Here is a 144,179-nt window from a genome sequence, read left to right on the forward strand (position 1 = left end):
AGCAGGTGCGCTGTTCCACTTGTCTTCTCTGGGAGAACACAGGTGCACTGAAGGCATTCAACGTTTAACCGCTCCGAGATACTACCTCGCATGAAGGACGCTATAGAAATGCAAGCACGAATGCGCATAAATGCAAGGCAACAATTACAACAACTAGTTGCATTTGTTTCGCGCCTTTCGGGGTCGGGAGGACGTCCTAAGACTCCGGACAGTCAAGGGTTTGCAACCGAGCTGAGGGTTCCAGAGAGTGGGGGCAGAAAGGCTGAAGGCCCGACTGCCAATGATGGAGGAGGCAGGGCAGAGGACGGCAGGCAAGTGCCTGACTAGTGGAGAGAGCGGACTGGTTGGGAGTGTTTTAGATGTGGGAAGGCGCAAGACCGTGAATAGACTGAAAAGTGAGGATGGAGATTTTGAACTCAATCCTCTGGAGGATAGGCTGCCAGTGGAGCTCGTTGATGATGGGGATAAGAGGCTTGCGGAGCCTGGTGTGGAAGAGGACATGACCATCAGAGTTCTGGATGGTCTGGAGCTTGTGGAGGGAAGAGTTGAAAAGTCCAGTGAGCAGCAAGTTGGCGTTGTCTGGTCTAGATATAATATGATATGACTGCAACACCTCTCATTGATATGTCAAATGGTCAATCGTCAACAGTTCCCTTCCCGTACCTCAGGTATTGGACTATCAAGGCCACTACAGACATCAAAGGGCGTCTTCACCAATTAGAGAAGCTTCCGCACTAGTTCTTTTAACACTCTGTTTACCACACCATGGCTGATTGTGGGACATTGCTGTGTGCAAATTGGCAATTGCATACCCACAAACTACATGCAGTCACACCACTTTATGGTATGTTGAGACATCTTGACACAGTGATAAATCACTATACCAAATGCAAGGATTATTATTATTACCAATCGGCTTAATCAAATAAATAAATAAATTGGTCACTTCAATCCACAACTGTTTGTGGGACACTGCTGTGCACAATTGGCTGCTGCGTTTCGCCCACAAATATACATCAATTCACATTACAATATATTCTGTGAAGCGCTTTGAGACGTCTAGATGACGTGAAAAGCGCTATATCAATAATAATAAAAATAATAATAATAATCCTTGCATTTGATATAGCGCTTTACACGTCGGGAGGACGTCCCAAAGCGCTTCACAGAACACACTGTAAAGTGAATTGACTGTATATTTGTGGGCGAACGCGGCAGCCAATTGCGCACAGCAATGTCCCACAAACAGTAGATTGAAAATGACCAATTTATTATTGTTTTTGGTTTTTTGGAGGGATTATTATTAGGGGTGTGGAGTAAGGAAACTTGCCCAAGGTTTCGCCCTGACCTGCCTGGAATTGAACTCAGGTCTCTCGCTTGCAAAGCGAGTGCTCTAACCACTGAGCTACAGGACTCCACTGCAAAGATTATTATTTATTTATTAACCACAAATAGAGGATATAAGAACATGTCCTTGCAAACTCACACTCCAGGTAACACTTTCCAGCGACCATCATCCTCAAAGTTTCATCATCAGTCTCTTGACAAACCTTAAGCATGGTGGAGAGACATTTTCTGGGCAGCTCATGACATACTACCAATTGTGAGGTTTCAGAGGTCTTGTCTAATGTTATTTTTACCAGAGCTGCTGGACTTCATCTCAGTTCCAGTTCCTCAAATAAAGTTGACTTGACTTTGGCTAAAAGACAAGCCCACATGAAGGCTAATTCTCCATCCAAATACAAAATAACAGTTCAATTTTATAATGATAATCCTTGCATTTGATATCGTGACTTATCAAGGCTTTGAGACATCTCAAAGCGCTTTACAGAATTTATTGTAAAATGAATTAACTGTATACTTTGTTGGCGAAACCAAAATATAACCACAATATAAACCACAGCCCACCCTCCCTGCAATCATTTTCCTTTTTACCACAAAATCAACCTCACAATTCAGTCCTCGATCTCACCCCTGTCTGTTGCATGTGTAGCGTTCCAATAAACATTTATAAATTAATGTGTGGAGAAAAGAGGAGAAAGAAAATGTTAGTGTTTCAAAATCATGATTGTCACTCTCGACCAATAAGATCTTCTAGACATGTAAGACCCATGGAATTTGTGAAAGAATTGTACAGAGTAAATCTGGCTGTGGTCATGTTTTTTCAGCTGTAATCTGGGGCATTGCACAAAGTACTGAACAAAAGTAAAGCCTTCCACCTGAGCAAGGACTGGCATCGTCTGGGTGCAAATTATTAAAATCATGGAAATCATGAAGTAATAGATTTCCAAACTCTGAGGTTAAATCTGTTTACCTTTCAAGTGGGTGTTAAATATCCATGACGCTGTTCAAACAGAAGGGAGTTTCCCTTGGTGTCCTCTGGATAAAATCGGTCATTCACCTCAGAGCTATTTCTGGGAATTTGCTGCCATAAAAGGCTGTCCTGTGTGCCTGCAAATACAGTCACTGCACATGACAGTAATTACCTGACAAGCGTTCTGAGACATTTTGATGTGATAAAGCACTATATCAAAAGGTATCTCTTTGATTGTGCTTTCGGGCATCTTTCCCTTCTCCAATCCCCCCAATCCCCCTGGCTCCCACTCCCAGCTCAGGTGCCCAGCCAGGAAGGTAAGTGCTTTGAGATGTCCTCACAACATAAAAGGCCTTATATAAATATCAATTATATTATGTATCAAATGTAACAAAAAATTACAACAGAAATTCAGATGTACAGACAATAAAGTGTTACACCAACACAAATTTGTTAATATGCAGACCAACGGCACAATTACAGAACTGGATCAAGGAAGAGTATCAAGTAATCACTTTAATCAATCTAATGCAGTGCAAGAGTATTGCCATTGACAGACATGCACTTGGAATGAAATTACTGGTGTAATAAATGCACATTAGATGCTAGAATAAAATGGTACATTTTTTAAAGCTTTGCTTATGTTGCTAGAGTATTTTACATATATGCCGAAGGCAGAATAATTAACTTAATGTTTTGCTGAATTTATATTTTTTGTGGGGTTAGATGCGCAATTTGTTGAGACGATTTTGTGAATGGCTGCATTTTGGATTTTGTAGGATATGTTACTGATAAATTGTGGCTAGCATTGATATAAAGAAAATGGGTTAGCACTTCAATATATTGATAGTGATACTGTGGACTTGAGATCTGCTTAACAATAAAACCGTATAGCTTTGCATTTCTGTTAGTGTACATCACATGTGGAAAGGTTATATTTTACTGAACTGAATGGGGCATGCAATTAGCAGGTGGACATTCAAATAAATTCCACATTTTCCATTGTGCAGCTACAACTGTGCTACTCTTCCTTAAAAAAGCATTCCAATAAAATTGCCTAAAGAAAACCCAGCACTAGATGCTGAGAAACGAAATGCCATATGTCAGATTTCCCCACAGCTCATATTCCCTTTCTGAGTAAACTGGAAACACACAGCTTGTAAAATAAGGCAGTGTTTCCCCTTTAACAAAATATTATGATGACTGTAAATTTTGACATGATACTGGAGCTACAGCCATGATTAGGAAAGCAGGGATTGTTGGTTGAGAGGAGGGGAAGGAAAGCAACATGCTTTGTGTTATATTCCCCAGGTTACTCTTTATGACGTGTAAGTGTGGCATGAGCTGTGAACAAAAGTGGCACAGTGCCAATGATTTGTTTTTACGCTTTCCCGTCTGGGAAGGATGATGTTACTGTACATAGTCAATGTGAGTTCGTTAGCTGTGAACAATTGTAATGATACCTCTGGATGGGAATCCTTTGTTCTCTCTTATTTTCAGTTGGATAGAATTATTTTTTGCCTAAGATCTATTGATGATAATTTACGTTTATAATGCTCTTCAGCATCTCATGGCGTTTCACAAGAACAGGGGCCAGACAAGAATGCAGACTTATTGACATTAATCCTTGCATTTCGAATGGCGTTTTTCACCTAAGGTTGACGTCTCAAAGGGCTTCACAGGATTTGATTGTAAAATGTAGTAACTGTGTATTTTGTACCATAGAAAAGTCATTTTTTAATCAAGTTTCAGTTTCCAAATCTATATTAATAATGTAAATAACGTTGTCCACTTACAGCAAAGCAGTCCACCAATAGCCATTTTAAAAATGTTTTTCGGCTCTTCCTCCACCCCCCTTGCCCTCCACCCCCCTTCCCCTCCACACCTCTTGCCCTCCACCCCTCTTGCCTTCCACTCCCCTTGTCCTCCACTCCCCTTGCCCTCCATTCCCCTTGCCCTCCACCCTTCTTGACTCCAACACCCATCTCAGGTGCAAACCTTTCACTGTCCAGTGCCTTGGAACGTCCTCCCAAAATGAAAGGTGCTATATTAATGCAATTTATTGTTATTGTTTTCAGATTTAATCTCAGGTCTCAAAATTGTTTTAAGAACACTGCTAGATGTTAAATAAATGTAGAACAGAGAGGTGTTCTTGCAATTCCCTGGCTCATTGATAGGACCCAAAAGAGCGAACCAGTTACTGGGGGCAGGGAGTAATCCCCCTCAACTCCTCCAAACCAAAGCCCTAATGGGTAAGGTAGTCCTAGCTGGACAAGCAGTGGGAAAACTTGCCGGACAGCAATATCAATGGCAAGCTACAGTGTTTTAGCTGGTTAGACTCCAGCAGTACTACAATGCACACTCTGGAGTCCCCAATCCTTGACTCTTGCCAACCTGCACCTAATACTTTCCGGAATTGGATAAGCAAGATGCATCCCTCCAGGGAGAGAGTGTATATTCCATTCCAATAATTTATCTCTGAGATTTTCATGTGTAGGTGGGATGCATAGAAAACTCAGTTTAGTTTGGATACTCTTAACCATAGTGATCGTTGGATACTCATTAAGACAATAAGGGCCAATTGACTAGGACCAATGGAAGAGGATCAGGAGGTAGAAAAGCAGCAAGCAGGGAGAACTGAGCAGAGGGTTTTTGGTTGAATTGTTTTGGATTTGTAACTGGTGAGCTGAAATTAAAGAGTGTTCTGCACATTGTTTGTTGAGAACATAATAGTGATGGGTTTCTGCATGTGTCAGACACCTGACTGACCAAAAAGAAATTTTTGTAATTTCTTTGTTGAGAATATGAATTTGAATAAAATAATAATAAAAATATAATAATAATCCTTGCATTTGATATAGTGCTTTTCATGTCTTCTAGATGTCTCAAAACCCTTCACAAATATACTGAAAGTGAATTGACTGTATATTTGTGGACAAAATGCGGCAGTCAATTGCACACAGCAGTGCCCCACAAACAATCGTGGATTGAAGTGATCAATTTATTATTGGTTTTTTTTCTTGAGGGATTATTATCAGATATGTAGAGTAAGGAAACTTGCCCAAGGATTCGCCCTGCTGGGAATCAAATCCAGGTCTCTCGCCTGTGAGGCGAGTGCCTTAGCCACTGAACTACAGGACTAATAATAATCCTTGCATTCAATACTTTGTCAAGTTTTCTCAAAGCACATCACAGGATTCACTGTAAAGTGGAGTGATTATGTATTTGGTGGGCAACATTTGAATAAATTCCAGTGTCTATTGTGTCGCTACAACTGTGCTACTCTTTCTACAAAAACATTTCCTGAAGAAAACCCAGCACTAGATGATGAGAAACAAAGTGACATATGTCAGATTTTCCCACAGCACATATTTCCTTGCTGAGTAACAACAAGATTACATTTGTATAACGCCTTTCACATCTGGAGGACGTCCCAAGGCCCTGGACAGTGAAAACCCCCCATTTCAGTAAACTGGAAACACACAGCGTTTCCCCTTTAACAAAATATTATAAGTGTAAATTTCAACTTGATCTGAAGATAACAATCTTTTCCACTTCCTAGTTTTCTTAGCTGCTACAATGTATTCTTAGCATCTCATAGATGACATCATTTTGCTCTGTCCTCAATGCTGCAATGCACTAATATACTACTACATCGCTCTTCCATCTTCCATGAATTGCTCAAAGGCATTGGTAATATTTAAATTGTGCCTTGGATCTTGTTTCTGTTGGTAAGATTCCATCTTCCCTTATTTTCTCATTTTTTTTACTTTAATCAGACCTTCCTGTTGCTAAGTAACTGCTCCCTGTTCTCTGCTGCTCCAGATCTTGTTATTCGGAGGTGCACAGGATTAGCCCAGGATCTGCTTCCAATTTTCCCCTTTTCATGTAAGAAAATGCCTCACATCTGCAAGGACTAAAACCCAATAAACCTCTGTTGAATGGCACATCTTTTAGATAACTTATGTATGTGTGGAAAGTATTTTCTGTGCCCTGTCGTTCTTGCTTGATATAGCTAAATCTACTTTTAATCCACTGGATTAAATCTAAATGACAAATAAAATGGTATCATTGACTGTTTAAATATAATTGATCTTTTGATGATGAGAATTTTTAGAGTTTACCTAGAGTTGTGACAACATGGGGGAGGAATGGTAACAACATATTATTTTATTAAAATTAAATTTATATGTTATTAATATTCATATTAAAATCGAATATATGATTAAAGGAGTAATAATAATTATCATTATAACACATCACATTGAACCTCAGAAATGAAATGCTGCCCCCTTGTCAATGTAAAAAGGACCTCAGTCCTTCCTCCCATACACCCTCAGGCAGTACTTTACCTGCACTGTAACCAGGCAGCTAAGGTACTCAGCAATGGGTAAAAACGTCTCTGCATGTAGCAGTGAATCACTGGTTTAATGTACAATGCCTATCCCTCCTTGCATGCATATGGAGTAGGCATCCCTTCCCACTGTGTAAACTAAATTTATCATAGTTCAAGCATTTTTTTTTAATTTCAAGCATTCACGACTGTTTGGGAGACACTGCTATGCACAATTGCTTGCCGAGTTTCGCCCACAAAATACTCAGTCAATCCACTTTACAATATATTTACTCTACATGGTCCCCCTTGGTGATGCCATCCACAGACGTGGGGTAAATTTCCACGTGTATGCGGATGACACCCAACTCTACCTCTCTGCCTCCACCCTGAACTTCAGGACTACTGGCGTCCTGACCGACTGCCTGTCCAACATCAAGTCATGGACGAGGGACAACTTTCTCCAACTCAATGTCAGCAAGACCGAGGCCCTCCTGATTGGCTCGCGCCAGCGCCTCCGTACCTCAGACGCTGACAGTATCAGCCTCCACGGCTGCACACTCAACCTTACTAAGCCAGTCAGGAACCTGGGTGTCTTGTTTGACCCTGAACTGTCCTTCCTTCCCCACATCCACGCCATGACCGGCACTGCCTACCACCACCTCCGCAATATTGCCAGACTCCGCCACTGCCTCACCCCTCAGACTGCCGAAACCCTCACCCACGCATTCGTCACCTCAAGGCTCGATTACGGGAACTCCCTCCTCATCGGCCTTCCCAACTCTTCCCTTCACAAGCTGCAGATCATCCAAAACTCTGCAGCTCGTGTACTCTCACGCACCAGGCTCTGTGACCCCATCACTCCCACCCTCACCCAACTCCACTGGCTCCCCATCCCCCAGACCTCTCTGACCTGCTGACTCCCTACCAACCTGCCCGCTCCCTCCATTCATCGGGCTCCGGCCTGCTCCATGTCTCCCACCCGAGCTGTCCTATCATTGGTGACCGGGCTTTTAGCCTCTCTGCTCCCACACTCTGGAACTCCATCCCACAGTCCCTTCGCCTCACTTCCTCCCTTGCTTCCTTCAAGCCCAGACTCAAGACCCTTCTCTTCGACCGTGCCTTTGGTCTCCCTCCCACCTCTCTGCATTCCCTCACCCCTACACCAACCCTCCCCCATGCTCGGGTCCCGACATCTGACTGTTCAGCGCTTTGGGAAGTCCTCCCGACGTGAAAGGCGCTCTATAAATGTAATTTGGTTGTGTTGTTGTTGTTGTTGTATTTGCTGTGAAGCTCTTTGAGATGTTTTAACGACTTGATAAGGCGCTACATCAAATGCAAGGATTGTTACTAATTTATGTGGTATGCATTAACAACTCGGTAAAAACGTGAAACATAGAAGCAACAAGCTTGCCAAACATGAGATGTCAGCAACATTATGCAACATAAGGACTAATGTAAGTTGTAACAATTTATTTAAAAATCCATTGGATAACAATGTCGAACTTGATTATTCCTATTAACATTTTCAGGCTTTTATTGCCATAGTTCACATCACCTCCAAGTCATTTGCATGCGTATGGAGTAGGCATCCCTTCCCACACATTGCCAGTTTGTAGCAGTGCATGACATTCATTAGGAAACAGCTGCAGGACTCAGTTTATCTCGTTTTTTTAAACAAAACAGTTCCGGTGATTTATTATATAATATTTTTCTGTTTGATTGTCTTTCATTATGCAATCCCTGTATTGGTATGTGTTCATTTCTGAGCAAAACACAGGGTGGATAGATTTTAAACCCATCACATACTGAGGTTAATAAATATGATGTTTCATAACAGTTTTATCAATTTTGTAAAATATGTTAAGAGGCATCACATGAATAAAACTGAAGGCACGTGTAGACTGCCAAACATCTCTCAATGCAATTTAGCACACCATGCTGATAGCGCCTGACATTAATGAAACATCTGATGTTTTTTCTGTTGTGCTTTCATTTTGAGGGGATAAAACTTTCTCTTTCTCCCGGATCCTGACATCTGCAGGCCAAAGTAACATGAAATGCAGGTGCTACTTTTGCCCCTAGATCAGTTCCAATGCCCCTTTCAGCAGACACTTTGAAGTGAGCAATGATGGCCCTTGGACGTGAGTCTTCATAATGGCAGAAGCCAGGCTGACTGAGGGCTCAGCAGCATGAAGTATTTTCAGTCTTTGCTGCCATAGCATAAAACATGAATTAACACAATGATTTATATAAGTTGTATCAATTTTTAAAAAATAAATGGATACCAGTTAGTGCTACAGTACAGTATACTGAACACTGAACAAAGAATCTTAGCAATTTACAACACAAGAGGCCATTTAGCCAATCAAGTCAATGCTGGTGCTCGCTGCTCTCCTCGAGATATCTACTCTAATTCCAATTCCTGTTCTTTCCCCATTCCCCTTCAAATCCTCGCACACACTCTGCTTCCCACACTAGTCTCCCCCATCCTCGCCCGGCTCCACTGCCTTTCCCTACTTATCTTTCCAATCTCTTGTAACCCTACACCCCTGATTACTCACTCTGCTCCACGAATTCTAATATGACTCATGCCTCCCTCCTGTTCCGCCCCAACATTAGGAGGCAAGCTTTCAGCCAGTTTACCCCCACCCTCTGGAAATCTCTTCTGAATTTCCACTCCTTCATCCCTCTATTTCTGCTTTCAAGTCCTGTCTAAAGACCTATCTCTTTGACTATGTCTTCGGTCCTACCCCTTCTTTCTCCCTCCAAGCTTGAGCTCCAATTCAGCCTTTGAAAAGCATTTTCAGACATTCTACCTACGTGAAAGCTGCTGTATAACTGCAATGCGTTGTTGTTATATTGTCTGTTTCACTTCAATGCATTCTCTTTTAAATCTTAAAATATCATTTGTATTACTGTAATGTTATTGGTAATTTTTTTTTGTTCATCTCAAAATATAGCGAAAATCAAAAGCACTCAATAGTTTCTAACTTTGACTCATCCCAGTACGAATTATGATGTTGTTTTTAATTATTTACTCTTCGGAATACCTGTGACTTATATTATTTGAATAGTTATTGCATTCTGGTGTTGACGTGACTTGTACAATGCTGCCCCCTATCAATGTAAAAAGGACCTCAGTCCTTCAGCCCATACACGCTCAGGCAATTCTATACCTGCACAATCCCAGTCAGTACTGTAACTCGGCTGCCAAAGTACTCAGCAATGGGTAAAAGCATCTCTGCCTGTGGCAGTGAATCACTAGTTTAATATACAATGTATATCCCACCTTCCATGCATATGGAGTAGGCCTTTCCAGAGAAAGGGTTAAAAGAGACATGAAGTAATGTTTCCATCAATTAAATGATGCCAGGCTGATGATGAAAAATTAGGTCTTTCAGCATTTTTTTTGATAGCCGCTTTGTGACACTATAACATCTGCTAAACGTTTTCTTGTTCTGCCTGATTCATCAATGTCTACATTTCACTCGAAGCAATAGCAATATTCAGAAAACCAAACCTCGGACAAATGTTTTACTTTATTTAAAACAGTTAGGATGAACCTATTCGAAACAAGGATATATACAAAGCCAAGAAACTAGGTGTTATACCCATTTTCACTTCTTTGTTTCACAGTGGCTTGTGAAAGAGCAGGATGCCAAGTGGGCGAGTTGTACATTGGAGGCTGTGACAAGGAGACACACTGTATAACTGTAAACTGTATTGTATGGAAATGCAGAATACATTCTTAGTTCATGCAATTACTGTTTGATTGATTGATTGATTGGTTGATCGATTGATCGATTGATCATTTCATATCGATATCTGATAACAACAAAACAACAATATCTGACCAGGTGTTGACGTGACTTGTACAAGGATTAGAAGGGTGAGAAAGCAACTGAGCTGTTGTCTACCTGTTCAGTTACATTCTAAAGATCCCACCCTGATGAGCTAACCCCAAGGGTGCAGTAGATAATAACAATAATAATAATCCTTGAATTTGATATGTACTCTATCACAACATTGAAGTGCTTCACAGGATTTACTGCCATTGTGTATTTTGTGGGTGAACACACAGCCAATTTGTACTCAACAATGTCCCACAAAATATGATTCATTAGAAATTAAGTGATTGTTGTTATGTAGGGAAACACGGTAGCAGGTTCTGCTCCAGCAACATTCTCTAAACAACAATACTAATAATGCTTATATTTAGTGTAGAGACTTTCACATCATGAGGACATCCCAAAGCCCTTTACTATATTTACTGTAAAGTGCAGTGACTGTGTGTTTTGTATGTGAACATGGCAGCTAAATTGCACACAGTAATGTCCCACAAACTTCCATGAGTGACCAATTTCATCCAGGGTTTGTTAGCCAGGACACAACAACTTGCACTTATATAGTGCCCTCCACGCAGGTCTCAGAGCGCTTAACAGTGGCGGAACCTGAGCCGGATGAGGGGTGCAGGGGGAGGTTGCCATAAACACCGTGGAAGAGGAAGGTTTGCAACTGGACTTGAAAAAGATGAGAGGGGGCAGGGTCGAGGGATTGAGGGAACGTGTTCCAGAGTTTCGGGGCATAGTGGCTGAAAGCGCGATGTCCGATGGTGGGGCAGAGGGTGCGAGGGAGAAGCAGGAGGCCAATGACAGTCAAGCGGAGGCGCCAGGTGGTGGATTGGGGAGTGAGGAGGTCAGAGAGGTAGGGGGGGTGCCAGGGACTGAATGGATTTGAACACGAGAGTGAGGATCTTGAAGTCGATCCGTTTAGTGATGGGGAGCCAGTGGAGCCTGGCCAGAACTGGTGAACTGTGGGTATGGAGTTTGGTCCAGATCAGCACGCGGGTGGCAGAGTTCTGAATGAGCTGGATTTTTTAAATAGTGGAGCTGGTGAGACTGGTGAGGAGTGCGTTTGAGTAATCCAGGTGGGAGGTGACAAACGCATGCACGAGGGTTTCGGCTGTATTTGGGGTAAGGTACGATCAGAGGCAGGCAATGTGGCAGATTGGAGGAAGGCGAACCTGGTCAGAGACCGGATGTGGGGAAGAAGGACAGCTGGGGGTCAAAGCAGATACCTAGATTGCGCACTGGTTCGGTGAGTCTCAGGGAGAACCCAGGGAGGTTGAGGAGTTCAGATCCGCAGGAGTGAAGAAGTTGACGGGAGCCTTTTTTATGAGGGTTTCTCATATTCTTGTCTTCTGATTTAATGCATTTGCCAAGTGCCTGGGCAGAGGTGATGTCATGCACTAAGTAGTGGAAACCTATTAAATACCGTATTATAATTGCAACAGCACAATTACAACCACAATGTATATTGTTGAACCTGAATGATGAACAAATACAAACCATTGTATGTATCTTGTTTCTTCAGAGCACTCCAGCAGGCACATATTCCACTTTCATTTGTAGAGTGAGAAATACAGTCATGCTGGGCTTTTATTGCACATTTGGTGGCAAATTGCTGTTATGCTGTCAGAGACCCTCCAGCAAATATACAGAACTACCAGGGATTCAGGCAGCTTGAATCTTGGTTAGGGTCCGGGTGCACATGTGCGGAACAAAATCTGAGGGAGGGTAGGGGGGGAGGCGAGAGGTTCCGGTCCAATGGAAAACAATGGGGAGACAGAAGTGAAGGCAGCATAAATCTGATTTGCTTTGTTATGCTTGAAGTGAAAGGACTTGATTGCTGGTGCTATACCTACAGAATAAGTGACATTCGTAGTGTCCTGAATCAGGCTGTGTACCATAAACTCCTCTAACAGAGCTATTGCTTCAATGACTCGTCTTCTTGATGTCTCATCCTGACACCATCGGGAGAACAGCAAGTCTCATGCTCGGGAAGCTGTTTCCAATCACTACGGAGGAACAACACTCCACAGCACCATGCTGTTCCTCTGTGGTTCCCTTCAGCTCCTCATAACTGTTTAGAGCTCTTTAAATATAATTGTAATAATATACAGCAGGGGATAGAAATGTAAAGCATTTTAATCTGCAAAAATAGTTTAAAATTATTCTACATTATTTATGATCTTTATTATTTTTAATGGATCACAATTCTGATCAAATTATTAAGTCGTACCTTAATACAGAACAAGGAGTATTCAGGGAGATATTTGGAAAGAGACATATTAAGAAACTACATCTGCCCCAGCACTACATTTAAGTCAGAAAAATGGCTGTCCAGTCAGCCATATATAACATTTAATAATTGTGCTGAAAATCCATCTTGATAACTGCAAATTTTAGTTTAAGTACGTAATTAATATATCATTCCATTCACAAGCCACATTATTTTATTAAAGTTAGTCCCTCGTTATGAGTGCAAGGAATTCCAGATGTTCTTGATTTTTCGTTTAAGTTTAAGGTTCGTCATACAAATTTTTCAGTTCATAAACTCAACATAGCTGAGTGGCAGAGTAGAACTAAAGAATCCGCCTCGGTTCCTGCTTCTTTACTTTGTTTACTCAGCAGTAAGTAGGAACCCGGCTGTCATTCGATTGGCGATCGCTTTTCCGGGTGTAATAATCCCTACAAAATAAACCCTTAAAAAAATTATAATAATTTGGTCACTCAATCCAAGACTGTTTGTGGGACTCTGCTGAGTGCAATTGGCTGCCACGTTTCGCCCACAAATATACAGTCAATTCACTTTACAGCATATTCTGTGAAGCGCTTTCATACATCTTGAAGACGTGATAAGGCGCTATATCAAATGCAAGGTTTATTATTATTTCCAGTAACCCCTACTGGAAAGCAAAGTGAATGAATGTTGAGTGAAAACAGGATTAGTCTTGGCCAACCAGCTGGTCCCATTGGTTAAATAGCTGGTTGATATACGCGTGAGTAGTAATAATAATAATAAACCTTGCATTTGACATAACGCCTTAACATTTGATTGAGACGTCTCAAAGTTCTTCACAGAATATATTGTAAAGTGGATTGACTGTGTATTTTGTGGGCGAAACTCAGCAGCCAATTGTACACAACAATGTCCCACAATCATTGTGGATTGAGTGACCAATTAGTTTTTTTTTGGAGGGATTATTAGGCCAGAAAGTGATGTGCCAATCAACTAACAGAACATTGTAATCGACTAACTAAAGATGTGTGAAGTAAGGAGGTTCGCCTAAGGTTTCGCCCCCTCGGAAATCAAACCTGGATCTTGTTACTTGCGAAGCGAGGACACTAACCACTACACTACGGGAATGAACCCTTGGCTCAGATATAGAGGACTGGAACCATGGTACTCTAGTTCAGCATAAATCATCTCTTTCAGCAGAGGAAATGAAAACTGGGTAAAAAAAAACTTTTATTTACTCGGTTTGACTTTAACAAACTGTGCATTTTATATTCAAAATGTACTGTTTCCACATATGGTTTTGTATCCTGTGTAACGCATATCATTGCCAGACTGAGTGGGTAGGTGGCTGACATGATTTCAGGCCTCAGATGAATACCTCTGGTAAGGTTAGCTCCCCCACAAGATCAGCTTTAGACATCCTGCTGTTTGAATGTAATTTTATTTTTGAATGCTAAATCTGCTTGAGATTGATTTTCTTTTATCTAGGGGTTTGATAATTTTGTCATCTTGACTGTACTCCAACCACACAGCTCAGACCTGGAAGAAAATATTGGCACACACTATACACAGCTCTAGAAAAAGAAACACATCTGAACCTTTTACAAAAATAAAGATGGAATTTGAGGATCTTTTTCCTAGAGCCTCCCCTTCCCTCTCTTTTGAGGAATCACGCTCCATAGCTTGGGTAAGATATCGATGTTAATATGGCTCAATTGGCAGTAGTTATCATTTCTGGGGCAGAAGGCTGAGAGTGAGTGAGCGATTTGATGGAGAGATTTGATGCTGGGAGAGAGAGAGAGAGAGAGAGCAATACAGATATGCTGGGAAAGATGACATGATGCAAATCGTCAGGTCAGAAAAACTATCAATGTAATGGAGACAAAGAGGCAAACACATCAAAAAGGGAGTGATGGGTTGAGATTGAAAGCAGAGTGGAGAGGTGAATTAGGATGTAGATGAATTCTGTCTCGAAGCAGTGGGAGCCTCTTGTGATAACAATGAATTATTGTTGTAACATAAAATAATCCATAATTTCACAGCCTAAAGATGTAGTATGCACTTTAAAATCTGTGTTTGTAAAATAAGCTGTAAAACTGTTCCAAATAAAAACAGATCAGCATGCAGTATACTTGCACATTTTTCAGGATAACAGTTTAGTACAGAAGCATACCATTTTGTTAATCACATTAAAGCACTAAGTAAGTGCTGAGGTGATTATTTAATCTAAATAGAGTGTTGGAGTGTACACAAAGCTTTCTCGTTGATTTCAAGTTTTAGGTCAAAACACAAAACCTGGATTTATAACGTGCCTGTCACCGACATACTATGTGGTGTGCAATCAATGATGGAGGGTTAGAAGTGAAGGATTTATGATGCCGCCCAGCAGAGCTGAGGGAACAGCATCTGGAAATTACACTTGTATTATCCAGGTTATTTGTTTGATCGGGTAAATAGAAATGGATATCCACAGCAGGTCAATCAATATCTGAAAGAAAAATAGATTCATGTTTTCGGCATTGAACTTAATGAGAGATTTAGGGGGAAACAAAGCAGATGACACAGTTGGTGAGCAAAGAGTGGATAAAGGGAATGAGAATGGAGTTGAGAAGAGTAGAAATTAGTTCACTGAACAAGCAAAGACAAGACTATTTGTGAATCTTGGCAAGAAGGGAGAAGCACACTGTTTCGGATTGGTGGTTAATCAGATTGGAGCAATGGATTGAAGCACGGAACATTACTGGAGAGCATGATGAGGCAGATAATGGTCTGATATTCGACTGTGGATTTGTGCTTGGGGTGGGGGCAACAGGAAAGAGAATTGGAGAACTTCCACAGGATTTGGAAGGGCAGACCAGTCACTGGGGACAGGAATCATCCCACTCAATTCCCGCTAACCATGCAAGCCAAAGCCCCAACGCGTAGGGTGGTCTGAACTGAACAAGCAGTGGGAAAGCTTGCAAGACAGTGCTATCAATGAGAAGCTAAGCGGTTTTAGCCAGTTAGACTCCAGCTACCCCAACACAGTCTTTGGGGTCCCCAAGCCTTGGCTCTTGCCAACTTGTGCATAATATTTTCGGGAATTAGATAAGCAGGATACATCCCTCAAGGGAGAAAGTGCGCATTCCATTACAACAATCTATCTCTGGGATTTCCATGTGTAGGTGCGATGCATGGAATTCTCAGTTTGATTTGGATACTCTTAAGCATGGTGATGGGTTTCCTCATGTCAGACGCCCGGCTGACCAAGCAAAAAGGCATTCCCTATATAGAAGTTCTTGCATAAATGGTGTACTCCCAAACTCAATGTCCAGCAAAAATGACCACACTGACTAGATGGGTACAGATAAAGAAACTTTATAATAAAATGAATGTACTGTATTTAATGTATTTAAAAATAAACAATGCATAAATGAGGAAGAAACAAACATGATTATGGGAGAGGGGATTAGGAGTAGTGGCTCACGTGCAGTATAACAACAACAAGATTCCATTTATTGAGCGCCTTTCACGTCGGGAGGACGTCCCAAGGCGCTGTACAGTTGGGTCAGGACCCGAGCAGGGGGGAAAAGGTCAGGGTGAGGGGAGGGAAGGGAGGGAGCGAGGAGGGGGTAGAGAGTCGAGAGGGGAGCTGAAGGCACTGTCAAAGAGAAAGGTCTTGAGACCGGCCTTGAAGGAGGAAAGGGAGGAGGCGGCGAAGGCACTGGGGGATAGAGTTCCAGAGCCTCGGGGCTTAGAGGCTGAAGGCCCGGCCACTGATGGTAGGGCGGTTGGGGCGGGGGATGTGGAGCCGACCGGAGCCAGAGGAACGGAGGGTACGGGCAGGTAAGTAGGGGGATAGTAGGTCGGAGAGGTAGGAGGGAGCAAGGCCGTGAATGGCCTTGTAGGTGAGGATGAGGATCTTGAATTCGATCCTCTGGGGGATGGGGAGCCAGTGGAGGCGAGCGAGGGTGGGTGTGATGTGGTCCCGAAGCCTGGTGCGGGACAGTACACGAGCAGCAGAGTTCTGAATGACCTGCAGCTTGTGGAGGGAGGTGCCGGGAAGGCCGGCGAGGAGAGAGTTCCCATAGTCCATAGTATAAATACCGGGCTGGACTGGTCAAGCTGAATGGCCTATTTCTGTGGTGTAATGTTCTGTGTAATTCTATGTACTGTTTAGATAAAGTAATAAAACGTAAATTCCTGGTGACCAGGTACAGTATACCACAGGACTAACTAGATGTGGAGATTATCATTTAGTATTTGATAACTTCAATCTGCTTCAGTCTTAAATGTAACCATGGATGTGAATACTTTTCTGACTTTCTCTGCTGCACCATCAATGAGATCAACCCTATACTGAGGCAGCTCGACTGAATCTCCAGATGACTACATTTTTATCCTGGTAAGAGATCTTGCTTATTGTTTCTTTCAAGTAATCTTGTACCAAGATTTCCTGTCGGAAGAATTAGTCAAGGATTCTTGAGTATATGGCCAAGACATCTGTTAAACAATACCTTAACTGTCCAAAGTAACTATCTCTGAGGCAGAAAGCAGGCTAACAGAAGAGTTATTTAGAAAAGAAATGGGGAGCTTCAAGGGTGGTTACAATTCTCTTGCATTGTGAACTGCTGGAGCCAATGAATTAAAATCAATGTTCAAGTTAACCAGTTAAACAGTCCGCATGTCTGTAGGGAAACTCTATTGAAAGACGTCTACAGAAAGCCTAAAGTTTAAAAAACACACAGGAACATACACAAATATATATCAAACCCTATATAAATGAATAATAATCCTTGCATTTCATACAGCGCTTTTCACATATTCTAAACGTCTCAAAGCGCTTCACAGAATAAACTGCAAAGTGAATTGACTGTATATTTGTGGGCAAAATCCTGCTGTATAATAACTTAATAATCCGTAACTGAGGGCATAAATGAAGGTAATAATAATTCTTGTATTTGATATAGTACCTTAAAATAATAATAATCCTTGCATTTGATATAGCGCTTTTCACGTCGGGAGGACGTCCCAAAGCGCTTCACAGAACACACTGTAAAGTGAATTGACTGTATATTTGTGGGCGAACGCGGCAGCCAATTGTGCACAGCAATGTCCCACAAACAGTCGTAGATTGAAAATGACCAATTTATTATTGTTTTTGGTTTTGGACGGATTATTATTAGGCATGTGGAGTAAGGAAACTTGTCCAAGGTTTCGCCCTCTGCCTGGAATTCAACTCAGGTCTCTCGCTTGCAAAGCGAGTGCTCTAACCACTGAGCTACAGGACTCCACGTCTTATCTTATTTGTTGAAATATCTCAAAGTGCTTCAAGGATTTTACTATAAAATGTACTTGAATGTATTTGTAGGTAAACACGGCAACCAATTTTGTACAGCAACGTCCCACACACAGCCATAAAGTGAATGAATAAATTTATTTGGAAGATTGTTGGCCAAGATATCGAGAGAAACTTCTGTGATAATGTCTGCCTGAATAGTCAGATGGGACTTGCTACCTAAAAAGCAATAGGTAAGGTTAGGATTTTTTTAAGGTGGTTAGGATGTAGTGTGTCCTTACCTAGAACAGTGGTCGAAGCAGAATTCATACAATTTTTTAAGATGGAATATCCGAAAAGACGAAATATAAAGGGTATGAAAAAAAAGCAGGAAAATGGGACTAAGGACCACTCTTTGGGCATGTTAATGTAGAATTGTAACTTTTTCGTTCGTCCCAACTGTCGTCTTACAAACAGACCATACACCGTGGATATATTCACAGTAAGATTTAATTGTAATTAAAAGAGCTGATTCAAGAACAGTCAACAGTCTCCAAGTAGAGCACCTGACAGTCAAAAGAATGAGCTGCTGATGGTCAGTTAAAGCAGCCTTTTTATCCCCAAAAAGTGCTCAAGGTCGTAACACATACAAAGGAAGGCAATTAAAAAAGTATTATCAATCATGTGGCTCCAACAACTGTTCGAATGGTGACGTCAATCAATCCATATCTCTCAACAAGGTTAAATGTCGCTACTAATTAAGTCTCTATTCATGATGATTATTATTCTTTTAAGAGTCAAGAAAATATAATTGGCATAGAGTATTTGCCTGATTAATACCGTTGTCTAAAGTACAAAAGATATATTCTAAAGCTATCTAACAAGAATGCAACCTTTAAATTTATAACACGGAGTAAGAAATAATGAGGGAAGGGGGCTCAGGTTAGGGGACGATCAGGGATGTTTGAGGCAAAAGCTTATCTCCAGATGGTGTTTGTGTCAGACAATGCCTTATTCATTTCAAAGTTTGCAGAAGTTACTGTTTCCCTGCTTCTGTGGAATGCCCAGATAAGGATGCAGCTGGCATTGCCAAGTCTGCGTTTCCCAGGACTTGCTTTTTGGTCATCTAATAGTTGGTTAAAAGGTATAAAATTATTCCTAGGTAGAAAAGATTTTTTCTACAATCTCACATTAACATGGGCACAGTAGACTGAATGGCTTCTTGTGTGTGGTGAATGTTTATGGTTTTAACTGATAGACACCGATAAATCACACCAGATACAAAAAAAATTAAATCAGCATTTATTCAATAAATGGTTTCTCAAGAGTGAGCTTTTCTCTCTCTCTCTCTCTCTCGACAGCGCCCTGGTGTGCCAACTCTCGCTCTTTCTCTGCAGCCCCCTAGTGTACCAACTCTCTCTCTCTCGGCAGGGCACTGGTGTGCCAACTCTCGCTCTTTCTCTCTTTCTCTCTGCAGCCCCCTGGTGTGCCAACTCTCTCTCTCTCGGCAGTGCCCTGGTGTGCCAACTCTCGCTCTCCACCTCTCCCTCCACCGTGTGCATAAGTAAGTCTGGTGTGAGAGGAGGGAGGCACTGCGCGTGTATGGGGTGCTCTCTCTCTCCCCTCTGTGTGTATCAGAGTACTTATAAAGTGAAAGCCCTGAAAAACTTGATTTTGGGACATCTACATAGAACTCAAAGTGCTAAAATTAATCCCCTGGAAATGAAATTAATAAACAATGAAAAATCAAAGCCCTATGTAATAACAAATAGTTCTTCACAGACCATTTGTTCACAAAGCTCACATAGTTCACATGGCTCATAGCTCAATAAATGGTAAAAACAAACATTGATCTGTTACCCTATTTCTCTGCTCATAATAATCCTTGCATCCAAACATCCTACGTTACTATTATTCAAAGTATTTTCCATGATGTGTAGATGAAAAGTAGCCAGTGAAGCTTTTACTCTTGTCCCCAAAGTGTGCAGATAGTGCCCACACGCTCTATTCACGCAAACTAGTTATTTTCTGTACCATTATAATAAATAATAATCCTTGCCTTTGATATAGCACCTTATCATGTCTTCGAGACATCTCAAAATGTGTCACAGAATACACTACAAAGTGAATTCACTGTATATATTGTGGGTGAAAAAAATCAAGTTCTTTTTAATATTTTTTGCATTAAAGATGAATTAATTCCCACAATTTTCTTTTCTAGTTTACAAGTAGTTTCTGCTAGCACTCCACAACTTGGTTTAATGACAATATTGCACATTTATAAATCACTGATTAGAATGTAAATATTTTTTCTTCTCACAAAATCTTTTTGGTACTTATACCACAAAGACCACATTAACATTATCAACAATAACAGGACATCCTCCCGATGTGAAAGGCGCTCTATAAATGTAATTTTGTTGTTGTTGCTGAATCTGATGTTTTCTTTATTTCATTTGCTTTGCAAAGCTTTTCTCCCTCATCCTTGTCCTGACCAAGTACACAGCAGGTGACTTGAGAGGTAATTGTTATAAGGGGGCTGTGGATGATCCATGACACAGTGTCAAAGCAACTCAGTTGTATTGCAAACACAATTTAAAGTATTTAAACACAACATATACAAGAGGAGAAAAGGTCATCTTCGTTTTTGAAGCATTTATTGAAAAAATACAGATGCACCATTATTCACAAGTATACAATCAATACTTTAAATCCACTGTACTTTGTACATAGTAGTTCAGTTCTTGTGTGTTACAATATGTAACTGCAATATTAGGTTTCTCACATATCGGTTCCATTTCGATCTATTTTCAGCAGCAATCATTGGAAGAGTTAGAAAATTAACCTCTTAGCCAGGCCACCTAAAACATGAAGTGGATAACATTTACATCTGACTGTTAGTCAAAATTGATTATAAATACAGGCCTATATTGTATCTACATTTTTATTATTTGGAGACTAGCTATAATGGAACCCAACTGACTTTTTTCCTATACAATCCTTTGTTCCAAGAAACTGCAAGAAGCAAATGGAAAGCTTTTTACAAATCAATCTTATTTGCTCTTATTCTGAAGTCCATGAATGCTGGAGTCAAGAAGAACACAGGAGGGAGGAGGTCTCTGTGAAACAGAATGCATCCATCCCTCCATCTGGAGAACACATTCTTCAAATGACCCTGTTGACTCAGTGAAACAGATTTTCATGTCACAGGCTATTAAGTGCCATTTGACAATTTCCACATTAGTTTTCTTTCTCTTCCATTTTAGATGGTCTCCAAACCATGACATACTGGGTTGATGACATTGGGGAAATGTTTTATCTGACCTCAGAAGCTAGTGGAGGAAAAATCTTTCATTTATATTAAACAGATGCAGACTTCCAAAGCTGGCAAGCACATCCACTCTTCCTTTGGGATAAAGTAGATTTTTTAAAAAATTGAACTTTATCTCAATCTTATCCTGGAGCTAGGAATACTAATGTACAGCCCATTAGTTATGCATGCCTAGATTTTCAGTTTGACAGACAAACTGAGTTAAAAAATCTTATTTTGGAGAAATCTAGCTCCATACAAATAAGTACTTGAAGACCAAAGGCAGCTGGGACGGGCTTTCAATCAGCCATGCATACTTTTCATCCTTCAGACCTCTCCTCACACAAGGGCGTCAAGCTTAGAAAGATTCTTTACTGTTAAAAATAGAACACTTGGGTTATGAATCCTGGAAGCAGCACACATTTCCCTTCAGGTTCTTTGGATGAAGTCACTTTTTCTTTTTAAATCTAAAGATAAATTCTGCTTCAATGATAGCTTGGCTCCTTTTAAACATATAGTAACTGGAGAGAGACTCTACAGAAAACAATCAATTATTTGAAATGGTTCCCTGAGATACAGCAATTTTTAAATGTCACAACTTTTTCTCCCACAGGCTGAATCTAATAATAATCCTTGCATTTGATATTGTGCCTTATCACAATGTGGAAACAAAGCATCAAAGCATTTCACAGGAATTTTACTGTGAAGTATAGTGTCTATTTTGTAAGCGATCACTGTAGCCAATTTGCACATAGTAATGTCTCACAAACAGCTAAGCAGTCAATGATCTGAAGGATTGTTGGCCATAACAATACAGAGCCATTTTACTAATACACATATGGACCCCACTGGGGAAAAATCTATGGGAAAGAGCAAAGGGAAGACTGCATCTAGCTCTACTATATGTGAATTGAAAGACTTATCCCAGTTATCAGCCTCTTGCTGTCTGTGCATTAAAAAATACATTGTCCTGATCAAAATTTGCTAACTCAGCACAGATCAGAGATTAAACCTGTGATCTCTGTATTCATAAAGTGATACATTTACCCATTGAGCCATCAGGAATTGGTTTAACAACGTAAAACCAACGTAAAACCTGCTTGGCTCGCGCCTGCGCCTCAGCACCTCACGCTCTGGCAACATGAACCTTCATGGTTGCACACTATAACTCACCAAGCCAGTCAGGAACCCCGGTGTCTTGTTCAACCCTCAACTGCCTTTTCTCCCCCACATTCAAGCCATGACCTGCTCTGCCTTCCCTCACCTCCGTAACATCACCCGACTCCGCCACTACCTCATCCCTCAGGACACTGAAACTCTTGTTCATAGCTTCGTCGCCTCCAGGCTCAACTATACAAATGCCCTGCTTGTCGGCATTCCCAACTCCTCCTCCACAGACTGCAGATAATCCAGAACTCTGCAGCCCGTGTCCTCTCCCGCACCAAACTCCATGACCCCATCTCCCCCATTCTCGCCCGAATCCATTGGCTCCCTATCCTTCAGAGGATCCAGTTCAAGATCCTGGTCCTCACATACAAAGCCCTTCATGGCCTCACCGCACCCTACCTCTGCGACCTCCTAACCCCCTACCAACCCGCCCGTTCACTCCTCTCAGCCGGCTCCGGCCTGCTCCTTCGTCCCCCGACCCACCCGCCCCACCATTGGCAGGAGAGCCTTCATCCACTCTGCCCCAAGCTGTGGAATTCTATTCCCCAGTCACTCCGCCTCTCCCCCCCCTTAGCCTCCTTCAAGTCCTGCCTCAAGACTCTCCTCTTCGATCATGCCATCGGCCATTGCCCTTCCCCTCCCCTCTCTTACCCCCCTTACCCCAGCTCGGGTCTGAAATGCTGTACCCTGACCAGCGCCTTGAGACGTCCTCCCAACGTGAAAGGTGTTATACAAATGTAATCTTGTTGTGGTTGTTGTTGTAAGGTCCGTAAATTACATATATTTGATTATGTGTATCCCTTATTATTCTCGATAAAGTTTATATTAATCCTCCCCAAACACACACTGCCAAGTGCTCTGGCACGTTATCTTGCATGAGGGGTGCTATATAAATGCGAGTTGTTGTTGTACTGAATTGTGAATTTAAATAAACTTGCTCAAGTATAAATCTGTGGTCCATGTTCACAAACTTCGTAACCTATATCTTCCCATTTACCTTTATTATAACGTCATTGTGTTACTAGGTTTATTGGGGATGCCAAATCATTTAGAATGATGGATCTCACAATTGGTAAAAATATGGGCTTCAACCCACAACCTTCTTCTTCTTCACACTCAGAGACAAGATTACCAGCAACTGGAAACGAGAAGGAAAGCACTAATGGGACAGTTGTTTAGCACCCTCTTCTTTGTGGTGGATATCAGGAGTATTGATGGCTACCTACACACATCTCTGTACTTTCCTAGAAAGTAACAATGAGAAAAATTGATACTTGGAAAAATATAAGACAGAGAGGTCGGAAAGCATACCTGTCTCTGTATTTTCAGTTCGCTTCCTCTTGATAGCTGCTTTAACATCTTGTTCTTTCAAGGTTTCTGTTGGTGCATTGGGTCGGGGTAACTGGGGTCCTGGGGTTGGTCCTGGTCGGTTACTAAAGTACCTATTCTTCAGTGCCTTAAAAGACAATTTTACATTATATTGAGAGAAGCAACTGTGTGGTCAGTAAGACCCCAAGAAAATAAGAGAAAAGATTGCTCAGCACATCAAAATGACCATGTAGAACTTGGTAGGCTCTCCCCGACTCCCTTAATCTCCTGAGAGATGACTACATACAGGTCAAACCTCTAAGAAGAGAAACTGAAATTCCACCCAATATCCATCTCACCTTATTTCTATGCTATTCAACAAATGACATTAGTATAGTTACAGGACTGGAATATTGCTTCATACGAACGATTTAGTACTTCTTTCTTATAGATGCTCTTACAATTTAGACTTGGTGAACTAAATCAACAGCGATTCTCAGACTTAAAACATTCAAAATTTCTCATTGTCCAACAATTCATTTTCTAGATCTTCTAGACTGTAAACTCAGCGCCTTGGGACATCCTCCCGACGCGAAAGGCGCTCTATAAATGGAATCTTGTTATTGTTGTTGTTGACTCTTCAGCCTTTTTTCCTCCAAAAGCCCATAGGATTTTAAAACGCAAGTTTGGCATCAACCTAACCTGATCTCTCCCCTACCACTCAGCAGGATCCAGTCTGCTCCAAGTCCCCTGCTCTGCCCACCCGACAATCAGCAATCGGGCCGTCAGCCGTGTTGCCTCCACTCTTTGGAATTCCATCCCACAGACCCTTCACCTTGCAACCTCCCTTTCCTCCTTCAAGGCATGTCTCAAGACTTTGATCGCGCCTTTGGTCACCCTCCTACCACTACCCCTCCTGATCCTGACCTCCAGCATCTTAGGATGTCCTCCTGACGTGAAAGACACTATACACATATAATTTGTTGTTGTTGTTATTATATTGCACCTTCTCTTACTCTTTGCAACTTTATTAGGACAATAGTCTTTATTAGACTTCACATAGGCTACAAACAAATGCAGAGATTGTGGGTACCTGTGAGGCGGTGATGCGTGTGCTGGGATTAAATGTAAATAAGTCCTGTAGTATTTCCAGCAGGTCATCCCCTGCTGCACTGAATATATGCTCAAGTGGTGTTCCAGGAAAACTTTTAAATGATACATAATCTGGCAGGTTAGTCATACTCTGCAAACACAGATCGAACAATGCAAAAGAGTCAATATTGTGGGGGAGGAAATTATGCAGATGTAACATGTGGTTTTTTCAATGATTTAACTCATTTAACTAAGTAACAATTCTGGTACATAATGAAGAGATTTATTTAGGTTCAATGTGTAACTAAGATTGTTTTTGTGCTTAGAGTCCTAGAAAACATTTCAGTTCAATTTTTTTTCTGATCATTAGGTCTAAGGGACCTGAGATCTCCATCTTGATCTAGAAAAAAATTGTTTTGTTTCTGGGTGAATGCAGATTTCACTTCCCTTCCCCAGATCAAAACTAGAAAACAGAAATGAAACCAAACAGATTAAGCTAATGAAGCAGCTACAATTTGAAATGTTAAAAGTGGTCACCAAAGATGTTCAAGCTGATCAATCTGCAAGATGGGAGACACCGTTTTGTAGGAGAGGGTTACCATCTAGTGGCTGCTTAGTGTTAAACACTAAAGGCTGCGAATTCTCTCTTTTCTTATTATTCACACCAGTGATAGTAATTGCATAGATGAATTTGCACCTTTTCAAGCCACATGAATTGCTTGAAAAGGTGCAAATTCACCTCTAGTATTGGGGAATCCACCAATATCACTAGAGTATGTACGCCTTCAAAGTGTTGGATTAATACATATTTTAAAAATCACCTGAGATTTAGCACTTCACCAGAGAATTATGAATACAGTAATCTGGTTATGAAACTCATCAATCACTGTAAGTGTCATATTGAGACAATTATTTTACATCCACGTCCTCGTCCTATAATAATGATTTGGTTTAAAATACGGCTTTCGTACTCTAAAGGGAATACCATGTACGAAAAAGTTCAACTCACAGGCCAAAGATCCTCTGTTGGGGTACCCAAAGCTTCAAATATTTTTGTCAGCTGGTCTAGATCTGAATCTCCAGGTAAAAATGGAGTCTGTTTGAACAGTACAAATTACAAATAGTTAGACATGAAGAGCTATTTTTCTTCTTTTTCTCAAGCTATTTATTTACAAAATGGACAATGATTAAATGAAAAAGCAATTAGTTCCCAAAAGAATGCTCTCAAAACCATTGTGTACAATAAATTGAACATTTGTATTCATAGATGAAACCTGTAAGAAGTCACATGAAGTAGCCCAATGTATTGCATCACACACTCCGTTCCCTCACACACACTTTGTCCCTTTATCTCAATTGACAGCGGCTTCTACACAGCAAGGAAAATATAATGGAAACGAGCTACCATTGGCCATTCGCTACATATCCTAGTAACTAGCTCAATGGTTACTTTGATCATCTATCTATTCTTAGCCAACAAACTGATTACAACAATTTGCACTTATATGGTGTCCTTCAGGTGGGATACGATTCAGAGCGCTTCACAAGCACAGAAAAGCCATTGCCATACTATCAAATAAGCCCAATATTCCTATTCATTTCCATGCTTCAGTTGCTGAAGATAAAACCTAACAGATCAGTGTTGGGTGTTAGAACAAGGGTTCCCAAACGGGGTCCGCAGACTCCTGGGGGGCTGGGAGACGCACTGGAAGTCCAGAGGCTACAGAAGCCCAGTTGGACTATGGAATCCTGCACAGCCTGAGGAGAAGATGTGAAAAGTGCATTCCTATGGTTCCAGTGCAAGGTATTTCAGAGCAGCTTTGGAGAGGTTGTGAAGAGAGGGAGGCCTCACTGCTCTGCAGGAAGCCTGTGCAGCCTGAGTCCCTGTGGGGGCGTCCTCAGTCAGGATACTTAATGTCCTGGGGGGCCCTGAGCCCAGAAAGTTAGGGAGTCCCTGTTAGAACACTCCTCTTCTACTTCTTGAACTCTGGTCTTACTCCAGCTCATACAAATTGATAATTTATTATCGAGGGTCTAAGATCTAGGATAAAGAAAGCAAGCAGATCCAAGCTCCCATCAAAACTGGTACCAATTCAGCAAAACACACTTAGAAATGCCTATAAGGGAAGAAAAAGTTGGGACGGACAGTTGAGTTCTTTTCAGAGGAGCCATTAGTGCATATGGAAGAATTCAGAACACCTACATCAGATTTCGCTACTTACCCTAAGAAGCAATTCTGCTAAAATACATCCAACTGCCCACATGTCTACTCCAACACCGTACATCCTGGCTCCAAACAGCAGCTCTGGTGATCTGTACCATCTGAAATAAATACCCTACAATTTACATTTCAAACAAACCTAGTCCCCAAATTTGCTAAATAATTTACCATGCCTTCAGCTCCCCTCTCGACTCTCTACCCCCTCCTCGCTCCCTCCCTTCCCTCCCCTCACCCTGACCATTTCCCCCCTGCTCAGGTCCCGACCCAACTGTCCAGCGCCTTGGGACGTCCTTCCGACGTGAAAGGCGCTCTATAAATGCAATCTTGTTGTTGTTGTACTAACAAATATCTCTGGATAATTTTATGATAAAATTCTTGCAATCTCAATAATGTGTATGAGGCTTATTTTAAAAAACAAAAAAAACTCTATAATTGAAGGAATTAAGATGGGAGTTATACTAAACTCACTAATTTGTGACTTAATCCAGCTTTTCCATCGCAACGCAGTTATTCACTAAAGCTTTGTCAGTGGCTGTAAATTGTAACCAATATCTTTTTTGATGGCCTTGCTCAGGAATGTTGGAACATGATGTTCCATGGAATAATTTCCCACATGCTGAAAAACATGTGAGCAGTTACCAGACCACAATCATTCCCTAAGAAGAGGAATAAAACAATAGGGCCAACAGATCCTTTTTAATCTGAGAAATTAATTTCTTTGATGAAATCTGGAGTAGCACTGTCTCTAACAGCATACCTATATGACTGAATCCCAGCTTGGTTAATATCCTACAGCCAGGCATGAAAGCCAACACATACAAATAGAGCAGCAAGGCTGCCTAATGCCATAGGTGTAAGACCAGAAGGCTGTACTGGTGAAATGCAAAATGAAAACGTCAAAAAATGGTTTCCTTGAATAGGCAAGCTTGAGAGTTTCAGCTTTAGTACTGTTTTAGGGATTGTTTACCAAAAGATGAATAACTTGAGAGCTAAGCACCAATGGTATGTGGATTGTTTGATCACAGTTTACATTTTCAAACTGCAGAAAATGTCATAATTAAATAGAAAAGTGGATACAATTCATATAGATAGCACCAGGTCAAACTTTCACATCTTGGTTTGGAAACTTGTTTCACTTAAATTACATTATCGCACACAATTTGATTTGGAGTTGTCCAGCATTGTATTACCTTGTGATGTGTACATACTCTATATTGTATGACCTTGTTACTACCTGGTGTGTACATACACTATATTGTATTACCTTATAATATGATATACTCTATATTGTGTTACCTTGTTACTACCTGATGTGTATAGACTCGATTGGGGCTTCCGAAGGACTTGGCCAATCCAAAATCTGCAAGTTTAAGAATTCCATTCTCATCTATTAACAAGTTGTTGGGTTTCAGATCCTGAAGAATGCATTGAAATACATGTTTTTATTCAAATACAACAAAAGGTAGTGAACATATTAATTTGACAAGTCAGACAAAACCAGGATACAATTTTATTTACTGCAAACATATCATTGCAGAACCAATCTTGAAAGCTAGACCGCTTTTGCCAAGCTAGAAAGAACGTTAGTACGAGGAACAAAAGGCAAAGTACTGCAGATGCTGGAAATCTGGTGTAAACACAGAAGTCGCTGGGAACACGTAGCAGGTTAGGCAGCATCTATGAAGAGAGGAAAATTAGTTAACATTTCAGGTCTATGACCTTTCGTCAGAACGAAAGATCTTTCTGCCAAAAGGTCATAAACATGAAATGTTAACTCATTTTCCTCTCTCCATGGACGCTGCCTGACTTGCTGCGTGCTCCCAGTGACTTCTGTGTTTACATTAGTACAAGGAAGATTATCCCCACATTGTAGTACATTCCTTTAATAAAATAAGTATACAAATTTCAAGTACCACAGATTGACTAAATGTAATATATTCATATAAACCACAACCAAAGGCTACTGCATCCATCGTTTTAATGAGGCAGATACATCGGGATTATCTTCAGCAAAGATTCCCTTGCAATGTGCACAGAAACAGCAAAGCTCAAAATGTTTGGACTCTTCTTACAACTCACCTGTCCACCTTCCGGCTTTTACACAGCATAGATTTGCTGAGAGAACTGCCTGACTTAAATTTCCTTGTGGGTTGGTATTTTGTAAAGACCAGATAAAACAGATCATAACGCCTTCTTTGACCTACCACCTCACATGATCTTGTTGCACCATGCCAGTACACTTACCTTATTAACATTAATGGATGCAGGGTTGGCCCTCCTTAAAACTCCCAAATGAGAAAGGTGAAGAGAAAAACCCATAACAAACACACTCCAGAAAGGACTATCCTACAGGTACGTACATTAGCCATACATTTTAGTTACCCTTAAAAATGCTGAATTCAAAGAGAATATTATTTTAACAATTTGAGTGGGGGAGAGGGAAAGAAAGATAATCATTCTCATCATGATGTACCACATATGCACCCTAACATTTTCAATGAACACTTACCCTATGCAAAATCCAGTGTATGTGAAGATATTCTAGACCCTGAAGTGTCATCAACATATATGCTTTTATGTTAGCAGGTGACAGCACAAGGCTGGTATCTTTTATTATTACCTGTATTTATTAAAAGAAATCAAACAATTTAATATCACAAGGTACAACAATGCTATGTCTGAAATATTGTAACAGTCCAGGTTCTGCTAAGCTTACCTCTAAATCTGTTTCCATAAAGTCAAACACGAGGCTGATGTTGGATTTATGGCCAAATGCATCAAGAAGCTAATGGGGGAAAAAAAAACATTGAAAATGTTACACCTCCCCTTTCTTCCTGGCTCGGTGTCAAACTACACCTGTGTTCAGCACTCTGAGACGCTGCCCACCCATGTGAAGGGCACTAAATAAACACTATATATTTGTTCCCATTTCTAATGGATGTCATGTCTCCAAAAGATATACTACATGGATTTCTTTATATCCTTGCCCATTAACTGGAGTGCTGTAGCTCAGTGGTTAGAGCACTCGCCTCACAAGTGAGAGGACCTGGGTTTGATTCCCAGCAGGGTGAAACGTTGGGCAAGTTTCCTTACTCCACACGCCTCCATTTACATAACAATATGTAGGAACCCGGTTGTTAGTTGATTGGTGGATCACTTATCCGGGGGTAATGAAACCTTCAAAAAAAAATAATAATAATTCGGTCACTCAATCCACAGCTGTTTGTGGGAACAAGTGAGGTTCTGTGAGATAAGTGGAGTCCTGTGAATAAGTGGAGTCCTGTAGCTCAGTGGTTAGAGCACTCGCTTTGCAAGCGAGAGACCTGAGTTCAATTCCAGGCAAGTTTCCTTACTCCACACGCCTAATAATAATAATCCCTCCAAAACCAAAAACAATAATAAACTCGCCTCACAAGTGAGAGACTGGGATCGATTCCCGGTAGGGCGAAATGTTGGGCAAGTTTTCTTACTCAACATGCCTCTGTTTACCTAGCAGTAAGTAGGAACCCAGTTGTTAGTCAGTTGGCGGATCGCTTTTCCGGGGATAATAATTCCTTCAAATAATAATAAATCGGTCACTTCAATCCACGACTGTTTGTGAGACACTGTTGTGTGCAACTGACTGCCGCATTTCGCTCACAAAATACAAAGTCAATTCTCTTTACAGTATATTCTGTGAAGCACTTTGAGACATCTAGAAGAGATGATAAGGTGCTATATCAAATGCAAGGATTATTATTATCTCAGTTTATTATGTATTCATAGAAACCATAGCACAGAAGGTCATTCAGCCCAACCTGGCCATGCTGATGTCAGTTCCTTCTCTGGCACTAAATACAGTGAATCCTCATTATATCCCCATTATCCCAATCCACATTATAGAAGGGCACTTTAGAGGGGGTTGACTGCGCGTGCACGCAACCAGCTTGTATGCAGGGAACACGTCGTCTGGTCCCATTGCTAAAAGACAAAATGGTCGATATACGGGTCAACGGTCTTTGCAACATCACTTCCTGTTTTTTTTGCTCATGTTCAAAGTGGGAAGTGATGTCAGTGATGACCCAGAAATTTGAAATCTTTAACCAACAAAAAGAAATGTGTTCAATTATTATACCCTGCCAGCATTATCAATAGCTTTGTGATGTCCTCCTGATATGAAAGGCGCTCTATAAATGTAAACTGTTTTTATAGTTGTACTGTACTTACTCCTATAATATTTGGGTGGCTCAGTTCTTGTAGTAACTTGATTTCTCTCAGGGCTGTTCTATTAATACCTACAACACAAATAATTACGAGTTAGAACTATTGTAACTAGCCCAGCAGTTCCTATATTGTCACCAACATTTTCAATTCATTGCATTTTTTTTTGAAAAGTGTGCAATTTGAATTAATAAAAGCGGAGTACATACAAAAATAATTATGCAACACACAATCAATGCCAAATCATTCATTGTTGATACTAATGGCCAATATACAGAAATATCATACTTCTCAGATATAACTGTTTCAAAGGTACCTACATTTGACTACAAAATACTCAGTCATGAAACTTTACAGTAAATCCCATGAAGCGTGTCTCAACATACAATATCAAATGCAAGGATAATCATTATTACAAAGATCATATGCAGCTAATATTTTCATCTGCAATGCTCAATAAATTAACTGGGAATTTATCCAAAAGTATTTGAAATGCAATCACAACTGTATGACAATTTATATTTTTCTGTGTTGAAACTAAATAAAACATGCCTTTTCTCACACAGAAAATACTTTTGCAATGGATTGTGCAGCAATCATTAAGAGAGGTTGATGTTTCCCGGGATTACACTCATTTTTGACATCATCTAATGTACTCTGTAAACTGCCTCTTCTTCTACACTAAGCCAAGTGGAATGTTGGATTGGTCTGCGAGTAAGGCACAATTATCCTGTAGACTCACAAGAATGGTTTCATCACATCAATACATAACGCTTAGTTTGATATTCATTTCATGTTTTTGTCCATTCTAAAAGATTCAGAATTAATTTATACACTCCTTTAACTCACCATCTTTAGCTTCTGATCTGTGACCAACCTTAATCTAAAAAGAAAGAAAACAGAGGATTAGGAAATGAAATGAATCTAAGTGAAATTAAGTATATTTAAATTGACAATTCACAAGGAAATTAGATGTCTTTTGATGCCTACATTATATTTATTAATTAACTGCATCATATTCAATCAGAATACTACTGATACCATCTGCAACTTGTCGAACTATGAAAATAATCTGATGGCTAAAACTGTGTTCTGCAAATTTCAGCAGGCTTCCTAAAATGTTTCCCACTTCAAATACCCATTTAAATATGAGCTCTAATGTACTTTCCTTTGGGATCTGATAGCATTCTTGTCTTCTTGGGTCTCTCAGTATATCATGTGATAAAATTTTCCCTTGTACAAGGTAAATGTTGAAGGTGAATCATAAAATTAGTTCAGTTCATTGTAGAACTAAAGAAACTAAGCCACCGTTCTTGCTTATAATTCTCCAAAGTTCAGATCCCTATATTATATTAAACAAGACAATATGAATCCACAGTCAATTCACTGCACACATATTCTGTGAAGCGCTTTGAGACATCTCGAAGACGTGATGAGGCACTATGTCAAACGCAAGGATTATTATTATGGTCAGACCTCCACCTTCTGAGTGCTTCACAGGATTTACTGTGTCCTACAGGCAGTCTGTCAACAACAACAACTTGGATTTATATAGCACCCTCCATGCCGGACGGTGTCTCAGAGCGCTTCACAGTAACGTATCCCGGGGCCGAGCCAGGGGGAAGGAGAGGAAGGTGACCAAAGGTGCGGTCGAAAAGAAAGGTCTTCAGCCGAGACCTGAAAATAGGAAGAGAGGGGGCGAGGCAAAGGGAGTGAGGAAGGGAGTTCCAGAGCCTCGGGGCATAGTGGCTGATGTTAGTTGTCCTGGAATCGCGGGTGGAGGCAGAGAGATAGAGTTGGGTGTCATCCACGTACATGTGGAAGTTGACCCCATGTCTACGGATGATGTCGCCAGGGGGAGCAAGTAGAGATTGAAGAGGAGGGAACCGAGGACAGAGACCTGAGGAACACCAAACAAGACTATGCAGGGATTGGAAGAGAAACCATTGGTGGAGACAAATTGGAGATGGTGTGAGAGATAAGAGCTGAACCATTCAAGGACAGAACCTTGAAGGTTGAGGTGAGAGGAGATGCGGTGGAGGAGGATGGATTGGTCCACGGTATTGAAGGCAGCAGAGAGGTTGAGGAGGACAAGGAGGCAGCGGGAGCCCTGGTCACAGATGGACAGGATGTCGTTCGTCACCTTGACCAGAAAAGTTTCTGTGCTGCTCACAGCACGGAAACCCGATTGGAGGGTACTGCAAATGTAGCACTGAATTTATGGCAATAACATTGTGAATTTGCAAAGTATGGAAACATAACACTCCTTGTGGCAGACCTTCTCCACAGCTATGAAACATAACTTTCAGATAATTCAGATAAATGATCATATGCTAAGCATTTATTTACAATTAGATTTAAAACCTAAGTCATTAGTAAGTCTAAGGACTGTGACGTTTGACATCTCATCACTGTGAGGTGTACCTCAAATTTTAATCTTCACTTTTTTAAGTAATTAATCGAGGTGAAAAATATGCTTACCTTCTTTATGGCAACAATGTTGTTTGTGATCTTGTCTTTTGCCTTATACACAGTAGCAAACTACAAATTGAAAACAACATTACTGTTTTTCATAGGAAAAAAACAATATTCATATTGAGCACTGCTAAAAGCATCTATAATAAACTGTTTAGGATACCAGTGGTAGAAATTTCAATTGGGTCTAGATTTACTATATTAACATAGAATTTGAGTGCATACTGATTTCCTACAAATTCTTTTAAGCCTGAAGCTTTTTCTCACCCAACTTGTATACACGTTTTCCAGAAGGGGATACTGAATTCAACAGTTTGCTAAATTCTTAAATGCTAAATAGATTAAAGCTAGACCAAGTTGAATTTCTCCCCACTTGTGCAAGTTTTTAAAGACAAAGGGACAATATTGTTTCCAGTGTAACAGTCCCTTACAAATTTATGCTGGATACTGAAGAAAAAACCTTGTATCCACTCCTCTTTGGAAATTACCAAATCATGCTTGGTTTATAATAAGAAGAATCCTTGCATTTCATATAGAGCTTTTCACGTCCTCTTGACATCTCAAAGTGCCTCACAGAATATTTTGTAAAGTTAATTGACTGTATATTTGTGGGAGTAATGCAGCAGCCAATTGTGCACAGTATTGTCCCACAAACAGTTGTGGATTGAGTGACCAAATTATTATTGTTTTTTTAAGGATTATAATCCCCAAACGACTAACAACCGGGTTCCTACTTACTGCTCGGTAAACAGAGGCGTGTGGAGTGAGGAAACTTGCCAAACATTTCGCCCCGCCAGGAATAGAATCCAGGTCTCTCGCTTGCGAGGCAAATGCTCTAACCACTGAGCTACAGGACTACACATTTTCAAGACACCAAAATCTTCTGGTATTTCACCCAATGTTCTTCTGGATGAGCTTACATTATACACACACACACACACACATGGATTCATTGGGGTAGGGGGTGGGGGAGGTACTGATGCAGCCAAGTCTGATGCTGCCTTTACCCAAGAGCCTCACACACACACTTGTCAGCAGCGGCCATGAGCAGTAATGATGCAGCAATATTTCTCCTCACCAGCTGAGAGTTACTGAGAGACCAACAGTATCGTACAACACCAGAACCATTTGGGGGGAGGAGGAGGTGTTAGAGACAGGGAGGGGGGGGGGGGGGAGCTTTCCTTCCCCCTCTCACTAACACACAGTCACATCTGTTAAAGGGTCTGAACTGAACCTGAAACCGGCCTCCAACTCCATGTCAAAAGCCTCGCAGCCCGACTGCCCCCCGCCCTCTCCCTCACCCTCTCCCTGCCCGGCCCCCGGGGGGCGGCCGCGAGCCCTCACCTGACCCTCTCCCAGGAAATCCAGCTTCTCGTACCGCTTGGCCCTGGAGCGCACATTCCCGGCCATCACTGCCGGCCGCCAGGCAACCAGCGGCGCCGCTTCCGCTCAGCGTCACTTCCTGTCCCCCCCCCGCGGAGTCACGTGGCGAACCCAGCCCCGCCCCTAGCAACCGTCTCCTTCACCAGACTCTCCCCTAGCAACCGTCACCTTCACCAGACTCTCCCCTAGCAACCGTCACCTTCACCAGACTCTCCCCTAGCAACCGTCTCCTTCACCAGACTCTCCCCTAGCAACCGTCACCTTCACCAGACTCTCCCCTAGCAACCGTCACCTTCACCAGACTCTCCCCTAGCAACCGTCCTTCACCAGACTCTCCCTAGCAACCGTCTCCTTCACTAAACTCTCCCCTAGCAACCGTCACCTTCACTAAACTCTCCCTAGCAACCGTCACCTTCACTAAACTCTCCGCTACCAACCATCACCAACCTCTCCCTAGCAACCGTCACCTTCACTAAACTCTCCCTAGCAACCGTCACCTTCACTAAACTCTCCCTAGCAACCGTCACCTTCACTAAACTCTCCCTAGCAACCGTCACCTTCACTAAACTCTCCCTAGCAACCGTCACCTTCACTAAACTCTCCCTAGCAACCGTCACCTTCACTAAACTCTCCGCTACCAACCATCACCTTCACTAAACTCTCCCCTAGCAACCGTCACCTTCACTAGACTCTCCCCTAGCAACCATCACCTTCACTAGACTCTCCCCTAGCAACCATCACCTTCACTAACCCCCCCCCCACTGCAACTGTCACCTTCACTAAACTCTCCCCTAGCAACCATCACCTTCACTAGACTCTCCCCTACCAATCATCACCAACCTCCCCCCTAGCAACCGTCACCTTCACTAAACTCTCCCCTAGCAACCGTCACCTTCACTAAACTCTCCCCTAGCAACCGTCACCTTCACTAAACTCTCCGCTACCAACCATCACCAACCTCCCCCCTAGCAACCGTCACCTTCACTAAACTCTCCCTAGCAACCGTCACCTTCACTAAACTCTCCCTTAGCAACAGAGGAGTGGTCATCATGAAGTGGTTTGATTGTGAAGTTTTCTTGAAGTCAATGTGTTCAGATACGGAGCCAGTGGACTCTGGCGAGGATTTTGCTCACAAAATATACATTTTACAGTATATCCTGTGAGGAGCTTCGAGACACCACCATTGATGGTCGGTCATTTCTGCCAGTCTGCCCCCACCCTCTGGAACTCCATCCCCCAGTCCCTCCACCTCAACCCTCCCTTGCTCCTTAAAGACCCGTCTCAAGGCACTCTTATTCGACCATGCCTTCGGTTATCCTCCTTCCCCCCCTGCCCTCCCCAATCCCTGACCACCAGCTCGTCTCTGAAACACTGAGTGTCCAGTGCCTTGGGAGATTCTCCCGATGTGAAAGGTGCGATACAAATGTAATTTTGTTGTTCATAGAATTATACAGCATAGAAGGAGGTCATTCGGCCCATCATGTCTGTGCCGGCTCCTTTAAAAGAGCTCTCCAGATAAAGCCCACACCCCCGCTCTCTCCCCATAATCCTGCAAACTTGTCCTCCCCAAATAATTATCTGCTTCTCTCTTAAAAGTTATTATCGAATCAGCTTCCACCGCCCTTTCGGGCAATGCATTCCAGATCCGAACAACTCGCTGTGTGAAAAAATTTCGCCTCACCTCCTCACCTCCTCTCTGTTTCCTTTAACAACTATTTTACCGACCCATCCGCCATTGGAAATAGTTTTGCCTTGTTCACCCTATCAAATCAGGATAGTGTCTCAGAGCACTTAACAGTGGCGGAGCCTGACTCCGAGCCGGGGGTTGGGGTGGGGGAGAGGTGGCGGTAAGCACAGTCAAAGAGGAAAGTTTTCAGATGGGACTTGAAAGAGGGTAGAGAAGGGGCAAGGTGGAAGGATTGAGGGAGAGCGTTCCAGAGTTTTGGGGCATAGTGGCTGAAAGTGCAACCTCCATGGTGGGGCGGAGGGTGCGAGGGATGAGCAGGACGCTGGTGCCAGTCGAGCGGAGGTGCCGTGTGGTGGATTGAAGAGTGAGGAGGTCAGAGAGGTAGAGGGGTACCAGAGAGTGAAGGGATTTGAATAAATGTGAGGATCTTGAAGTTGATCCGTTCGGTGATGGGGAGCCAGTGGGGCCTGGCCAGAACTGGTGAGATGTGGGTATGGAGTTTGGTCTAGGGGCAGAGTTCTGAATGAGCTGAATCTTTTGAATAGTGGAGCTGGGGAGACCGGCGAGGAGTGCGTTTGAGTAATGCAGGCAGGAGGTGTCAAATGAATGCTCAAGGGTTTCGGCTGCATTTGGCTGCAATCCCTACATTTAATAATAATAATAATCCTTGCATTTGATATGGTGCCTTATCAGGTTTTTGAGACGCCTCAAAGCACTTCTAACAAAAAACACAAATGGACTTAAAATAGCTATAAATCATTCATTTTGGACCTACTCCCTTATGTTTTATTAATTTGTACATCTAAAAATATTTTTTTCATTATGTTAAATATTCATAAAAGAATTCTGGGCTCATTTTTTTTGCCCCTTCTGTCTTTAGTACTGTAACCAGGGGGAATTCACAAGAAACTGCTTGCAAAGTGTCTACTGGTGTGATTATATAAATAAGTATTATGAGATGCATGTGTTCCCTGGTGAGATTCAACCTGTTCCTGTGTGTTAGGAGCTGCTTGATCCACTTGATATGTGGATGAAAATTTGTAATTGCTGTGCAGAATCATGAGCGTGAACCCACAATTGACACCCACAGCTTGATGATGTATTTCCTCAACCCCCACAATTCTTGAATCGAGGAATCACATAACACACAAAAAAAATCAACGGATGTCTTGTCCTTTTAAGTACTTCTGGTTTCTACCACTTCAGCATCATATCCAAAAGCTCCAATAACATTTTAAACTCCAGATTATTTTTCTGTTCTTATCACTGTATTGTTGGCTTCATTTGTATCTTTTGTTAAAAAAAATTCACACATGAAAAAATAAATATATAAATCAAATTTGGCAATGTTAACAAGACACAATTGCAAGGTATATTTTTATATATCAGGAGTCCTTACATGGGAAAAAATATGAAATGTTACAAAACCTTACTGTAGCATGTCCATTCAGGAGAAAGAAAATTGATGGAAAACACCTAAAAGACAAACGATGGCGTTCCAAATGCAATATGCTCATTTTTGTTTCTTACTTTGAATCAAAAAGCCTCATGCATTGTTGAGACAAGTGGACATATGGGAGGATAAAATATACTGTTTGCTTTTAAATTAAAACATTCATTATTTTTACGCGTTTCAGTGATGTTGGTTAAAACATATTCCGGTTTCTTGTCCGATGGTAGGGCGGGGGACCTGGAGCAGGCTCCCTACTGAACGGAGGGAGCGGACAGGTTGATAGGGGGTCAGCAGGTCAGAGATGTAGGAGGGGGTGAGGCCGTGGAGGGTCTTGAAAGCGAGGATGAGATTTTTGAATTCTATCCTCTGAGAGATGGGGAGCCAGTGGAGCCTGGTGAGGGTAGGGCTGATGGGATCACGGAGCCTGGTGCGGGAGAGGACACGAGCTGCAGAGTTCTGGATGATCTGCAGCTTGTGGAGGGAAGAGTTGGAAGAGACCGACAAGGAGGGAGTTTCCATTGTCGAGCCTTGAAGTGACGAATGCGTGTATGAGGGTTCCGGCGGCATTACAGGTGAGGCAGCGGCAGAATTGGGCAATGTTGCGGAGGTGGGGGAAGGCAGAGTGGCTAATGGCACACATATGGGGGAGAACAACAACAACAAGATTCCATCTATAGAGCGCCTTTCACGTCTGGAGGACGTCCCAAGGCGCTGAAAGGACAGTTGAAGGTCGAACAAGACGCCCAGATTCCTGACTGGCTTGGTGAGGTGGAGTGTGAATCCGTGGATGCTGATGCTGCCGGTGCCTGAGGTGCGGAGGTGCTGGCACGAGCCAATCAGGAGAGCCTCAGTCTTGTTAACATTCAGCTGTAGAAAGTTGGCTCTCATCCAGGACTTGATGTCAGACGTCAGTTGTCCTGGAATTGAAGATGGAGGCAGAGAGCCAGAGTTGAGACTCTATCAAATGCACTCTATCAAATGCAAGGGTGATTAATATTATTATTACTTCTTGGCCTTTTCGCTCAGATCAGATATTCAGGACTATAACCAGAAAATTGATTGACTTAATCGAGTTGGGAGAACAGATATGGGACTGCACTGTCTTTTGTTAGTTTGAAGCCCGGGTTTCGGTGTTTGAGAGTGTGGGTTTCCTCGATACTGGTTACCTTTGGGGCAACTCACATTCCATTTTGCCCACAAAATACACGGTAAATTTACTTTACAATATATTTTGTGAAGTGTTTGAGACGTCTCAATGATGTGATAAGGCGCGATTTCAAATATAAGGATTATTATTATTAAAACGGAATGTAATTTGGATAATTCTTCACGAGAGAAGGGGCAACCTAGCTCACCGCATAACTAATAGCAATCCTTGCGTTTGATAAAGCGCCTTATCATGTCTTCAAGACGTCTCAAGGCGCTTCATAGAATATACTGTAAAGTGAAATGATTATATTTGGTCGGCAAAAAGTGGCAGCCAATTGCGCACAGCAGTGTCCCCAAACAGTCGTGGGTTGAGTGACCAAATTATTATTTAAAAAAAAAATGTTTTGAAGGGATCATTACCCCCGGAAAAGCATAAAGCATTCTGCCAATCAACTAACAACTGGGTTCCTACTTACTGCTAGGAAAACAGTAAGGAGTAAGGAAAGTTGTCCAAGGGCTCATCCTGGCCAGGAAGCCAACACAACAACAACAAGATTCCATTTATTGAGCGCCTTTCACGTCGGGAGGACCTCTCGCTCACGAGGCGAGTGCTCTAACCACTAAACTCCAGGACTCCACAACCTGCTTCAGGCCCTAACACAGATATTGCCAATATCTTAACCTTTTGGCAAAGGCGACCTCCAATCTTTCAGCATCTTGCAGTTGCTGCTCTCGTCAGTGAGACTCCCCCTGGTGGCTCTCCTCAGGGCCCATTATTTACGCGAGCCTTCAACATGCCCCACAAAACCTTGCAGGTCGGAATATTTAAACAGTCGTGTTGAGTTTGCTGATATTTCTTCCAAGGTGCCGACCGGGCGGAGTGGTTTCCCCATCGGTTAGAAAGGACGTCGAAATATATTCGCAGGATGGTTCACGTGGTGGTAAACGGTAGCACGTGAATGCCGCCTCATTGTATGTAAGAGGCGGGGTGTGCGGCATGGTGCGAGGGTGGCTGGGGCCGGTCATCTCCAGTATGCTCTGGTTTCTCTTCAGATCGTATAAATCTTTCGCCTTTTACTAAAGATTTCCGTGGAGAGGAGCATTTACGAGTTTGAAACTAATTTTTTTAGGCTCTGCCTCGGCAGAGCTTCCCTCAGTAACAAAGAACAGACTCTCACACACACGCTACCCCTGGCCCCTCACTCACTGTCCCTCCCTCCTGACACTACCCCCACAGCTCAGGTCCTAATCCCTGACTGTCCAGAGGTCCTCCTGCCCCCCTCCCTCCATGTAAATGCTCCATTTATACAGATGGGATCTGTTGTTGTTCCCTGTCTGACCCGTGTCCTCCTCCCGACGACAACTGTCCTCCTTCAGCCCAAGAACCAGGTTATATGTCCCTGTCCCAGCTTCTTTTTTTATATGTATGTTACTGAGTGAGGTTAGAACCGCTCGCCTCCATCAACCGAATATGTTCCACTTAGGGCACAAAGGTTGGCCCCGCAGACAAGCCCCGATTTTCCACCCCCAAAACTCTTCTAGGCCCCAAATTGTCCATGTGGACCTGAACCAAGTCTTCACGACCACCCGAGCAAGTCAGGTAACCCCTTCTATGTAACCCCTTCTCAGTTTCAAAACTGATCCAATCAAATCGCCTTCAGCCACCTCCCCCTTCCCCTCCACTCTTTTTCCCAGTTCAGGCTTCCACTCAGTCTCTGTAAAGCATTTTGAGAATGCCCAGGCACTATGTAAATGCAAAATTTCCCCCCCCCCCAGCGGAAATGATAGGTTAGAGGTCTGCCACACTGAAATCCCTTTCCACTTGAAAGTAGCTTTTATCTTCAATGTATCATCTTCAAATTTCAATTTTTTTAAACAAATCTGGTAATTGTAGAGTGGACCCTTGGTCAGTTATTGCTACATGTAAAATACAAACACACACGAAATTCAGCAGATATTGGTTGGCAATATCCATATCTTTCGAAGCTCCTATTGGAATATTTTCAAAAGGGTGTTTTTTAAAGCAGTCATTCCACTTTACGTTAAATTCTGTGAAGCTCTTTGAGACATCTCGATGACGTGAAAAGCTTTATATCAAATGCAAGGATTATTGTTATTTTAGCAATTATAGAAAAGATAAATGTTGAATTTCTGACAAATAAATAAAATATTTAATAAAATAAATATTTCTCTACTAAAATCATTCAGCATTAATTTACATAGATTGGTTCCACAACACCTAAAAAACATTCTAGTCGCAACTTGAAAAACAAGTGTAGCATGTTGAGCAAAATATATTTTACTAAAGTTAACCTTACTGTGATGAGTTATAACAAAATATTACACTATGTAACATTCAACTGCAGCATTTTCAAGTTTTAAAAACCCAGATTGTTGTGTATAGTACATTACTTGTATCAGTGAAGTGAAAGTATAAGTAATAACAACAACAAAATTATATTTGTATTCCACCTTTCATGTCAGGAGGACGTCCTAAGAAGCTGGACAATCAGCGTTTCGGACCTGAGTTGGGGGTCGGGATCAGGCTGGGTGGAGGGCAGAGGGATGAGGGTGACCGAAGGCACAGTCGAAGAGGAGGTTCTTGAGAGGGGTCTTGAAGGAGGCAAGGGAGGGGGCGAGGTGGAGGGACTGCAGGATGGAGTTCCAGAGGGTGGGGCAGTGTGGCTGAAGGCCCACCTGCCAATGGTGGGTTGGGCGTGGTGGGGGAACTTGAAGCAGACTGAAACCCACTGAGTGGAGGGAGCGGGCAGGTTGGTAGGAGGTCGCAGAGGTAGTGGGGAGGAAGGCGCTTTGAAAGTGAGGACCAGGATCTTGAACTGTATCCTCTGTGTGATGGGAAGCCAGTGGAGTCGGACGAGGATGGGGTGATAGGGTCACGGAGCCTGGTGCTGGAGAGTGACGTGAGCTGCAGTCTATGGAGGGAGGAGTTGGGGAGACCAACAAGCAGGAAGTTTGCATAATAATGTAATATTCTCACCACAACTCCCAAGATTACTCCCACTCACTTTAAGGGCTCATGTGCAAATATCATGAAGCTTTTGAAAGTTTGTAATCCGTTCTATAACTTTTCCCACCAATCTGTGATTGAGGATACAATTAAGTTTTCTCAGATTTTCTCAGTCAGTCATTATTTCGCCCACAAATATACAACAACAACAACTTGGATTTATATAGCGCACTCCATGCCGGACGGCGTCTCAGAGCGCTTCACAGTAACGGATCCCGGGGCCGAGTCAGGGGAGGGGGAGGAAGGTGACCAAAAGCGCGGTCGAAAAGAAAGGTCTTCAGCAGAGACTTGAAAATAGGAAGAGAGGGAGCGAGGCGAAGGGAGTGAGGAAGGCAGTTCCAGAGCCTCGGTGCGTGGTGGCTGAAGGCATGGCCGCCGAGGGTGGAGCGGAGGACTCGGGGGACGAGGAGGAGGCCAGACCCGGAGGAACAAAGGCAATGGGTACTGTGCTGAGGAGAGAGGAGGTCAGAGGGGTAGGAGGGTGCAGAGGAGTGCAGGGACTTGAATACAAGGGTGAGGATCTTGAAATCGATCCTCTCTGGGATGGGCAGCCAGTGCAGACTGGCAAGGACTGGGGTGATTGGGGAGCGGAGTTTCGTGCAGGTGAGAATGTGGGCGGCAGAGTTTTGAATGATTTGGATTTTATGGATAGTAGTGGATGGAAGGCCGGCGAGGAGGGCGTTAGAGTAGTCCAGCCGAGGTGATAAAGGCATGGACCAGGGTTTCAACGGCTTTTGGGGAGAGGTATTTGCGGAGACGGGCGATGCGTCGGAGGTGGAAGAAAGCGGTGCTGGTGAGGTACCGGATGTGGGGGAGGAAGGATACTTGGGGGTCGAACCTGACCCTAAGTTGCGTACGGGTTCGGAAAGTTTTAGTGGGAGGTTGGATAGGTGGAGGAGGTGAGAGCCGTGAGATTTTAGATGTTGACGAGAGCCAAAGAGTATGGCTTCCGTTTTGTCAACGTTCAGCTGAAGGAAATTTGCTCTCAATCAATTCACTTTACAGTCTGTTCTGTGAAGCGCTTTGAGATGTCTATAAGACCTAAAAAGCGCTATATCAAATGCAAGAATTATTATTATTATTACGTGAAAGAAAAAGTAAAATATGCAAGATATCGTTTATGGTTATGTTTAGATCCAAGACAGACCTTAAAGATGACTGGTTTGTTGTTAAAATTGTTGCTTAGAATCTTGGTTTCTGAAGTAAATGGGCACAATTTATGAATACATTTTACAACACAATACCGTATGTTACGATTAAAATATAGGTTGTGTAATGCTAAAGTAGTTAGAACAGTCCTATGAGTAAGATGTAATTAAAGATCGCTTTTATGAGTACGCTTGTCATTGAAAGTACAATGAGAGGGTTGCACGATGCTCATCCAGAAGAAAGGACAGGGAGTAGAAACTTCGACCACACAATGAACGGAAGATAACAGGCAGAGTGCTGGCCAAAGCTCCAAGGTCGTGGTACGGAGTGCTAAGCAAGAGGAATGTGGTGTTCACGTGAAAGAACCTTATATGGAAAGAGGAAAGAGGAAAAAAAGCATGAAAGAGCCACGGGATGTGCACGTGCACAGTATGTGGTAAAGGACAATTGGACAATTAGTTATGAATAAGGGTGAAAACTGGGACTCCTCGCTTCGCTGGTGGGTCCGTAGCTGTGAACGTGCTGACCATAGAAGGAGAAGTCCTCCAGTTATCTGGTAGTATTGTTTTGTTACACGCTGATTACTATTGCTGTTATTTGGGTTACCCAGTAGGGAAACTGACTTATGAGCTTTTTACATTAAATAGAATTAGACTTTAGTTTTGTTTAGTCTTTATTCTTTACACCATATAAGACAACAAAAATATTAGTTTATGTCCAAGTTTTAATTAACATACACATTTCAATTCTTTATCTTAACTGATTTTGGATTCATGATTTTGTTGAACACACAATAATATTTCAGTAACAAAAAAAATCCACTTGCAATGGTTTGTGTCCATATCTATATACCCTCCCACCACCAACAATAAAATGTCCTTGTTTTTGTCCATTATATCACTCCTACATTTAGCTGTGACTGTTACTAATTTCATATGCAGGCAATGAAGTTATACTGAAAATACACAATTCCTCAGTTTTCTGCATCTCGATGCAAGAGTGCTAAAAATATTCCGTGACTAATAGTGTTACAGCATTAATCTGAATATAAAACACCAAATCCTTCACCTAATTAAAAACATTTTACTGCCATGGTTCAGCACCAATTTTCTTTTAATTTTGAAAAGAACTGCAAATTCACATATGAATAGTTCACAATGGTCAATTCAGCAAAATAGTTAAAAGTAATTTTTAGCCTATTTCAAAGAACAAAGGTGGACAATGCCAAACCATAAATTTGTATAACTAGGTATCGAATCCTATCAAAAACATATATCTGTTTATTTCATGAATAAGAAAGCAGCTGGACACTGACAATTCCAAATTTAGAATTAAAAGGTTGGGGCCTGAAGACCAATATCTAATTTTCTGTAATCTTGAGAATATACTTAGAAAAACAGATTTTTAAAAATGTTCTGTCTGCATACCTGGTAATACATTTTAACATAAGAAATCAGAGATTTTTCTAAACTTTATAAATCAGTTTAATTTAAAAAAAGTTCAGTTAAGAATTCAGCTCATATACTAAGAATGAGAGACAACTTGCATTTTTATAGTGCTTTATCATGTTAAAATGACTTGTTAGTGTTACCAATGTCTGTTAAATGTAATAAACGGTAATAATTTATGGTTAAACACAAAACACTCCTTACAATTTACAACACTTTGAAAGAAATGATCAGAAAATTAGAAAAATGGTCTTCTCTGAATTTTATTACAACCAGAACACCCAAATAAGTTAAAATATACAAAGATGCTTACCAGACCTTCCCATGCACATCACACGAGACAGTTCAAGTATCATACCGAGATGTCTTTGACATTACAATTTATAACCGTTGTGTCCTTTATTGAACATTATATACACAGCTATTGATCTTCTGAGCATTTATTTCGCAAAATGGCAAAAATGGTTACACGAATTGGCAGATATTGTGTATGAACAGCTTCAAAGTTGCATAAAGTCAGCAACCAAAAGATAATAGAAGAAGCCACTGATATGTGATAGAAGTATGAGGTCAGCTTATTCAGGTCCACCACGCTGTAAAAGAAGGATTACAGCAGTAATTATGCAGTTCAAAACATTTCAAAATATTTTGTGCCTTACAAAGATTACATATTACAAGGGATACTCTAAGTTCAAGAGTCTGAGAATTAAAACATTAAATAGCTATTTCCAGTAAAATTCATTACATGCATTTTATCATTATATTCATACTTCAATATCTGTACAGAAACAAATTACACAAACGCAAGAATACATTCATTTATTAATCATAATACCTTATCATGTTGGTGATGCACCTTAAAGCACTTCACAAGATTTTACTGCGAAGTGTAGTGGCTACGTATTTGTAGGTAAATGCAACAGCCAATTTGTGCATTGCAATGTTCAACAAACAGCAAGAAGTGATTGACCAATTCTATTTGGGGGATTGTTGGCCAGAACACTGGGAGAAATTCTCTTCAGTACACATGTTCCCATAGTGGAACTGATGAAGATGAACATTTTGTAATTTACACACAAGTTATTAGGGTAAATCAATGTTTCCTGCAATAATAAAAGTAACTGAATTATTCCCTGCGGACATGGCTACAGCAGTTTCAATTGATTTTTCTGTGCAATTTACATTTTGCTCATGCCACAGTGGTTAACTGCAATTTCAGTGCAGAGAATTCTATAAAGGCACAGAGCTTAACATAAAATAATCACCTTTCAAATAAATTATTGCATTATGATGTTGGCAAACATTAGTTAAGCCTTTGGAATTTGTAAATAAGATACAGTGAACATGCTACCTAGGCTCACCTGGATATACTCCATTTCCTCTAAGGGTACTGGTCGCCTTCGATATTTCTGCGGTAATGCTTTTACTAGATCTATAGTGTCAGGTCTACCAGGCAATCGGTTAACGGGTGTTGATGCTGGTACTGGTGAACTTGATGCTTTAGGGTGTTGTCCTTGGGATTCTGGCATTTCCATGTTCAATGATTTGAGAGCTTCTTGCACTATGCAGTTAACAATATAAAAAAATGTTTTTAGATTTCTAAGCTCGTAGCCTTAAAGTAGAACCATGAGACATTAAGAGCACATATGTCCTTATATGCTTCCTACTTTATTTCAGTTTTAATCTGCAGCAGTAACATTTCAAGATACGTAGTAATCAACTTTAATCATGGTATTTTTGTATGTATATACCACTTGGATAGAAACAAAACATGCATTCATAGTCATGGTGAGAAACAACAGTTTACAAAGAATGACACCAAATTTCATTACTAGATTTAGAAAGGTTATCTCAGAACCTTGTAAAAATTGACAAACATGTTTCATATAAATTAAGTACAAATAAAGCACTAATCTTTATTAGTAGCACAAAGCAGTCAACTAAAAAATAAAGCTTCATTAACATCACTATACCAGTGTCTATTTTATTATTCGTTACTGTAATATTTTAGCTTATGTAATAAGAGACCTTATTGAGTAAAAATGATACAGTTACACACCTTCCCATTACTGGAGGCTTACATTTGGATGTAAAGATTAAAACTCAAAATCAAAAGCATCTCTTGGGTCTGTATGGTATTCCCATACAGTGAGACATTGCAAATTTCCAATAGTTAAACAAGGAGTTAGTTATTAATAACACTGCACAGTAAAATGGAATACAGAAAAGTATGGCACAGTTTCATTTGTCAATATTAAAGAAAGGACTCAATAAAATCTCTTTAGGCAAATAAAATCTTTGATCATCAAAATGATTTTACTGTTATGTTAAACAGACAAGAGAAAATGAACTGAACCACTTACCACTGGGTTGAGGCCAGGCTTTCCTATTGGGAAATTTAATTAATTGAGCACGTGGTTTCACAACCTGCAATAACATAGATTTTACGTGCACAAACTTGTAATAGTCCACATCTTCATTGGTGAATACAATACAAAATTACATTTGTATTGTACCTTTCACGTAGGGAGGTCATTCCCAAAGCACTGGACAGTCAGGGATTTGGAACCGAGCAGGAGGGGAATTGGGGTAAGGAAGGGTGGAGGGCAGTTAGTGTAAGAGGGTGGCTGAAGGCACGGTTGAAGAGGAAGGTCTTGAAAAGTGCCTTGAAGGCGGCAAGGGAGGGACTGAGGCAAAGAAAGTATGGGATGGAGTTCCAAAGAGTGTGGGCGGAGAGGCTGAAGTCCGACTGCCGATGGTGGGGCGGGCTTGGCGGGGTTACATAGAGCAGGAGGGAGCGAACGAGTTGATAAGGGGTTAGCAGGTCACTGAGGTTGGAAGGGGCAAGGCTATAAAGGGCCTTGAAAGCGAGGATGAGGATTTTGAGCTCTAATGAACAATTAATCTGAACGACTGTTAGCCAGGACACTGGGGAACTCTTTTTTTTGAATAGTTCCATGGGATCTTTAATCAGCTGTAATAACAATAGGCAGAAGGCATCCTGGTTAAATTTAACACAAAAAGCACCCTATAAACAAAAGACATTTGTTCCAGTCTTTCGGTCTTCCTCTAATTGTTCTGATTTCTTTTTGTCACCTTTTCTATTTCTCCAATCTCAGCGTTTCTTTAAATTCAGCCTCCTTTCAATCACCCACTTCATGACTCACTAAACTAACATCATCTTCGCCCACCAAGGAAGCTGACAAAGATCGGAATCAAAGATTTCTCTACATCAGTGACACTTGTGAATCAGTACTCAAGTGGTGATTCAAGTGAGCCAACTAGGACAATAATAGATGAGTAGAGTATGTTACAGAATTTCAGCATTGAGCACAGGGAGTCAGGCTCAGCCACTATTAAGCGCTCTGAGATGCTATCCTGCGTGGAGGGCGCTATATAAGTGCAAATTGTTGTAGTGGTTTTAGGTCAAATCACAGCAATGTCCTTCCACAATTTGGCAGACTCCCAAAACAAAGCAGTGTACAGTTCTGTAAAAGTCCAGTAATTTTGTCGCATTTTAACTTATATTTGGACAAAGCATTTTAGATGAATTAAACTGAGAAAATACAAAACTAATCTGTAAACTGAAGCAATTTGCTTAAAGAAATAGTAGAACACACACATATATTATATATACACATATATATATAAGTGCGCTCTGCAAAAGTCAGCTTGCAAAAGAAATAGGGCTTTCTTTTGTGAATACCACACATTTTATCAGAATATGACATTCTTCTAGGCTAACATCAGGCACTTTAAGGGACACAAAACTAGAGCTAAGCCAATTTGGTTGCCAGGCAAATAAAATGCTAATTGATTACAATTTCCTAAGTATCTTTTAAGAAAATGTTTTGTTTAGCAATGACAACTTGTACATTTAATAATGTTGCCCGATATCATTCCAATAAAGTTGATACCACAGCTGCTCAAGTCATATGGTACACTGACTAATTCTGTACCTGCACTATTATATCAAAGTCCATATTTAACTCTGAAGTTCCTTACTTCCTCTGCTTACTCCTTCTGCTCGGCAACCTCGAGCTTTCACCTCACCTGTCTGCACCACCATTGGTAGTCAAGCCTTCAGATTTTTTTGTGAGGGCTCGATTGATGGGCATACCAAGTTTGGTGCAGGTGAGGATATGGTGGCAGAGTGGTGGATGAGTTGGAGCTTGTAAATAAATGATGGAGCTAGACCATCAAGCCCCTAACCTTTGGAACTCCCTCTACCTCTCAGTCGTGTCCATTCTCTGTCTTAAAAAGTCCTGGCTTAAAACATACCTCTTCGAAATTGGCTATGGTCATGCTCACTCTCCCTTTGATTGGCTTTCGTAAAGCATGTTGTTAACATGAAGGGCAGTTTGCTGCCTTTCTCTCTGTAACTGTAAAAAGGAACTAGGGGCTGAAGCTCAGACTATGAGCTGCCGTAAGGTCACTCGAGATATAACCAAAGAGCGTCCCGAAAATGCATGTACAGTAAACGTGTTCATGTACGGTGCACATCGGGGCACCCTCCGAAAGCAGCAAGTGGGGTGCGTGTGGGCACGCACATGGATGGGGTGCACCCAGGGGCGACTCCCGACTGTTTTAAAGGGAGGGTCCCAAAAAACGTGTGCAAAAACCCGTGTGGGTGGGGGAAGGAATGTACCGTAAACAACGGAACATGTTTTTGTATCGGGAGGAAGGGGAAAATTGTAACAGAAGATGTTGTGTTTATTTTGGATCTTCTGTTGTACCAAATATTATATTTATAAATAAATACTTAAAAAAAAATGATCTGCCATGGGATGGGGGTAATTTTATAATAATAATATCACACCAGACTACATTGTGATATTTATCACACCAGACTACAGATCAGAAGCTGTTTTCCTACTCGTTTACCACCTGGTGAAAATAAATAAAACCTGTGCCACAGGTAACTATCGCCCTTGGTGTCTTGGGTCAGGTGAACTGTAGGTGAAAGAAATCAGTGACCTGAATGTCCCAGTGACAGGCCGCTGCTCCTCCGGTAGCTAACTCACTGATTCACACACAGACGGTCACAGCCATTTATTATAAATAAAAACAACAACAACAAGATTCCATTTATTGAGCGCCTTTCACGTCGGGAGGACGTCCCAAGGCGCTGTACAGTTGGGTCAGGACCCGAGCAGGGGGGAAATGGTCAGGGTGAGGGGAGGAAAGGGAGGGAGCGAGGAGGGGGTAGAGAGTCGAGAGGGGAGCTGAAGGCACAGTCAAAGAGAAAGGTTTTGAGACCGGCCTTGAAGGAGGAAAGGGAGGAGGCGGCGAAGGCACTGGGGGATGGAGTTCCAGAGCCTCGGGGCTGAGAGGCTGAAGGCCCGACCACCGATGGTAGGGCGGTTGGGGCGGGGGATGTGGAGCAGACCGGAGCCAGAGGAACGGAGGGTACGGGCAGGTGGGTAGGGGGATAGTAGGTCAGAGAGGTAGGAGCGTGCAAGGCCGTGAATGGCCTTGTAAGTGAGGATGAGGATCTTGAATTCGATCCTCTGGGGGATGGGGAGCCAGTGGAGGCGAGCGAGGGTGGGAGTGATGTGGTCCCGAAGCCTGGTGCGGGACAGTACACGAGCTGCAGAGTTCTGAATGACCTGCAGTGTGGAGGGAGGGGCCGGGAAGGCCGGCGAGGAGAGAGTTCCCATAGTCCAGCCTTGAAAACACTCTGCGTGTGGAGTTTTTACCGAAATGATTCAGACTCGCACCGTGCGGGTTGGGAAGGAGGGTCCGCCGGGGGCTGGGCTCACACTGGCCGGGGTTGGGGTGAGGGTCCCCGGGTTGAGGGGGAGGTTCCCGGGGGTTGAGGGGGAGGTTCCCGGGGGTTGGGGGGAGGTTCCCGGGGGTTGGGGAGAGGGGGGTTCCCCGGGTTTGGGGTGAGAGTCCCCGGGGTTGGGGGGTGAGGGTCCCCGGGTTGGGGGGGGGTTCCCCGGGTGGGGGGTGGGGGGGTTTCCCGGGTGGGGGGTGGGGGGTTCCCCGGGTTTGGGGGGGGAGGGTCCCCGGGTTGGGGGGAGGGGGGTTCCCCGGGGTTGGGGTGAGGGTCCCCGGGTTGAGGGGGGGTTCCCCGGGGTTTGGGGGGTGAGGGTCCCCGGGGTTGGGGGGAGGGTCCCCGGGGTTGGGGGGAGGGTCCCCGGGTGGGGGGGTGGGAGGGTCCCCGGGTTGGGGTGAGGCTCCCCGGGGTTGGGGGGAGGGTCCCCGGGGTTGGGGTGAGGCTCCCCGGGGTTGGGGGATGAGGGGCCCCGGGTGGGGGGGTGGGGGGGTTCCCCGGGGTTGGGGGGAGGGTCCCCGGGTGGGGGGGTGGGGGGGTTCCCCGGGGTTGGGGGGAGGGTCCGGGCCGCTCGCTCTTACCTGAATGACCCTGACGCTGGCCGCCATCTTACTGCCCCAACCACTCCCCATTGTTGGCATTTCCCGGCATCTGCTTCCAGGTCACTGACCCTCGAGTCCCGCCCCCGCCCTGCGCATGCGTCAACCTTCAATCACACCTGTCAATCACGCGTAACCTTGGCAACATCAGCGCCATTGCCGCTGGGGCTGAGATGAGCAGAAGGAGCACATTTCAACCCTTAACTTAATGTTTTTTTTCTCTCTGAGTGCACGTGCTATGTTCATCTCACGCGTAATTTAAGATGTGTGTATTATGATTGCCGGTTACGCTTCTTTATTTGAAGAAATATACGAAAACCGTAGCGCTGCTCATGTTCGGAAGGAATTCTCTTTGCTTAAAATAATTATAAATTGGTCCGCGACTCAATCCATGACTGTTGGTGGGACACTGCTGTGCGCAATTGGCTGCCGCGCTTCACCCTATAGTCGATGCGCTGTATACTATCTGGTGAAGCGCTTTGGGACGTCTTGAAGACGTGATAAGTCCTGTAGCTCAGTGGTTAGAGCACTCGCTTTGCAAGTGAGAGACCTGAGTTCAATTCCAAGCAGGTCAGGGCGAAACCTTGGGCAAGTTTCCTTACTCCACACAGAGCCTAATAATAATCCCTCCAAAACCAAAAACAATAATAAATTGGTCATTTTCAATCCATGACTGTTTGTGGGACATTGCTGTGCGCAATTGGCTGCCGCGTTCACCCACAAATATACAGTCAATTCACTTTACAGTGTGTTCTGTGAAGCGCTTTGGGACGTCCTCCCGACGTGAAAAGCGCTATATCAAATGCAAGGATTATTATTATTATTATTATAAGGCGTTATATCAAATGCAAGGATTATTATTATTACGATCAGCCTGGCTCAGTTGGTAGCACTCTCTCCTCGAGTCAGAAGGTTGCGGGTTCAAGCCTCCCATCGGAACTTGGATTCACATACTCCAAGCTGACACTGCAATGCGGTGCTCGGGTGTTTTGCATCGCTGGAGGTGCCATCTGCCGATTCCAGTTGACATTAAAGATCCATGACATTATTCAGAGAGTTTTTCCCCGTGACCTGTCCAACAATCCTCCAAATAATTTGTCATTTCTTTCACTGCCATTTGTGCGACACCCCTGCACACAACTGGACTGCCATGTTCATCTACAAGTACAGTTGCACCACACAGTAAATCCTGTGAAGGGTTTTGGGACATCTTTCAAATGTGAAAGATGCTAATAACAAATGCAAGAATCAACATTATAATTGGCAAAAAGATTTATTGATGTTGTTGGTCCTAGGCCAGGTAGGAAAAGTAAAAGCAGACAGGATTATTTGACAATTATTAGGACCATAACATATACATTAACTGATCATGATGGCTTTTGAAGTTTGCTCAACTGTAGATTTTAATAATCCTTGCATTTGATTGAGTGGTTCACCCCAAGGGTAGGTCTCAAAGTGCCTTGTGATTGATTTACTGTAAAGTGTTGTGACTGTATTCTGCAGGCAAATGCAGCAGCCAATGTGTGTCCAGCAATGTCCCACAACCATGAACCAATTTTATCTGGGGGGATTGTTGTCGTGTCAATAGGGACTTACTATCCCCCTACTTACCTGCCCGTACCCTCCGTTCCTCTGGCTCCGGTCTGCTCCACATCCCCCACCCCAACCGCCCTACCATCGGTGGCCGGGCCTTCAGCCTCTCAGCCCCGAGGCTCTGGAACTCCATCCCCCAGTGCCTTCGCCGCCTCCTCCCTTTCCTCCTTCAAGGCCGGTCTCAAGACCTTTCTCTTTGACCGTGTCTTCAGCTCCCCTCTCGACCCCCTCCTCGTTCCCTCCCTTCCCTCCCCTCACCATTTCCCCCCTGCTCGGGTCCGTGTCATACTGGTCTTAGAGTGTTAATGTAATCAGTGTCTCCAAGCACCTCCTGTTTCCCTTTGTTTCGTGAGATGTTTTCAGACCAGCAATGTCCAAATGTATTTTTCAATCAAAATGTTTAAGGTGATTAGTCGATCACCTTAGCTCATTATCCCTCTTTCCAGACCACACTAATTCATTCATTTATTATATTAATCCTTACATTTGATATAGCGCCCCACCACATCCTCCAGACGTCTCAAAGTACTTCACAGAATATACTACAACGTGAAGCGACAGCATGCCCCCCAGGTGAAACATTTACATTCCAACAGCAGTCAGATCTAGTTTAACAGGAGCACCAAAATGGAGCAAGAGTCATATTGTAGTTTTATTTTGATATAGTGGAAAATTAGTACAAAAAAGGTTTATTTGGAAATAATTTATCTTATTCTTGCTTCACCTCTCTAAGCCATATTGACTAAGTATTAACTAAGTGTTAGTTAAGTATTTGTTAAGTATTAACAACAAATAATGACAACTTGCAGGCATTAAAAATCCATTAAACATTATTGTTCACAAATACTGTAGCTCTTGTAACCAAATGAAAACACCATAACAATCATTTTATTTTAGCATACAACACAAAATCAGAGTATTTACAATTCTTGTTTAAAACTAAGAATAGAAGTCAAAGAATGTGAAGATTTCCACTCAAGTACAAGAAAATAGTTTTGGGAGTGATTTGGTTATAACGTTTCCCACTCATAAGTATCAGAAACGATTAAGTTCTTAAATGTGTTCAGTCAAGTGGATTCTTCTCCAGTTGCAAAATAAGTTCCTTTAATTTAGGATCCTTGGCCCAGTTTACTCCACTGGCAAGAATGATACCCTGCAAAAAAGTTTAGTACTTAGAAACATTTAAGATAATCTTAGAGAAAAACAAAAGTATTGTTTCACAATTTTTAAACAAATTGCAGATTTGCAGTTTGGTTCGATGACTCGTTTTCAAAAATAAAGTGCTAGTTCAGCATTCAGCCTTGAAAGATAGTTTTGACATTTAAACAAATTACACTTATTGTATGAATGCATGTAGGAAAACCTGAGCTGGGGGTCGGGATCAGGGAGGGTGGAGGGCGCGGGGGAAGAGGGTGACCGAAGGTACAGTCAAAGAGTCTTGAGACGGGTCTTGAAGGAGGTAAGGGAGGGGGCGAGGTGGAGGGACTGCGGGTGCAGCAGAGTGGCAGAAGGCCCGCTTGGCAATGGAGGACATCCCAAGGCGCTGGACAGTCAGGGATTTGGAGATGGTGGAGTGTGGTTGGGGGTGGGGTGGTTAAGGAGGTGGTGATTAAAGATACAATCAGATCAGAAGTTATAGTTGATGTCCTGTACCTGTAAAACATTTTGAATCAATGTTACAGTCTTCAGATGTTCTAATAAGTTTTTTTTGGCACGTTTTGGAAGCTCATTTTCCATTTCTTGTAGCAACTGCTGCTGCTTCATCTTCTCAGTCCTTCTTTCCTTCAAGACATCTTGCATCGTTTGTTTTAACACTTAAAGAAAAGGAAAAGATTCTTTGCATCAATACCATGAAAACAACAGAAAACATTTCTAGTTTTAGTTTTATTGGAAATGGGACGAAGTTTCCAATGTTTATGATATACACATATTGCTATGTACCTCTAGAGAAAAAGGAAGTGTGAGGTATCTGCAGGGACAATGATTGTACAGCAAAGAGACAGAGAACGTCAGAGCTATGAAGCACTGCGAACTTGGTAGGTGATCAGTTTACACCCTTAATCCTGCACACACTGATTTCTCAAATAGCTACAAATGAGAATGAGATTTGCAAGGCTATTATGATGGCCACAGTGAGATTAATGTGCCAATATTTAGAGACCAGGGGGGCAACCAGATCCCAGGTACCATACCCAAGCAGATGAAAGCAGAAGAACAACAACATTACATTTGTATAGCGCCTTTCACGTCGGGAGGATGTCCCAAGGCGCTGAAGGGTAGATAAAAAGAAAAAATAACATTTTCTAAGAAAGCATACAACAGTGACTCCTTTTGAGCACAAACAAAATGGACCACATCACTGATTTAATTCTCTGCTCTGCTCACTTCCCAATCCATGCTGGCAGGAGGTTGCTAGGAAGAGGGTAAAAACATTGAACGTGTGCTTACTTGAAGGCAATACCTTATGCTCCTGCCAGGTGGCTAAAAGGTGCATTAGTAGGTCTTGGAACAGAGTGCCCATATTCTTATCAAGATGTATGCCCAGGCACATCTAATCCGTGGAAATAAATTCCAACATAAAAAGTGAGTATTCTACAGTTATTTACTGTGTAGTCGGTTCACAAGAAAATTTACAATAACAAGTTGTAAACTGTTAAGGGAAATATATGGTGGGGTGGTTGTTGGAAAATCTCACTTACCTGTCAAATATAATTGTATGGATAACTAAAGAATAATTAAGGGGTGATGAACCACAATAATAGTCAAACAAAATATATAAGTTTCCCTATCTGTGCAGTAATTGAATCTGGTGAAGATTTATAGATTTTCAATTACTTAGCCTCTGCTTTTGAACTTCAAGTACTTTGTTTTCCAAAGTGCGGATTTCCTACAAAAAAACAAAGCAACATAAAATCAGTAATAATAATATTTGCATTTATATAGCGCCTTATCACGTCTTCAAAATGCGGCAACCAATTGCGCACAGCAGTGTCTCACAAACAGTCGTGGATTGAAGTGATAATATTATTATTATTTGAAGGAATTATTATTCCTGGAAAAGCAATCCACCAATTGACTAACAACCGGGTTCCTACTTACTGCAGAGGCGTGTTGAGTAAGGAAACTTGCCCAACATTTTGCCCTACTGGGAATCGAACCCAGGTCTCTCACTTATGAGGCGAGTGCTCTAAGCACTGAGCTACAGAACTCCAGGAGTAATGTGTTTACACAAAGGTCTCTTCTGGTGTTTTAACATTAAAGTACAAAGTAATCCTGGAATAATTTAATCATTTCAATGGTGAATGATTACAGTAAAAATGTCAACATTCACTTATCTCACAGAACCTCACTTGTAAACTATTGGTTACTAAATCAAGTATAAATGTTAGCAGAGCAAGGCCTCTGAATGTCTCTCTATCATTTACAAATGAATACCACTGGATGGAATAAACATAGAACATGATTTTGTTTGCTTTCTAGGAATGTTTCCAGAGTTTCTTCTACATGAAAATTATGTCCTGGGTAAAACGAAAATTGTACAAGACTTTTGGGGAAAAAAAGCACATCAAAGCACAATCCAAAACATTGACTCAAAGTGAAAGAAAGATTGGCAGGTAAAACAACTAAAGAGCAGTGGAAAGTCTTCAAAGATGAGATAGCTCGGGGACAGAATAAATACATTCCCACAAAAGGGAAAAGTAGGGCTTCCAAACCTCCCTGGATGACAAAGGTAATTGTATCTAGAATGAAGCAGAAAAAGGAGGCGTATGACAAATGTCAAACCCAAGATACAGAAGGCAACCAAATAGAATATAGGAAGAGCAGAAGAGGTTTGAAAAAGGAATGGCCTCTTTTTGTGCTGTACGATTCTATGATACTGACCCATCACTAGCAAAATGGCTACCAAAATACCTTGGACCCTCCCCTCCCAAACAAAAATGGTAATGCACACAATGGTACTTACTTTCTGGTTTGCTACAATCTCAGAGCAGAGCTCCACGGACTTATTGATTGTCTGCATTATCAGCCTAAAAGAATCATATAACAAACGAAAATCAGTCTTCAAGAGCCATCAGAATTAGAAATCTGCACAAAGCTCCACTGATTAACAAACATTGTAAAGCAAAACTCCAGAATCCATTCCAGCTATTCACCCCCAACTCTTAAGCCCTCTGGGACTCTACCCAGTGTGAAGGGCACTATATAAATGCAAGTTGTTGTTCCCATACAATACCTTTTAACGGATGCACCAGCTATCTTTGTCTCGGAAGTATTCCCATCCCCAACTAGACATTTATTCAGTTTATCAAGTTCCTTTTTAGCTCACTACTGCACCAATTACTTTAGTGTTTGCCTACCCATTACTCTGTAGAAAAATATAATTCTCAAGTTTTGTTTTATGCTCGTTAATATCAACTCCATGATTTCTCGTTCCTTGTTCATACTCCAAGTCAAACAGCCTGATTACATCTAAATAACATCTGCAGATCAGCCACATCAATGATTTATACAAGGTCAGGAAAACTTGTTTCTAGCTAAATTTTATCACTGCTAAACTACTGAGGTGGGAAGAGCAACGCAGTGATATACCCGCCTTCTAACAGCTGCCTTTGAGTTTAGTACCATCTTTATTTCTAATTCCATTCCAGGTCACTAGCACTAGCACTATTGTGCTGGTCAAACGTAACATGACCTGCACAATAGTTCTCAATATTTTTATGGGATCGACATATGTAACGCAATGGAAACTATGCACTTCTTGTGCTCAGTATAATATAATATAATAATCCTTGCATTTGATATAGTGCTTTTCACGTCGGGAGGACGTCCCAAGCGCTACGCAGAACACACTGTAAAGTGAATTGACTATATTTGTGGGCGAACGCGGCAGCCAATTGCGCACAGCAATGTCCCACAAACAGTCGTAGATTGAAAATGACCAATTTATTATTGTTTTGTTTTGGAGGGATTATTATATATATAATTATGCCTTTGGGGAATAGGTTATATATATACACATATATATACACACACTCATATATATATATATATATATAAAATTGTTGTTGTATGTCATCATGGTCTTGTTGGATCCTAAGTTACAGAATGCTTACATTACAAAACACTCATAGATTTAGTACAACCTTTTATGCAAAATGGTCCTGTGATGAAGGGTACGTTTAAGATAATTATTTATAACAAAATTCCCAAACAGGAAAACGGATAAAAAATGTTAGATGGGTTCACATAAATGGAGACAAACTAGGTTTACATAAAAAATGCCTTTAAAATACTGGACTTACTTCCCTTCAGCATCTTCCTCCTGAGCTTGTTCTCGGAGAGCATGTGTGACCTGGAGCCTGTAAAACATCATATAATGTTTCCTCAGAAGGACAGCAACTGGAAAGTTTCTTTTAGAGCCCCCACAGTTTCCTCCTGCTGCTGTACTTTGGACAAGAACTTGAACATCAACATAGTCCAGTCATAATTTTAAGCAAGACTGTTGCAATCAATGTCTGTGGGAACATGCCACATTAAGGCTGAGGGTTAAAACTTGCAACTTTTTATTTTAAAAAAATCTTTGTCTCCCAATAGTTATAATCCTTGCATCTGATTATAGCAGCTTCCCATCAAAATATGTCAAAGGAGTTTATTGAAAAGTGTAAATTTCAATCAAATTCAGCAGCCGTCATTGGGCACAACAATGTCCCACAAACAGCTCTGAAGTGAATTACAACAAAATGGCTCTAAAGCTTTACAGTAATTACAGTCAAGTCACCCTTTTCTGGGACACCTAACAGCCGTTAATGCCAAGAAAGTCCTATGAATAGGATGAAGGGCAGTTAATTTGAAGGATTGTCCAGGAAACTGGGAGAACTTGGACTCTTTTCACATTGAGCCATTGGCTCTCAAGTGACCAGGTCTAAAAGACCTTGGACAATTTGACAAAATGGCACCTCCAACCACGCACCACTGCCCCAGTACTGGTCAGGTTGTGAACTCAAATGGGGCCTAAACCCACAACCTTTGACCTGGATGTTAAAAGGAACCAACTGAGTCAACCTGATAGAGAATAGTCGAGGTTTGTTGCTGTGTAAACTGCCAATATTCTTAAATAAACCTTCAAAACACGCAGAATGTCACATTATAAAGTGATTATACACTAAAACCCTGGCTAGCTGGGGTTTTAGTGTATAAGGTGGGGAGATGATCTGATCTGATATAGGGGGAGCATAAAAATGTTTGAACAGAACAATCAGAGAGCAAAGTGCATTTTCTCCAGGTGAACCCTTATATATCATGCTGACTGGTAAACCTCAGCTCCAGCCCTAGAACTCCTCAGAACCAAGGTCTTGCAAATCGGCATAATGCACAGGAGTAAATACCCTATAATCATAATATTTGCATATGATATAGCACCTTATCACGTCTTCAAGACGGCTCAGTGCTTCACAGAATATACTGTAAAGGGAATTAACTGTATATTTTAAGGGCAAAATGCGGCAGCCAATTGGGCACAGCAGTGTCCCACAAACAGTCGTGGACTGAGTGACCAAATTATTCTTAATTTTATTTTTTTGAAGGGATTATTACCCCCGGAAAAGCGATCCACCAATCAACTAACAACCGGGTTCCTACTTACCCCTAGGTAAACAGAGGTGTGTGGAATAAGGAAACTTGCAGAAGGTTTCGCCCTGCCCGGGAATTGAACCCAGGTACTCTCGCTTGCGAGGCAAATGCTCTAATATGCACCAGCAACATACAGTGAACTCTGCAGGACTCCACTATATGTTGCTGATCACATTCTGTTGGTTATGCCATTTTTCAACACCACAGTTCAACACGATAATCTTAAATTAAGTGAATCACAAACAACCAAAATAGAGTTGTCACTAATCACTGCAAATGCAAATGCCTTTTCTAAGAGACCTGGATTTCATACCTGTGTAACATCAAAGATTTGTTCTGGAAGGAAACGGACGCATCTTCTAATTCCTTTTCGATTATTTCAATTCTGGAAGGATTTAAAAGAAGAAAATAGCCATCTTTCCACAAGCAACTAAGACTATTTTTCATACCCTGAAAGATTTTATCTACAGTCCATCATATTTTTAAATGTTTAGTGTATGAAAAGCACTAAACCAGCAATATTTCTATTATGTACAACTCTATCTGCTGCCATCTCCCCATCAATGCAGCAGGCTATTCAACGAACAATGGAAGTGAACAATTTTTGAATTTAGTCTTAATTTGGAAGCTTGTTTTCTGCAAAAAAATGGTAAAACCAAGTGGAATTTCAAACTTCAAATCATCCAAACTACTGTATGCAGAACAGCTTTAAGGTTTCCGCATGATATCCAAAACATTTGGAAAATGGCACAACAATATTAAAAACCACAGTTGAGAAAAGCACTGAAAGAAAATCTACATTTGATTTTAATTAATAAAATAGTAAACTGTGTAAACGTACGTTTCCTTCAGATCACCTTCTGATGTAGCCTCTGTATTAGTTTCAACACCTAACAATCAAATAACAGATACTCATTAGATTTAACATCTAAAGGATACAAGATTACAGAATCCCTTATTGACCATATTTAGATCCAAGGCAAGAGAGGAAGTGTTTTGTGACCGTTACCTTATTCTGACTTAATAATTTATTTTGTTTTTAATAAGGATTTAATAATCTTTTGTACAAAGTTTTCAACCTGCCATAAGTCATTATCTCAGAAATTATTCTATGAAGAAATAACTCTATATTTAAAGTGTCACCATAACAGTTGTTATTTGATGTGCCACTAAAATCTAATTATCATGTTTTAGATATCCTAGTACGTGGATATCTAAAGAAATTGGGCATGGAATTGTCACAAGTTAGTCAATAATTAGATGCCCAACTGAGGTGAGACCTAGAACTGTATGTTGTCCCTCCTTGCTCACAAAAACACAAAACCACTGTAAAAAGGCCTTTTGAAGAGCATCCTCAATAAAGATCTGAAACTAGATTCCTTCACTGGATAATGGTGCCCAGGGAACTAGGGCAGGAAAAGAAGTACACAAATAAAGATTAACATCAAATTTGCTACAATTGGCTACAATATGAGCACTAGAGTATTTAGTCAGTCTATGGTAGACCATCTGACGTATTTCAGTCATACATTTTACCACAAATATTATTTAAGAATCAATTAAATATATTTGATCAAATAAGTTTAAAATATTTAGACAGCCCTGAAGCTCACCAACGTGTACTTTGACATACAATGCAAAATATCTTACAAGCTTTCACATGAGTCTCGAGTTCCACAGTCTGTTGGATTATTTGGTCCTTTAACCTATCAGAGAAAAAGAATACACATAAGAGATCATCAACATGCATTTTGTGTTGGGTGCATCAGTAATAGGACCAACTGAATTAAAATCCTCATTCCAGACTATGTCCCTCATCTATGCATTTATCACATCCAGGCTCAACTATTCCAAAGCTCTGCTCACCAGACTTCTTTACTCAATTCTTCTTCACACAAGATGCAGACTGTCCAGAACTCTGCAACCCATGTCATTTCTCACACTAGGTTCTGTGAGCCTATCACTCCTATCCTCACCCAGCTCTTACTGGCTCTCATCCCCCAGAGGATTGAGTTCAAGATACTCATTTTCACCTTTAAGTCCCTCCAGTCTAACTTTATCTCTGTAATCTCCTTAAATTGTAATGACCCTGCTGTTCCATTTGCTCAGCGAACAACAGCCTGCTTCAGTCTCCCCATCTTTTGCTCTGATAGATGAAAGTCCTATTTTAGCCTATTTGCAGTCATTCTCTGGACCTCTAGCTCAGGTGCTTAACCAGGATTGTTAAGTACCTTGGGATGTCCTCCCTACATGATAGAAGCTATGTCAACTTGCACGTACTTAGTACTTGACTGCAGGAAGAAACACTGAGATTCCCAAATAAATCAAGATATCTACATTTCTGAATATTTACAATTAGATGGTAAATCTGGATGCTTAAAACGCTGAAGACAAATCTGGGACGGTTCAGACAAGATTTTAAAATTAGAAGACACTAGTTAATAAAAAGTGATATCGAGAAGTTCAGGTAACAATTATTGCTGCTACTTACCACACGAGGTCTACAATGGAATTCATACAGGTAGGATTTTCGTGAACATTTTTTGGCATTGAGTGGAAGTTGTCAATTGTCAGCTGCCCTTGTTTCTCATGGGAGCTACCAGGTTCTTGGAGAACATGGGTCTCTGTTCTGTTTCTAAAAGTATAGGGACAAGCAAGTTAATCAATGATGAATGGCAAAGAAGTTTCATTTTTATGAAGCTTTTTTTAAAATTGTAAATGTCAGCAACAACAGGTAGAATTAGAAATAATGCTCAAGTTTTAAAAAAAAGGGCAGGGACAATACATTGCATATTAAGTAGCAGAATAATCACCCAAATAATAATCCTTGCAAGGGTGGAGGCGCTATCTCGCCACCGCCACCCTCGACTTCAGGGCAGGACTATTGACGTCTTGGCTAATTGTCTGTCTGACATCAAGTCCTGGACGAGAACCGAGTTCCTCCGGCTCAATGTTGGCAACACGGAGGCCCTCCTGCTTGGCTCCCGGCAGCGCCTCCTCACCTCACTATCGCCATTCGTGGCTAAACTCTTCACCTCACCGCGGCAATCTGAAACCTCGGGGTCCTTTTCAACCCTCAGCTATCCTTCAAACCCCACATTTGTGCCGTGACCCCGTTCCGCCTTTCCACACCTCTGCAACATTGCCCACCTCCGCCACTGCCTCTCACCGCAGGCCGCCGAGACCCTGATCCACGCTGTCATTACGTCCCGGCTTGACTACACCAACTACCTACTCAAACAAACCCGATTGCCCAACGTCCCGGAACATCTTTCTGACAATAAAAGGCGCTGTACAAGTGTAATTTGTTGTCGTTGCATTTGATACTGCGTCTTATCACGTCATTGAGGCGTCGCAAAGCGTTTCACAGGATATACTGTAAAGTACAGCAAGTAGTTAGTGAGCAACTTCTTTGGTTGGCCGACAAAATAAATGTTTGAATGAAAATAGGTCTCGAGTCGTGGCATAAATCTTCGCTATTTTGTTATTTCGGTGATTATTCTGCACCACTGCCCTACATCGTTGACATCCCGATTGCCAGACATGCTCCCTCCCGGGAGAGGGATGGCGGGAGAGCGACTGACCTCAGAGAGAGGGAAAATAGTTACAACGATTCACAGAGGCTGTGGGTGTGAGGAGGCCGTTTGGCTGCTCCAGTCCCTGTCGGGGTTTACACTCCACACCTCCCCCCTCCCTCACACACACACACCCCCTCTGCTTCCCTCTCCCTCCCTCCCAACCCTCTGCTCCCCACTCCCTCACACACCCTCCCAACCCTCTGCTCCCCCCTTCCTCACACACACACTCCCCCTCTGCTTCCCTCTCCCTCCCAACACTCTGCTCCCCCCTCCCTCACACACACACCCTCTGCTCCCCACTCCCTCCCTCACACACCCTCTGCTCACCCGCCCCTCCTCCCAACCGTCTGCTCCCCACTCCCTCACACACCCTCCCAACCCTCTGCTCCCCCCTCACACCCCTCTCTGCTTCCCTCTCCCTCCCTCTCAACCCTCTGCTCCCCCCTCCCTCACACACCCCTCTGCCCCCCCCTCCCAACCCTCTGCTCCCCCCCCCCAACCCTCTGCTCCCCCCCTCACCCCCTCTGCTCCCCCTCCCTCACACACACACCCTCTGCTTCCCCCTCCCTCCCTCCCTCCCTCCCTCCCAACACTCTGCTTCCCTCTCCCTCCCACCCCTCTGCCCCCCCTCACTCCCCTCTGCTCCCCCCCTCACACCCCCTCTGCTCCCCTCCCTCACACACCCCCTCTGCTCCCCCCTCCCTCACACACACACCCTCTGCTTCCCCCTCCCTCCCTCCCTCCCTCCCTCCCAACACTCTGCTTCCCTCTCCCTCCCACCCCCTCTGCTCCCCCCCTCACCCCCTCTGCTCCCCCCTCCCTCACACACACACCCTCTGCTTCCCCCTCCCTCCCTCCCTCCCTCCCAACACTCTGCTTCCCTCTCCCTCCCACCCCCTCTGCCCCCCTCACTCCCCTCTGCTCCCCCCCCTCACACCCCCTCTGCTCCCCCTCCCTCACACACCCCCTCTGCTCCCCCCTCCCTCACACACACACCCTCTGCTTCCCCCTCCCTCCCTCCCTCCCTCCCTCCCAACACTCTGCTTCCCTCTCCCTCCCACCCCCTCTGCCCCCCCTCACACCCCTCTGCTCCCCCCCTCACACCCCCCTCACACCCCCTCTGCTCCCCCTCACACCCCCTCTGTTAACGTTTCTAACTGACTCCGCGGCGGCTCCAACTTACTCCATCTCAGCAGCTGCTCGCGCGGCCTCACAGGTCCCGCCCACCACCCCGCCTGGCTATTGGGCGGCTGGTCGAGCTGGGGGGCGGGGCCTGTAGGGAAGTCCGCGTGTTTATTGGTGAGCGGACACGTCAGTTGCACCAATCACCGGGATCCGCCGCCCGATTGGTCCAGGCGCCCAAACCGAATCTGCCGCCTCGCGCCGCGGTCGCGCCTCTGACAAACACCAGGGCGGCCAGTCGAAAGTCGATTGCTTCGATGCGTGGGTGAACGCCGTCGCTCGGGACTCGATTGTTCAGGCGCCGGTCAGCGGGTCCGGAGCGGCGGCGTTTGAATTTAAAGCGGGAATCGGGGCGGTCAGACCAGAGCGGCGGGGGATCAGGGGATCAGGGGCGGCGGGGGATCAGGAGCGGCGGGGGATCAGGGGATCAGGGGATCAGGGGATCAGGGGCGGCGGGGGATCAGGGGATCAGGGGATCAGGGGCGGCGGGGGGTCAGGGGATCAGGGGCGGCGGGGGGTCAGGGGATCAGGAGCGGCGGGGGATCAGGGGATCAGGGGCGGCGGGGGATCAGGGGATCAGGGGCGGCGGGGGATCGGGGGCGGCGGGGGATCAGGGGATCAGGGGCGGCGGGGGATCAGGGGATCGGGGGCGGCGGGGGATCGGGGGCGGGGGGAGCGCTCCGAGGCGGCCCTGAAGGATGCAATGCAAATGCAAGTTGTGCACTAAGATTGAAGGGTCAAAGCGGTGCCACCGCCGTGTGCGGCTCCAGGAGAGGAATTGTGGTAAGAACGGGGATAAGGCAGCGCCGGACAGTGAGGGCGATCCTGTGAGTTGGCGTTAGACCAATCGAGAACTTGTTCGCGTTAGAGAGAGACACAAAAAAGTCAACGGGAATATGACCCCCAAGTCTTAAAAATGATAAGAAGCAGAGATCGAGGAGGTTCATGTTTGAAAAAAAAATCTGTTGGACTTGGACAGTCAAAAGCAGATTTAGAACGACATGGAACGGATGTGGGGATAGAAAGGATAGTTGAGGGTCAAACAAGACCCCAAGGTTCCGGACTGGGTCAGCGGGAGGGTGGGGTGTGCGCCTCGGATGGTGATCCGTCAGCGCCTGAGGTGAGGAGGCGCTGACGGAGCCAATCAGGAGGGCCTCAGTCTTGTTGATGTTCAACTGTAGAAAGTTTGCTCTCATCCAGGACTTGATGTCTGACAGACATTCTGTCAGGACAGCCTTGGTCCTGGAGTCAAGGGTGGAGATGAAGTGGAGACATTGTGAGTCGTAGGATCTGAACCATTCAAGGACAGAACCGTGAAGGTTGAGGTGAGAAGAGAGACGGTGGAGGAGAATAGAGTGGTGAACGGTGTTGAAGGCAGCAGAGATGTCGAGGAGGATGAGGAGGCAAAGGGAGCTCCGGTCGCAGATGAACAGAATGTCATTTGTCACTTTGACCAAAGCTGTTTCTGTGCTATGGACAGCACAGAAACCCGAATGGAGGGGTTTGTGAAGGGAATGGCGGGAGAGGAGGGAGCGAAGCTGGGAAGCAATGACTCGTTGGAAAGGGATGTTGGAGTTGGGAAGGTAGTTTAAGAGCAGGGATGGGTCCAGGGAGGGTTTTTTAAGGATAGGAGTGATGACGGACATTTTTAAAGGGGTGGGAATGGTGCCAGTGGACAGGGAATGGTTTATGATGTCTGTGAGTAGAGGGGCAAGGAGCTGGAGCTGAGAGTTAAGGAGCGGGGTGGGGATGGGGTCGAGGGAGCAGGTGGTCGATTTCATGCAGATTATAGCAGTGGTGAGAGAGGAGTGGGAGACAGGATAGAAAGTGTGAAGGGAGGGATGGGTAGGGGCCGGGATGTGAGGGAGAGACGGGGAAGGGTTAGTAGACAGAAGGGCAGAGGCAGCTGAGTGGATCCCCTCGGCTTTGGGTGTAATATTGAGGGACCTATGGAATACTGCTCCAGTGATACTGCTCCAGTGGAACATAAAGTGGTCTGTTATCTTGGAGAGGGGAGGAAATTGCTAAGGATAAAATAGTGAACTATGTTTGAATCAGACTAAATAATCCAACCTTTGTATTTTCTAGGTTCAGTAAGTACAGTGCCACACAATGCCTCGTACTCTTAGATCAAGCAAGTTTCAAGAATCAGATAGTCCTCCATATCAGGAATGTAAAAATCTCCGAGCAGGAGTGAAAGGGAGACTTGTGCATCTCTTTGAAACTGAGAGTAGAAAGAAAATCTGGAAACTTCCTGTTGATAAAAGTAAAGATGCATTTACTCCACGACAGCGGATGGTTACACCACTGATCTCCAAAGCACTTAATCACCTGATGTAAGTATATGCGTTGAATGTGGAAAAACTTTCAGACAAGCTTCAACAATCTAAATCAGTTCTGCAGTCCCAGGGGAGCCTCTAAGCAATTTGAAAACTCCAAAGGAATTTTGGGTGCTTTGAACAAGAAAATTACACTCAATGCAACATGAAGGAAAACAACTGGCCTTAGACCCAGATGTTTTTTTAAAAAAACGATCTGCCAAGAATCCCACTCAAATTTCCTTATTGGAAAGTAGACGGTGCTTGCCAACCTAATCCCACCAATAATCATTGCCTTGATAGAAAGGGGGCAATTATTGTACAGATAGTTTAGAAAGGTGAAACTGTAAACTAATTATACATGATAATCAGATGTCCCTGGACTTTTTGTTCCTTCCTGTGATATAATGGATTGATTATCAGTCCTAATGGACACGCAAATTCGTGAAGCGTTCCATATTTTTTTTTGGAGTCCTGTAGCTCAGTGGTTAGAGCACTCGCTTTGTAAGCGAGAGACCTGAGTTCAATTCCAGGCAGGGCGAAACCTTGGGCAAGTTTCCTTACTCCACACGCCTAATAATAATCCCTCCAAAAAACCAAAAACAATAATTAAATTGGTCATTTTCAATCTACGACTGTTTGTGGGACATTGCTGTGCGCAATTGGCTGCCGCGTTCGCCCACAAATATACAGTCAATTCACTTTACAGTGTGTTCTGTGAAGCGCTTTGGGACGTCCTCCCGACGTGAAAAAGCGCTATATCAAATGCAAGGATTATTATTATTATATATATATTATTGATTAAATCTACGGTTGCTGACTACTCTGCCCCACCGCTTTCTTCAGATGACAGCAAGCAATTTGGATTGTTTTACCTCGGGACTATGTCCCCATTTCACATATCCCTCTCTTGAGTGCTTGGAGGTTGCTTTGCTTTCATTCAGCACAGGCTTAGCTAATGTAATGACATGCCAGTTGGATATCTCATTGGAATATTACCCTCAGAAAGTGTGCTGAATTTCTTAAGAACTCAGACTGTAAATCATGTTGGTACTTGATTTGTTGAAAAAATCATCAAATCAAGGAAAGCCTCACTTTTCAAGGTTCCTGTGTAGCATTATTAATAATGTTTCAACATAGATTAGTCTAATGAGCTCAGTTGGGTCGCTTTCCTGCCTCTGAGTTTAGACTTCAATTCAGACTTGGGGGTGTGCTGCATTTTGGAGGTGCTAATCCTTCAGATGAGGTCATATCTGCCTGTTGCAATGGATGTTAAAGATCTCATTGATACTATTCCAAAAGAGAAAGACGTTCCTGGCCAAAAATCTGATAGCTGTGTGCAAATTGGCTGCCGCGTTGCTATAAAATACAGTTACTACTTCACAGTAAATGCTTGAGACATCCTCCCAACATGAAAAACTGCTGTATCAAATTAAAAAATGTAAGGATTATTAACTTGAAGGATAGATAAAACTTCTTCGAAAGTTTTGTAGTGTATGAATTTCTTAAAAAGTTTTTTTTTTATAAAACAGCTCCAATGTTGAAAACCACCATAAAGTACCAGAAAAACCTGTCAGTCCTAATCTCGCAATACTTAGAATGACACCAGGTGGGTTGTTAATTTAATAAGGTAACTATATAAACTTTTTAGATATCTACAGTATCCTGAGGGCTTAAATGCAGAGTGAACTCTCCCTCAACCCCACCGCCTTCCCCTTCTCCCTTTTTCAAATCCAGCCTGTAAACCTTCCTTTTCGACCGTGCTTATGGTCACTCCCCCCCACCCGCCACGGTTAAGCGCTCTGAGACTCTACCCTGCCTGGAGGACGCTATATCAGTGTAAGTTGTTGTTGAACTATATCAGGGTTGTTGCTAGGATTTCAGTGAATGCCCAAAATGTGTCTGCGTTCAATACATGATTTTCAAAAATAGATGTTTGTTCATAAGACTAGACATTTTAAATGAGGCCATTCAGCCCATTGAGGGTGTGCTAATGCTTGTTCATCCATTGGAGCTTACTACATAATCCCAATTTCCAATTGAGTTGGTATTTTCTCCTATTACCTGCACTTTGCTCTCTAATATTTAGAATCGTACAAGTATAACAAAACATAGCCATTGTCTGCCAAATTGTGGGGTCCGAAGTAAATCTGAGAAGTCTTTAATAGTTCCCCTATTGGACTGCCATTGGACTAGTGGGTAAAGATCATGTAGACCAGAAGGCCCCAGGTTGAATTCCTGATTTATCTCAAGTTAGCTGATCTCAACTAGGCCTACAGTTGGGGCATTAGAATTAATGTCAGTGCCATGGGCTGATGCGAGAGGAAATCAGCCATGGTCCTTGCACCTAATTACATGCTGATCCCTGCTGGGTGAAAGTTAATGTCTTAATTTCTCAGTTTGTCTGTGATTCCTCTACCACCCCTCCCCCCCCCCCCCCATGGGGTCAAATAGTTCTTTAGCACACACTATCCAGCTTTAATATGATAGGTGACTTATTGGGGCAGGAAGCAGAAGGCTCCTTCTCCTGGTGCCTGCAAAATTGTTACCCCGGAAACAGTAAGTGCAATTGGGAGAAAACAATCAGAAATTACAGCAGAAGAGGTGTCAGCCCATTGAGGCTAGGGTCACACTTGTTCATCCATTAGCCCTTACTTCTCTAATCCCAATTCCAAATCACACTTTTGGTTACCTTTTCTCCTGCCTCCCCCCCCCCACCCCCCAGCTCACACTCCCAGTCAGCTCTGTGAAATGCTTTGAGACGTCCTCCTGACGTGAAGGGTGCTATGGAAGCATGCAAAAAGTACTGATGTTGAAAATTGACAAGAGAAAAGGTCTCTTACCTTTTTTTTGGTGGGTTTGAACAGGTCAATGTCTTCAACAGAAAAGAGAGATTTTACAGGAAAAACATCTGAAGGCCAAATCTTCAGTGGATAAGATTCCTGTGGGAGGAGGGGTACGTATGACTGTGCTGTAAACTTTTCTTCATGATAGCCTACATATCATCTGAAGACTGAAGTTGCCGTTTAATGTGGATGGATGTTTACACAGACATAGATGCACTTTACTGTTAAACTCATTGGAGTGGTAAGCTTTAACCCACACAATGAATTACAGATTGCATGTCTGCTGTTGCAGGGAGAAGCTGATTGGGATCCAGCCACTTTTAATCTGGAATTGGGAGATTCCCCCTTGCAAAACGCCTGCCTTCTAGTGGCTGTGATGAAATGCTGTCATTGGGAAGAGGAGCAGATCCTCTTCCTTTCTTTGGGTGCAGAAAGACTTGGGGAAGGTGCAGTGTGTTTGCAGGCTAAGACTTAGTGGAATTTCAGGGTTCAGCACCTAATGACTTGGGAGGAAATTGAGGCCATAAATGTTCCTTTGCAAGAATCCAAATTGAGGTTCATGTCATTTTAAAATTCTGAAATCCTAAATCCACAGCCAGTGACAAGACTTCTGTCATTATTTATTTATTTAGGTTTTTAAAGTGGAAAGAAACTCTTAGTGTAGACATTAACAGCATTGGTAGAAATAAAGCAATCTCTGGCCCAAGATGCCTCATGTTCTTAGGATCAAGGCTATTGTCTTAAAATGTAAGATTGTGTGGAACTTTCAAAGACCATCTTAAATTCAGACTTGCTTTCAAAGATTTTCTGCAGTTTTGCGGTTCAGTGGAAAATCTGCCTCGAAAGAGAGTTGGGTATTGGAGGTATAAATAAAGGTGCAGTTTGGCTCAGTTGGTAGCAGTCTTGCCACTGACTCGGAAGGTTGTATGTTCAATTCACACATCAGAACTTTTAACTCGAAGGCTGACACCCCCATGCAATGCTGAGGATGCCTTGCATTGTCGAGAGCGCTGTCCTTCAAATGTGATGTTAAAAATGTTTAACAATGTCTGCCTGTTGAGGTTGACATTAAAAGTTTCATGACACTATTCAAAAAGAGAAGGGAGTTAATTCCAGTGTCCTGGCTAGTGATTCCCAGGTAAAATTAGTCATTCACTTCATTGCTGTTTCTGGGACATTGGTGTGTGCAAATACAGTCACTACACTTTACAGTAAAATCCAGTGAAGCATTTTGAGATGTTTCAATGTGATACGGTGCAAGTCATTATGATCATACGATAAACATTGTAGTGCCCATTGGTTGGCACCAGCATGGGAAAATATATCCTAGAAGAATCTTTTTTAAAAACAATCTTTCTGATATAGTTGGGACGTTTTCCCGATGGGAAAGATGCTATACAAATGTAATTTGTTTCAGTTGGTTAGTATCCAAAGACCCAACAGCAGGAGGTAGTATTAATTCTAGTGGGGGGAGCAACCTCAGAACTCGTGTAGTCAAATTATAGTTCCCCCCGCACCCCCCAAAAAGTCAATTCAGAGGCATAATGAGAGTAATTTATCAAATCTCCACTTTCTGATCAAACAATTAACTTTTGCGTTTGCAGGTCAGTCTATGGCCAGAGATGGATAATATGAGGCTGAGTAAAGGAGAAGTGGTCACCGTGACTTTATTATCTTTGCTGCTATGTTTTTCAGTTTTCCTCTTGTTTAAATACTTGCACGGTACGTACAGTATTCCTTTTGATCCCAGAAGGTCCTGATAATAATCCTTGCATCCTATAAAGTACCTTATGTTATCAGAATGTCTCAAAGCACTGCACAGCATTTTACGATAAAAGGTAGTCACTGTAAATCTCACTTATAAATGTAAACAATAAAAATCTAATATTAATCCAAGAAATTTGAACACAGCCCATAGAGGTAAATTGAGTTATTCGATCCACCTGGTCTGTGCTAGTGTTCATAATTCACACAAGCTTCTATACCTATTCCTTTCCTACACTCAATATTCCCTTCTCCATCAACCCTTCACTGTGACACTTCACCACACAGCTTTTTTTCTTCTAAAGGTTAGTCTGTGATGTGGCTAAAGAATCTGCACATATCACAGAGATTTTATTAGACGTTAGCAAGTAGGAAATAACTTTTTGGGGGGGAAATGAAGCTCTGAGCTCAGGAGAATGACTTTTCTCATCTGATTCAAGTTCTAAACAATTGAGATAGGATTGATCTATTGATTTTTTTTTGATAGCACTCTTGCCTCTGGTTCAAAAGGTTGTGGAATCTAGGCTGAGTTTTGAATGCAGCACTGGGGGAAGCTGCATTGAAAGAGGCGTCATCTTTTGGATAAGACAATAAAACAAAGTCCTGTCTGCCATTCCTTCTGGTGCACGTCAAAGATCCTATTCATTTAAAATGGTCAACAATACTCCCAAGTTAGTTGGTTATTCACAGCAATTTAGGTAAACAATAATAAGAGAAGGCCATTCAGCCTATTGAGTCTTTCCCATCAGTTTACTGGATTTTGGCAGATCTTTTAATCCTAAATCCAATGCCCTGTTCTTTCACCATAACCTTTAGTCCTCTACTACCCAGTTATCTGACTATCTTTGTTTTAAACATCACTATTGATTGCTTCTCTACAGCTTTCTGGGGCAGAGCATTCACTGCATGGGATATGGGAGCATGTTAGTTTGTAAATGGCTGCGTGTTTGTATTGAAAAACAGATACTACACCTGACAATAATTACTGCAAAGTGCTTTGAGTTATTTTAACAATGATGCATTAATAACAATTTAAGTGCTCTCTTTTTAAACCACTTGCTTCTGCACTCAGGGCCTCTGCTGTTGAGCCTCGATCACTATGCCAGGACAGTGAGGGCATTCCATGGGCACCATCCAATTATAAGCCAGTCAGGATCGGCACTCAACCAGTCACTCGTAAGGTGGCACAAGCATTTCTGGAAGCTGATGGTGAGTTTGTACATTTAAAAAAAAAAGTGTGAGATTCATGAATGGGGATGATTCACTAGTGCAAATGTTTCATTCAGAAAGGATGAAATCTTGTTATACTATAATAATAAAATCCTTGCTTCTGATATGCCTTGACATGTCGTTGACCTGGCTCAAAGCGATTTACTTGATTTAGTGTAGCGTGTATGACTTTTGCAGGTGAATTGACAGCCATTTATGCACAATGATATCCACAAACAGCCATGAATAAATGATCAATTTTATCTGGGGGATTGTTATCCAGGACACTGGCACAATCTCCTTTCTCTTTTTGAGTAATGCCATGGGATCTTAAACCGGCAGACAAAACCTCGGTTTAACATCTCATCCAAAGGACAGCACTTCTGATAATGCAACATGCTCCCAGGAATGTATTGGAGTGTCAACCTAGAATATGTGTTCAAAGTCCTAACGTGTGGCTTGAAATCCACAAATCTTCTGACTCAGAGATGAATACTACCAACTGTACACTATTAATAATAGAAAATCTCAAAATCTGAAACGACAGTTAATCATTTTAACCATCATTTTCCATTTCCATGGATAAAATCCAAGACTTGGCCATTTACTCCAATAGCTTCCAGCTACTTTATGATCTAATTTCATGTGATTGACATGACAGTATCTTGATTCCTCAAATATCTGTGGTGTTCTTAATTCTGCATTAAAGATTCATGCAGTGCATTAAGGTCTACAAGTCAGTGTTTTTATCACAAGTACAACACGGTGAAATTACTGTACCATGTCCCCCGGAGACGCCGTATAATGCCTTGTGTGATGTAGTTACACCTCCTCAGCTTCGGTGACTGGCTGAATCATGCCTCTCTCAGTAACGTTAGTCACGGGTGCACATGCTCAGATGTATTGTAGAGGCCTCTGGTCTGGATTGCACTGGGGCCTCTCGCCCTATTCTGTCACAGGATTGAGCAGGAGGTCTCTGCAATTGTAAGTCCCATCTTATAGGACGAGTTATCCGAAGTAAGTACTTGCAAGAATTTCTAGAATGAGACTTGTTACGTGTTAAGTGGAGTGACCAGGAAAGTGGAGTCCCTTATTAATATTTTGCATGGGAAGCAGATGCTGATATAGACAGCTTGGCTACTTTAGTAGTGACAAGTTAAACCTGGGACTTCTTATCGGGAGTTTAATGTAGTTCTATTAAAACTTTACAACCTCATACAATGAATGGCCAGAAAAGGCATCAGTGCCCCCTAATGACAGGAAATTCTTACTGCAACTAGTTTATTATTATGATGATGATGATTTCCAATGGTAAGAATTTCCTGTCAGTGGGGGGCACTGATGCATTTGGTGTAGTAATAATAATCCTTGCTTGTGCCTTTCATGTCCTGAAGCCATCTCAAAGTGCTTCATAAGATTTCACAGAAATGTGCAGTGACTGTATCTTGTAGGCAAACGTGGCAGCCAATTTATGCATAGCAATGTCCCACAAACGGCCATGAAATGAATGATCTTTAATGTCCACCTGAACAGGCAGGCGGCACCTCGGTTTAACGTGTTATCCGAAAGACCACACCTCCAACTGAGCCAGGCTGGTTTGTGTTAAATCTTAGTCTCAAAAGTGCTTTGTTGGATTTACTACGAAGCGTAGTGACTATATTTGTAAGCAAATGTAGGAAACTATCAAGACTAGAATTTGAACTTGATTTGTTAAGGTTGCTATCACGATAACTTACTGAATGGCACTTTGAAGGACATATTTCTCTGGCGTCAGCCTGAAGTGTTCAAATATTTTACTGGCATATACAATTTTTAATTGACAGGATGACATCCAGAGGAACTTTGAAACATCCTTGCACCGAGCTCATGTGACCTATATTCTGTACGTAATGATGTACATTGCTGGAATAGGAATGTTGCTTTACTACCTGGTGGACAACATGATTAAGAAAAGCAGACTTACTCCAAAGAGAACCAAAATCTGGTACGTCTTATTCTCTTGATTTATAAAGGTGACATACAGATAAACTGCAGTTTATAGCATGACTATACTGTGGACTCGTGCTACACTGGAAATGCTAATATTTCCAACTACACAACCTGCAGAAAGTGACATCAGTGACACAGGTGGATGTAAAAGGACTGCCCTGCCATTGCTATTTCAAAGACACCTACAGTCTTTCTACCAATTAACTTGGTTTATATGTCCTTCCAAATCAAAATGTCAAATTACACTAAAATCCTGTTAAGGTTCCTTTAATACAGTTATAATACAGTTGTGCTTTTAAGGAGGAACAGCTGGATTCCTGCACACTTTCAATAACAAGATCCTTCCGGGTCATCAGGTTACTATTGCTGTTCCTTCCTGCACCGAGGAAGTGATGACGGCATTAACCTGATGACCAGGTTTTTAAAATACAAGGAGGTTTGTGCACATATGTCCAACCTGCATTGAAGTGACATCAATGATGATCTGATGGCCAGGAAGCTGGCCGCTTTCTGCATAAGAGTGGGTATGAGAAGATCACAGGGATACAGAGGTGCTAGGGTGTGAAGGGATGTATAGTTGAAGATGAGCAACAGCTAGAAGGGCAGTCCAGTCCTACCAAGTCTGGTACAATAGAGTTTTCCTTCTTGTGGAGTGGAGGTGGGGGGAGGGCAGGGTGCAGGGAAGAGAAGGTGAGCATTAGTATTGTACCTTATTACGTTTTGTTCTGCATATAGGGTGACTCTCTTGATGGTCACTTCAACCTGGACATTTCTCATGATAAAGCTGCTGGTGGCTGCACATCACTTGGAACGTGGAATTGAGGGCACCGTATACAGACTGATAGAGGAACTGGTACAGTATTTACTGTTCCTTATAGTTGCTTTATGATCTTTTCAACACAATGTATATTTGGCGCTAGCTACAAACAGTCAGGTTTGCAATGGAACTCTTTATAAATGTATACATTTTTAATTCTAAAGTGTTTTCCACTGGTGCATGTGGCTATATTGTCTGAAACATTTTAAGATGGGGCGGGAGTGGGGAGGGGAGAAGGGCAATGCACACACTGACCTTACATAAGCATTTGGATGCAGCAGATTCCCTTTTTAAGACTACAAATTGCTAGCTTCAAAATGAATACTGAAATCAAACATTATTTTCACGATTTAAGGCCATGCTCTGAAGGCTTTTTTTGAGATTGTTCAAGATTCGATGCAATTTTGAATAACCCTTTTGGTACTGTAGCTGGAAAGCCAGAACACAATGAGTTTGTTTCAGGGAAGGTGCAGCTGAAAACTCTGCTCTTCCCCAGATTCTTCCAATTAGAATCAAAAGACCCGGAGGGGAGATAAGTAGAACATTTTTTTTTTACACAGCGAATTGTTACGATCTGGAATATACTGCATGAAAGGTTGGCCAATCCATCACGCAGCTCCTCCGCTCGACTGGCACCAGCCTCCTGCTTGTCCCTCGAACCCCCTGCTCCACCATTCGAGGTCAGCCACTGTGCCCCAAAACTCTGGAATACTCTCTCTCAATCACTCTGCCTTGCCCCCTCGCTCCCCTTTTTCAAGTCCTGTCTGAAAATCTTCCTTTTCGATCGTGCTTACAGTCACCTCCCCGCCCCCACCCAACTCAGAGTCAGGCTCCGAGTCGGGTGGAAGCAGGAAGGTAACCGTAAGCACGGTTGAAAAGGAAGATTTTGCTCTCTCTGCTCAGCGGGCTCTGGCCTGCTTCACGTCCCCTGCCTTGCTCGCCCCACTATTGGCGGATGGGCTTTCCACCATTCTGCCCCCACCCGCTGGAACTCCATCCCGCAGTCCCTCCACCTCGCCCCCTCCTTTGCCTCCTGCAAGACCCTCCTTTGACCATGCATTCAATCTCCCTGCTTCCCCCCCACCCCTCAGCTCGGGTCCGTAACTCTATATATGCAGGGCCTTGGGACGTCTTCCCGACGTGAAAGGCGCTATATATATGTAATTTTGTTGGTGTTGTTAAGTGCACTGAGTCTCTACTCTGCGTGGAGGGTGCTATATAAGTGCAAGTTGTTGTGGAAGCAGATGCAATACTAACTTTCAAAAGAGAATTTGATAGGTACTTGAAACAGAAAAAATTGTAAGCATTTGGGGAAAGAGCGGGGGAGTGGGACTAATTGCATAGCTCTTTCAAAGAGCAGACACGATGGGTCAATGGCCTCCTTCTGTGCTGTAAGTTTCTATGAATTAACTATGCAAGTGAGTCTTGTATTGAAAATATGTAATTTATGCTGTTTCTAAAACCACGCGTAACTAAAGCATACTTTTGTATAACATTTCAGGCTGAACTAGCTACGAGTGGCCTGGACCTTCGCTCTTACCACAACATTGTCACCTATTGGCGATTCCGATGCCTTCCTCCAACAACCCGTGGAACTTTGTACATCTTCGGCTTAGTAAAAGTCCACGATGTCTCCTTTTATTTTCAGTACTATAGCCTGCCAATCATTACTGCACTGTGCACACCAGTCATCAAGCTTTTACTGGCACTGAAGGACATCTACAGCAGGCCACGAGTTTCTTGAACAAACGACTGTGCTTTTAACTTCTTCCAAAATGATTGTATTACACTGCTATTCTGAGTTTTAACTGTAATCCACATTACATTTAGTGTATGTAATCTGCTTTACTCTTTGACCACGCCTACAGTCACCTTCCCCCTCCCCCTGGTTAGACCTCCGCCATTGTTAAGCGCTCTGAGATGCCACCCGGCATGGAGGGCGCTCTATAAATGCAAGTTGTTGTTGTTTAACAACAAGCAACTCGATTAACCTCCATTGTGGTCAATTCGAGAATAGTCTTATTCCTTGGGTTTATCACTCATTTGCTGGTCTCCATAAATAAAAATGTAGCCTCGTCTAAAAATAAGATACCAAAAAAAATGATCTTCCAGGGCTAAAGTTTTACATTAGTATTTTGTGATTCAATATCTTTATACAAGATTTTAAGCAATATTTTTCTTTGTATAAACAGGCCAGTAATTTGAAATGATTCCCACATCTAATTATGAAAGAAATCTTGCACATCTTACTCATGCAAATGACAATTTCTATATCGCCTTTGTGTGACAACTATCTTGAAGTGCTGTAGAGAATGGAATTAACTAGAAATAAAAGTTATCTCGGTAAACATGGCAGCTAAGTGTACCAGCAATATCCTAGTCACACTGTGATACATTGCCAATTCCAGAATCTTTTGGGGTAAGTTTGAAGGCGGGAACATAAACCAAGATGCCCAGGGGAAGAAAGCTCCACAATTATCTGCTCAAGATATAGCACACGCTCACATTGCCAAGTTCATTCAGAAATTATAGGAACATAAAGCTCTCATTCAGTGAAGTTCTTTCTCCTACAAACTTCATAAATGTATCCTATCATGGGCTTTCCCCCCCATACACACATAGAACTGGAGTGCCAGTTTAAACTATGGGTTCAAAATCCTGATGTGAATCTTCTAACCTGGGGCCAAGCTTACAGTTCTGGCCTCCTTTCCTTCATTTATGCGATTGACCAGACAAGTCTATCACAGCTGTTTTGGCTCACACTGCAATCCATTTCTGAGGAATACTGCATTGTCAAGTGCAATCTTCTGGCTAACAATCCTCCAGATAAAATTGATCGTTCACTTCATTGCAGCTTGTGGAACTTTGCTCTGTGCAAGTCGGCTACTGCATTTGCTTAAATAATAGTTTCAACAACTTATTATTATAGAAAACTCATGATTCACTCAAACATTTCCATGTTGTGGATACTATATAAAATGTAAGGACTATTATAAATAAATATGGCAGCTAGGAAGTTAACCAAAAAGCAGAAAAACTGAAACACATGAAATAATTTCCCAACACATGGCCAACAATCCCTCAGCTTGTAATTGTCTTTTCTGTTTCAAATGTAAAGCTCTGAGTAATATCTGTGGAAAAAAAACTGTCAATGGTGGATGTTTCTGGGGATTCTACTTCTAGTAATAATTGCAATATTAACATTTATTTGTGTTCTTGTTGGCTTTTGGTTATTTTAGTCTTGATTTTGTGCAATTCCCTTCATTTGATTAATCCATAGGTTTGAGTAATAATTCCAGTCATGTGACGGGAATTGGTATTATGTGGTTCAATTTTTCAGCCGTCACTGAAAAGATTTCTGATACTGAGCTGTGAAACACAGCCCACTACATGTAATGCTTGTAATTTGCCTTTTGGCTTATTAGTGTTGGATCCTTGGCATTATTGTGTTGCTGCTAACTACGCCTCACCAGGATCTCAGAATCAAAGAGCTTTCTCCAGCAGCTGCCTTTTCAAAACTGGACACCTAAGTAAGGACAAGTGCTGTGCATACACATACTGCACATTATACTACATCAAGCACTGTGGGACGCTACCCTACATGAGGGTCCGTTATATAAATACAAGTAGTTTTTATATTGTCTAAACATCCCATAATTAAAGGAGTTGTAATGTCAGTACATTGCTATACAATTTACATTTTTATAGCACCTTTCATATGGGGAGGATATCTCAAAGCGCTTGGGCACCCGAGCTGTGGGTAGGAACCAAAGTGGGGGGGGAGCATAGGGAGAGGAAAAAGATGATAAAAAGCATAGTCAAAGAGGTACATCTTGAGTAAGATGAGTAAACACCCACAATGCCTGTTTCATTTCTTAAATTTGTGCATACAGCATTCCCAATGATACAGCACAGCAAGTCTAAAATAAAAGCCCCAAGTGGAATGTGCTTTTTTTCTACCATAATTTCTAGGATCCTGTGACTCGTGGCAAAATATTAGGCAAATTTCTTTACTCCACACGCCTCTGTTTACCTAGCAATAAGTAGGAACCTGGTTATTAGTTGATTGGTGGATTGCTTTACCGGTGGCAATAATCCCTTCNAAAAAAAAGAATAATTTGTTCACTCAATCCACGACTGTTTGTGGGACATTGCTATACACAGTGATAAGGTGCTATATCGATTGCAAGGTTTATTATAAGCCGAGAAACTATTTCTTAAAACAGGAGCTGGAATGACCATAGCTATCGAAATCCTGAAGTGCTAAATGTTATTCCTGTGTTGCGTTTGTCACACAAGGGTTCATGTTAACAAACTAGAATTTAGTGTGTCTGTCATTGTCGTCTGAATCTTCATTTGGATCAGTTTAAGACTTTTCTTAAATTACCAGTTTGCACATTGGACGTGACAAGGTTACAGCGGATAAACACCTTCAATCATGCGTACAACAACAGCAACTTGCATTTATATAGCATCTTTCTCCAGATTCGACGTCTCAGAGCAGTTGAATGCAGTTGTACTGCATTTCTCGAGTTACTTCCCCTCACAGAAGGTGAGCAGCAGGCTGGTCTGCCCAGTGGTACTTTGCCACAGGGGTAGCATATTCACATTGTAACCAGGACACTTGACTGACATATTACATCTCCAGCTTTCCAGCTTTCTAATCACTCGCTGGAGCTCACGGTTGAGTTTTTGCAGTGCCTGGTTTTCCAGTGTGGTCATGTTACACGCTCTCACAATCGTGTCTCTCTCCCGACTCACACAAGCCAATTCTTCTTCAAGTTCTTTGATTCTGAAATGGATCAACAATATTTTTAGCAATTCAATTTTTTTTGTAGAACCAGTGGCAGTTGTGAATAAAAAAAAAGTTAAATCACTATTTTATCTTTTACTTTTCCTTCTCCTTTTCTGCCAAGAAACACTTATTACCCCCACAAGAAATGGGACACAGCTGCAGAGCTCTGCTATGTAGCTCAGAAAGCATCCGGGAGCTGCTATAGATATAACAGCTCAGGTTATGTTGCCCTCTGATTTCCCAAGTTAAACCTGTCACAATAAAAACAAATCAGATATTATAGTGCCTTTCACATCGGGAGGACATCTCTAGGCGCTGGACAGTCAAGGATTTGGACCCGAGCAGGGGTTGGGATAAGGGGTGGAGGGTAGGGAGGTTAGGGGGTAGGAGGGTGGCTGAAGGCGCGATCAAAGAGGAGGGTCTTGAGACAGGTTCGGTTGAAAAATGTCAATTTGATTTCATCCTTCGACCCATTTGATCTCATCCTTCCATCTTACCGTCTTTCCCTTTAAAGCAACAAGGCTAAATTAGGCATCACCCACCCTTCCTGTAGCTCAGTGGTTAGAGCACTCGCTTTGCAAGCGAGAGACCGGAGTTCAATTCCAGGCAGGTCAGGGCGAAACCTTGGGCAAGTTTCCTTACTCCACACAGAGCCTAATAATAATCCCTCCAAAAAAAAACAATAATATATTGGTCATTTTCAATCCACGACTGTCTGTGGGACATTGCTGTGCCAATTGGCTGCCGCGTTCGCCCACAAATATACAGTCAATTCACTTTACAGTATATTCTGTGAAGCGCTTTGGGACATCCTCCCGACGTGAAAAGTGCTATATCAAATGCAAGGATTATTATTATTATATTCTGTTATAGCAGTAGTGCGTCTTCATGACAAAAAATATAAATTCATCCTGTGGCCAACTGGAGAGACTGACACTTTCCCAGCATACGAGTCACATTCAAACAAACATTTACTCAGCTTTTATATTTGAGAAACAATTTGTTTTCAGCATTACCTCTGTAAATATTCCTTCCTCATATGCTCCACTTTCCTTTGTAACTTCAGATTGTCTTCTTTTAGATTTTTTTGAACCTCCTTTGGAAGCAGGAAGACTTCTTTCAAGACTTCTTGTTTTATAACAGACAGCTGTCCTACAAAGCCAAAGATTGATAGACAACAGCTCACAGCTGTGAACATTTAAACCATCACTTTCAACTATTTAAATTGTTTGCTAACGGGCAGCTGTCCTACAAAGAAAAAGGTTAATGGACAACAGCTTACACTGTGAACATTTAAAATGGAGCTTTCAACTATTATTGGAAAAACAATACATTAAAAAAAACTTTAACAATGTTGCTTTATTTAAAATAGAAATTTACAGCAGAGATGAAGGCCATTCAACCATCACAAATTGACTGTTGTGTTTACCTACAAAATACAGTTACTACACTTTACAGTAAATCCTTTGAGGTGCTTTGAGATGTCCTCCTGACATGAAAGGGACGATATCAAATGCAAGGATTATTATTTTATTATCTTATCTGTGCTGAAAGAGCAAATACAGCTTTAAAATACAACTTTCAATTATTATCATAAAATCCATTCAGTCCTATTCACCTGCTTTCCCCACTCTGCAGAGTGTTCCACTTTAGATATCTATCTTGTTCTCTTTTGAAAGCTAATATGCATCTTGCAGCACCCAGAAGGACATTCCGCATCCTAGCACCTCTATGTGCAAAACAAATTCTCTTAATCTCCCCCTTTGGTCCCTTGCTAACTACTTTAAATTGATGCCACCTAGTCACTGACTCACTGACCAGTGGAAGTAACTTCTTCAACGAAAATCATATTTTTTGTAATGTGTTTGTACTGACACAGCCACGGGAGGAAGAATTTATTGGCAATTCTGAATGTTCAATGTTTTCTTAAAGCCCTTATTTTCTTTTACCTTCAGTGATCGAGTTCTTTTCTGTATGCTTTGAAATCATTTTCGATATTGAATTCTTCCTTCCATACTACTCTTCACTTTTAATTTGCTCTTTTATAAATCGGCCATATTACACTTCATTTCCTGACTGAGAAGCCCCAGTGGTGATCTGCTCTGAGACCACTCATTGCAATTAGTGAACTGGATGCCAGAACTGTGTAAGAAACTGACTTGGCCTTTCGTTTCTAGTAAGAGACTTCTCCCAAGCAATCTAAATTCACTTTACAGTATATTCTGCGAAACGTTTTGAGACGTCTCAATGACATGATAAGGTGCTATATCAAATGCAAGGATTAATGTTATTAATAATAAATAAAATTAGAATCTCAGTGTGCTATGAATTATAGATAAGACCATTTATCATTACCATTGATTGTACAGGCGATCATCTCAAGGTGCTTCACAGGATTTACTGTAAAGCGTAGTCACTGTGTATTTAGTAGGCAAAGGTGCAGTGAATTTGCCTATAAATTCACATTAACTACGCATTACCATGAATCCTGTAAAGCTTTTTCAGGTGTGTCAGCAACATAAGGCACTAGATCAAATAGATTCAATGTGTGTTGTGCTGATAAACCTGCAAAGCCATCCACACTGAAATACAATGGAGTCCTGTAGCTCAGTGTTTAGAGCGCTCGCCTTGCAAGCGAAAAACCTGGGTTCGATTCCCAACAGGACAAAACCTTGGGCAAGTTTCCTTACTCCACACACCTGATGATAATCCCTCAAGAAAAAAACCCAATAATAATTTAGTCACTCAATCTATCCTGTGAAGCGCTTTGAGATGTCTAGAAGACGTGAAAAGTGCTATATCAAATGCAAGGATTATTATTACAATGGGAAAACATTAGTTGATCCAGATTCTGTAAAAATATTTTTTGCATTTGATATAGCACCTTGTAAGTCAGGGGGTTGTTACAAAGCGCTTTACAAGATCTACTGTAAAGTGTATTTTGTAAGTGAACGGAGCAGCCAATTTGCACACAAACAACCATGTAGTGAAAACATTGTATTATAAGCACTTTGGGATGTTGCAATATTTAAGGATATATAAAAATGAAAGTCTGTCTAATTAGGGAATATCCAAAAGTTGGAAAGTTTGGTTTATAATAATTATTGTAAAACTCAATTGCTGTTCATTCCTTATTTACCTGTAGATGTGCATTCCTTTTCTTCAATAGCTGCTTGAAGAGTCTGAGCAAGATACCAGTATCCAATCTCACCAAGAACATTGCAAAATGATTTGAACACACGGGAATCAGCATTTCTAACAATTTCGAGAAGTTTGGCCACCTTTAGCTCAGCCAAGCCTTCCAACTGTATAAAATACAAGCAGATGCATCACCTTGCTTGAAACCTTCCAATACAATGGATTTATTAAACTGTATATAATAACATAGTATTTAAATAGACCTTACATGTGATGTTGTGCCTTATGTCGTTGAAACGGTTCAAGGCACTTTACAAGATTTACTGTAGAGGGAAGTGACAGTGTCTTTTTTAACCAAACACCACAGCCAATTGGTACCCAGCAATATCCCACAAACAGCCATGAAGTGAATGATCAATTTTATCTGGGGATTGTTTGCCAGCAGCACATTGGGAGAAACTTCTCCAAATAGTGGATCTTCGATATTCATCTGAACAGGCAGATGGGACCTTGGTTTAACGTTTTATTATGCCTCTTTGATGACAGCAGCCTCAATAATATAGCTCTCCAGCAGCATTGCTTTGGAGTGTTAGCCTAGTGAGCGCAAATACATGACATAAGGCTTGAACTCACAACATTCTGACAGAGGCAAGGGTGCTACCAACTGAGCCAGGGTGATACACTGTTATCAGATATTCATTATCAAGCAAATCCACAGTTAAATATTCAAAGAAAATAAATCTCTGTGAATTTATTATTAGTCTAATGCTACATAAACAGAGGCAATGTAGACCGCGGTGGAATTTCTCCTCATAAATTCTAATTCTACTCTCCTGCTTAGTTTGTAGCAGAGATTTCCACATTTCAATCGACCTTTCTAACCCTGTAACTCTTTTTGTGATTGCTGTATTTTAAACATGTACCTGGAGCCAAAGAGACAAGGGAAATCCAATACTTAGCTGCTCTGTGTTAACTGATCTCCTGAATTCAGATTAATTGGCTACTCATTTCATTGTCGTTTACGGGATATTGCTAGCACTGATTAGGGACCTTATTTGTTTATACTGTATAATGTCATTCACTTTCATTTCCAATCAGTTTTAATTTGTAAAGCGCTTTGAGATTTATTTTTACCTGAAAGACATTATATAAATCCAAGTTATTATCTAGGAAAATGGTTGGGGGAGGTGAGAAGAACATCATTCATGTTATATCCCTCAGGCCAGGAAAGAAGACTTAATCTTAATCTGTCCTCCCAATTTAAAAGGCGTTATATCAAATGTAAGGATTATTATTAATAATAATTCAGCGTCTGTTAGTACCTATAGAAACTATATGTAATCCATTAGAAGAAATGTGGTTAATGAATCCAGGAGTCTTCATGTTCCCACTGCATTGTATAAGAGATTTATCACAATTCCCTTCACAACAAGGTTCCAATCATGGCCGTGCCACCACAATGAGGGCCTAGCAGTTCCCTGTGCAGTAAAATCAGACACCAAACCACTAAGAACCCTCATGCTGAGAAATTATGCCACATATCTCAGACACAATATGAAGAAAACATTTAAAAAGGGACAGAGGAAATCCAAAATGATCCTACCTCAATCTGTCCTATTTGATCCGTAGTCAAGACTCTCTTTTCTTTCAAACTCCGGTACAAGGGAGTTGACAATGAAAGCTTTTTGACGATGAAAGGGAAGTAGGACTCAATGACACTGGAGTGGAGGTTGGATGCAACTTCTCGTTTAGCAGTTTTTTCACCTAAATTCATCAGGGATAAACATAATTATTAATCCACAGTGACAGAAGTAATCATTTAATAATAAGAATAATCCTTGCATTTGATATAATGCCTTATTACATCATCGAGACACCTCAAAGCACTTCACAGGATTTACTGTAAAGTGTATTGACTGTATATTTTATAGATGAACTTAGATTTTACTTCAATTCAACAAGTGAGACAACTCACATCAATAACAAATATCCTTGATCTGGCATGTACATCGTCAAATGTAAACCAGGGATCCCAAATTACATATTGGGGTTCAAAGTCCTCTTATTCGGAGAATGGAGATCTAATACTGACTGCAAATATATCCAACATCAATAATATACATTAATAAATCAATACCTTTGAATACCGGCTTTCATGGTGTGAGAGTCGCAAAGCCCTTCACAAGCTGGGGGTGGGAGCCGGGGAGGAAGATGCAAAAGATGACGAAAACATGGTCAAAGAGGTATGTTTTGAGATGTGCCTTCAAAGAGGGAAGTGAGAGAACAGGTCAGAGGGAGCCAGAATGGTATTCCAGAAAGAGGGGGCAGAATGGCTGAAATATCTCAAGTGGAGTAGAGCAATTACATTGCATGAGGGCTTCCTAGATGGTGGACTGTGATCTAGAACTGAACTACAATTTGTCACTTAATCCAGATTGTGTACATCATGACAACAACTGGAACAGGTCACCAGTGAAGGTGGTCAAGGCCAGGAAGCTGGATTCATTTAATAGTTTGGTGCTGTAATGAGAAGGTTAGAGGATAGGTATTCGTGAAGTATTACTATCAAATAACAATAATAATCCTTACATTTAATATAATGACTTTCGTGCCAGGAGGACATCACAAAATATTTCACAGGATATATTATAATGTGTAACCACTGTGTATTTTGTAGGCAAATGCAGCAAAATTGGTCATTTACTTTGAGCCTGTTTGTGGCACATTGTTGAGCAATTTGGGCACAGCAATGTCCCACAAATAGCCGAAAAGTGAGTGACCAATTTTGGCCAGGACACCAGGAAAAACTCCCTTCACTTTTCGAATTGTGCATTTAATGTCCACCTGAACAAGCACAGAATCTGCCGTCCTTCAGGTTAATGTCTCATCTGAAGGACGGCACCTCCGACAATGTACACTCAGCACTGCATTGGAGTGTCAGCCAAGACTAAATCAGTTCAAAGCAGTATTTGTGGCTTGAACCCACAACCTTCTAACTTAGAGGCGAGAGTGCTAGCAACCTGACACACAAATGAGCAAATAATCCAAAATAAAACTCCTGATGATTTCAGCAACATTAATGGGTGAGGTAAGTGGACTGACCTCTATGTAGAACTGTACTTTCTAATACAATCTCAAACTTCTCAATTTCATTACATCATCTCGAAGGCTGCTGTGGATGTCAATTAATTCTATATTTAGCATCCCTGTAAGCATTTAGATTGTGACATATTACAGCATTCGCAAAAAAACAGCAACTCTCAAAAATTTTACGATTACCATTCAATTGGACTCAGGGAGAGACTTTATGTCTCTAAGACAGAGTGCAGAGCAATACTGCTTCCACAAAAGGCACATGAAATAGCATCACAATCCAGTAACTTACAAACAACTGGCTGCTCCTTAAAGGTTACTTTCTTTTTGAACGATCTCGACATCGCTCAAGTATATTCTTGGAATGAGTTGATTTTTTTCTTGTGAGAAGAGCAAAATTTTATTTATTTTATTTATGGTGGCTGAATCTCCCAGTGCAGCTTGGCTAATGCTCCGCTGTGAATCTGCTGGCCTCTGGAACAACAGCAGCTCTGCAATCAGTCGGGTCCATCCACTTTGGCTCCCAATATCAAGCGTCACCCTCACTCCAGGTTCCAGTTAACCTGTGTAGTGAACGTTTCTCTTTCTCTTTGTCAAAATAACAAAACGTGTTTCCACGCTGACCCCTGTAGTTGGGACTTGTATGTGTGGTTGCTAAGTAGCCTATGGGGGTTGCTTAGCACAGCTCTGCTCAAAACATTGAGACCAGGAACACAGAAACCTCAAAACAAACAAGGAGCAATCCAAAGGACATCCATCCATCCACCCACCCCCCCTTTCACTGTCATTCTGAATGTCTCATACTATAGTTCCCAGTGGGTGAGTTTGGAGGAGAATGAAGAGGAGAGAGATGATTTGACTGCCTTATTTGGATATAGTAATAAAAGCAGCTACTGAACTTGCATAGAACTGTAGCTCACAAGAGGGGAACAAAATAAAATAGGTAGGGGAAGGAAAAAGGAGAGAAGAATAAGAACATAAGTGGGGTGGGGAGGGGGGTGGGGGTGGAGGAAACTTAAAAGAACTAAATCCCTCAACACCCTAAGGAAAGTAAGGTAGATATAGCTAGATTATGACTAATAATAATTCTTGCATTTGATATATTGCCTTATCATTTTGTTGAGACATCTCAAAGTGCTTCACCAGCACCTATTGTAAAGTGCATTTTGCATAAAGTGCATGACTGTATTTTGTGGGCAAAAAAGGAGCCAATTGCGCACAGAAGTGTTTCATAAATAGCTGTGGATTGAGTGATCACATTTTTTTTCATTAGAGTTCATATTGAGAATTTTTCTGAGTATTGGGTTAAAGCCATTTAAAAGATTAGAACAAACAAGACTTGAAAAATCACAAGAGCAGCTTTTTTTAAAAAAAATCAAATAACTGATGATACTTCCACCCATTTCCAATGGAGCAATATTGCAATACCACATTTTGGTCTTTTGACTAGATACTAAATAATTCAGTAAATATAAATTTGGACGAAGAAACCCCTTTAAATCTTATACTTCCAGAATCCCCACCTTACCATATACTATCCATATCAATCAAGCTGAACATTCAAAGGCAATGATATTAAGCAGGTTAACAAATCCACTACTTGCAATTCATTCTCCAGTTACTGGTCTTCAAAATATAATTTGTCCAATGTTGAGAATATTCTAGACAGCTTGTCTGGTAAAGATTAAGAGAAGTTACTTTGGAGGAGGTACTAATAATAATCATTGCATTTGATATAGCACTTTATCATGTCTATGAAACATCTCAAAAGCGCTTCACGGAATATACTGTAAAGTGAATTGACTGTATTTTGTTGGCAGAACACAGCAGCCAATTGCACACAACAATGTCCCACAAACAGTCGTGGATTGAGTGACCAAATAATTATTATTTTAAGGGATTATTAACCCCAGAAAGCGATCCGTCAATTAAGTAACAACTGACTAACAATTGCCTAAGGTTTTGTGCTGCCCAGGAATCAAACCCGGGTCCCCTTGCTTGCGAGGCGAACCCTCTAACCAATATGCTACAGGACTCCATTTTAGTATTAGTAGTAATGAATTAAAAATCGTCATTTCCCACCCCCTCCCCCAAGTCTGCACTCACCAACTTCAGGTTACTCAGAACACGAGCACACAAACAGACACCTGTAAGGAATTCAGAAAGCTGCACTGAAATGTAACTATTTTTCTGAACAAATTGAAATCCTGCAGTGCAGTTATTTTGAGCTCGTTACAAGTTTACTCACCTAAAAAATTAAATCGTGGGCTCAGAAAATGCTGTAGATAGGAAGATTTTGCACTTATTTGCATTTGAAATTAATATACACATTTAAAAATATATATATACTTGTATTTCATAGAGCGCTTTATCATGTCTTCAAGATATCTCAAAGTACTTCAGAGTATACTATAAAGTGAATTGACTGTATATTTTGTATATATGTATAGGTACAGCTGGTTTGAAGGGTCCAAATTTGACTATCCAGCACCTTGGGATGTCAGCTCGATATGTAAGGTACAAAACAAATGTAATTTTGTATTGTTTTAAAAATGAATTAGGCTATTCAGACCAGGCCATCATGTTTGTGCTGATGTTTCCTCCCCCATTAAAGCCGCTTATACAATCGCCTGTGGTGACGTTATATTGATTTGAAACTGAATACTGTGGTTTGCAGTGAAACTATTGCACTTGACAAAGAAGAAACTCTTACTACTGGATCACAGGATTCTCAGACACTATCCTGTGTGAAGGGCACCATATAAAAGCAAGTGATAAGATTTTTAAGATTATAAATTCTGACTTTTACAAAGCCATGGGCTACTGGCTTTCTTATCAGCCATCTTAATTTAAGGCAAAAGGCAAAGTTTCATCAGTTCTAACAAAAGGTCATAGATCTGAAACGTTAACTAATTTTCCTCTCTGCATGAATGCTGCCTGACCTGCTGCGTATTCCCAGCAACTTCTGTGTTTATACTTAATTAAAAAATTTTGTAAGTCACAGAACCAATGTATTCAAAGACTTCAGTCTAAACCATCTACATCAATCAGTAATTTCAAACAAACCTCTTCATCACACATAGTGAATAGAGGAATCGGGATAAGGAAACTCAGGTAATTTTATCCTCCCTACCCTGGATGATGTAAAGCTAGAACCAATTTAACCTCCTGAAACCCTGGCTGGGAATCAGTAAACTCAGCGCAGAACCAATGAGCTCATGTAAGCTGTAGCTCTATTCACTAAACCATCAAGGTTACCTCATGGCTGCAAATCTGAGTTTAGCAGCATATTAATCTTTTTTTTATCAATAAAAAAGATCAGTACGGCAGAGCTCATCTTCTGTCCTGTTATAAAATCACAACATGCAAACCTGTATGACACTGTACATAGCCTCTCCTCTTCTACCCCTTCCCCCACAAGTTTTTGCCATTTAGAGAAAAATTGAAGTGGAGCATAAATCTTATTTTAATCCAAACAGAAATACAAACCAGGATTGTTGTGTGAAGCGATTTCTAATGTGAAGTAGGGCAGTTCATTCTATTTCAAGATAAACAAGGTTAAAGTAGCCAAGTTATTGGTAATATGCAACTGAAATCTACAGATCCTTTCATGTGCACAATGATTGAGGTTATAGTAAGAGTCAGTTACACTAATTTCAAAAATCTGAAAATCATTGAAATCTGCAAACTCCAATTAATAGGGATGAAGAGTATTCTTTTAGTGCTAATCACTAACTCTAGAAACCTGAGCTCCAATAGAGCTTCCAGCAGCAGTGTTAGTTGAGCCTTGTTCTGCAGGAGTCAAATAGTTGCTAACTGAGCACGATTTTACAAAACCCAAAGTGATCCAGCATCAGCAGGCAGACCTTTAGCCTCTCTGCCCCTACCCCTTAGAACATCATCCCACAGTCCCTTCACCGCACCCCCTCCCTTGCCTCCTTCAAGGCCCATGTCAAGATCTTCCCCTTCAACTGCATCTTCAGTCATCCTTCTACCTCCACCCTTCCTGCCCTCCAGCCGTCCTGATCCCAACCCCCAGCTCGGTGCGCATTCTTGACTCTTCAGCACTTTGTGGAGTCCTGTAGCTCAGTGGTTAGAGCACTCGCCTTGCAAGCCAGACACCTGGGTTCAATTCCAGGCAAGTTTCCTTACTCCACACGCCTAATAATAATCCCTCCAAAACAAAACAATAATAAATTGGTCATTTTCAATCCACGACTGTTTGTGGGACACTGCTGTGCGCAATTGGCTGCTGCGTTTTGCCCACAAAATATACAGTCAATTCACTTTACAGCATATTCTCTGAAGCGCTTTGAGACGTCTAGAAGGTGTGAAAAGTGCTATATCAAATGCAAGGATTATTTATTATCTGTGATGTCCTTCCAACATGAGACACAACACATATGTAATTTTTGTTGTTGTGAAATGGCAATACATCCACCCATCAAATTCTTGTTCTTGAATAGAAATTTAAGGAAAGATTTTTTTTAAAAACAAATGATTTATTGAATATTTAGATTAAAAATAGTAGCTACATTTTAAAAAACATGCCTGCAACTCACACAGATAAATACCAATTAAGAAAATTGATGTTTCAAGTAGAGGAGGGATTGAGACAAGTTCAAGATTGTGGGAGATGTCAGCTGAGAGATGGTGCTGATCCTCAATTGGTCGCTTCCAGCATATTTATGCTTAACACTCTGGATAAGTAAAGAAAAAACTATCAACACAAGAGCAGAAGGGATTATACAATTGCATAGCATTACTGTCTGCTGAGAAATGTACTGCAAAAAAACAGTGCAAGAGATCTGACTTGTCAGATTTTCTGGATCATTTTAAGTTTATACTACACTTGACAGGCTGTTGGGATCAATTTATATAATCATCAAAAAATTAGCCCTGATTCTGCAAGTCAGTTTAGATTCTAACAATTGCCTTTTCAATTCAGACCAAGTAGCTGTCATCAAAACTAAGATCATTTATTGTAATTGAAAGACAAGTGTCTGCTGTAGGAAGAAACCCATCACCATGTTCAAATATCCAAACTAGACAGTTCTACATATGTATACCGCCTATGCACAAACTTCCTGGTCTAATGGAGTGTTGTTTCCCTGGAGGGATGCAACCCACTTATCCATTCCAGAAAGTAGTCAAGGTGTAGAGATCCCTGATGGTTGGTACTGCAAACTAGCTGAAGTAATATAGCTTGCTGATGCGTACCATCTGGAAAACTTCCTGCTGCTTGTCCAGCTAGGACCACTCTACCCATTCAAGCTTTGGATTGCAGGCTTAACAGGATCTGTGTGGCAAGAATTCCTACTTCCATTTACTGTACACAAAGTATTATAGGAAGGGCAGATGCATGGTTACTGTACCTCACATGAATTCAATCTTACCATGTGCTTAGTGATTCTATTATTGACCTGTACAACATTCTTAGCCATGTGCTGCATCACTTGAACCAATTCATCTTCTTCATATCCCATGTAGTGTCGCAACAGTGGGGACTGGAAAGAATTGTAGATTCAGTCAACGTTTTCATTGCAAGAATTAGATCAATGCTTGTTAGTACAGACAAGAACTGGTATCAATCTATTTATATACTTACCCATTCTCCGCAACTTAACAGTGTCTGAGCCAAATGGAAGCCAGCTGCAGCAATCAGGGATGGGGGATAATGCACCATATCATAATCCCCCATAGTTAGTTCCATCAGGTATTTGGCAAGAATATGTTGTTCAGCACTAACCTAAAAAGATGGTTTTTCTGCATCAGTTCAGTCAACTTCAGCTGAATATGGACAATTTAGATGTGATGAAAGCATTGACAATTACAGTAGTTGGACATACTCCTGATGCGAAAGGCACTATACAAATGTAATCTTGCTGTTGTTGTAGTTACTATGTTATTCTGTAAAGCCTGAAATCAAACCTTTAATGGAGACAATAAACATTAGAATGAAAAAATCCTGCAAGATCCTGGAATGATATTACGCACTAGTTTAGGCCAAGCCTTCACTGACATTACTCAATGACATTATGTCCGCTGCAACTATAGGAAATGACTTACATCTGTAACTTTGGCAGCTCTTCGCAGAAAATGCAGTGGAATTGGCCGACAAAGAGAAAAGTTTAGCCTTTTCAAAATCTCCTCTCCATCTCTCGTACCTGGACACCAGTGTAAGAATTGTCAGTAACAAAGACAAAGTCCCCAATTTCTGGAGGATACATTTCTTCATATTTGGAAGCCACCAACATTGCTGTAACACCAACAAGCTGTAGTCTCTTTGCAGTTACTAGATTGTTCTGTTTGGTGATAGAGGGGTGGCAGAAGAAAAAAAAGCAAGAATTCATGTTTTGCAAAGTTAGTATTTCCATTAAAATGCACAGCAGTTTTTTTAAAAAAGTAAATGGCTTAACAAGTAGGGAAGATAGATTTCTGACTACATCATCCCAGAAATATCAGGTTATAATGAACTATAGATTTAGCCTTTGTAAACTCTGACAAAGGGTTGTGGACCCGAAACATTCACTCACTTTGTTTTCTCCATAGATGCTGCCTGACCTGCTGAGTGTTCCCAGCGACTTCTGTTTTTAGCCTTTGAAAATCTTCATTTTCATGGATTTGGGGGAAAGAGGTTGAAAGCCAAATACTCATAAATGGTCTTTACCTGAAGAAATTGGTCCAAAATAGATACAGTCAAGTACATGGTTTCTTGAAGTAGTTTAAATTTTATCTGAACTTGCACAAGCCAGTCAATCAGGATAGCACGCATCCCTCCAGTTATCCTTTGTCCTGCCAAGTAGTGGTGTCTCACTGCCTGTTCAGTCTGCACTCAAAAAGAACAGGGTCATCAGATGATTCACTGCCATCAATCACCTCAATATACATAATGAAAGTTCAAATATTGTTTCATAGAAGATGTTGCAAAAGGGGGGAGGGAGTTACAACAAAACTTCTCAAATGTTTGGCTGAAATTCAAAATTAATTTAAGGAAAGAAAGAATTAGATAGATTTGCAACATCAAGTCTAGCACTACACTAAGAAGGAATTGTACCATTTAAGAGCAGGGAGTTTTGGTCAATATCTTCGATATTTGCCTGCCTTAGGTAAGCAACTCAATAATTCTAGTTTTTTTTCAGATTGATCCTTGAAGTCCCCTAAACAAGTCAAGTAGGCATATTGCTCTGAGGAAAACATAACTGACCAGAAGAGACATAGCAAATTAGGAAAACAAAATCAGAAGAACTTTCAGTCAATTAAGCCCCATTTAATTTGGGAGAATTTAATCCTAATGTCCCACCCTTTCACCATACTCTTTAATACCTCTACTGTCCAAGCAAGTATGTCTTTTAAGCATCCTTATAAATTCTCTCTGCACTTCTTTGGCTAGCCTAAACATTGGCACATTGGTCACCGCACACATTGGTGCTCCAACTTAGTTGTCTATTGCCCATCATGTAGTTTACCTACAGTATAATGAAGACTGACCTCAAGTTGTCTTAAGTAACTGTAGATGTCTTTTATATATTCACTGCACAGAAATGGGTTGTTGCCATCATTGATATCGACATCTTCAATAGGTAGCATTGCATCTGAAAAAGCCTGACATAACACTTCAGACACGTCAACTGAAGTTTCCATTTGGGATGGCAACATTTGCTATAATGAAGTTTAGAAATAAGATACAGTATGTAAGAAAACAAGCAGATTTACAGGACTGCAAGTCATATTTCAATACATGAAAAGCTAATCACAAGCAAACAGGTTCATACTCCTTTGCTCTATACAACTGTAGATAACCATTCTCTAGGTCTCAAACACATCTTTTCTTTGTATAATCTCCCGCTATTGCCTTCTTTTGTCTTGCACCATCAACACCTCTGATCTCGTCATCTTCTGTTCTCCACCTAAATGTTTCCTTTGTCTTTCTTTCCCTGTCCCCTTCGCTGCTTGTCCTAATAATCTGTTCCCTTCCAACATCTGATGGAAGGTCATAGACCTGAAACGTTAATTCATTTTCCTCTCTCCATAGATGCTGCGTGTTCCCAGTGACCTCTAGTTTAAACAATGATTTGGTGCAATGATTTGCCATCTTGTCCTACTCAACAATCTCCCAGGTAAAACAACCAGTTATTGGCTGTTTGTGGGACTGCAAATGGAGTCTTCACTGCAACTGTAATACAACTGAAATCAATGCTTATAACAAAGCACTGTAGTTGCGATCCTCAGATGAAGGTTTGAGAAGTCCATACTTGGGATGCTCACAGGAAAATCCTTAGGAGCACTTAAAAAAAAAACTTTTTTTTTGAATGTTCCAAACCAGCTTTTAATATTTTTTGCAATATGCCATTTGAAACATTTTGCACAAGCAAGTCTGTTGCAGAACGTCTATACAATGGCTGTTGACTATCCAGTGAATAACTTATTATTGGACCCAGCCAGATCTTTCATGATCTTAAGTTTTACCTCTGGAATCAAAGATTAGCTTAGTGGACAGGGACAATGTTCACATCGAAAAAAATATGAAACTTGCAGCACCTACTTCAAATCCCAAGAATAAAAAGCTTTAAGGATAGCAGTTCATCAGTGTTTCGCAGAAAATTACTTAAAGTGTGGTGACTATTTCTAGGTAAACATTTGTACCAGGAGAGCCCAACATGTGTTATGACAAAGAGCCCCCAATTTGGAGAATTAATGAGCCCAATAATGCACCATTAAGAATCTAGCTTATATTGTGAATCAGAAATTCATTACAAACCTCCAATTGCTCAAAAATTTAATTTAGCCACAAAATTGTTTGGCACATGTTGGAATGTCCAAACTTTATGTACAATACAAGCTGACATCACATGAAAGATACTGTTTTTTTGCATTCAAACCTGAACTTTTGGAACATCTTCATTGGAGGGTTCCTTCTGCAGTATACTTTCTGATTGACATTTTTTCATTGATTCCACCTTTTTAACAGCCATACGTTTTGCCTATAGAATTAAGACACATGTTATTAGTTTCTATATTCAAAGCAACCCAAACTACAATTTGGCAATTCAAGTTATTATATACAAGCACACTCTACAAACAGGTATGAAGTGAATGACAAAAACATATTTGGAGGATTAGATTATTGGCCAGGAGTTTCAAGATATGACAGGATCTTTAAATTCCACCAGAAGAAACAAATAAGATTTAATTAAAGATTTTATCCAAAGGATGGCAACTCTTGATAATGCAGGTCAACTCAACTGGAGCATAACTTCCAACATGGGGCTTGAAACTACCTTCTGACCCAAAGACAAGAGTGCTACTAACTGAGCCAAGCTGATGCTCCAGTATTGCACAGTCATCTTACAGTCCTTGCATTTGGTTTAATATATTATCATGTCAGAAGGGCATCTCAAAGCACCTCACAGGATTTAGTTTGAAATGGAGCAACTGTGCAACTGAAGGCAAATGCAGTAGCGCAACTACACATGGCATCGTCCCACTGCCACAAAACAAAGCCTAGAACTAAAGCCATCTTAAAGTGTATTTGTAACTCAACACGAAAATTGAAGGTATTAGCTCTCTTCTGAATATTAAAAGCAAGTTCACCTTTTGTAAAATTCTCTTTGGAAGTGTCTTATTTCTGATGTCCATCAAAGCATTTCTAGGCACCAAGCTAGCAACTATTCCATCTTTTGTTGAATTCACATGATTTACAACAGCTTGGGTAGCCTAAGAAAAAAACATTTCCAAATATAAGCTATTGCTGACAGTATCATGCAAGAACTGACAACATATGAAATTCATTGATCTCATGCACCATTTGTTTTTAATACATCATATTAAATATTAAAAAAATCGAGCATTTTCATGTCAACATCATTAAATTTATCAAGATATTGCACAAGTACCCCGACTGCAACTACCTGCTGAGTGAATGTAATAAACTTTATTTCCAACAGCAGGGAGAAAGAAAGAAGTTCAACAGCAGAAGACTAGCACAAATTATACGTCAAGTTCAAGCATTTTATTTAAACACGCAAGTGTTTGGCAATTCTGTTCTGTGAGTAACACACCCTCGTTTTTCTAGGAAGATTAACAAGAACTATAGATAGTTAAATATTTTGTATACCGCTGGATGGAAGTAGTATATTCAATTGGAGACAGCTGCCAGGGACTAATAAGCCCAAAATAATGATAATACATGGCTAGAGCGAAAACACTCTCCCAGCATATTGAGGTCAACCAATTTCTGAGTAAGCATCTTGACAGCTTATTAAATCATGGCCGATTTAATGTTAATTTCTTGTTCAAGTACGCTAGTTACCATGGGCAGAATGATTATTAAATCAGCTGCATCCACTTGCTTCAAATAGTTCTTCAGGCACTTAACAGGTGCGACAAAGCAACCCTGGAAGAGAATCGCTTATTGTAGCATTACGTAGCAAATGCCATTGATGATCAGTAACTGCACAGATAAATGTAGTTTAAAAAAAGTGTTTACTTGAATAAACATATACAGATATTGCACACGACATTTCAAGAACCTGTGTCTAGTTCCCAGAACCCAAATCCAGCTCACTTCAATTCACTTTTACTGAGACACTAAAATGAATCAGCATCCAAACCATCCAAAACCCTCACAAGGAGACAACACAAAGCTAGTTACTACATTACTACAAGAAATATTATGAAAATCCAAAGCACCGATTTAAAAAGCTTATTAAAGCACCGGCAATCCCCCAAATCTGACCACATGTTGACTACACGCTTTCCATTGCAGATGAAAGTTAAACAACTTGCTGGAAATCTCTACAATTTTAAATGCAACTCGTTTTTATCTCACCCGTCTTGACTGGAAAGCCATATTTTTTCTCTCTAATGTCTAAACTTAGTAGATGAAAACTCGACTGCAAACAGCTGCAACTCCTGTTCCAGCCCGTAAATCAGTGCTCAGCCTGGCTAGCGCTCTCTGATAGCAGCTGCTCCTCTCCTCCTTTAAATCCAGCGCCATACACTGTGATTGGAGCAGGATTTATGTGTCCTTCAACTGGAAATACCTGCTACATGTTGGCTGAGCAGGTACCAGCCCAGCCTAAAACTTGCAAGACCTGGGTTTGATTCCCGGCAGGGCAATCAGTGGGCAAGTTTCCTTACTCCACGCACCTGATAATAATCCCTCAAGAAAACACAATAATAATTTGGTCACTCAATTCACCATTGTTTGTGGGACGCTGCTATGCGCAATTGGCTGCCATGTTTCGCTCACAAATATACAGTCAATTCACTTCACAGTATATTCTGTGAAGCACTTTGACACGTCTAGAAGATGTGAAAAGCGCTATATCAAATGCAAGGATTATTATTATTTATTATTATTACCCAGCAGTAAGTAGGAACTCGGTTGTTAGTCGATTGGTAAATCGCTTTGCTGGTGGTAATAATCCCTTGAAATAATAAAAACAATTTGGGTTTTGGCTGCATTGGGGGTGAGGTACTGTCTGAGGCAGGCAATATGACAGAGATGGAGGAAAGCCGTCTTGGTTAGGGACCAGATTTGGGGGAGCAAGGACAGCTGGGGGTCGATCCCGACTCCCAGGTTACGTACAGGGAAAGGCCAGGGAAGTTGACGAGGTCAGAGCTGCAGAAGAGAAGTTGATGGGAGCCAAGGAGTAGGGCCTGTATTGTCAACGTTTAGCTATAGAAAGTTTGCACTCATTCAGGCTTTGATGTCTAACAGAATATCATCGAACCTGGAGTTGCAGTTGTTTGAGGAATAGATTTGTGTGTCACCTGTATACATGTGGAAGTTTACCTCATATCTGTGCATGATATTGGCAAGAGGGAGCATGTAAATGTGGAAAACAAGAGGGTCAAGGGTGGAGTTTTGGAGTGCTGGGACAGGATAAAAAAATATTTCCAGAGACAAAGTGATAACGAGTGGTTAAGTAGGACTTGAACCAGGAGAGAGTGGTCCCACTGAGGTGGATGAGTGAGAAGCGGTGGAGGAGGATGGCATGTTTGACTGCGTTGAATGCAGAAAGATCCAGGAGGATAAGGAGGCAGGGGGATCCGTGGTCATAGAGAGGATGTCATTAGTGACTTTGATGAGTGCTGTTGCTGTGTCACAGGTAGGGCAGAACCAAGACTGGAGGGGCTCGAGTAGGGAGTGGAGGGAGAGGTGTATCTATCTGGAACACTATTCATCAATCCCTCCACCTTCCTTATTCTCTTCCCTTTTTCAAGTCCCACCCAAAAAACTTCCTCTTCGATCGTGCTTACAGGCACCTCCCACACCCCGGCTCGGGGTCAGACTTCACCACTGTGAAACGCTCTGAGACACTACCCTGCGTGGAGGATGCAAATTGTTGTATTTGCACTTCAATCCATTTACCAACTGCAGTAAAGTATGCTTGCGCAATGTAGATCATTGATTTAAGTCATAAATGATATGAACTATGCAAGTTTGCTTGAAATTTATACTTTCATACAAGTCATACTAAATGTAATGTTCCTAACTGATACAACTTATGCAAGTTTTACTTTACAAGAGGCTGTTAATGTCCATCTATGGTCCACCTGCTCCACTAGTTTACAAAATCTTGTCAGATTTTATAAACCCATTTGTTACCATACATCTTAATTCCTCTACAACCCATATATTTGACTATTTTATGACCTAAATACTAAGTAAACTGTAGTTTTGAATCTGCCATTACACAAAAGAAAACATATATATTTCAAGTCACATTAAAGGTGTAAATTGGATTTGAATGAAGGAGTGAGGCTGGAGATCTCAGAATGAGTGCGAGGATCAAACATTGAGACGTATTTGACAATCTACAAGAACCTAGAATCATGGTACTTTGAACCATGGATATCTATAACTAATTAGGAGGCTATTCAACCAATTGCATAAGTATTGGTCCTTGCTCTTCCCTTTAATCCCAATCATAGTTTCTCAACAGGTCAGAAGGTTGTGAAATTAAGACCTACGATTAGAAAGGACTTTGAGCTCATAGTTTGTGCCAACACTCAGCGTTTAGGATTTGGTGCAGGGTAGCATTGCATTGCAGTGGAAGGAGGACTCCTCCTTCCATCTTGCCTTCTTTCCATTTTTCAGGAGATTGCTGCATTATAGTGGTGTTAGACAATATTTAACACGTATACATCATTTTCAAATCCCTTTACTCCCTAGCACCTACCTACCTTTACAACCTCCTCACTCCACCACATCCCCTTGACTGTCACTGGGCTCCTGCTCGTCTCTCTCTACTCTGCAAAACTGGAACCCTCTCCCTCAATTCCTCCACCTTGGGGTTTTTCAAGTCCTGCTGGAAATCTTTCTTTTCAACTATGCTTACAGACACCTTCCCAGGCTCTGCCACTATTAAGCTCTCTGAGACCCTACCCTGTGTGGAGGATACAATGTAAGTGCAAGTTGATGTTCATACTGTGACAAAATACATGGATTGCATTGGTGGGGCCCTAACACAATGGCAGAATGTGATGCATGATTGTTGTGAGCAATTAACAAGTTGTTTGAATAAAGTATAAGAGTACAAGAATATATGGGAAGTCACCACTACATCTTAGTATTTTTGGAAAGAAGTCAAGTCAGTGTGACTGCTCAGTACGATCCCTCAGTGGAAGTGCTATTTCTTTTGTGTAAGAATTGAGTATGTTGTGGAGACGCTTGACAGATCTGACCCAATAAATTGTTTAAAACAAAGAAGAGATCTCTCTGCTTTAAGATTTGTCAATAAGCTTCTTGCTTGAAAGACCGACTCTTCAACTCACAAAAAGTGTAGTAAATTGTGGCAATACAGTAACTGTTGGAAGGCAAGTAGAGTTAAAGATTTTATTCAGTTAAAAAGCACGAGAATAATGGAAACATTATTTACAGGAGCACATGGTGCTGACAAAGAATCTCTAAAAGTTGGTCAAGACAAGCATCTTATTTCTGGGGAAGCAGAGATTTTGACAGGTTAAGTATCACATCGGATCTCAGCTGTGAAATTGTACTGATCTTCATTTGCTTGCTGCTGGTATATTTGTTCTTAACCGTCTGAAAGGAAAGAGCAAAATCTTGAAGTTAGTATTGATATCAAAGAATTCTGACAAACGCCAATAGTGGTTTAACAAGAGCCTCAAAATCAGTCATATGGATCACATCCTTCAAGTTTTGTATTGAGGTAGAAACAATATTTGTCCAATGAGTGATGACAGCAGATGTACATTTTAGTCAATTCCTCTAGACAGGGTTAGGGTGAAGCTTTGCTTTCACCATCACAGGTCAGTTATCACACCTCCCCCCCACCCATGGGGTCTATTGTAGACAACAGCATAAGAGTATTTGGTTAGACTGTCAATGTTTTGAGATAACTCTGGGGCAAATTCTTGAGACAAGTAAACAGAGCTGCAGGTAGGGCTCAAAAAAAAAAGGAATGGAGAAAAAGGGCAGCCCCTCAACCTAAGAGATCCATACAAGGGCAATGAAACATTGCAAAATACAGATGGGAAGTCATTTGATGATTGGTTGAACCTCAAGCATTGGCATGATGAATTACGTCTTCAGTGCCAGAATCTGTACTTTATTGGAAAAGTGAATATTATACAGATTATAATTTGCAGAACAGGTTCTGACCACATAAGTACAAGTATCCCACCAAGCTACTCAAATTTGTAAAAATGCAACATTTCAGATTTCTAGTATAGGATAGTGCCCTAACCTGGTTAGAAAACCATTTACTTAAGATACTTTGCCAGTCAACCTACTAACTTGTGTATTAACTTACCACATGCTTAGTGAGCCCCTGGTTGACCTTCACAATATTCTTGGCCATATGCTGCATCACTGAAACCAGTTCATCCTCTTTATATGCCATGTAATGCTGCAGCACATCATTCTGAAAGAAATCAAACTGGTCAGTGCACAACCCAGAATTTCCTACGAAATAATTTCCAGAGAACCACAGCTCAAGTTTGGCATAAACATTCTCATACTTACCCAGTCGCCACTGTTTAACACTTTCTGAGCAAGGCAGAACGCAGCAGCAGCAATCTTGGATGGAGGATAATGCACCATCTCATAGTCCACTATGGTCAGCTCCATCAGGTATTTGGCAAGGGTGTGTTGTTCAGAGCTTACCTAGGGCAAGAGGCAATATTCAGTCAGCTAATTGATTAACATTACAATATACCTCCCTTTCCACTTGGAAGGAAATGTGTCATGTTCTCCCTGGAACAGCTCCTTGAAGACTCATTTGCACAACATGGGCATGAAGTAGTTTTGCAATCAACTGATATTTTAGAATTAATACAACTTCCACATGTCAGTCCTGTAGATAAGTCTATTGCTGCCTAAAAGTTGTGGTATTTATTTGAATCCAAGGCATAGGTGCTTAAAAAAATCTCTGGTGCAACTTAGAATTGATGGTGCCTTAGGATTTAAGACAATACAATCCTTTCCCCAACTGCACACAAGGTGGGGGCACCTTAAGATAACTATGCTACCCCCTGCCTCTGCAAGCTCTTTCACTCTGAGCCAACTACTCACTCACTTTGTTCAACAAGTACTGCTCTGCTTCATCCCCCTCTGGAATTTCATCCTCAATTCTCTCCACTCTTTCAAGACAGTCTTAGAGGTATATTTTTTGGCCAAACTGTTATCTATCCCCTCCTCATAGGTGCCTGTCCACCACTGAACGGCTTAAGTCCTTCCAACATGAAGGGTGCTATGCAAATTGTAATGTACGTCAAACATCATTTCAGTGAAGCTAATTTATAGTTGAAAGAAGAAAAATACTTCAGCTATCTTTGAAGATCTTCTCAGAAAGTGCAGAGGGAGGGGCCGACCAAGAGAAAAATCAAGCTCCCGCAGAATCCTCCTCTCCATCTCGCGAATCTGAGTACTGGTGTAGGTGCTGTCAGTGACAAAGGCAAAGTCCTCAATTTCTGGCGGATACATCTCCTCATATTTGGAAGCCACCAGCATTGCAGTAACACCAACAAGTTGTAGAATCTTCTTTGTTACTACATTATCCTGCAAAAGACAGAAGCTCATTACCGGTGAATCTTTTGCTTTGGGAGCCAGTGGGTACAATTCCAAATCATACCCCGTCTGCTGTCTACATGCAGCCAAGAGATAATGTAAATTAAGATGCAATGTAAGGTTTCGACAGGCTAGACAAGGAAAAGCTGTTTCCGCTGGTAGGTGTGTCTGTGACCCGTGGTCACAGCCTTAAGATATCTACTAAAAGAAGCAGAGGGGAGGTTAGAAGAAATTTTTTCACTCAGCGAGTTGTTCAAATTTGGAATGATCTGCCTGAAAGGGTAGTGAAGTCCGATTCGATAACAGCTTTTAAGAGAGAACTGGATAGGTATCTGGGGAAGACGGGTTTGCAGGGTTATGGGGAGAAAGCTGGTGATTGGGGTTAGTGAAAGTGACTTGCTCTGTCAAAGAGCCGGCACAGACTCGATGCGCCGAATGGCCTCCTTCTGTGCCGTAACATTCTATGAATAAGACCGCAACAGCAACTTGAGCTGGAGCGCTGTACTTTACTTGGGCCTTAATTAGGGCAACCATTAAGATCAAAATGTTTGCATTTGACTGAATACTGGGGAACAACCCCATTACAACTCAATTGTGGATGAAGTTTCAGGAATCATAAATAGGCATGAGTGGTGGTTAACAGGTTACTACAGGGCTAATACACATGGCACGCAGAAGTGATGCTAATGCAACTTTATAAAGATTAGGTCAGTAGCTCTTCCCACATAGAACAATAGTAAACTGATGAACTGGAAGTCAGTCACGTTTCCATGATTGGATTTGTCAGAGCTCTCAACCAACATTTGTTCAGCAAGCCAAGCCTTTGAAAAAAGGCTTCCTTTAAATAACTATTAGGAAAATGTTCCATGAATTGATTCACAAGGTGTCTTAGACACACATCTAATTAACTGAAGCCGAAATACCTTGTTTAGAAGGGGATTTAAAGTGTGCCAACTTCTAGCTGGAATCTTAAGTCACAAGTAAGGGGTAATAGGCAGCAAGAAAACTTAATTCTTACCTACTTTCACAGGGTAATTCAGAAAGCATGGTGTAGTTCATTTCTGAAAGGAGTCTTAAGCTGGATCTCAAGTCCTTAAGCTGTCTGATTTCTGCAATATTAAATCCCACTAAACAAAACTTAACATTAATTATGGAACTACAGGAATTAGTTACGCAAACTACCCCAAATTCTTACCTGAAGGTATCGATCTATGATTGCCACAGTTAGGTACATGGTTTCCTGAAGCAGCCTGAATTTCATCTGAACCTGAACAAGCCAGTCAATTAGGATAGCTCGCATATTCCCAGTTATTTCCTTTCCCTCCAAGTACTTTGGTCTCACTGGCTGCTCTGCCTGCATTGAGAAAGTATAAAGCACAACAGGTTATTAATACTGCCAAAAAGGTGTTAAACTTCAATGCAGAAACAGCTTAGGTCAAATTGTCTTGCTTCAGAGAGTCGGGATTGTGGGTTCAAGACCACGACAAGATGCTGATCTCAGTCAAAGGCTGACACATCAGCCTGTCTGCCTATTACTAGTGAAGCACTGCATTGTTAGAGGGGCAGTCTTTCAGACAGACAACTGAGGCTCTTTCTGCTATTTCAAATGAATGTTAAATAATAAAGCTTGCATTTGATATAGCGCTTTTCACATCTTCAACATCTCAAAGCGCTTCACAGAATATACTGTAAAGTGAATTGACTACATTTGTGAGCGAAACCCAGCAGCCAATTGCACACAGCTAAAGATCCCATGACACTATTAAAAAAATGTTCCGCTGGTGTCCTGGCAAACAATCTCCCAGATAAGTGATCATTAACTTCAGATGCTTGGGGAACATTGATTGCCATGTTTGCCTTCAAAACGAAGTCACCACAATTCCCTGTAAAATGACACGCTTTTGGACATCATCTCAACAAGAAAGGTGCTGTATCAAATGCCTACCCAACTACCTAATCTCAGTCTAAATGGTACAAGTTAAGAGGGCAAAGTTTAGATTTAAGTTCACCACTGATGTTACTTCCTGCACATTGCATTCAAGAAATACGATCACCTATTATCTAACATCAAGCACCTCCTATACACGTCAGCAGAAACCCGACAACTCAAAGCTGACCATTGCCCCCCCCCAACAATAATAGGATTTGTTCGACGTCTGTTTTTCAGGTAAGGAAAATCAGCATCCATAACCTAGTTACAAGCAAACCCTTATGTGATTGCCCTCCAGCTTAAGACATTGAATAGATAGCCATCTGCTATCGTAGCTGGGCACAGAACTTAAGGGTAAATATAATCATTTTGATTCCATGTGGAAGTATTGTGTTATGGTCCTTTGACAGTATTCTGATCAAGGCAGTGCAACCTAGATGTCCAATTTGAGAAAAATGCATACAGGTGTATGAATTTGCCCACCGAGTCACCATCTGCCATAAAGTGCACTATACAAAGTGGCTCACTCATAGATTATGACTCTATACTCTACATGAACTAAACCAGATGACAATCACTTGGAGCCAATGTCCTACCCAGGAATTGGGGACAACCTTCAATGGATTGCAGATGCAGCATAGTAAACGTACCTCAAGTTGTCGCAAGTATTTGTAAATGTCTTTGACATATTCACTGCACAGCATAGGATTGTCACCATCATCTTCATCAACGTCTTTAACAGGCAGCAGCACCTCTGAGAAAGCCTGGCACAGATCATCAGGTATACATCCTGAGGTTTCCATCAGGGTTGGAGAAGCAGGAACTTGCAACTAAAAAGCAAAGTTTAGTATAAATGTAGGTGCACTTAAACCAATTCTAAAGTTACAAGAAAAGGTAAATTAGTTACCTAGTGATGCACATTGATCCAAAAGAGAATTTAGGAGGAACTACTTCATACAGATTGTGGAACTCGCTGACTGAAGCAATGGTTGAATCAGATAGTATAAAGGTATTTAAGAGGTAGCCAGACCCTCACACGAAAGGGAGGGAAATAGAAGGTTGTGTGGGGGAGGAAGTAAGGAAGGGTTGGAGACTCAAAGACTGGATGATCAAGTGGCCTGTCTCTGTACATCGTTTAAACCGAGTATCTTGCAAGAGGAGCACAAGCGGAGCATGCTTTGCACCAGAAGGATGGCAAAGCAGGCAAACTTATCAGTCAGCTGAATCCATTCAGTCAGGAACACAAGAGTCAACCTCTCATAAGGAAACCAACACTATTAGAAATGTGGCTGTACAGTGAGTATGTAGTTACTGTTCTTCATGGGTACACCCAAGGAGCAAGTATGCAACCTGAAACTGTAGAGATCTTCCAAGTTTAGACATTCACCTTGCTGTGTAAAAAGCTTACCGTTAACACATCTTCTGGTTGGACAACTGGTTTGCAAGGTTTCACTTGTTCCACCTTAGGAGCAGGCACATTTTTCTCCTATATTGTAGAAAAGTTTTCAAAGATTAACCAGCTGTACATAATCATGAAAAGAATTCTACTCATCTCAACCACCACCAGAACTCCACACAGAAGGAAACACTTGGGTACATATTGCTGCTAGTTGCTGAAACGCAAGCACACCAATTTGAAACCGTCAACCCAAAATGGACCCAATTTTAAAGTGAAATGCAGTGAGAAATAGTTGGACAAGGCTGTGAACAGCTTTTTTAAAAAAAAAGTGAATATAATGAGCATACACATCACTGCACATTGACAGGGAAACCTAAACCACATGATTTTCCAGGCACAGCCACCACTGCATAGGTGGAGAATTCAAATGTTTGAGACCATTGATAGCTAAATGGTTGCCCATTCACCAACCATTTTTCTCTCAAATCATAGAGTCACCTTCTTAACTACTATGCATGCTTAAAAAAAGTGTAGTAAAAATAAAACTAAATCTTAATAAAGCTGCAAATGACCCATTAATAATAATAAATAATAATCCTTGCATTTGATAGCACTTTTCACGTCTTCTAGATGTCCTAAAGCGCTTCACAGAATATACTGTAATGTGAATTAACTGTATATTTGTGGGCAAACGCGGCAGCCAATTGCGCACAGCAATGTCCCACAAATAGTCATAGATTGAAAATGACCAATTTATTATTGTTTTTGGTTTTAGAGGGATTATTATTAGGAGTGTGGAGTAAGGAAACTTGCCCAAGGTTTGGCCCTGCCTGGAATTGAACTCAGGTCTCTCACTTGCAAAGCGAGTGCTCTAACCACTGAGCTACAGGACTTCTACAATTATACCTTTTTCAAAGGTACCTTGGCTCCTACTACTTTCCCTCGTGCCTTGTTTCCGATGTCCCCCAAGGCAGGTCTTGGTCTTAGGCGAGGTTTTGTTCCAGCTTTAGCCGCTGGCAGGTGTGTCGGTTCAACATTGTTGACAGCAACTCGGGTAGTCTGCAAGACAAAGAACACAAGTTATTGTAGAGAAATGTGGTTAGTACATAGAGTGCTAGTTAATATTTACTGAATAAAAATCCACAATATACTTAACATTACACACGTTAGAAAATGTGACCAGGAGGCAGAATTTTGAAGGTGGGGTGGAGGAAAAAAAGGAAAGGACACTGAAAGTTGACAAGTTCTTTGAAGGCAGAGACTCTGGAGTAATATCTTTAATTTAACAAGTTAAAATAATTGGGTTGTAATTAACATTACTTTTATTTGTAGTATTCTTAACACAGCAAATAGCTATACAACCCTGATCTCGGAATGATGAAGAGAATCCCACATTAAAGGCATATTATTATGTCCACAAAACTTAAGTGAATTTAAATCTTACCTCAAAAGGACAGATCACACAAGCTGACTTGCATTACTCAACTGAATTAGTCTAAGCAAATTTGAAAATATACAAGCTTTAATTTTAATTCAACCTATATACAAATGCCATTGATCACTCTCTCCCCAACGTAGAGGGAAGGAGATGTACTTGGGATGAAAATGTTTAACTAATTGCAACATGGTGTGAATGAAATTGCACTGGGCTCAAAATGCACTGGGCAGAAAGTCAGCCTGAAATCCCAAGCAGTAATGACAAACCTTCACTTATAAGAATGTACTTATTCAACTGAAGCGTCTATACTATCTAGGGCAAGATTATACACAAGCACGCCTTGCCATCTCAGAATGTTAATTTAGTAAACGAGAACAAGACTCAAGTATCTGAGGCCAATTCATTTATTCTTGAATTTCAATTACTGAAGACATGGCCCCTTTTGAAGCACTGAGAACAAGAGACCATTGAAACAAAGGGTGAATAACCAAGTCCCATTCTATTTGCTGAGGCTGTTTAAAGTTTGCACTTTAAAGTCAATCCACACTTTCATAATGGAAAATTTAACATAGGAACCACCAACACTCACTAAAAATAGCTGGAATAAGGAGTTCATTCACATCAGGAATACCTTCAGTTTGGATAAATAGTTGATATCTTCTACAATGCTTCATTAATACGGCAAGTATCAAGTATTAATTAAGAGCCTGTTAACCCTGGGGTTGATAAAGCAACTTTTGACATAGACCTGACCATAAGGCTTCTCTTTTTTAAAAACATCTAAAGAGGGAGAAACTGATCATAATACAACAAGCCTTGCATATGATACAGCAACTTATGTCATTGAAAGATCTCAAAGCACTTCACATGACCCACTATAAAGTGGATTGACTATTTTGTTCCTTGGTAAAAGAGGGGCAATCGCTCATTACTCCTTAATCAAGATTCTCCATTCCCAAAGCACTCATTGCCGGGTTAGTTCAGAGGCACCTGCTCAGCCTTAACACTTAAGTTTGCATTCCTTGCTGCAGTACACTCCAACTGGTGTAGTAGCCTTCACCAAACTCCCAACATCTGCAAGGCAGCATTTCAGTTGTACCCAGATGACACGATTGCTACAGCTCCACAAGCGGGTCAAGTAACCCGCCAAACCAGTTAGCTTGTTTAAAGGAGTTGCTCAAATTAATCAATAATAAGCAACAGATGCATATAGCACCTTTCAGGTCAGAAGGAAGTCTCGAAGCACTTCACATAACTGACTGGGCACCCAAGTTCTTTTTGGGTGGCGGAAGAAGAGAAAAAGAGGTGAAATGAGTTAGATTAGTGGATGGGAGAAGAAAATGACCCAGTCACTGAAAAGATGAGTGTAAAGATGGAGGAGGGGTGAAGTGACGACAGTGGGGACTCCAGACAGAGCTCTAGTGAGTAGGAGACATAATGGCTGAAGCTCATCCACCAATGGTGAGGCAGATCAGGCACTGCTGACAGAGCAGACGGACTGCAGGAGATTAGGACCAACAGAGGGAGTTGAATTCAAGGATATGAATTTTCAGTTAAATCCACTGGGGGATGGGGGGCAGTGAAGCCAAAGCAAATTGGTAAGAAGCAGTGAAATGTTCACAGGGGCCACGACACCACATTTAGACCCACCCCGGATGAGTTAAGAGGAGAAGCGCTCTGCAACGCCGCCCCTGCCTTCGCCGCTTCCTCCCTTTCCTCCTTCAAGGCCGGTCTCAAAACCTTTCTCTTTGACCGTGCCTTCAGCTCCCCTCTCGACTCTCTACCCCCTCCTCACTCCCTCCCTTCCCTCCCCTCACCCTGACCATTTCCCCCCTCCTCGCTCCCTCCCTTCCCTCACCCTGACCATTTCCCCCCTCCTCGCTCCCTCCCTTCCCTCCCTCACCCTGACCATTTCCCCCCTCCTTGCTCCCTCCCTTCCCTCACCCTGACCATTTCCCCCTCCTTGCTCCCTCCCTTCCTCACCCTGACCATTTCCCCCCTCCTCGCTCCCTCCCTTCCCTCCCCTCACCCCGACCATTTCCCCCCTCCTCGCTCCCTCCCTTCCCTCCCCTCACCCTGACCATTTCCCCCCTGCTCGGGTCATGACCCAACTGTGCAGCGCCTTGGGACGTCCTCCCGACGTGAAAGGCGCTTTATAAATGGAATCTTGTTGTTGTTGCTGCAATGAAGGGCACTATACAAAAGCACATTTACTCGAGTAAATACTACCAATGTACGGTGGGGGGTGAGGGGAGAAGAGCCCGAATGTACCGGTCACCCACGAAAACTGGGCAAATCCTGCTCCAGTTTAACTCGGTCATGTGGATGGTGGACCTCGTTATTAACCAATAAAAGACCCAATTAAACCAATCGGATTAGTGCCACACGCTTATTAGTGCCTCACGCTTATTCAGCTTATTCAGCCAAAAGGTTTACCGTAAGCGCCTTTACTAAGATGGCGGACAGAGATGTGAAACCCCTTCTCTCGCTGGAGGTTTACACACACCGCTGGGATTTCGTTACCACGACGAGGGGGTGAAGGCACCGAGTGCAGCCCCGCATTTGGGTGAGGGCAGTGGAGAGGCGCAAATGCATTTGGAAAAGCGACACCAGTTCAAACCCCTTTGTGCATCCCAACAATAACAAAAGGGAGACTTTCGGTTCAAACCCGAGCCCCGCACCCCCCCCCCACCCACCCGCCCCCCACCCAACAACGCCCCCCAATTACTTTAGCCCTTTCCGGGAATGAAAGCCGGGCAGCTCCTGGGCCCAGGGAGCCGATCTCCCATTAAGTGGGAGAACCCCGGGGCTCGGAGCTCCGCGCCTGGACCGTTACCCGCTGAGAGCCCTTCGATAATTATTATCAAATGCTGCGATTTTTTTTTTTAGAAAAAAAACTTACTTTTCTCAAACGAAGAGCCATGACCGCGGCTGAGAGAGTATGATCTAAAATAACAGCTCAAAGTGTGTGTGTGTGTGTGTTTTTTTTTTCTCTCTTCTTCTGCCCCGGTCTCACTCCTCCTCTCTGTGCTGTGCCTCTCGGTCTGACCCTCACCGCAGCCGCACATTTAAATTCCCCGCCGGGCCGAGCTCATTCGCTGCCGTTCCACGTTCCGCCTCCTCTGATTGGCTCGGCCCCCGAGCCGCGAGAATGCGTTGGCATGGCGACGGCCCGCGCTGACGTCACCGCCGCGTCGCCTTCGTTGGAGGGGATGTGGCTGAGGCTGAGTTTGAATCTTGGCGGGGGGTGGGGAGTGGGCGGGGCCACCGCGGCTCCTCCCCCTCCTCAGGCAGGTTGTCAATCCTCCTGATTTTCAAACTGCTTTGGAGACAACCTCCCGACCCGGAGGGCGCCCACAAAACTACACAGTCACTCCGCTGAACGGTGATATGTCCTGTGAACTGTTTTGCTGAGGCGCTCTGTCAAACACACAAGCGTTCAATTCTCCTAAATTCACACTCTGGAATCCCGAAGCCTTGGCTCTTGCAGACTTGAACCTAATTGTCTCTGGAATTAAATAAGTCTTTTACATCAATGTGGATTAGGCAACTGCCCTCCAGCTGTTTAATTATATGTTAAAACCCAACTTTTGCAGCTCCCTCCCGCGCTCAGGCAGTCAGTTGTGTGAAATGCTATGAGAACATAAGAACATCAGAATTAGGAGCAGGAGTAGGCCATTCGGCCCCTCGTGCCTGCTCCGCCATTCGATAAGATCATGGCTGATCTTCTGACCTAACTCTAATTACCTGCCCTGTCCCCATATCCCCTAATCCCTCTGTTTTTTAAAAATCTATCAGTCTCAGCCTTGAAGATGTTCAAGGACTGAGCATCTACAGCCTTCTGGGGTAGTGAATTCCATAAATTCACTACCCTCTGAGTGAAGAAATGTTTCCTCAACTCTGTTCTAAAAGGCTGACCCTTAATTTTAAGACTGTGACCCCTGGTTATAGATTCTCCTACCAGGGGAAACAGACCCTCAGTGTCTACTTTATCAGCCCTTTAAGAACCTTATATGTTTCAATAAGATCTCCCCTAATTCTTCTGTACTCTAGAGAATACAGCCCTAGTTTATTCAGCCTATCCTCATAGGTCAGTCCCCTCATCCCAGGAACTAACCGAGTGAATCTACGCTGCACCCCCTCTAGGGCAAGTATGTCCTTTTTAAATAAGGAGACCAAAACTGCACACAATACTCTAGGTGCGGTCTCACCAAGGCCCTATACAGTTGCAGTAAGACTTCCCTACTCTTGTACTCTAAACATTTGCAATGAATGCTAACATGCCGTTCGCCTTCTTAGTTGCACCTGCAAACTAACTTTTTGAGACTGGTGTACAAGGACACCCAAATCCCTCTGAACACGAACACTGTCTAATCTCTCCCTCTAGAAAATAATTTGTTTTTCTATTTTTGCTACCTAGGTGAATAACTTCCCCACATTAAATTCCATCTGCCACCTACTCGCCCACTCCCCAGCCTATCTATAACCTGTTGCAATCTTTTTGCATCATCCTCAGAGCTTACTCCCTCACCTAGTTAGTGTCATCCGCGAATTTAGATACGTTACATTCAATGTCCTCGTCTCGATCATTGATGTAAATTGTAAATAGTTGAGGCCCAAGCACTGATCCTTGTGGCACTCCACTAGTCACATCCTGCCAATTCGAGAATGACCCTATTATCCCTACTCTCTGTTTTCTACCCGTTAGCCACTCTTCAATCCATGCTAATATGTTCCCATTAATCCTGTGGGCCTTAACTTTGTGCAATAACCTTTTGTGTGGCACTTTGTCAAATGCCTTCTTAAAATCTAAATATACATCTACTGGTTCCCCCCTATCTAACCTGCTAGATACATCTTCAAAAAACTCTAAAAGATTAGTTAAGCATGATTTCTCTTTTGTAAAGCCATGTTGACTCTGCCTAATCTTGTTATGGTCCTCCAGGAATCCCATAACGACATCCTTAATTAAGGACTCACGAATTTTCCCTACCACTGATGTCAGACTAACTGGTCTATAGTTCCCCATCTTTTCTCTCCCACCCTTCTTAACTAGTGGTGTTACGTTTGCAATCTTCCAATCAAGATTGGACATCTTCCCAATGTGAAAGGTATTTTTTTAAACATAGATTGTTGTTAATATGAATGTACTGTATAATGCATAAACTAATATTACTAACTCAACCCTAAGCAGCAATTTACTTGAGGGCCACCCCAGTAATCCTCCAACCTCCTGTTCTAGCATGATAATCCATGGTCACATTTGTGTTAGGAAACACATTTCCAGCATGGAACTGGGTTGAGGGTGAACAATCATCAGAAAAAATGAAGAGGCTAAAGTTGTGCATAGACTGAATGGACCCCTGCTTGGTTGTGAGCTGCTGGGTGGCCACAAAGAGAGGATGATAGGGATCGCAACCGACATCCCCACTCTCAATGGTCACAACCTTAGGAGTAGGATCTTCAGATCCTGAGTCTGAAGGCCATGATACAGATTCTCAATTGCTACCAAGTTAAGGTACTCCCAGACCTAGTTATTCCAGAAACCCTAACTAATTTACCCACAGATAAATATTGTTGATTTTCAGGCCCATTGGTTGATGGAAAATCCCTTGGTATTAATGTCCCAATGCTTGGTGCAGGTGAAGATGGACAAGAACAATTCTGCCTCTTGCTCGCTGATAAACACCATCATTGACACAAGTCAGAAAGCTTGTAACATACATCCAATTGAATCGAAGGGGATCAGAAAATGGTTCCACATCTGGATTGCTTCATAAAATCTACCAAATTGGTACCATAATGAATGGAAAGAAGAAATTGTTAAAATTATACATATTCTGCTGTCTGAAATCTATTGAACTACATTATAATCTTATTTTGTGCCATTCTGCATTGCTGCTGTACAACAGAATCCAGTACGTCTTCCACTTCTGCTTGTTAATTTGCAATTTGATTTTAAAAGATGAGCACTTCCAAAGTACAAATTTCAATGCTTTACTTAAATTGCAGATTTTTTCCAGAAAAAGATGGTACTATTTATTCTATTCAATCTTTATATCTTCTGTGCCCAACAGACAAAACCTAAACTATAATTTAATTATTCGGTGGACTGAATGAACAATCATAGGATCATGCTGAATGGAATATTTCAGAAATGAACACCAATTATTGTGGGAGCTAATGGAATCAGATTGCCATATGACCAGCTTGATAAATACTGTAATACTTTGTTTTTCTGGCATAATCTAGAATCTATGAAGACAAGAAAACATTATTAGGGCAAGATATCTTCAAGGCCAATTTTGTTTCAAATCAAGATGCTATCAATGTTATTGCAGTGATACGATTTTACTTTAGAGCTCCCATAAAATGATTCTGACACACCCGATGACTGTAGCATATTAATTTTATGTAACCGTCTTTCCTTATCTCAATCTATTCCAGCTACACATTTTACCTTTTTAATAAAGTTTATTGAACTCCATATATACTGATACTTAAAAGTATTTCAAAGTGCACAGTATTCGAAATAACATAGATTGGTCTCATTGTACTAACTTATTGTACGCAAGCACTTGAGGAAGCTACCCTGCATGAGGGGCGCTATATAAATGCAAATTGTTGCTGCTTATGCAACACAGTACATTAGCAAACAATTCAACAAATGCTTGACAAGAATGTCTGGTTATTATATGAAAGTGCATTTTCGAGACTTATTTTTAAAAGCTAGCTTAAGTGTTTAAGAGAAATAACTTGTGTTTTAAGAAGTGATGCACAGAACATATTAATAATTAAGACTATGAAACCCCTCATTACTACTGTTTTAACCACAGATAAACATTGTCATTTTCAGGCCTGTTGGTTGATGGAGGATGCCTTGGTATTAATGTCCCAATGTTTGGTGCAGGAGAAAAGGAGCAAAATGGACAAGAATTCCACCCTGAAAAACATGCCTTTTGCTGGCTGATAAAACACCACCATTGACAGAAGTCAGGAAATTAGTAGCATACATATGGTTGACTCGAACAGGATCAGAAAATGCTTCCACATCTGGATTAAGTTTCATCAAATCTACCAAAGTTCATCCCATAATGAATGGAAACAAGAAACACTGCTGTTAAAAGGTCCAAATCAATACTCCCACAGCTCTCCTTTACCTATAATGTTAGAACAGACTCAAATAGGAGCCCGGTGTGAAAATCAAATCAAACATAATAAAGCATTTCACAGGGTATAGTGCAAGTGGTGTAGTGACTGTGTTTTGTGAGCGAACACGGCAGCCAAATTGTGCACCACATTGTCCCACGAATAGCCATGAATTGAATGACCAATTTTATTTGGGTGATTGTTGGCAGGACACGGGGAGAAACTCCCTTCTCTTTTTGAGTACTGTAGTGTCGTAGGATCTCAAGCATCCACTTGCACAGGCACAGATGGGATCTGGATTTAACTCATCGGAAGGACGGTACCTTGACAACGCAGCACACCCTCCAAGATGCAATGGAGTGTCAATTTAGACTAGTCCCGATATAAGGCTTGAACCTACAATATTCTGACTCAAAGGCAACAGCGCTACCAACTCAACCAACTGGTCAATTGTATGTCATCTGGAGAAGAGCAAAGCGTTGGAAAACCACAGAGAGAAGCATCACTTCTACCAAGTGCATTTACTGAACTCTGTCAGGAGGTTTGCTGGTTGTTTGTTTCTGTAACTCCACTACATCTTATTAAAAATATGTGGGAAAATAGTACATTCAACATTTTCAACACACACTGGTCAGACAATTCACAAAACAAAAGCTTCACAGGTTTTGGACATTAAAAGAAATGCACAAAACAAACATGAAACTAACACCACCCATTAATGACTTGGCATGTCAATCATTAATAGGTCAATTTCACACAAGACGAAACCCGATTTAAAAACATTAAAATAAGCGCAGATCTCCTGTAAACCCTGGAGTTTCTACTGGATACTGCCTTTTATATATCTTCTATATTTCCAGCAGTTGATTTTGAAGAGACTTATAGCCACCCAATCTTTCCCGATGTACAATACTGTACATAGAGAAATTTACAAATCCATCCCTTAAAAGCTGAAATGTAAACACCAGGTTAACTTCCTGTAGATCCATATATTTAATATAATTGGCAATATAATACTTTATACACAATGTATCTAATGCTGACATTTGCCATTTCACTGTGGTTTCTTCAAATATCCAATTATCAATTTTCTAATAAACAAAATGATCTTTTCAAGAATGCTGGTCCTAATCCAATACATATATTACATGATGTATAAATCTTGCCAATCTGTTGATAAATACTATTAGACCCTGAAATATGCCAGTCGTTGAAGTTATCTTGGTTCCTTTTCACCAGCTTTCATTCACAAGAAAGTTTGCCTTTGTCTTTATTGGTCACATGATGTATGTACCATCTTTAACATATTTTACAGCTTCCATTTGCCGAGTCATAGCGAGAATATCATGGAAGCCGGCACTTAGACCAGACATGTGCTGGAAGAAGGCCTCCTTCTCCACTTGAACCGACAAGTTGTTCACTCCAGCATCTTTTAAAATGGCTGTCACCTGTGGAATGCAAATAAAAACATTAATGTTACATCCAACTGATTCTGTACATATGATGCGTCATTTCTAAGCAGAGCACAGTGTTGTATGTAAGATTTATTTACTTCAATTAAAAACAAAAATGATGCAAATGTCGCATTAAAATTTACATTTAACCACAACATTGGTTTAAGCAACAGTAAGATAATTTGGCTGATTTGTTAATAATAATCCTTGCATTTAATATATGTTGTTGAGATGTTCAAGTCACTGCACAGGATATACTGTAAAGTGGTGCAAAACTGTGTGTTTTGTAGGCAAACTTGACAGCCAATTTGAATACAGTTATGTCCCACAAACAGTCATGAATTGAATGACTAATTTTAGTGGGAGGATATTTTGGTCAGGACACCGGGAGAAACTTCCTTCTCTATTGTGCGATGGGATCTTTGACCTCCACCTGAACAGGCAGACCTTAGTTTATTGTCTCATCTGAAGGACGACACCTCTGACATTACTCTGTAGCAATGTACCCTACCACTTAGTCTAATACAATGTAGCATAAGTGAGGTATCGATTATGCCTAAGGCTGCAGACTTGCCTTCAGTGTTGGTGGAAGGGGAAAATAGACAAACAGCTCTAACATAAATGAGGCACTGTTGTTGCTTCTATTACCTCCTCCTGCAAAAACTTGTCAAACTATCAGTAGTTTGGTTTTGAGAATCTTAAGCATGGTGATGGGTTTCTGTACATGCCAGATACTTGGCTGACCAAAAAAATTACCCTGCAACAAGAAGCAACAGCAAAGTACATACAGCAGGCTGGTGCCCGAAAGTTTCTAACTAGACTGAGCTCTCAGCCTGAAAAAAATCAGAACTGACGAAAGGTCGTGGACCTGAAACACTGACTCACTTTCCTTTCTCCATAGATGCTGCCTGACCTGCTGAGTGTTCCCAGCGACTTCTGTTTTTCTTTTCATATTTCCAGCATCTGCAGTATTTTGTGTTTTGAGCTCTCAGCCTTCCTGACATGCCAGCAATAGAATTGTAATATTGATGATGATTGGGGCCAGAATGGGAGTTGTAACGTAGAAACAACGGTGCACATGCAATCTATTCTGTGCTCAGGCATGGTGCCTGGCATTCTAGCCCTCAAAATAAAGAAGGTGAATTCCATGCAATAGTATCTTCACAGCCATGAAGTGAATGACCCAATTTTATCTCTAGAAATTCCAACTGTTTCACTGCCACAGAACAGACGTTTTCTGCACAGAAGTGACCATTCAGCCCATGCCACTGCTGTTTTCTAAAACGTTCCCTTTTTTATTAAGCTATTTTCAAGCCCTTGTAGAAACCTAAAAACCTAAAACAAGTAGAACAGGTTTCTACCTGTTCACAGATTTCATTGCTTTTGACATTTTTTACCCTTTTTCTTAAAATTGATCACAACCAAATTACAGTGTTAATTATTTCAATGAATGAAAAACCTTGCGCAAAGGATTGCTCGCTCAACAAGCCAGCACAGACACAACAGGCGAAATGGCTGCCTTCTGTGCTGTAAATTTCTGACCCTCACCCTCAATTAAAGGAAAGTACATTGTATGCTAGAAAGTTAAATAATTAATGGAGCAAATGACCAGATGTTAATTTGAATCTTAAGAGTATCTTAGTTTATATTGTTTTGCAGTGATTTTATTTAAAGGAGTGAGATTAGATCATAAGAACATAAAAATTAGGAGCAGAAGTAGGCCATTCGACTCCTCTAGTCTGCCCCGCCATTCAATAAGATCATGGCTGATCTATTCTAACTCCACCTACCCGCCTTATCCCCATATCCCTTAATCCCTTTATCCACAAGAAATCTATCAATCTCAGTCTTGAATGTGTTCAAGGACTGAGCATCTACAGCCCTTTGGGGTAGAGAATTCCATAAATTCACTACCCTCTGAGTGAAGAAGTTTTTCCTCAACTCAGTGCGAAAGGGCTTACACCTAATTTTAAGACTGTGATCCCGGTTATAGTTTCTCCAAACAGGGGAAAAAGTCACCTACTATTCTGACATCTATTCTGTTGTGCGCCTTAATACTCTTATAGGTTTCTATAAGATCACCTCTCATTCTTTTATATTCTAGAGAATATAGACCTAAATTGCTCAACCTATCCTCATAACTCATCCCCCTCATCCCTGGCACCAACCTAGTGAATCTAAGTTGTACCCCCTTAGAAATACTGTGGAGAATAAAAGGTTGAGCAGCACTGACCTGCTGTATAATTCTCTGCTCCACAACATCTGGCATCACCTGCACATGGATGGTTCCTCCAATCACACTAGCTGAGTGGCGCCAGAAATGAGAATCTCGATAGGATAAAACACCTTCAACTTTTTGGATCTGAATCATTTTGGACAGTGAAAAAACAAATGCAGTTATTTATCAAAGCTTCAATACGCGGGGTGGGGGGGGGTCTGTTGGATGGTGGGGTGCTTCCAGGGTAAACTGAACTAGTTTAAAATTTCTTGTGAGGGTTGTCCAACGAAAATATACCATTTTTTCTCATGATGACAGTACTTGAATGGCACAATCTCAATTTTCAGCTAAACGAAATTTGACAGATAAGCAAAGTCGTCTTATAGCAAGGCACACTATAAAGGGTTTGGCTTGTATGTAGCTTGACTCTGTGGGATTACCTATTCCTCTGAGATAGCACTAACAGTGCAAAGGTGGAGATGCTAACAACTGGGTGATCCTATTCATGCCATTTCTACCTTTTACTTTGGAGTAGTGGCATTTCTGTATTTCTGTGTGAGTTCCAGCCTGACTAATGGGATGATGTCATCACACAGCACATCTGATGATGATATGTGCATGGTGAGGCATATGTGAGGATATGTGCATACAGCATATTTTGTGCTGAAAATTGTACATAGAACACCTTAGCATAGAATTGGCACAACTGCAAAAATAAATGCAGCTACATCAGGAAGAACGATGTCTTAATGCCAGTACCTTCATAGTCTGTCCCTCGTCCTGCCTCCCAGAGGGCATAAGCTCAACAGGATGTAAGTTAACAGCACAGAGCTAGTCAAATCAGCTGAACAGCCTTTTTTCTACTTTCAGAATGTGCTGGTTTTCGGATTGCAATTGAGGAGATAAAATATAGGAATTCTGATATGTAGATTTAAAACTAAAGGGTGAAATATTTACTTTAAAAATTATGAAACTCTAAACTTTCACATTCTCTTTTCAAGTATTGTTACGGGATATTTAACATCACCCGAACAGGCATACAAGACCTGTTAAACTAATGAAGTGAATCTAAAAATAAGATAGACACAAAGTAATCTTAAGAAATAACTCGTCCATGCTTCAAATCATTGAGTTGTGAAGTAAATTATTGTTTAATGCTCAATCAGTTGAAGCTTTCAGAAGTAAACTAAATTAATTTCTGATTTAGCTGGGAGTAGAAGAGCATAACAACAACTATATAGTGCCCTTCATGCTGGATAGCGTCCCGGAGCGCATAGATTCAGAGGAGAAAATGATAAAGAATGCTCACATTAGTTCTTCCCTTTCTTAGAAATATTAACCCTGCATTTGGTACACGGTCTTCACAGGAAAAACTATAAAGGGCCGTAACTGTGTATTTTTTAGGCAGGAATACATGCCCAGTGAGGTCCTGCAAACAGCCATGAAGTGAATGACCTTACTTTATTTAAGGAATTCTTGGTTAGGAAACCAAGAGCTCCCTTTTCTTTTCTTTTTGCTTAGTGTCATACGATCTTAAACGTCCACCTGAATAGGCAGACAGGACCTGTGTTTAATTTCTCATCCGAAGGATGCTCTTATGCTCCATTTATAAATACAGAAACCCTAAGAATGCAACATAATAAAAAGATTATTTGAAACTATAAAAATCCCACATTTAATAACATCAATGAAAACTGAGGACTCTAAAACACAATTAGACATTTTTCAATATCCTCTAACTTTTACACAAATAATATTCTTTCAGTATACCCACTCAGCCACAAATGTTTACAATGTTTTGCACAGATGTACGGGAGTAAACAGGAGACTGACCTTATTTAGGGCATTACTGAGTTCCTTCTCCTCTTCTGGTGGAGTCCGTAGCAGCAAAACTTGACAAGCATCATTCATAAGCGGGATGACGCTTAGAAATATTAATACAGCAATACAGAGAGAGCAGATTGGATCAGCCACCAACCAACCAAATTGACGAATTAGAAGAGAAGAGATGATCACGCCAATGCTTCCCATTGTATCTGCCAGCACATGCAGAAACACTCCTACAACAGAAAATGTACACTTCCTAATGTTAGATTTCAATGCTACATTCTTCTATTTAACTTCAAATATAAGACCTGAACAGGCAGACGGATCCTCAGTCTCATCCAAAGAACAGTGTGGCAATTACCCCGCATTGGAGTGTCAGCCTGGACCAGTGGTTCTCAACAATTTGTTTTGTTGGCCTCAGTGTGCGGTGGCTATGGCACTAGTTTTTCCTAAAAATAATTAGTTAATCATATGAAAAAATAGCCATCTCAAATGGTTTTCATTTATTTCTGTACATCTGACAGACCACATTTGAGAAAAACGTTTTTAAGCACTTTTTGTTGTAGTCCTTATATAAACGATAGCAGCGCTAAAGAACAGAACATGGGTTAGTTACAGCATTTTCTGAATATAGAGCAATACCCGCCATGTACAAGAATTTTCATGCCTCATTTTACTTCCAGTCATGCAAATTTTCTTACAAATGTCATTGCTCTTAGTTGTTTAGGATAGCAAATACTATTTAAAATGAATAGCGTATAGATTTAAAACATTACTTTTTGCATTTGTATTTTAAAAAATTAATGCTTAGCAGTAGGCTTCTGGCCTACCAGCAGTGTTGTTTACCTCTCATGTTAGCGTTCATTCCTCTCCCTGAAGATCCATGGGAGTGTCCATGACTGTGACTGTGACCGTGTCCTCCTCCATGTCCATGGTCGCTGTGGGAATGACCGTGCCCATGACCATGCTCGTGTGAAGAACAGCTACTTCGGGATCCACTATGGGAATGAGCATGACTAAAGGCACAGATGCCAATCAGGTTCACTATGAGACCTCCGATAGAGACCGGCTGAACCAAGAATTAAGAAAGGCACAAAGGGATCAACACATTATCTGATCAAATTTGTGACTGACATAAGCACAGTAAACTTTTGCTGTCTGAATAAATCTCCTTTGCAGCAAATAGATTATATTACTGAACAATTACTTTTTAATATTAAAATAATTCTGAATTTTTTAAAAATGATAATAATCCTTGCATTTGATATAGTGCTAATCACATATTCGAGACGTCTCAAAGCGCTTCACAGAATATACTTAAAGTGAATTGACTGTATATTTTGCGGGTGAAACATGGCAGCCAATTGCGCGCAGGAGTTTTCCACAAACAGTCGTAGATTCAGTGGCCAAATTATTATTATTTTTCAAAAATGTTTTTGAAGGAATTATTACCTCCGGAAAAGCGATCCGCCAATCGACTAACAACCGAGTTCCTACTCACTGCTAGGTAAGCAGAGGTGTGTGGAGTAAGAAAACGTGCCTAACGTTTCGCTATTGATAAAACTATTAATTACAAAAACAGTAATAAATTGGTCATTTTCAATCCACGACTGTTTGTGGGACACTGCTGTGCGCAATTGGCTGCCACGTTTCGCCCACAAATTCACAATCAATTCACTTTTACAGCATATTCTGTGAAGCACTTTGAGACGTCTAGAAGATGTGAAAAGTGCTATATCAAACGCAAGGATTATTATTATATTATTATAAAATGCAATTACTGCAAATTCATATTTTGTCTCCCCAGGTAATGATTACATCAAAACATTAGTTAGGATTGTGGAGATACAGGCTTTTTAAAGAAAAAGTTTACAATCTCTCTTTCTGGAAACTGGATTATCGATAACTGAAAAGCCAAGAAACACGTACCGTGAGCATATCTGTGTCTATGTCTGGCGGATCAAACAATCTTGCCACAGACTCAATAAAAACAAAAAATGATATGACCATTAGGAAAAGGCCATTAATGAATCCGGACAGAATTTCAAGGCGCCCATATCTGGGGAAGGGAGACAAATAGTCAACCACGCTCCTTCATTACGTACATTGCTATCAGAAGCAACAGACACTGCAATCATGTTAAGGCTGTGCTACACAATAATATTACATAAACATCACAATAATGATTTCTAAAATGAAATATAAATGCTAAGTTCATTTATCAATAATGCACTGATGAGCGGCAGCTTGTTGAGCCAACACAGCACTATCATATTACCAGTTTCAATTGTTCAAGTCAGTACAGTACAGTGCTTCTTTTTGGATCAGTGTAGGCATCAGCATTCAGGGAAAAGGGTCAAATCTAGCGGCACCAACTGAAGACTTTTTCAATGCTCCAGTGGGCAAACATCAATGTGAAGATAACAGAGTTTGTTCCCTGGTTAGTTCTGAGTTACACACTGTCAGTCATTGTGATGGGGTTACAAATTGGCATTGACAACCCTGGCCTATGGAAAATTAAATGAACTAATCAGAAATCTCGAAAACTAACCACTATTCAATATCCTACTGTGTGAAGGCAAAAGCTACTCAGCTGTGATGTTCCCACAATTGAATAACCTACTGAAATCATTGGTCAGGTTCAGAGATCAAGAATAGCAAACGGATGAAATACCTGAGGACTGGCAGACCCTGCAATATTGTGTCCAGTACAACTCAGTGCCTTCAAGAGAGAGGAAAGTAAAAGTAGAGGTGGGGAGAACAAAAGAAGGAGCAAGAATACAAACCCATAAGAATAAATTCGAGTTGCCTTCCATCTGGTCATTAGGGCAGCAAAGAGTCCCAAGACTAAAGCAGAGCAGTCAAACAGCATGTGAAAACCATCAGAGATGAGACCAAGGCTGTTTGTCCACACACCATAGAAGAGTTCCACAAAAGTAAAGGCCTAAAACAGAAAATAGAGGACATCATTATTCAGTCTTCAGAGTCACAGATAAGAGCAAAATGTTGTAAAATTGTACCCAGCAGAGTACTTATTATTTATTGCTTTTACTCATTTTATGAATCAAAGCGTTTCAGATGCAGCTGAAACACTCGTCCATACATTCGTCATCTCCCACACTGACTGTTCAAATGTCCTCCTCGATGGTCTCCCAGCTCCACCATCCATAGAACCCAGCTGATCCAAAACTCCTCCACCTGTATACTCACCTGCATTAAACTCTGTACCCCCATCATACCAGTTCTAGCCAGACTCCACTGGCTCCCTATTGCCCAATGGATTGATTTCAAGATCCTCATACTCGTCTTAGAATCATTTCTTGTCTTGGCACCTCCCTACCTCTCCGACCTGATTACGCCCCAACCCACTATCCGGTGCCTCCGCCCAACTTCATGCATGTCCTTTATGTCCTCTGTTCCACTATAGAGGGTCGTGCTTTCGGCCACTATGCCCTGAAACTCTGGAACACTCTTCCTCTATCCCAGTGCCTGCCCACTCCTTCCCTATATTTAGGTCGTACCTGAAGACCTTTCTCTTCGACACTACCTACGGTCACCTTCCCCCCACCCCCTCCTCGTGCGTCAAATACACTGGGACACTACCTTGCATGAGGGGCGCAATATAAATGCAGGTTGTTGTTTGCTTCCTTGGTTCTAATAACTGGAATTTGAAAGAAAATCAGTTCACTATTCATTCCACTTCATATATTAAAACTTGCCCGTCTGCTTTTGATTGAAATATATCCTGAATAAGAATTTGCACATAATTTTCTCCCTATTGTATGCTTACTTTATACATGAATCTCACTAATCTTTACACATCATTATAAACCTTAAATATTACAATTGTGATCTAGTGTCCCAACAGGACAATATGGAGTAAGATGCTTCCTGTTACTGCTGCATTCAAATCCTGGCCCTCTCAATGCAAAGGAATTATTTTATAAAGGCACTTGTTTACAAAATAAGTTTACCAGAGTAAGACTGACACAAGTGCATTGTGCTATAGATTTGCTTCAAAATCAGTGTGAGAGATTCTAGTAGTTATGCTTTTATCAAAGAATGGTAATTTAAAGAACGTGTCTCTGCAGCCTGCTAAATATGATCCACTTTGACATATTTTCTTTAAAGAGTAAGTGCGATTTTTAGTCATCTATTTGATTGGAGGGACTATTCAATCAAGATACTAATCTCCAGTGTGCCTTAACAGCACACCTCCCCCCATTTCGAGGGGCATTGAATCCTCAAGTATTGGGTATTACCACCTTTCTTGAAGTGTTCTTCACGTTACCTCTAGAAACATCAGTAAGTCACAAAGCAAGGCAAACAACAGCTGGTAAATTCATGTTCACCGTGTTTTCTGGCTTAGATATCCAGCTTGTCCCGACAGACCATTAATATGCTTTTGGTACTGCTAACCCGTCTCGACCTTCCCTGGAGATTGGTTGGGGGTGCGGGGGGGGCGGGGTGGAGAGAGAGCAGAGACCTCCAGCGACAAGTAGCCTCAGAATCTGTGACACCTGCTTTCAATTGCTTATATTTGAACCAGTTCTGCATTTGAGTTTTAAATCCATTAGTTGAATAGAGACATCTGATTTATCATGTAGGCAGTTTGAGGAGAGACATTTGATCCATCACGTAGGCAGCAGTAGATCAGGTTAAGTTTGTACCTTGTACAAAGTGACCCGGATACGTTTATATTTCATGTGAGAAGAACAAAGAGCATTTTACAGCTGAACAGAGATTCTATTAAACTACATAGCTAGAGACCTGGGTTCGATTCCCGGCAGGGTGAAACCTTGGGCAAGTTTCCTTACTCTACAAGCCTGATAATAATCCCTCAAAAAAATAATAAATTGGTCATTTCAATCCACGACTGTTTGTGGGACACTGCTGTGCGTAATTGGCTGCTGCATTTCGCCCACAAATATACAATCAATTCACTTTAGTCTATTCTGTAAAGTGCTTTAAGACGTCTAGAAGATGTGAAAAGCTCTATATCAAATGCAAGGTTTATTATTATAATTATTAGATGCAACTACCCAGGCATCGTTCATCACGTGGAGTCCTGCAGCTCAGTGGTTAGAGCACTCGCCTCGCAAAGGAGAGGCCTGGGTTCAATTCCTGGATGGGCGAAACCTTGGGTTTGCATCCTTTCAGAGTAATCAAAGAACTTCATATGTCATAAAGAGGGAGGGATTCCAAGAACTGGACAACCTGTTCCTGTACTGCTTCATCGTATAGTCTGCCTCACACTGAGGTCAATGTTGTACCAACAGCAGGATGCCATCACATCAACCTGACTTTCATAAAAGGAAGGAGGTAGACCAGCAGCCTCATGACCGGACTGCTTTCCTGTTGCTGGTTACAGTGCTGTCGCTCTCCACCCGCTAACCCTGTGGCCCAACACCAGCATAAGGCTTGATGACATTGGGCCAACGACATGTGTGTGTTGGAATACATGAGTACACAAGGATCTCACAATGGATCAGGTGAACATGTTGGTGGTAAGAAGAGCATGCCTGAATATCATCACTTTCACACTGCTTAATAATAATAATAATAATCCTTGCATTTGATATAGCGCTTTCCACGTCGGGAGGACGCCCCAAAGCGCTTCACAGAACACACTGTAAAGTGAATTGACTGTATATATGTGGGCGAACACGGCAGCCAATTGCGCACAGCAATGTCCCACAAACAGTCGTAGATTGAAAATGACCAATTTATTATTGTTTTGGGTTTTGGAGGGATTATTATTAGGCGTGTGGAGTAAGGAAACTTGCCCAAGGTTTCGCCCTGCCTGGATTTGAACTCGGGTCTCTCGCTTGCAAAGTGAGTGCTCTAACCACTGAGCTACAGGACTTTTCTGGTTGTTGAAGGTGTAAGACTTTGTTGTTGTTGTAGTAAGATGAGGCTAAGTATAAAGGCTTGGTACAACAATAGGCAACAGAAGTCATTGCTGTTAACAAAACAGCTGAACTGATATTCTGGCACCCCAAAATCAACATCGTAACACAGTGAGGTCATTTAGCTCATTGCACCTTTCTGCCAGTTCATCAGCTCATAGCAAATCGATGACCCAGAAGGCTGCCGGTTTTTAAGCACAGTAAACCGGCTAGTCAATGTTGGAAGATGGGCATTCCCCTTCAGGTATGACATTGCCAAGCTATACTGACCGAGTATATTGACTTACAGGATCCCTGTACCGTGTAGGTCCACTTAGAATAATAATAATCCTTGCATTTGATATGGTCTCAAAGCGCTTCACAGAATATACTGTAAAGTGAATTGACTGTATATTTTATGGGCGAAATGCGGCAGCCAATTGAGCACAGCAGTGTCCCACAAACAGTCGTGGATTGAGGTGACCAATTTTTTTTTAAGGAATTAGAAAAGCCTGGAAAAGCGATCCTCCAACTGACTGACAACTGGGTTCCTACTTGCTGCTAGGAAAACAGAGGTATGTGGAGTAAGGAAACTTGCGCAAAATTTTGCCCTGCCGGGAATTGAACCCAGGTCTCTAACTTGTCTGGCAAGTGCTCTAACCACTAAGCTACAGGACTCCAACTACAGAATGCAGGTTTACTGTGGCCCTGCGCCAGATCTGAAGTGCAGTACACTTCTAACAATCCAAAGAAATCATTTAAAACTAATAAAATATTTCAAATATGAAAATGATACTCAAAGGTGAAATACTCACTAGGTTAAGGCAGAGAAAGTAGAAGATCTGTCTTGAATCATATTCCTCCAGGATTTGTTTCAGTGATTCCTTAATAAATCTGGGCAGGGACTGGGATGTATGCTGCATGGCATCTCCCATAAAGTTGTAGAGTGGAGTCCCTTCAGGTGAGTATCCGACTAGTGTACCTTTCTGACCTTTCTTGGAGGGTGAAGATAAGATATTGGCAGCTAGGTACAGGAAAGAAAACAGGAAAGTTATATTGATTTCAATCTTCCTTCACACATTAAACGGTTTTCATTAGCCCTGACATTTGGACCCTCTCTCCAGCCTCCCCCCCATCCACCTTCTTGTATAAGCCTACACTTTGATTAACAGCATTCATTTTGGTGACTATTCACTAGTCATTTATTTTAACAGGACTGTCTTAAGTTAAAAGAAAATATATGGAAAGTCCCAGCCCATGCTAGTGAGCAGCGGTCTACAATCCATTACCCCAAAATAGGCACTAAACCATCTGTTACTCAGGGAGGAGACCACAACAACAAAGTATATTTGTATAGTGACTTTCACATTGGGAGGATGTCCCAAAGCGCAGGATATGAACAGCGAAAATATCCGGATGAGTTCCTACTTCTGATACAAGTTTTAAAGCACATAAATGAGCACAGAGCTCAGGGAGCTTCATCCTGTGGCTTATGACTGTCATATACAATGTGGGATTGCTGGTACAAGAAGAGGGGTCACAAGGTGGAAGCAGTCCCATTTCCCAAAATATAAATTCTTCACCTTTTGAGCAACCCACCACCACCAGCACTGCCAACAACAAAATGTATCTAGTGTATCAAAAAAATGACTGAGAAAAAATTATACCAATTAACTTACATGGACAGTACAATAACAAAGTGATTTTTTTGTTCAAATACGTCTGAACTACTATAAATTATAGGAATACAGAAAATAAAAGACCAGTAAAGACCACTGATTTACTGATTTATACCTGACTGGTCTCAATATGAAAAATAATCCTACATTGCTGCATCTCTTTTACTTACTCAATTCAATTTTTTTTCACCAAAGAGCATTGTATTTTCCTCAAACGTGCTAAAAATTTCTCTCGATATATTCACACCTCTCTGCGTGAAGTTATTAAATCTGAACTATAATGTTGACCTTCCCTCTTCTGATACAGAGTCCAATTTTTTGAACATGTTAACTATATCTCATCCATCTTTGTAATCCTAAAACGTCTGCAGCATTTTCCAATACAAACAGTGGAACCCACATACGATTGTGCAGGATTTGTGTGAAAAAAACAAGCACATCTCATAAAATTTCAGTTTGAATTTGTTTCTACCTCCAACATTAGGATCAAAAATATTCTAGCCATAAACTAACTAGTTTGCTCATTTTAGTGTTAGATTGCTAGTTACTGAGTGCTTCTGGCTTCACACAGAACCAGAGCACGCATATCATAGCAACCAAGATTTTTTTGTCCAATGAATATAATCTAGCAAAATCAATTAACCTTGAGTGAAAGCTCGCACATTTCACTGTCAGGCTGACTCAGTTGGAGACTCTCCAAATGGCAGGATATCACTTCACAAAATGTTCTAAACTGTGTACAAATACACAGGAAATAGATAACGTGTTTTAAAAATTGTGTATGACCTATTGTAGCTTTTATCAAAGCTCCTGCTCCTACTCCTAAAGATGAAAAGAGACACTGTGGGATTTAACATAGTTCTTCTTAGGCTGCCCTGGAATATTTAGCAAAGCAGCAGGTACTGAGAATTTCTACAGCACGATTCCTATATAATATCCATAAGACGTAACATTCTAGTAACAAGGAAAGATACACCACTCCCTACTCCCCAAATCTTCCTTTCCCTTTAAACAAGATGGCTGGTTTCAATGCACTTTAGACAAATTTGAACCAAAAAATACTCACCAAGGATGAAGAATACAGCACTAACCACCACACCGCCTGACAACACATGCTCAGTGCTCTGCTGCAGGTTTGGTTTGTTGATGATGCGTAGTTGATCAGTTAGTGGGTGTGTCCAGAAATTGGCAAGAAGCAGGGCGCCAAGAAAGAGCAGAACTGAACCATACTGTGCACACTTGGGGGCTTCCATCTTGGTTAGACATATGGATTCCACATAGAAGTCCAATATGAACACAGAAAAGATGATGGTTCCAAATGGCATGATGAGGGAAGACCAGGATTCTATTTTAGTCTAAAACACAAAGATGAAAGAGTTAATACAGATAGCATTACTATTAAAGTTATTAAATTCACTGCAACATATGTGATCTGGTTTAGTGTGGGTTTGCTCATTGTGCGGATGTACTGTGGACCCACGTTATGCTTCTGGCACTGCCTTCCTGCACTAAAAAATAGCTCATTTTGGGTCATTAGGTTGCCGTTCAAATATATCTGAAATACTATAAGTAACTGAGAGGGATATAGAAAAATAAAAGATCAAGAAAGAACATTGAAATATACCTGGCTGGTCTGAATGTAGGTTGTTGCTAACATAATTTCCTTTGTGTTGTGTGCTAACCACAGCAAGCCCAATGAAGTCACTTTGCGCAAGACATGACATCTAAACTAGTGATGGAAACTAAATGACCCGCAAGGCGGCTGTTTTGTACTTTTCTAATCAAATTACACATTTAACTCTACAAATCTTACAGGTTGAACTTTTCCAACTTTTTTCACTTCGTATTGGCTGAATATGGAGAGATTCAATTTGTTCCCTATGAAAATGTCTTCCAAACCTTATCTACCAAATTCATGTTCTAAATTCCAAATTATAAACCAACACCAACATTTGTTGCACAAATATACAACTTTTTAGTGCGTGGGCATCTTAGAAAGTTTGTGTTTCATCCAAATGAATGTGGAGACTCAGCCAGATCATTCCTATAAAAACATTTAAGCTTTGCTTGGAGGCTATTTTTTCATAGGACTTGGTAAAAGAACACAATTCATCCCACTGGAAAAAAGGAGTTTTTAACAGTACAGTAGTTATGATCTCCTTAATCTCACTGCTCCTTTTCAACACAGCCTCTGAGAACAGTATGACTGTTAGAGACAGGTTAATGTTAAATTAAATAGATATTCAGTACATACTTCTTAATGGCATTTCTTTAATGACTCATATAAAAGCAATTTTTGATTGCCAATAAAACATTTGTTCAAATGTTCAGATTGCAATCATTGTACAGTTTTCAATAAGTCAAGGCGAGCACTTTGCTCAATATACAAGTGGTAAATGAATGCACTGTATAGAATTACCTCTGTAGTTGCAGTCAATACGATCACCCACGGAAACAATAAAAGCGCTGAAACAAGAGTAGACAGCGTATGCAGACGCTTGGCTCCACCGACGTCCACAGAGAGCTTCCTGGAGGCTGTATGAAAACCAACCTTGAAACACAGTGACATCACGAGTAGTAGCACCCCACCCTAGACACAAATAAAAGATTAAGTTACCACTTACTCTTTTTAAATACTAAGAAAATTTAGGGTGTAATTAAAACATAAAGATAATTGAACATGGGCAGATTTTTAAAAAATATATTCATCCCCCCCATCCCATTTTATTAAGTCTATCATTCTACAAATTACTGAAAGAATAGGAAATCAACCAAGTCAGACCCAACCTCAATCAGTGCTGTTTGAACCTGCAGAAGTTGAGTGAGAACAGACTGTTCCTTTTTTCCTCCCTACGGGAAAGTATGTAATTGTCACTTAATGCCATACAGACCAGGAAGGTCCCAGAACTATGCTAAAGGGCTCGAAAATTGGCACCTGGATTGCAAAAGATCAATCAGGGTTCTTGGCTATTCAGCAACCCCTGCTGGAAGTGGCAATGTGTGAGGATGATGGGTGATGATAAGTTCAGGCTTGGCTGCAATCCAATCCAAATTTACATTTATAAAGAGCCTGTCATTTTGACAGGAAGTCCCAAATTGGGGACTGCAAAGCAAGGGTGGGGAGAACACCTGGAACTGTCCAGCATATTGGGTGGTCCTCCTGATGTGACAGTGCTGTATGAATGTAAATATTTAAGTGATGTTTTCCCAATAAACCCTTTCACAATTTGATAGTTTGTGTATTAAGAAACTAAAATTACTTCAAGGTTTTTCAATATTGACCTTATTAGGAAGATATACTTCATATCTGAATTTCAAGCTGATACCTCAGCTCCACTATTGCATGAAACATTTTACCTTGTGATCTGCTACACCAAGGAAAGAGATGGCTGTATATAGTGCATGGGTTAAAGCACTGTCATGATGTCCCTCAGCTAACGACATCACTAGGTTAAGGACATAAACATACCCTAGATTTGAAAATATTCTCTGGATAGTATCACAGTTGCTTTTTAATATCCACCAGAAATATTTCTTGCACAAGTCATTGATATATAAGAGTGGCACAACATACACAGGACTATTTACATGAAGGATACGGTGTTCAGCCATCTTGGCCATGAGGTCATCATTATCAAACAGTAATATACAAATGACAGCAATGATGAAGAACGCTGCCCCTCTTGTCTGTTTAGGAGAAAAGGACTAGAGAGTTAATTTTGAATCAACATTCCAGGCATCAATAATCATTCTGTGTTTGTACTGTGATAACATTTTGTAAACATTTTTAAATGGATGTAATAGGAATTTTTGCAAACCAAAATATTGCCCATTTAATATACAAAAACAATGATGTGATTTCCAACAAGCAGGGCAGAATGCAATTCTGAATAGTTTGAAGTAACATCTCTATTTATAATCTTGTCAAATTCACAGAAAATGCTTTGTATACATTCTGGTTCTTACAAAATTATACATACAATTTACACAAATAATATTCACCTTTATCGAGTGAATGAATAGAGTAGAAACAGTCATATTGATCAGTGACACAGTACCTTTGCTGGGCCACCATCAGAGCTTGTAAACAGTACACCAAGCAATGAAATGACAACAATGTCACTGTGTTCAAATAGAAGTACCGTTCTGTTGAGAAGATATATTTATCATGAAGCTCATATTTTAAGTAACTCAGTTTTTTTTAAATCACAAGAACGTTGAAGTTATATCTTTCGTAAATCAATTATATTTCACTCAGTAATAATATAATCTTTGCATCGAATATAGAGCCAGTCACATCAGAACGCTTCAAAGTCCTTCATACTGAAGTGACTGAATTTTGTTGGTGAACATGGCATTTATCCCACAAACAGCCATGACCAATTTTATCTGGAGGAACTGTTGACCAGGACACCAGGAGAAATTCACTTCTCTTTTCAAATAAGGTCATGGGATCTTTAATATCCACCTGAACAAACAGATGGAACCTCTGTTTAACATATACAGCATCACCAACAATGTATAGGGTCTTCAGAGAAATACTTCAAAAGTGAAATAATTCTAAAATAACATTCCCTTTGAACATTCCCTACCACCCCACATTAATGTATTTAACTATAATGTATCCTTCTAATTAAGTCTCATTCTTTTTAATATTCCTTAAATCACCATTTGGGAAGGCCCTGGTCTCCATCGAGAGTCACTCAATATTCAAGCAAGGAACTGAAAGGTGAAAGGCTCGATTGTGAACCCGCAATCCACCATCACTGCTAATACTAGTTACTGGAAAGCCATCCTAAAATACACACTGAAATTGTTTTCAGTGAAAAGTTGTGCCACGTGTCAAAATAATTGAAGGATTCTCCACTGCCCAAATAAATGCTCATCCAAAACAACTAGAGTTAATCTATCTAGTTAAAGGCAGAATGTTATTCTTATTATTAATAATATTATTATTATTTTAATGACAATTTTGCATAACAGTTGAGATAATTTTTGCCTTCAGACTTGTAGCTTCATTACCAATGTTCATTACTTGAGCTCATAGTCTAAGCTGACACTCCAGTGCTGCATTGTTGGAGGTGTCGCCCCCGAAATAACTTGAAATTCCTTGTTCCAACGGATGTTAAAGATCCCATTAAATATATAAAAAGAGAAACAAGATTCTTCTGATCTCTTGACCAAGAACTATACAGATTTATTTGGTATTCACCTCACGTGAACATCAATTGTTTGTGGGACATTGTGTGCACAATGTTTGCGCACAAATAGCAGCCATGAGATAGGAATTACTTGTCAGATACTTTGAGGCACTGACACAATGAGATGCAGTAAAATGCAAAATATTTCTTTCAAAACATTCAATTATTTTTAAATTTACATTCAATAACAAATGTTCACCAAAGCAGACTGGATACATACAACACACAAAATATGTATCTATACATTTGACTCAATCAATGTTAATAGTTGCAACAGAATGACTTTCATATTGAACAGCCTCATTATTTATAATAACATCAAAACAGTTTTATTTACCTTAGTGGTCCACAAAGCGTGAGTCCGAAGAACCACAATAGTGAAATAATGCAACCAACAACTGCATGCTTAGCAATCTTAATCCACTGCAAAAGAATAGAAATAGATATATTTAATATTTCAGGGTATTTTATAAGTAAAAGTTTACTTATAGTATAATACCTGTTCTACAAGTACATCACTGTAATTGATATTTCCTGAAAAAAGAACATGACATAACTGCACCATGACACGTTTTGTTAATGCAGGAGCATTAAGTATTAAGGTCAGAATGTCATACTTTCGACCAACAGCAAATATCAGGCTTAGATCAAAGGAATCTTATTAAAACTGAATTGAAACTCAAATCCCAATCACTTTTGGTGATATATAGTTGGGATCTAGTTAATCAATAAAAAAAACTCACAACTCACTTTGTGGATTTGTTAGTTTGGGTTCAATGTGAGTAAGAGGTTAGGAGACATGACAGGGCAACTGAAAAGGACTGACAGCTGAAATACACCTTTCAGTCAATGATCTGCTCTTCAGTTTAACATGAGAACAGAATGTACAAGTGTAATTTGGCGTCAAGTCTTAATTCAAAGCATTAAGACAGACGAGAATTAATACTGTTCTGTAAGGACAAAATAAACTGCTGATTTCTTTTGACATGCCTCCCGGGATTCTATGTTTATATTTAACAATATAATATATAAAATAATGTGGGTTATTACAGACAAGCCTTAACTTACTAATATAGTTGTTGTATTTACTTTTAAAGACTTGTCAATTATGTGGGTTCAAATAGAACTGCCAGTCTACAGAGGCCCAAAGTTATACTCAAATGATATAACGTATAAGAATAAACAAATCCAACACGTTTTATACAATTACTAGTGCTCGGTAAGTAAATTGCTTACATTATTTTGGGAAATGCTGAAGAGTTAACATATAATGCAATGCAGCTTGACAAACTGATCAAACTGGTTAACCCTGGTAATATGACATTCAGTGAACTATGCAATTCAAAAGGAAAATTAAGAGTTTAAGATGGACAATATCTCACAAAATTATATAAAATATGGTACTTTGTCTAACATCCGTAGCAAAAATGATCAACAAATCTCTGGTTCTATGAAGCCTGCAATAAGACAGCTCCCATTCATTACAAATTTCTTCTCACAGAGAGCACTAAGAATCTAAAAAGCATGGCTTCAGAAAGCTGTAGATGACAAATCAGTTGAGAGATTTAAGAGAAAGATGGATAGATACTTGGGGAGCAAAAATATTAAAGAATATTGTGAGAAGGTGGGAACAGTTTGTAGTACATTGCTATGGAGCGGTCTGTGGTGGAGTGGGCTCAATTGGACCAAATGTTTATATTTCCTTATGTTGTAATTCTATTACTTGTGTGTCAGTCTGGCTCAGCACTCTCCGAGTCAGAAGGTCGTCGCTTCAAGCTGATATTCCAATGCAGTGCTTGGATTTGCTGCATTATCGGAGGTGCTATCCTTCCCATTTGACACTCCTTTTCTGTAATCTACTTGCAACCATACAATGCTGGAAACATATTCAGATGTTTATCTGTAGACAGGTTTGCCCAGCTTCTCTTGATTTTAAGTTGGTATAATAGAACACAAAATTTGGTCTGAGTTGATTTCAGGGCTGCTGAATAGAAGATTAACCATCAACTTAATGAAGGGAAAGGATCAGCACACCTAGTTATGGGCTCCCTTATTCTTCCTTTTGAAAATAGGTTAAAATGCTAATTACAAGCAACTCTAGCTGAGAGCAGAGGCAGTGAGCAAAGTTCAAAAGCAAGGTCTCCTCGTCCCTGGCACAGTATCCCAGGCGATTTAATTTTCATTATAGATCACACAATTCATTACAAGCACACAAGGTGTAGATCTCGAGTGAGATCCGCCCTTATATCTGCCATACTGTACAAAATATCTGTTGACTCACACAAAACCTTTCTCTTGTGCCTTCTGGCTTGCACACATTAAAATGATAGCTTGTGCTTATTTGAAAACTAAGCTTTCGCTTCACAGCACAAATGTAAACATCATTCTCTGGAAAATGTAGGCGAAATAATGGAAACATTTTTATAGGTTGACTCCAGACCATCAGAATTTGCATTCTACAATACTTCAGATTAAACCACACCTATAAAGTGCGTAAACAGAGTGTACCTCTAATTAGGCAATGTTTATCTTCTGTAGACCACACTGCAAAATGACAAGTCAGAAATTGATTAGAAAAGCTTGCAGTATATTGTAAAAGGAAGCACTTAAAAATCTCAGACCAATTTATTGTACATATCTTCATGCCCGCGCTTGCCTCTCAGACCTGCTCAAACCCCACCCCTCTACCCATCCCCTTCCCTCAGCTGGCTCCGGCCTGCTGCATATCCCTCTCCCCCTTCTCTCCACCATCGGCAGCTGTTATTTCAGCCACTCTGGCCCAAAATCCCAACAAATGCAATAACGGTCACTGTTATTTTCACTGCGCATGCTTGCAGAACTTCCTGTGATAAAAAATGGATGTGTTCCTGGTCATCGGCTGCTAGTGTGCAGGAAGCAGTGACCTGATTTAGTATACAGGGTACCAGCTGGCTTTTCAAAGCATGCCTGCCAGCCTTCTGCCTGCATTTTTTTGAGTAAATGTTGGAGTTCACACTCCAATCGTACTATAAACAAACCTGTGTTGTAATGGGAGCCAAACATCTACAAGAGAGAGGACGTATTAAAGCAACTGATAAAATAATATATCAGAATGACTGTGGATAAGCCTAAGAAAGATCAAGTCACTCCTTTTCTGTAATAAGAGTAAAAAAAGTACTGTTATGTCAGCAGAAAGAGACAGCGTAAATTAAATTAAATAGTATTTTCGCTAATATAAAGGTGCAAGTTGGACATGATCTAGAATATTGTATATAGTTCTCCTCATCTAATCATACGGAAGGTGTTATTGCCCTTGAGAGTAGGGATCATTCAAAAAAAGGACAGCCCAGACTTTGTAGCAATGTCAATTTCTGAAAAATTCTTATGTTCCAATATTTAAAATTTACATTACTTCACCAAGACAACACTTAACTCACCTGGTTCTCAAACAAAATAACATATTTCACATAAGACCCACACGGATGTCAGCATTCATCATACACAACATAAATTAGAATTAAACAAGTGTTTTAACTCTCTGGAAAAGCACTGCTTGTGCTCTTCACTTATGAATCATTATTAACATTGCTTATTGGGCTTAAAAATAGCTGTGGTGTTGAAGGTAAGTCATCATTCAGGAAGTGAAGCTTTAAAAAAAAATTGCCTACAGAATTACAGTTATGTAATTCTAAGCAAAAATACATCACAGCAGCACCAGTCAAGTAATGTGTTGATGTGGATCTATAGGAAACATAGGTCTACAGAGACTACCAAAGAACTTGTAAATTCCGTTGAAACTTGGAATAGCAGTGTACTAAAAGACAACACAGAAAATAAAAGTAATAATGATCCTTGCACTTTATAAAGTGCCTTATTCACGCTAAGACATCTCAAAGAGTATCACAGGAAGCTGCTGTGCTGCAGATCATCCAAAACTCTGCAGCTCGTGTATTCTCACGGACCAGACTCCGCGACCCCATCACTCCCACCCTCGCCCGACTCCACTGGCTCCTCATCCCCCAGAGGATCGAGTTCAAGATCCTTGTCCTCACCTTTAAGGCCATTCATGGCTTTGCTCCCTCCTACCTCTCTGACCTGCTGAATCCCTACCGACCTGACCGCTCCCTCCGTTCATCAGGCTCTGGTCTGCTCCATGTCTCCCGCCCGACCCGCCCTACCATCGGGGGCCGGGCTTTCAGCCTTTCTGCCCCCACACTCTGGAACTCCATCCCCTGGTCCCTTCTCCTCGCTTCCTCCCTTGCATCCTTCAAGGCCGGTCTCAAGACCCTTCTCTTCGACTGTGCCTTTGGTCTCCCTCCCACCTCTCTGCCTTCCCTCACCCCTACACCACCCCTCCCCCATGCTCGGGCCCCGACATCTGACTGTTCAGCGCTTTGGGACATCCTCCCGACGTGAAAGGCGCTCTATAAATGTAATTTTGTTGTTGTTGTTGTTGTTGTTGATGACTGTGTATTTGGAGGTCAAAGCAGAAGCCAATTCACACACACAATATCTCACAAACAACCATGAAGTGAATGACCAGAGAGTGTTGGTCAGGATATTGGAAATCATAGAAACGTACAGCACAAAAAGAGGCCATTCGGCCCATCGAGTTTGTACCAGCTCTTTGAATAGAGCAATGTAATGTCAATCCCACTCCCCAGCCCTTTCCCCATAACCCTGCAGACCCGTCCTCCTCAAATACCCGTCCACCGCGCTTTTAAAAGTAGTTATTGAATCGGCCTCGACCACCCTTTCAGGCAATGTTAATATATATATATATATGCTCCTGCAACAGCAATAAAATACCAACACAATGGCATATTTGCACTGATCAATGCACCTCAAAGATGCCACTTCTCCACTTGGCTAACCAAAACCATGAGAAATGATTAACATTCTTTATCCAAGATGTGCTACATTGGAATCAGATAATCTGCATCAAATTATCCACCCCTACTGTATTTAACTTCACATTGTTGTGATTCGAGCTAGATTTTTAATAAAAGCTGAGCAATATTTATACAAGATGATCTGGAAGAAATTTCTTAATACCACACGCATCTTTCATTATTCTGTGCACAATTCAGGTAATATGGTACAGCAGTTTTAACAGCATGCAAATCACCAGATGTTGGATATGTGACTTCATCAGAATTTATTGATCATATACTTCCTTTTATATTATTAACCCTGAGGAATATTGTGCTTCAGAATCCTTTCCACACACCAGCCAATCCCTGGCTTCTTTGACAAAATACTGGGTAGATATCACCTAAAACCATTTACTCAGGATCCTTACTGGCAGCAGCAAGGCAGAGTTTCATCCCTTTATCCCATGCTTTTGGCACAGATTCAAAGATGAGGTCAGAATGCAAGGACAATGTTCCAATCCACTTAGCCATTAAGTCCATCATTGACCGGATTTGTCCATTCAGTTTAAACAAGTAAATCTTATATGTTCACCCTGCCAGATTTATTCACCCAAATCCACATGAGTTTATGTTATCCAGTTAAGTTTAATCATAGAAGTGGTTTACCAACTTAAAACCTGGTTTACCTACCTGACGTCTTGAAATTGATTTGCCAGAAGAAAACGGTTTTTGAAACAAAACCAAGAATAATGCAGATCTGACAATAAAGAAGACAAAGTTAGAACTTAACCACTGAGATCAGTTTAATATTCTAGGTTTAAAAATAGAGTTAACAATATGCAAATATATATTTCCCAGAAATTTATTTTGCCTGATCTATACTTTTGAGGCAGAGAATGATTCTAAAGATGCTGTTGATCTTTAGATACTGCCAAACTACTATTGTATTGACCTACACAGTGACGGTTTATGCTACACAGAGACATTAGGAGTCTCTGTAGCCCAGTGGTTAGAGCGCTCGCCTTGTGAGCGAGAGACCTGGGTTCGATTCTTGGCAGGGAACCTTAGGCAAGTTTCCTTACTTCACATGCCTGATAATAATCCCTCAAGAAAAAAAAACACAATAATAATTTGGTCACTCAATCCATGACTGTTTTTGGGATTATGAAGACAAATTGGCTGCTGCGTTTCGCCCACAAAATATACAGTCAATTCACTTTACAGTATATTCTGTGAAGTGTTTTGAGACATCCAGAAGATGTGAAAAGTGCTATATCAAATGCAAGGATTATTATTCTGCTCTACAGCTGCTCTTTTATTCTCACGTACCCAGCCAAGTCAACCATGAGTGCTATATATCTACCCTTGCTTAATCAAAATCAATTTTGAACCGAAAGAACTGGACGACGTTGAGCATTAAATCACTTCAGTGAAATACAATAGGCTTAAATCAAACCTTGTAAAATATTGGCTATAATTTAGTGAAACCTGTAATGGGAGAAACACATTCACAGAATTATGCACAGGCTTTAATGGTGAAGCAAATCCAAATTATTTCTCCTACAGAGTCTGTAGCTCACAGTGATAATAGAACGTGTTCTTTATAAGTAATCTGACGTATTCCCACAATCCCTTTGCCTTGCTCCCTCTCTTGCCTCCTTCAAGGCATGACTCAAGACCCTCCTTTTCAACCGTGCCTTCAGCCGCCCTCCTATCTCTCTGGCCTCCCTCATCCCAACCCTGCCCACCCCACGGTCCTGATCTCTGACTGATCCCTGCATTGGGACGACCTCCTAACGTGAAAGACGCTTTACAAATGTAAGATTAGTTTTCATGGGCTTCTGCAATACAATACGATTACATATCAATACACCTTAAAAGAAACTTATAGTCATCAGTGACCATATATAGGTCAGAGAAACCTGTAAAGCCAGCAGATTTTTGAAACATTATCGCAGCTCTTTAACATGCATATATCAAACTCACCCCAACTGGATTATGAAGACAAACTGGACAATGTGAACCACTTTAAGGAGGTCATATGATTCAAAAATTCCGAGGACCTTAAGGAATTTAGCCAGACACAGCAAGACGATGTATCTGGTTAACCTGTAACAGAGATATCAAAAGACTGAATCAGACCTCACAACATGAAAACATGGATTAAATAACTCAGGAAACGAATAGGTTAAGGTCTGAATGAATATTTCTTGCACCGTAATAGCTGCAATGTCTACAGGCCAGTAGGGTACAATATCTGACACATATCAAAGTTATTTTCATTGCTCTTTTAGATTTCCCCACAAAATATGCGAGGATAGATAAGCACATGTATGATGGGCTTTGCCCATCAAGCAGGGAGCTCAGTGATCATCTGTTCACATTCAGAGTTACAATTTTTAATAATACTAGTAATAATACTTGCATTTGATATAGCGCCTTATCACGTCTTCCGAGACGTCTCAAAGCACTTCACAGAATATACTGTAAAGTGACTGAATATTTTGTGGGCGAAACTTGATGCCCGATCAATAGACAGATTTTCACATTTACTGTCACGTATCTTGGATAAGATTAGTTATCCACTCTGGAGAGAATAGATGGTTGAACTCCAAATCAGGTTGTGTGTTACTAGTTGCCTTTGAAGACAGGTTTGATTTTGGAGACAAGTTGGTCATGTAAGTGCAGTATTATACATTTCTCCCTTCCCAAGGGAGGATGAAGAACAGTTCATGTGGTGAACGGAGGGAAGTGAATCAGCATACACTGATCCAAGTGAATGGTATTTTACACACTTTCACATTGAAGGAACAGAAATCTCGCCACCAGGAGCAACAGCTAGAATGCCCAAGAGATGTTATTTTTATTATTATTATAATAGATGTTACCGTACACATCAAAGTGTGTGTATTACACAATGCTTTGTATGAAATAATTGATGTTTAAATTTGAAAAATGCTCGTTTCCCTTCACAAAATCAGCTATACTTGAAGCAGTTAATACGACAGGGAAGTTTTTACTTTAATCTTGCCTACAATTAGATTTTTTTTAAGGTTCAGAAATCTTGGAAAGATTGAGAAATTAGGTCTGTATTACCTGGGTTAAGGGTCAATTGAGTAAGAAAACATTTTTGCCTGTTCAAATGAAAGCAACATGAAAGAAACCACAGGAAGTTAGGTTAAACAAACAGCTGTGATGTGGAATGATAAACAAACAAATAAATAATAACTTGGGTCATTCAATCCACGACTGTTTGTGGGACACTGCCGTGCGCACTTGGCTGCCGCGTTTTGCCCACGATATATAGTCCATTCACTTTACAGTATATATTCTGTGAAGCGCTTTGAGATGTCTGGAGGACTTGAAAAGGCGCTATATCAAATGCAAGGATGTTATTATATTATTAACATTTCAAAACACTTTACAATGACTGAGTTGGAGTCTGACATATGTTCGTGTGCATAGGGTGGCAAAAAGCAGAGAGTTACATTTTCATGCAGGGAGGGAGGGAAACAGGTTCTCTTTGAAGCAGAGTTGACAGGTCAATGGAAGTTCAGAATCCACCCTTGTGCTCTCAGTCGCCTGGTACCTGGGCCAAGCAGGTTTGTATTAAGGCACTGTTGATAATGGACCAGTCAGTCTGGCCAGGACTTAGAAGAACTGACCAGTCATTAGGCGCAGGAATTCTTCCCACTAAGGGTCTTTTAATCATGTACCAAAGGTCCTCGCAGGCAGGGTGGTATTACTGATGTTCTATCCTTAATAGCTTTGTTCTTATAGATTTGAATTCCTGTTGTGATGTACATAACGTAAACTGCATAAACCAGCTTTCTGGCCACTCCACGTCTTCCGCCCTACCATCGGTGGCCTCTTTGCCCCCACCCTTTGGAACTCCATCCCACAACCCCTTCACCTTGCTCCCTCTCTTGCTTCTTCAAGGCACGACTCAAGACCTCCTTTTTGACAGTGCCTTCAGCCGCCCTCCTACTCCCTCTACTCTCCCTCACCATAACCCTGCCCCCCCCATGCTCGGGTCCTAATCCCCGACTGTTCAACACCTTGGGACATCCTCCCGACGTGAAAGGTGCTTTACAAATGTAATTGTGTTGTTGTTTCTGTATAATGATTTTTGGACTGTAAACTGACATCACTATAAAACATAAATGTTATTAAAGCTACTTCCGCCCTTGGTCTAATCATGGGTAAAGAATGCAGCAATGGGTTGTGCTTTCCTTCAGTTCCCTGGGGATCCATGTTTTACTGTGGACTAGCTATATATGTACCTATGCGATCACTAAGATTTGATATTAGTTACTTATGAAGCGCTTTAGAGACATTTCAATAAGCTAAAGTGCAAGTTTCTTTTTGTGTTGGTGAAGGGAGGGAGGGAGCGAGGAGGGGGGAAATGGTCAGGGTGAGGGGGGGGAAGGAGGGGGCGAGGAGGGGATAGAGAGTCGAGAGGGGAGCTGAAGGCACGGTCAAAGAGAAAGGTCTTGAGACCGGCCTTGAAGGAGGAAAGAGAGGAAGCAATGTGAAGGCACTGGGGGATGGAGTTCCAGAGCCTCGGGGCTGAGAGGCTGAAGCCCGGCCACCGATGGTAGGGCGGTTGCGGGGGGGGTGGATGTGGAGCAGACCGGAGCCAGAGGAACGGAGGGTATGGGCAGGTAGATAGGGGGATAGTAGGTCGGAGAGGTAGGAGGGAGCGAGGCCGTGAATGGCCTTTGTAGGCGAGGATGAGGATCTTGAATTCGACGCTCCTCACCTCAGGCACTGACAGCATCACCATCCATGGTTGCACACTCCACCTTACTAACCCAGTCTGGAACCTTGGGGTCTTGTTTGACCCTCAACTATCCTTTCTACCCCACAACTGCGCCATGACCTGCTTTGCCTTTCCCCACCTCCGCAACGTCGCCCGGCTCCGCCACTGTCTCACACCGCAGCCCGCCGAAACCCTCATACACGCCTTTATTACATCGAAGCTCGACTATGCAAACTCACTGCTTGTCGGCCTCCCCAACTCCTCCCTCCACAGGCTGCAGATCAGCCAGAACTCTGCAGCACGTGTCCTCTCCCGCACTAGGCCGTGAACCTATCACCCCCATCCTTGCCCAACTCCACTGGCTTCCCATCACACAGAGGATACAGTTCAAGATCCTGGTCCTCATCTTCAAAGGCCTTCACGGTCTTGCTCCTCCCTACCTCTCCGACCTCCTAACCCCCTACCACCCTGTTCGCTCCCTCTGCTCAGTGGGCTCTGGCCTGCTTCACGTCCCCCGCCTTGCTTCCCCCACTATCGGCGGGCGGGCCTTCCGCCACTCTGCACCCACCCTCTGGAACTCCATCTCGCAGTCCTCCCTCGCCACCTTCAAGACCCACCTTAAGACCCTCCTTTTTGACCGTGCTTCTGATCTCCCTGCTTCCCCCCTTACCCAACCCCCTCCCCCACCCCGACCCTCAGCTTGGGTCCGTAACTCTGCCTGTGCAGCACCTTGGGACGTCCTCCCGACGTGAAAGGCGCTATAGAAATGTAATGTTGTTCTTGTTGTTGTAGAATCCTAGTCTTCGCTGAATGAAATGACTTCAGTCAGGGCAGCAGTAGGGATGGTACAATTAACTGATTTTCAATACGCTTTAAACTAACAGGGTTCTCATTCTTGATTGGGTGCGGAGTGGATGACTGACTGTTTTCCTTCTGAACAAAAGCTGAACTAATCGTCGTACCTGCACCCCAACTGCTACCCTAGAGCCTGAGACTTCACTGCGCTCCGATACGTGACCCCGCGCCAAGGAGGCTGCCGTATACAACAATAATTCTCGCATTTGGTAATAGTGCCCTACCTCATCGTCAGGATATTTCAAAAACACTTCACAGGATTTACTGTGTGTATGCTGTGGGTGAAACGCAAATACGGTGTGTTGGGACTGGCGCAGTTTCAAACTGAGTGAGATTCCAGGGGGACGAGAAATGGTTTCCATTGGGGGAGTTGTGAATTGTTTCCATTCCTTTGGATGAGATGTTAAACACAGGTCCCTGTCTGCCTGATCAGGTGCCGGTTACAGTTCCTGTGGCACTATTGGAAAAGGGAGTTATTCCTGGTCAATAAATCCCTCAGATAACATGGATCGTTCACTCCGTGACTGTTTGTGGGACCAATGCAAGGATTATTATTGTTATTTAAAGGAGCTGCCGCCAGTGACAGGGGCTCAGGCCGCTCTACCGCTCCACTCTAGCCTCGGCCAAATCGTCCTTCTACTCCAGGATAATCCTGGAGGCGAAGAACAACCCCAGGCTACTGTTTTCTACCACATCCCGACTCCTCCGTCCCCCCCGCCACCCCGCGCAGGTCATCTCCTCCAACCTTCACTGCGAGGAGATGCTGGATTTCCTTGAATCCCAAATCAAGGGAATTCGCTCCACGGTCACTTCCCCTCCAACTTCCACCCACCCCCACCCCTCCCTCCCACACTCAGACTCCTACCCATCCTCCCCTACACACTTTCGTACCCGTTTCCCCACCCTCTGTCACCAAACTCATCCTATCCCTGAAACCAACCACCTGCTCCCTTGACCCCATCCCCACTCCACTCCTTATCTCCCAGCTCCACCTCCTTGCCCCACATATCACAGACATCGTCAACCTGTCCCTCTCCTCTGGCTCTGTTCCCATTCCCTTAAAAACTGCCACCATCACTCCCACCTTGAAAAAACCCTC

General features: G+C 41.5%; 8 protein-coding genes and 2 non-coding genes across 15 annotated transcripts in view; 2 read left to right on the forward strand and 8 right to left on the reverse strand.

Moving 5' to 3' along the window:
• Window positions 1–20,628: 20,628 nt before the first annotated feature.
• cdk7 (cyclin-dependent kinase 7) lies at window positions 20,629–35,268 on the reverse strand. Of its 3 annotated transcripts, none has more exons than XM_007892092.2 (12): window positions 35,106–35,266; window positions 33,768–33,827; window positions 32,136–32,169; window positions 31,293–31,360; window positions 29,803–29,871; window positions 29,596–29,706; window positions 28,383–28,501; window positions 27,088–27,187; window positions 25,875–25,961; window positions 24,867–25,016; window positions 23,777–23,921; window positions 20,629–20,849 (listed from the first exon to the last, which is right to left on the reverse strand). In XM_007892092.2, the coding sequence occupies exons 1-12, from the start codon at window positions 35,169–35,171 to the stop codon at window positions 20,821–20,823; spliced, it is 1,038 nt and encodes a 345-aa protein (XP_007890283.1). In that variant the 5' UTR covers window positions 35,172–35,266; the 3' UTR covers window positions 20,629–20,820. The 3 variants fall into 3 exon arrangements, with proteins under 3 accessions (XP_007890283.1, XP_042190829.1, XP_042190823.1); XM_042334895.1 differs by having other exon boundaries at window positions 35,140–35,264; XM_042334889.1 differs by lacking the exon at window positions 24,867–25,016 and having other exon boundaries at window positions 35,106–35,268.
• Window positions 35,269–40,466: 5,198 nt separating this feature from the next.
• On the forward strand, window positions 40,467–40,582 carry LOC121850765. Its single transcript, XR_006085742.1, has one exon. It is a non-coding gene; the product is annotated as a U5 spliceosomal RNA (small nuclear RNA).
• A 4,723-nt stretch (window positions 40,583–45,305) lies between these two features.
• Window positions 45,306–51,507, reverse strand: mrps36 (mitochondrial ribosomal protein S36). The gene is made up of 4 exons (XM_042334907.1): window positions 51,419–51,507; window positions 47,422–47,485; window positions 46,420–46,619; window positions 45,306–45,651 (listed from the first exon to the last, which is right to left on the reverse strand). The coding sequence occupies exons 1-4, from the start codon at window positions 51,476–51,478 to the stop codon at window positions 45,634–45,636; spliced, it is 342 nt and encodes a 113-aa protein (XP_042190841.1). The 5' UTR covers window positions 51,479–51,507; the 3' UTR covers window positions 45,306–45,633.
• A 2,021-nt stretch (window positions 51,508–53,528) lies between these two features.
• cenph (centromere protein H) lies at window positions 53,529–64,470 on the reverse strand. The gene is made up of 10 exons (XM_042334899.1): window positions 64,421–64,470; window positions 62,151–62,294; window positions 61,310–61,365; window positions 60,501–60,549; window positions 59,973–60,044; window positions 58,333–58,389; window positions 56,994–57,057; window positions 55,865–55,916; window positions 54,683–54,843; window positions 53,529–54,182 (listed from the first exon to the last, which is right to left on the reverse strand). The coding sequence occupies exons 1-10, from the start codon at window positions 64,423–64,425 to the stop codon at window positions 54,093–54,095; spliced, it is 750 nt and encodes a 249-aa protein (XP_042190833.1). The 5' UTR covers window positions 64,426–64,470; the 3' UTR covers window positions 53,529–54,092.
• On the reverse strand, window positions 56,167–56,238 carry trnam-cau. The gene has a single exon. It is a non-coding gene; the product is annotated as a tRNA-Met (tRNA).
• A 609-nt stretch (window positions 64,471–65,079) lies between the features above and the next one.
• On the forward strand, window positions 65,080–79,020 carry LOC103177777. Of its 2 annotated transcripts, none has more exons than XM_007892096.2 (9): window positions 65,080–65,202; window positions 66,508–66,755; window positions 68,270–68,346; window positions 69,605–69,693; window positions 71,188–71,305; window positions 72,420–72,556; window positions 74,380–74,540; window positions 75,281–75,398; window positions 76,864–79,020. In XM_007892096.2, the coding sequence occupies exons 2-9, from the start codon at window positions 66,532–66,534 to the stop codon at window positions 77,104–77,106; spliced, it is 1,167 nt and encodes a 388-aa protein (XP_007890287.2). In that variant the 5' UTR covers window positions 65,080–65,202; window positions 66,508–66,531; the 3' UTR covers window positions 77,107–79,020. The 2 variants fall into 2 exon arrangements, with proteins under 2 accessions (XP_007890287.2, XP_007890288.2); XM_007892097.2 differs by lacking the exon at window positions 65,080–65,202 and adding an exon at window positions 65,717–65,744.
• Window positions 79,021–79,895: 875 nt separating this feature from the next.
• LOC103177861 lies at window positions 79,896–86,732 on the reverse strand. The gene is made up of 5 exons (XM_007892227.2): window positions 86,681–86,732; window positions 84,899–85,059; window positions 83,297–83,462; window positions 81,174–81,309; window positions 79,896–80,154 (listed from the first exon to the last, which is right to left on the reverse strand). Exons 1-5 carry the CDS (start codon window positions 86,730–86,732, stop codon window positions 79,896–79,898), a joined length of 774 nt encoding a protein of 257 aa, XP_007890418.1.
• A 4,233-nt stretch (window positions 86,733–90,965) lies between these two features.
• LOC103177778 (G2/mitotic-specific cyclin-B1) lies at window positions 90,966–94,047 on the reverse strand. Its single transcript, XM_007892098.2, is given in 7 exon segments — window positions 90,966–91,088; window positions 91,785–91,895; window positions 91,997–92,137; window positions 92,458–92,537; window positions 92,540–92,693; window positions 93,059–93,217; window positions 93,880–94,047. Coding segments are annotated over 7 exon segments (936 nt in total).
• A 6,173-nt stretch (window positions 94,048–100,220) lies between these two features.
• Window positions 100,221–110,276, reverse strand: LOC103177779 (G2/mitotic-specific cyclin-B1-like). 3 transcript variants are annotated; one of them, XM_007892100.2, is made up of 9 exons: window positions 110,097–110,276; window positions 106,678–106,815; window positions 105,766–105,843; window positions 105,008–105,187; window positions 103,623–103,781; window positions 102,182–102,418; window positions 101,384–101,524; window positions 101,172–101,282; window positions 100,221–100,441 (listed from the first exon to the last, which is right to left on the reverse strand). In XM_007892100.2, exons 1-9 carry the CDS (start codon window positions 110,115–110,117, stop codon window positions 100,331–100,333), a joined length of 1,176 nt encoding a protein of 391 aa, XP_007890291.1. In that variant the 5' UTR covers window positions 110,118–110,276; the 3' UTR covers window positions 100,221–100,330.
• Window positions 110,277–113,177: 2,901 nt separating this feature from the next.
• Window positions 113,178–144,179, reverse strand: part of slc30a5 (solute carrier family 30 member 5) — a 33,029-nt gene continuing 2,027 nt past the window's right edge. Inside the window, exons 2-16 of the mRNA XM_042334927.1 lie at window positions 139,450–139,572; window positions 138,154–138,220; window positions 132,948–133,033; window positions 131,468–131,555; window positions 131,009–131,096; window positions 130,767–130,843; window positions 129,829–129,999; window positions 128,476–128,764; window positions 126,546–126,754; window positions 122,629–122,786; window positions 121,772–121,901; window positions 120,689–120,911; window positions 119,849–120,075; window positions 118,031–118,159; window positions 113,178–115,791 (exon numbers count right to left, since the gene is read on the reverse strand). Coding sequence (XP_042190861.1) covers window positions 115,621–115,791; window positions 118,031–118,159; window positions 119,849–120,075; window positions 120,689–120,911; window positions 121,772–121,901; window positions 122,629–122,786; window positions 126,546–126,754; window positions 128,476–128,764; window positions 129,829–129,999; window positions 130,767–130,843; window positions 131,009–131,096; window positions 131,468–131,555; window positions 132,948–133,033; window positions 138,154–138,220; window positions 139,450–139,572 — 2,236 coding nt within the window. The 3' untranslated portion in view covers window positions 113,178–115,620. The remainder of the gene's footprint in view (window positions 115,792–118,030; window positions 118,160–119,848; window positions 120,076–120,688; window positions 120,912–121,771; window positions 121,902–122,628; window positions 122,787–126,545; window positions 126,755–128,475; window positions 128,765–129,828; window positions 130,000–130,766; window positions 130,844–131,008; window positions 131,097–131,467; window positions 131,556–132,947; window positions 133,034–138,153; window positions 138,221–139,449; window positions 139,573–144,179) is intronic.

Source organism: Callorhinchus milii, unplaced genomic scaffold (assembly GCF_018977255.1).
Source record: "Callorhinchus milii isolate IMCB2004 unplaced genomic scaffold, IMCB_Cmil_1.0 Scaffold1, whole genome shotgun sequence".
In the NCBI taxonomy this organism is placed as follows: Eukaryota; Metazoa; Chordata; class Chondrichthyes; order Chimaeriformes; family Callorhinchidae; genus Callorhinchus; species Callorhinchus milii.

Coding starts and splice junctions, on each gene's coding strand:
- LOC103177861 (XM_007892227.2), bottom strand. CDS start 86,732: ATGTCGAGATCGTTCAAAAAGAAAGTAACCTTTAAGGAGCAGCCAGTT. Junction 83,463..84,898: donor ATCAAATAGGACAGATTGAG/GTAGGATCATTT, acceptor TATTTTATACAG/TTGGAAGGCTTGGCTGAGCT. Junction 81,310..83,296: donor AAAGGAATGCACATCTACAG/GTAAATAAGGAA, acceptor TTGGCTTTGTAG/GACAGCTGTCTGTTATAAAA.
- mrps36 (XM_042334907.1), bottom strand. CDS start 51,478: ATGCCAACAATGGGGAGTGGTTGGGGCAGTAAGATGGCGGCCAGCGTC. Junction 47,486..51,418: donor CCAGCGTCAGGGTCATTCAG/GTAAGAGCGAGC, acceptor ATGTTATTGCAG/GTTGTGAAACCACGTGCTCA. Junction 46,620..47,421: donor AGCCTGGCCTCAACCCAGTG/GTAAGTGGTTCA, acceptor TTAACTGCATAG/TGCAAGAAGCTCTCAAATCA.
- cenph (XM_042334899.1), bottom strand. Junction 61,366..62,150: donor TCCATTGTAGACCTCGTGTG/GTAAGTAGCAGC, acceptor TTTCTCTGATAG/GTTAAAGGACCAAATAATCC. Junction 58,390..59,972: donor AAATCTTTGATGTTACACAG/GTATGAAATCCA, acceptor GATGTTTTACAG/GCTCCAGGTCACACATGCTC.
- cdk7 (XM_007892092.2), bottom strand. CDS start 35,171: ATGGCCGGGAATGTGCGCTCCAGGGCCAAGCGGTACGAGAAGCTGGAT. Junction 28,502..29,595: donor TACACTGGATTTTGCATAGG/GTAAGTGTTCAT, acceptor TGCATTCTTCAG/GATCTGAAACCCAACAACTT. Junction 25,017..25,874: donor CAACAGAGGATCTTTGGCCT/GTGAGTTGAACT, acceptor CTGTGTTTGCAG/AGTATGACTAACCTGCCAGA.
- LOC103177777 (XM_007892096.2), top strand. CDS start 66,532: ATGCCTCGTACTCTTAGATCAAGCAAGTTTCAAGAATCAGATAGTCCT. Junction 66,756..68,269: donor AAAGCACTTAATCACCTGAT/GTAAGTATATGC, acceptor TTTATAAAACAG/CTCCAATGTTGAAAACCACC. Junction 75,399..76,863: donor ACAGACTGATAGAGGAACTG/GTACAGTATTTA, acceptor ATAACATTTCAG/GCTGAACTAGCTACGAGTGG.
- LOC103177779 (XM_007892100.2), bottom strand. CDS start 110,117: ATGGCTCTTCGTTTGAGAAAA. Junction 102,419..103,622: donor TCATAGATCGATACCTTCAG/GTAAGAATTTGG, acceptor TGTCTTTTGCAG/GATAATGTAGTAACAAAGAA. Junction 101,525..102,181: donor GATCTTCAAAGATAGCTGAA/GTATTTTTCTTC, acceptor CTCTTGCCCTAG/GTAAGCTCTGAACAACACAC.